This window comes from the organism of the source record quoted next, unplaced genomic scaffold, assembly GCF_019419815.1.
Source record: "Pyrus x bretschneideri cultivar Hongxiangsu unplaced genomic scaffold, Pyrus_bretschneideri_v1 Contig34, whole genome shotgun sequence".
NCBI classification, from domain to species: Eukaryota; Viridiplantae; Streptophyta; class Magnoliopsida; order Rosales; family Rosaceae; genus Pyrus; species Pyrus x bretschneideri.
In genome coordinates this window covers 3,532,504-3,651,228 of record NW_025999657.1, presented here as the reverse complement: position 1 = coordinate 3,651,228, position 118,725 = coordinate 3,532,504, and the positions used below count along the sequence as shown (strand labels likewise).

The 118,725-nt window shown below is 37.8% G+C and overlaps 7 protein-coding genes, 7 non-coding genes and 1 pseudogene across 21 annotated transcripts; 3 read left to right on the top strand and 12 right to left on the bottom strand.

Moving 5' to 3' along the window:
• Positions 1-1,760: 1,760 nt before the first annotated feature.
• LOC125480550 lies at positions 1,761-3,731 on the bottom strand. Of its 4 annotated transcripts, XM_048591505.1 has the most exons (3): positions 2,554-3,731; positions 2,308-2,436; positions 1,761-2,146 (listed from the first exon to the last, which is right to left on the bottom strand). In XM_048591505.1, the coding sequence occupies exons 1-2, from the start codon at positions 3,158-3,160 to the stop codon at positions 2,348-2,350; spliced, it is 696 nt and encodes a 231-aa protein (XP_048447462.1). In that variant the 5' UTR covers positions 3,161-3,731; the 3' UTR covers positions 1,761-2,146; positions 2,308-2,347. The 4 variants fall into 4 exon arrangements, with proteins under 4 accessions (XP_048447462.1, XP_048447460.1, XP_048447461.1 ...); XM_048591503.1 differs by having other exon boundaries at positions 1,761-2,436; positions 2,539-3,731; XM_048591504.1 differs by having other exon boundaries at positions 1,761-2,436.
• A 21,290-nt stretch (positions 3,732-25,021) lies between these two features.
• On the top strand, positions 25,022-33,570 carry LOC103940221 (protein transport protein SEC16B homolog). Of its 4 annotated transcripts, none has more exons than XM_009350304.3 (14): positions 25,022-25,179; positions 25,309-27,265; positions 27,553-27,873; positions 28,507-28,635; positions 28,727-28,849; positions 28,987-29,157; positions 29,536-29,661; positions 29,745-29,879; positions 30,820-30,947; positions 31,023-31,131; positions 31,237-31,551; positions 31,712-31,855; positions 31,985-32,283; positions 32,615-33,570. In XM_009350304.3, the coding sequence occupies exons 2-14, from the start codon at positions 25,544-25,546 to the stop codon at positions 33,144-33,146; spliced, it is 4,254 nt and encodes a 1,417-aa protein (XP_009348579.2). In that variant the 5' UTR covers positions 25,022-25,179; positions 25,309-25,543; the 3' UTR covers positions 33,147-33,570. The 4 variants fall into 4 exon arrangements, with proteins under 4 accessions (XP_009348579.2, XP_009348581.2, XP_009348582.2 ...); XM_009350306.3 differs by having other exon boundaries at positions 25,035-25,179; positions 25,327-27,265; XM_009350307.3 differs by having other exon boundaries at positions 25,038-25,179; positions 25,318-27,265.
• Positions 33,571-33,802: 232 nt separating this feature from the next.
• On the bottom strand, positions 33,803-42,174 carry LOC103940220 (asparagine--tRNA ligase, chloroplastic/mitochondrial). The gene is made up of 15 exons (XM_009350301.3): positions 41,583-42,174; positions 41,336-41,404; positions 40,704-40,814; positions 40,238-40,342; positions 39,388-39,525; positions 38,575-38,655; positions 37,774-37,851; positions 37,602-37,670; positions 37,426-37,500; positions 37,210-37,293; positions 36,890-36,976; positions 35,858-35,953; positions 35,662-35,736; positions 34,794-34,920; positions 33,803-34,119 (listed from the first exon to the last, which is right to left on the bottom strand). The coding sequence occupies exons 1-15, from the start codon at positions 41,994-41,996 to the stop codon at positions 34,004-34,006; spliced, it is 1,725 nt and encodes a 574-aa protein (XP_009348576.2). The 5' UTR covers positions 41,997-42,174; the 3' UTR covers positions 33,803-34,003.
• Positions 42,175-44,342: 2,168 nt separating this feature from the next.
• LOC125480568 lies at positions 44,343-47,426 on the bottom strand (annotated as a pseudogene).
• Positions 47,427-48,545: 1,119 nt separating this feature from the next.
• LOC103940219 (small nuclear ribonucleoprotein Sm D2) lies at positions 48,546-52,072 on the bottom strand. 2 transcript variants are annotated; one of them, XM_009350299.3, is made up of 5 exons: positions 51,936-52,072; positions 49,890-49,925; positions 49,205-49,282; positions 49,000-49,104; positions 48,546-48,858 (listed from the first exon to the last, which is right to left on the bottom strand). In XM_009350299.3, the coding sequence occupies exons 2-5, from the start codon at positions 49,899-49,901 to the stop codon at positions 48,742-48,744; spliced, it is 312 nt and encodes a 103-aa protein (XP_009348574.1). In that variant the 5' UTR covers positions 49,902-49,925; positions 51,936-52,072; the 3' UTR covers positions 48,546-48,741. The 2 variants fall into 2 exon arrangements, with proteins under 2 accessions (XP_009348574.1, XP_009348575.1); XM_009350300.3 differs by having other exon boundaries at positions 51,932-52,051.
• LOC125480638 lies at positions 49,500-49,637 on the bottom strand. Its single transcript, XR_007260975.1, has one exon. It is a non-coding gene; the product is annotated as a small nucleolar RNA snoR137 (small nucleolar RNA).
• LOC125480633 lies at positions 50,180-50,262 on the bottom strand. Its single transcript, XR_007260970.1, has one exon. It is a non-coding gene; the product is annotated as a small nucleolar RNA Z159/U59 (small nucleolar RNA).
• Positions 50,558-50,640, bottom strand: LOC125480632. The gene has a single exon (XR_007260969.1). It is a non-coding gene; the product is annotated as a small nucleolar RNA Z159/U59 (small nucleolar RNA).
• LOC125480634 lies at positions 50,938-51,020 on the bottom strand. Its single transcript, XR_007260971.1, has one exon. It is a non-coding gene; the product is annotated as a small nucleolar RNA Z159/U59 (small nucleolar RNA).
• Positions 51,250-51,331, bottom strand: LOC125480636. The gene has a single exon (XR_007260973.1). It is a non-coding gene; the product is annotated as a small nucleolar RNA Z159/U59 (small nucleolar RNA).
• LOC125480635 lies at positions 51,559-51,640 on the bottom strand. The gene has a single exon (XR_007260972.1). It is a non-coding gene; the product is annotated as a small nucleolar RNA Z159/U59 (small nucleolar RNA).
• An 18,144-nt stretch (positions 52,073-70,216) lies between the features above and the next one.
• On the top strand, positions 70,217-73,659 carry LOC125480595 (probable pectinesterase 68). Its single transcript, XM_048591599.1, has 5 exons — positions 70,217-70,657; positions 70,781-70,970; positions 71,159-71,365; positions 72,170-72,417; positions 73,298-73,659. Exons 1-5 carry the CDS (start codon positions 70,320-70,322, stop codon positions 73,455-73,457), a joined length of 1,143 nt encoding a protein of 380 aa, XP_048447556.1. The 5' UTR covers positions 70,217-70,319; the 3' UTR covers positions 73,458-73,659.
• Positions 73,660-74,434: 775 nt separating this feature from the next.
• On the bottom strand, positions 74,435-78,714 carry LOC125480610 (peroxisome biogenesis protein 19-1-like). The gene is made up of 5 exons (XM_048591613.1): positions 78,539-78,714; positions 78,407-78,458; positions 77,684-77,966; positions 75,322-75,638; positions 74,435-74,700 (listed from the first exon to the last, which is right to left on the bottom strand). The coding sequence occupies exons 1-5, from the start codon at positions 78,576-78,578 to the stop codon at positions 74,655-74,657; spliced, it is 738 nt and encodes a 245-aa protein (XP_048447570.1). The 5' UTR covers positions 78,579-78,714; the 3' UTR covers positions 74,435-74,654.
• A 10,772-nt stretch (positions 78,715-89,486) lies between these two features.
• Positions 89,487-89,592, top strand: LOC125480630. Its single transcript, XR_007260967.1, has one exon. It is a non-coding gene; the product is annotated as a small nucleolar RNA R71 (small nucleolar RNA).
• An 11,048-nt stretch (positions 89,593-100,640) lies between these two features.
• Positions 100,641-106,167, bottom strand: LOC125480603 (putative glucuronosyltransferase PGSIP8). The gene is made up of 5 exons (XM_048591609.1): positions 105,726-106,167; positions 102,317-102,575; positions 101,831-102,032; positions 101,595-101,742; positions 100,641-101,442 (listed from the first exon to the last, which is right to left on the bottom strand). The coding sequence occupies exons 1-5, from the start codon at positions 106,001-106,003 to the stop codon at positions 100,938-100,940; spliced, it is 1,392 nt and encodes a 463-aa protein (XP_048447566.1). The 5' UTR covers positions 106,004-106,167; the 3' UTR covers positions 100,641-100,937.
• Between the last annotated feature and the right edge of the window lie 12,558 nt (positions 106,168-118,725).

Sequence of the window (118,725 nt, the reverse complement as noted above, 5' to 3'; positions counted from 1 at the left end):
TTCGCTTGACTGCAATCCAATGAACTGAGGTGGGCTAGTGTATATGCTGACATACCTGATTCACTGCATACGTGATGTCAGGTCTGGTGATGGTTAAGTACTGTAGAGCCCCGACCACACTTCAGTAGCTGGTAGGATTATGCAAGGGAACACCATCAAAAGAGCGAAGTGGAGAGCTAGATTGAACTGGAGTAGCACAAGGCTTGGCTTCCAACATATCTACATGCTTCAACAAATCAACAATATATTTTGTTTGCTTTAGATGTAACCCATCATCTCCACGAGTTGCTTCAAGACCCAAGAAAAAATGGAGGGGTCCCAAATCTTTCATAGAAAAACTCTAACCAAGTGCATGGATAAGTGAATCAACATAAGAGCATTGATTTCCTATGATAAGGATGTCGTCAACATAGATTAGAAGAATCAAATACACTTCATGGTTATTAAAAATGAAGAGAGAATGATCTGCTTGTGATGCCACAAAGCCTAAATCAATAAGATATTAAGAAAAACGATGAAACCAGGCTCTTGGAGCTTGTTTCAAGCCATATAAGGACTTGCGCAAACGACAAACATGATGAGGATACTCGGATCTTCAAAACCACGTGGTTGTTTCATGAAAACTTCTTCAGAGAGATTCCCGTGCAAAAACGTGTTCTGTACATCAAGTTGGCGTATAGGCCAATTATAAGAAACTGCAAGGGCAAGAACCAGACGAATGGTAACATGCTTAACCACTGGACTAAAAGTCTCGATGTAATCAACACCCATCTTTTGATGAAATCCATTGGCAATAAGACAAGCTTTATATCGCTCCACCGTACCATCAGATTTCCGCTTTATGCGATAGACCCACTTGCAAGGAAGAACATGAGTAGCAAATGAGGAAGGTACCAACTCCCATGTACCAGCATCTTTCAAGGCCTTAAACTCTAATGTCATTGCATCACGCCAATGAGACAATTGATTTGCCTCTCGAAAGGAAGGTTGCAAGGGGGAGAGGTGCTGCACTAGAAGAGGATGTTAGATTATGAGAAATAGAAATATGAGATGATGAAGGTACCTGAGGAAGAAGTGGTAAGGGAGAAGGAGTGATAACCACATGAGAATAAGCTTCTAACGGCAGGACTGAGGACGACTGTGCAGGGTTGTCGAATGGAAAAGTTTCCTCATCAAATACCACATGGCGTGACAAATAAACTCGTCCATTTGACATATCATAACAGCGATAGCCCTGATGATTAAGTGAGTAACCAATGAAAACACATTATTTTGAACGAAATTCCAATTTATTTTTATTATAAGGTCGTAAATAGGGAAAGCAAGCACAACCGAAAACACGAAAACATAAATAAGAAGGCTTGCGACTAAACAATTTTTCATAAGGCGAAACATAATTCAATTGTCGTGCTGGAAAACGGTTAATTAAATAGACTGAGGTGTAGAAAGCATCCACCCAAAAAGAAGAAGGCATTTTAGCGATGGCAAGTAAAGTAAGACCCATGTCAACAATATGTCGTTGTTTCCGTTTAGCAGCATCATTTTGTTCAGGAGTATGAGGGCATGCTAACTAGTGCTTAATGCCATTATCAGTTAAAAATTGTTGAAATTCCTTACTCATAAATTCACCTCCGCCATCAGTTTGTAAAGATTTTATCTTATAGACAGTATGAGTAGATAAAAGATTTTCAACAAGCAATTTAAATTTTTGAAAATAAGAAAAAGCTTCATGTTTAAATCTCATAGGAAATATCCAAGTATAACGAGAATAGTCATCAAGAAATATTATAAAATACTTGGGACCCTTAACAGAGGCAATTGGTGAAGTCCAAACGTCACAATGGATCAATTGAAGAGGACAAACGGAAATAGATGGAGACAAAGCAAAAGGTAATTTAGTGCTTTTGCCCAATGGGCAAGTAGAGCAAAAACTAGGTAACTTAGAATCCTTAATAGGAAAAGAAGACATAATTTTAGTAAAAATTGCATGAGATGGATGGCCGAAACGCTGATGCCACATAAATGAAGAGGTTCGTTGTCCAAAGAATGCCATGTTCTTGAAGGGAAACTTCGACGAACCCACACGAAACAGATACAATCCATTCTCACTCTTGCCGTGGAAAAACGTCTTCCCCGTGGATAGAGCCTTCACAAAAAAATCAGTAGGAGTGAAAATGAAATAACAATGATTATCACAACAAAATCGATGAACGCTCAGTAGATTAGCGGAAGCAGAAGAACAATGCAACACAGAATTTAAAGGAAATTTAGATACGAAACCGGAACCAATATGCTTTATAGACAAACCTGCACCATTACCAACAACGACTTGATCTTGACCAGTGTATTATGTGGAGATGCTCAAATTAGCTAAATCATTGGTGATGTGTGATGATGCGCCACTGTCGGTATACCATGTAGGGGACCATTCATTGCCTACAGGAGATGCAGCCATCATAGCATGAGATTGTGAAAACGGATATCGCCCTTCGAAAAAATGAGACTTGAAGCAGTTTGTAGTAGAATGACGATGATCACCACAATAGTAACAACCATTAGAGGAAGAACCAATGTTACGATATCCAGAAGATGAAGGAGCAACCGCAACATGGTTGGGAAGATAGGAAAAGCGAGGAAAAGCAACAACAGGTGTAGGAAGAATTCCTCGACTCTGAAATAAGCCGCGACTGGATCCACCGTGAAACAAACCACTATTTGAACCACCACGACGGCTAACAAAATGATTACCAGCACCGCGACCATGAAAGGAGCCACGACTTTGAAAACCACCACGACGGAATGAGGATGTACGACCATTACCACGGTGAAGTGTGGTTCTACGACCATGATTTGTAGAGGAGTCATAAGGTGCAAAAAGAGCTGTAGTAGTGTGATCAGGACTGAAAGTAGTGCTGTAGTCTTTCATACGACTATCAGCGCTCAAGAGCAAAGCAACCATATCGTCAAGACTCATAAGTTTTTCTCTTGCTTTAACTGAAGTAACGGTACTTTCGAAAGCAGGACAAACAACATTTAAAATCATCTCCATAAGATCATCATCATCAATAGGCTTTCCCGCAAGAGCCAATTGATCAGCAAAGTTAGTTAATTTATCAACATACTCTGTAATGGACATGTTACCACTTTTAGTGGACTGCATCTAGTACTTAAGTTGAAGAACACAGGTGCAAGATTGAGAAGCAAATCGTGTTTTCAAAGTATCCCAAATAGCTCAGGACGTGTCACAAGTTGAGACGATGGAAAGCACATTTGGTGTCAAAGTTGAGTTAATCCAACTCAACAATTGTTGGTCTTGTCGCTGCCAAGTCACGTACTCGGGATTGAGAGTAGTAGCATCCTCAAGAAACGTGGTTGGACATGTTTTTGTACCATCAACATAGCCAACAAGATCATTACTTTTAAGTAAGGGATTAAATTGGGCAAGCCACAACATGTAATTGGTTCAATCAAGTTTGATGGAAACCAAATAGGAAATATTAGGAAGTGAGCTAGTAAGAAGAGAAGAAGCGGCCATGGAAGCTGAAGAAAAGTCGAGAAGATGGTAAGGCAGAAGAGGAAAAAATAAATAAAACTACAGTCAGAGGTTTATCGTTAGACAAATGGCTCTTGATACCATGAAGAGAATGGTATTTGAAAACTTATAATTAAACTCTGTTTTGGAGAAATAATCTGTTTATCTGTCTCACTTAAGAAATGGTACAAGAAACTCCTTATATAGGAGTGCTGGAGTCTCATGCAATAAAGGCAGCAGCTCCCAACTACATCCAACTACATGTAATAAAAGCTAGGCTATACAACAATGAGTGCCTATACAATAGACCCTTGACTTTGTAATCACAAAGTATGATTTTGCTTGATCTTGTTTGCTTGACTTTGTATCCACAATTGAAACTTTGCTTAATTGTTATCTCCATCATTCTTATCTTCATCAAGCTTCAAGTAACTGATTAAATTAGTCGAAACAAGTTTTGGTTAATTAGTTACATTTGGTTACTTAGTGGTCATTTCTAGCTCACGCACGCTTTTGTTTTCCCATGTACGTATAAATACATGCAAAAAAACACGTAAAGTTGTGCATTAAACAAGACAAAATTAATCAGCTTAATTCAACATAAAATATTTCTCTCAACATTAATTTGAGCCACGCCAATTTTTCTACAGCAGGCAGCGCAAGCTTGGGGCGAACCTTCAAATCATCAGGAAGGAGAGCAATGTTGCAACAACCAAAGGGTTCTTCTTCCAACAATTCCAAGCTGTTCCGATCCGATTCCGGTCGACTATCAGAAATCCAGAATCATTTATGCCAAGTATAAAACTGCAGCTTTGATTTCTAGATGCAGACATAGATTCATGCAGCTCAATAAATTCAAGCCAAAACAAAGTAATTTCATTACGATTGATCCCTTGGCCTCCAAAGCATGAATGTACGAACGTGGCATTGCGCGATTGGATTGGAATTTCAAATACCTAATATTTTGAATCCACATTGTAATTGTAATGGCTTGCAATTCGGCCATGGACATGCATGGCGTGAATATATAGCTAAACTTTCAAAACTGCGAACTTTTTATTTTTGAATTTTTAGCTTCACAAATTGTACACTTTTTTTCTTCAATTTATTTTAGGCAATACAACGACTTTCTCTTCATTACGATATTCATCACAAAATCAATTAGTAGTAATAAAGTACAATTAGTTTTCACTAATAGTCTAATATGCGGCTTATTCTATTTTCTTTGCATATTTTGTGTTGAAGGCTCATACGAGGCTCTAAAACAATTTGAGAAAGAACCATACTTTCTTTAAGGAAAATTTCTTCTATGTAACAGGAGGAATGTTTTTTTTTTCTTTTTCTGTTAAAACTTGGTTTATTGAGTTAAATATTAATTGATCAGTGATTATAAAGTTCATAATCCAACCGTCACTCAGATAAGTATATCAAGGCCAGCAAGTTCTGTAAATTGACCACCTCTCAGGTCTAAAAATTAAGCAAAATTTTTGGAAGAGAGCAATTAACCCCAGCAAAATCTAAAAAATAAAGGAAAAAGTATGGAAGAGAAGAAACTAGGATGAAGACGATTCCATCCGAATTCTTTTTCATCTTCACATCTTATCCGTTCATTGTATATTGTGTGAATAGAAATTATTTTAAATTTTTTTATTTAAAATTAAATACAAATAATATCTACGTAAACTGATCACAAGATGTACAAAAAACGTATGGAATATGAAAATCTCTAAGATCTTCATCTCCGATTCCCGACAAAATGGCAGTTCTTTTGTGGGCCTATTGGTTTGGTTTCTTGGCTTTTGGCAAGCAGCTAGGTTCTCGGGAGCCCCGCACTGCCCAATGCCCGCCAATAAAGTTCAGGCCATGGACTCCAACTGCCTATCACAGCCAAGCTCTCGCTGCTGCACAGGTGTGTTTCTTCCACGTGTGAATGGGGACCGCTGATGAGGACAAAACTTTGAGGTCGACGTAGGAAAGTGATCCACCGGATTTCTTCTATTAAATTCACCTAATTCATCAATCCGAGCTCTTAAAATTTGTAGGATAGAAAAAATTATTATGATGATAATACATATATAAATTCAATTAATTAGACCCAAATGCATTAAACACATATATCAATAAGCATAACAATAAAAAGAAAAAGGTAAAGAATGATATGGCCTATGATATAAAGTGAGACGTGTTGTCACTGTCCTAAAGCCGTAGACGCCTCTCTACGTGCCAGTTATAACGGTTATCTACAACTCCAAAATATAACCCTTGAATCTCACAAAGTGTCTAATCCATAAAGCACGATTACGGTAGACGGGGTGCCAAGTAGTGATTAATTGCCCATTAATGGTCAGGATGAAAAGGAAGATAATAACGATTATATATGAGTACTGTAGTAGGGAGAGAAGGAAAACTTTTTTAATTTTTATTAACGTTTGTGGAGTTCCCAATTTATAAAACTCTATATAACCTTTGGTAAAAGACAAGACTTCTCTAAGTGATACGACTCTTTATATTTATTATTTAAAATAATAATAAATAAAGTTTTGAATCTTTAAGAAAATAAAATAAATAACCAACAATCTCCCACAAGATTCAAAACTCCATAGAAATGTAGAAGACGTAAATATATATATATATATATATATATATATGAATGGAAGAAATTTGGGCAACTTGTATACCATGCAATGGATGTAGGTGTTTTTTGAACTTGAACCTACACTTAGTGTTAACAACTTTCATATGAAGGAATCATAGTGAACTATGTCTTGAACTAGACTCTTTTTGACCAGAATACTAAATGTAACACACATGGTACCGATCGAAAACTTGGTGCGGGTTAGCGCTATTTATGGCCATGAGCTTAATCTTGATTCTCATGAGAGTTATTAGAGGACAGCCCAATCCTCACAGTCGCAGCCTCACAACTACTCTCACTTAGGTGAGTTTTCCAAGAGTACATGTGACCTGTACCCTGCGGGAGATTGCCTGCCTCAAAACTCATTTAGGGTTAATACCCTTCCTAACGCCACATAAAATAGCACTAAAGTCCTAGGGATGAGCGAAAGAATATCTCCTGGATATCTTCATTATAATATGAGTGTGTTTGGGCCCGAAATAATATTGTTGGGCCGAGCAGAGGGTTGTGCTCGGCCCAAAGCTGTGTCAAATGTTGTGGGCTGAGTGATAGATTCCGGGCCAGTTAGCAGGGTCGGTCGAGTCCTATCCTAAGAAGGAATAGTCCAGATAAATAAAAAGGATCGAGGAAGTCCTGGTGCAACCAGGATTCCCGGCCAGCAAGGAATAAAGCCTCGGAAGGGGGGAAAGTTCAAAGTCCTAATGGGAGTAGGTTTGTTCGAAGTAAAGTTGGAACGGGACAAGGACTCCCAATCCAGATAGGGATTCGATTCGGTCTCAAGGATTGGGTGCTATAAATACAAGAAATCATGCAATAGAAAATGACCTTCAATTCAACATACAATTGCCCTACGCAAAACCTCTCAAACATCTTGAGATTTTTTCTTTTCTTTTTCTGCCAACGCACCTTCAGTTTGGATAAACAGCACTGTGAAGGCAACCGGCGAACATCTTCAGTTTGGATAAACAGCACTGTCGCCGTAGAATCAGCCGACCAAGGGGCATCTTTAGTTTGGTTAAACAGCACTGCGTCGAGGTCGACTGGTTACCTATCCAAGTCTTTGCCGAGGAGGGTTTTCGGATCCTTATTGGCAGGGGTCATCTTATTAGCCTTCTCGGCAAAGTAAGGTGTCACGAGTTACGACATTCGACGTATTGGACGCCGAGTGATTTTATGATTGGGTATTCACGGGTGAGTTTTAGAGTTCGGCATTCTGACGGCTGAACCACGTTCACTGTCAAGACATACATTACCTTTGAATATTTGTGTCCGTATAGTCTGGTGTCGATTCGACGTGCTTATACTCTTACGAATATAATCACGGTAACTGAATCAGGCACCGACGATTTGTGAACTTCGCATGACTAGTAGCCTCGTCTTCAGGCTCTAGAACCCAAAGACCGAGAGTGTTCCTTCCTCGATTGCAGTCGCAAGATTAAGAAGTCAGCAACGCGCTCAACGCGAAAACAACGAATTTTACTCCTCGGTTGAGCTCGGTCGACGAGTTGGCATGCCCCGCATTCAACCGAAGGACTTAGTTAGCCGGTTAGTTACTAGGCCTCCGCGCCACGTAGGCATTGTAATTTATAGGGTCAACAGAGTGCTATAATGAGTCACGCAATATGGATTGTTTCTACCACATTGAACTTCCTTCATGGGATCTCCAATCACAAAAGTTGGTTTCTTCCTTAGGTGACTCCCTTACGGGGCTTAAGCACATACCCCTCGACAATTTTGCATTTAGTCTCCGCGAGGCATGCAGATATCTGACTAACAAGTCATTTTATTATGATTGCCTTCACAAGGTATATGTAAGTTTTCTTTCTGGTCATATATTTGCCCGTTGGCACTTTTAAACCTGCACGTTATAACTAACTGCAAGCTAAAAATATTTTCTTTCTGGTCATATATTTGCTCGTCAGCACTTTTAAACCTGCACGTTATAACTAACTGCAAGCTAAAAATATTTTAGTCATAATTTCACATATAAGTTGTTTAAGGTGCATAATCGTTCATAGCTTCACTAGAATAAACATGAGTACAAGCAATGAAACATAACCCCACATTATAGGCGCTTATTGGAAAAATTAATTTCATGAAAATCTCAAATCAATTTCAGTGCATACAAGATATCAAAAGTAGGAGTAAATTACACGCACCTTGAAGAAAAGTTTAATATTATTTGTTTGTTCTCAAGGAGTAACTTACATGTCTTGCAATGAAGACAAAATATTAATCTATTCTTGTGACTTTATTCTCACTGTGATATCAAAGCTCAACAAAGCAAAACTCAAACAACACATAATTCTCAAATATACTTTCCCATGATTTTTTTTTTCTTTTCAAAAGTATAAACCAAGATGATCAACAAATATATTGTTTTGACCGAATCCCACGGCACGGACTTATATATACGCTTTTGATTTTATTTTATCATCAAATGCATTGAAAGAACTAAGGCATACAAAGTCAGCGGTCCATCCTAAATTACACTTCTCTGTAGTCAATATATAATCGTTCATATATATAATAATTGACAATATTAGTAACATAAAAAAAAATTAATAGTGCAAGTAAAACTTATGAAAATACATACTGCAAATCTGTTTGCAGGTTACTATATATATGAGGATGATGATATAATACACAATGAATGAATTTTAATACATAGCAAGGTGTCTAACATTCGAAATCAAGGAACCATGAAAACTCAATAAATTCATATTCTATGATTTAGATTACCTATAGCGTTTAAGTCATACTGTATTTCTTTTATACGATTTTTGACAGATTGTGTCTAAATATTTTTTTTAACCGCAACCATGCAAATTTGCGAAAAACATGATCAGAGGTAAATGTCTAATATCAAAGAGATGCGATATAACTGCATTTCCAAGTTGTGTACCATGTAAAGATGCAATCAAACTATAATACCGGCCCCTTACGGTCAAATTAATTATTACCAAACAGTAATGCAGTTTCAAGAACAAGAAGCATGTAGGAATAATCATATATAAAATTAATTGTTCCAATGACTGGTTCCAGGAAACCAATTACACTTATTTCTTAGTATGATATATATAAAACTACATAGAGCATTACTTTTCCCTTTTGACGACATAGAATCCGAAACCCAATTAACCCAAATTAACATGCTTTCGTCCAGAATTTCCAGATTCTAAGTCATTGTTTAAAATGATCATAACTCAATCAACTCACAAAGAAATTTAGCAAATAATATATGGATTTTATAATACTAGGAAAGATCTGCATGACTACATAATTCTTGTTGGCATTTGATGCCTGTGCGAATATTTACCAGGCAAGAAAAGTGACGAGTTTAGAAGGATTTTTGCATTTTTCAAATAATTCTAGATGCAAACCCCTAATCTCAATCTTTTAAACCACAATGCTAAGTCATCGGAGGTACCAAGAAAACAATTACACAAGCAAGAAAGCGCAAAGAATATTGAACTTATATTAAACCTGTAAGAACCCTAATTTAAAATATTTCTATGTATACTGTATTCCTATAAAACGAATAGAAAATCCGTATGAAAAGACATGGTCTGTAATGTAAAGTTTCTTTCATTTTACCCAAATATTAAACTAACATAAAAAATAAAGCTTGTTCTTCCGAGTAAGAGGAAGGGCTGGTTTGGTATTGCTGTACTTTTGAAAGAAAAAAACTGTTTCTGCTGTGTTGTGAGAATAAACTCATTTTTGTTGCTTCACGTTTTCAGCTTTTTTTACCCAAAAATGTGAAAATGAGCTGTTTTTAAGTGTTTACCAAACACTTTTTTGAGATCAACTTTTTTATACCCACTTTTTATAAAAGCACTTCAGTACCAAACCAATATGAAGGACGGCCTCAGAGGACTCCGATACATTTGAGTTTTATCACTATCTCAATAATATGAGATAATCAAGCAATGTAGGCAAAATATGTTTTAATCATCACCCACCTTACTCAATCACGAAACACCATAGAGATACGTAACATGGATGATCGATGCATATACATGCAAACACCTCTTCGTTAAATTACGAAATTAATAAATTGCGATAATTGATCACACAACCAAAATAACAGTGTATATAATTTCATAGGGTTTTCCATGACAGTAAGGATACAATTTACGGCTTTAGTTGTAAGATAAAATAAATGATTATGATCATAATACACATGTAAATTCAATCAATTAGATAATACTCAGATGCATCAAACATATATATCAATAAGCATAACAATAAAAAGGAAAAGGTAAAGAATGATCTGGCCTGTGATATCAAGAGAGGCGTGTTGTCACTGTCTTAAAGCCGTAGACAGCTCCCTACGTGCCGGTTATAACGGCTACCTACAACTCCAAGATATAACCCTTGAATCTCACAGAGTGTCAAATCCATAAGCATGATTACGGTAGACAGGGTGCCAAGTAGTGATCAATTGCTCATTGATGATCATGATGAGTAGGAAGATAATAAGGATTATATATGAGTACTATAGTAGGGAGAGAAGGAAAACATTTTTAATTTTTATTAATGTTTGTGGAGTTCCCCATTTATAAAACTCTATATAATCTTCGGTAAAATACATGACTTCTCTAAGTGATATGACTCTTCATATTTATTATTTAAAATAATAATAAATAAAGTTTTGATTCTTTAAGAATAAAATAAATAACCAACAAAATTTGATCCAACGGCTACAAATAAGGGACCCCTTTAAATGTTATAATAATTTTAACCGTTTGATCAAGTTTCAAGAGTCCGGATTAGTTGATTAGATGGATTTGATGGAATGGATGAGAACAAGATCCATTTTTGTCAACGTATACGCTTAGTCGTCTATGTGTACATGCACGTGATTGGCGGTCAAAAATCGCATCAGTTCAAGGATTTTGTCGACGGTAACATAACTCGAAAAATATACAATTGCGTGCGTGCGTGCGTGGAAGGAGTATGTTATAAAACGCTCATTTGATATGACTTATTTTTCTGGTATTTTAGGCTGAGCTAGAGGACACCGTAATCACTATGTCTCTTTATCCTTATATTCTACATCATGTAATGATTGGAGACTTGAAAGCATCAATTATTAAACTCTTCACGCCAATCATTTCGAATCATGCTTGCGTGCTTGTGTATCACCACAGTTGTTAGCATATAATATAGTGTTAGCCGATGTTAATTCATAAGTATCGTCATTGCTTCTTCTTCAAAAAAAGAAGTTCACGATCTAGATGCTTTCTATCTCATGCTTTCTTCGTTAGGTTTTTATCCATTTCGAAAGTTCACAGTAGGTGTTTTGGCTACTTTTCAAACTATGTGTAGTTGTTTATCCTCTCGGATCAGTGAATGATCAACATCTTGGTAAGTTATTGCCTCTCCAACTAACTAATCAAACACATTCACTCTTAAGTCGGATACATCTCAGTCTACGAGGAATTAACAGTCGTTTTCAGTTGTTGTTTCCCTTCTAATAGCAGGTTTTTCCACGTTACATACCTGTCAGCGACATCAAGCAAGTTTTTTTCTGCATGCAACTGCCAAAATACCTTGCTACTAACATGGCTTTCTTCCATCCGAAAAAACAAACAAACCCTGTTATTTACACAGGCCACACAGGCAAGAGAATACGGAGTTGAAGGCATAAAAACCAAATATATAGCTGCATCCAACTACATGCGCTCATGACATGTAGCTTGGACCGAACATCCACAACCACAATCATGTAGATACACGTATATATTACATATATGGCAAATCCAACCGACCCGATGAAATGTAGTTTGTCGTTCATCGGGCCAAATATTGTCAGGCAAATAATATTTTATTGTAGTCCGTATTCTTTATATTTCACTTTCACCCATGCCCCCACATAATTATGTTCGAGGCCCCAAGCATATATATATTGTTCTAATCATGCATAGTACCAAATTTGCATACCTAAAACATACGAAAAATCCTTGGTCGTGGACGTAGTGGTGTCATTGTACGACTCCTGTCATTTTCATCTTATTACTGTAAAGCTCCAGACGCCAGCTAGCTTGACCTCGCAGTGACCAGACTCTGCATATATATATATATATATATACACACACACACACACATATATTATTGTTTATGCTAATAAAGTCTATGCTTCTTTGACTTGTTATATACGAATTAATCTGTGTATGAACGACCCTTCTTTCTAAATTAAAAAAAAAATGATTTAAAGCATAAATAATTAGGTGCTATTTGTTAAACTGATCTTCATTCTTCAGTGTCTGCTCAATGAGTGTTAATGATTAGAGTATGTTTAGATATAAGAACGACCATAAACACAATCAATCATTAGATTACGCCCATTGGTTAGAGTGCCATCCGCCTTGACCACCGCGGCCACCACCGCGAAGACCACCACGACCACACACTCAGCCGCCACAGAAGCGCTGGTTGTGGAAGCCCCCACGGCCTGGATTGGGCCTTGGACGATGTAGAGCCTGCTGGAAATCCGGGCCCGGGACATTAAAGGCAGCAGCGGGCTGTTGAGGAAGATGGGCTGCATGCGGCTGCAGCAAGGCATGTGGCTTCATGGGCTGCACAGCTGGGCCCACGGAAGGATTGAGCTGGGCAGGGAGACCAGCTGCAGGTACGGCAGCAAGGAGTGCAAGACTGCCATTGTCAGGTTTGATGTGAGCCTCAAAAGTCACGAGGCGAGAGCGCAAGTCGGGGAAATTCGGGAGGGGACAAACATTGAATAATCAGGACCATAACCTTTAAAGACAGAACTCACCAGATCGTTATTAGAGACAGGTTGATTAATAGCAACAAGATAGTCAGCGATAAACTTAGCTTGTTGAAGGTAGTCCGAGATGGAACGAGAGCCCTTAGTAAGGGCCAAAAGTTGAAAACGGAGATTATTAGCATTGGCTAGGGAGGCCTGAGAGAAGTAAGTATGAAGACGGTGAGTGACCAAATAGGCTCAAAGAGAGTGGAAGTCAAATAGTTGGTGGCCAGTTGATTAGTTTGAAACCACGTAGCGAAGGCTGGATTCGGTTTGGCAGGCTCCTTGTCCACAGCAGGGAAGAGTGGCAACAGGAGCCAAGATAGAGCCATTGATATGAATTTTACCATTTACAAAAGTAGGAATAAAAACACTTAAAAATATTTGTAAGAGTACAAGGTTATCGTTGTATAGCAACTCAAGCAAGATCGTTTTCCACAGGGATTGAGTAAATAATTTGTATTTAAAATTAAATCTTAATTAATTATTTGAAACAAAATTTGAAAAAAGTTTATTTGCATTTTAAAATAATAAAAACGAATTTAGATGAGAATAATAAAGAAATCGGCAAAGTTAAAATAAACTAAAACAAAACGGTTTTGAAAATCAATTTGTAAAAGCACTAGGGTTCCATGATCACCTTAACAATACTACGTAGCTCTCAATGGCATAGCCATGTTAAGAGCTACCCTGGGCTATAGCCTAGGTAGTTTTCCGTAAGAAATTAAAATTTTACATGTAATTTTTATTGATTTTCGAATGTAGCTCATCATATATTTAGTCATTAATCAAAATTCTCTTGGTTTAACCATATAAAATTATATAATAAAATTTACAAACCATCTCTTTTTATACATCATTTTTCTCATCACTTCTTGTACATGTACAAGTTTGAATTTGTTTGAATTTTAACACTATTTGTTTAATAGCTCACCTTGTGAAAATTAAGTTAAGCCAGAGGGTACTGTGAAAACTACAATATCAAGTTTCTTTGTATATAAAGATTTAAATCTTTAAGCTAGCCCACCGGTGAAAATTTCTTAGCTCCACCATTGGTAGTTCTCTCAATTACTTATGAATTACCCATGCATATTTTGAAGGTAAGGTTTTCATAAAGTATGTCTTACTTAGAACCTCCAACATAAAACCTACATCTAACATGCAACCTATCCGGACATTTGGCTTAGATATGAACATGAAAGACTCATTAAGTTTTGTGAAAACCCTTTGAAAAATCATGCAACCCTTGAGACATGGTGTTCATCCCAAGTGAAATTACAATTATTAACCATAAGCCAGCGCTAATTTCAGGGAACCTTCCAACTAAAATTGCATCAAATTACTTTTCTAAATATCTTAATGGTTGTGAATCACTAAGACAATTAGATAGTATGAATACGGTGATTAATAATTCAAAACATGCATGCATAATATTTTAAGTAAATTGAAAGAAACTACATATTCTTACTAATGCTCATGGTCTCACCGTAGTAAAAGAAATTAGTTACGAACAATCATAAGACAAAATATTATTAAGAATATGGATAGAAAACACCTTAAAAATAAACCCAAATTGTCAAAAGCTCTCTAAGCCGGATTCTCCAAAGTACTGTGTCCCCTCTATTAGCTAAATAGCCTTATTTATACTAATAAAAAATAAAATCCTTCCTAGAAAAGGTCATAGAATAAAACTAGGAAACAAATAAATTAAGATAAACTAGGAAACAAAATCCCAAATTAACTAGGAGAATCTGCCCAAGAATGTCACATCCGGCCCGGGCCCCCACCACATCCCAGGCTCGACTCCACCATAACACGATATTGTCCGCTTTGGGCCCCGACCATGCCATCATGGTTTTGTTTCTAGGAACTCACACTAGAACTTCTCAGTGGGTCACCTATCATGGGATTGCTCTCGTGCGAACTCACTTAACTTCGGAGTTCCTACAGAACTCGAAGCTAGTGAGCTCCCAAAATGCATCATGCTAGGTAGAGATGGGAATATACATATAAGACTTACAGGATTCACTCCCCTGGGCAATGAGGGATGTTACAATGAATATGTCTAGCCACGTTTTAGACCTAAATCTCTTCGAAATCTGGCCCATGATAGCTTGTTTTAAAAGATTAGAACAATCTAAACACATCTCCAGAAGGGCCCGAACCTAAAATAGGCTTCAAAATTCACATTAAGCCCCAAATGTTACTTTTTCAACACCACGCACTACTCCTTTATTCTATTGCTAGAAAATAACTGCTTAATGGAAAAATCTGATATTTTGATACGACCAAACTAAGCGACCCTCGAACGTCTTTCAAGTAGAATTACTCCAAAATTCATCCATTTGATCACATTTTCCCCCAAAAGAAGTCGGATTTAAAATACAATTCAAAGTATCAAAATTCTTCCAAAATAAACTAAGATTAAGATAAAATATGTAATATAATATCGACTTATCAACCATCAAGCCAAATAAATTATGTCCACGGAAAAACGACTTGATTTGACTAAGCCAAAAAAGATAGTTGGAGTCGGTGAGTTTGAAAAAGTGGGCAACATTAGGACCAAAGAGAGAGGATGCGTGGGCACCCATTGGAAAGTGGTGAGCACGACAAGAAATTTTTGGGAGAGGTAGACAAGAATCTTGGGTATGAGACATAGGCTGGGGTTTTACCAGGAAAGGAAAATCTAAAGGATTGATACCATTTAGAATAATAGTTGTGTTAATTGTATTGATCTCACAAAGATACAAATATATGCGAGTCAATTGATTTAAAAGTACAAGTAACCCTAAACCCACAGAAATTTACAAAATCTAGCCTATGAAAATCCTAATTAGATTCACATACCACTAAAACAGCATGTGTCCGTGTGGTATGTATGTGTATATACATAGACGTAAAAACATAAAATAAGTATAGTTTGATACCAATAGAACTGGCTTGAACCAGCAGTAGTAGTTGATAAAACAAAATATAAAATGCTCCCATTGTACATACGTTTAAGCTTTAAATATATATAATCACCAACATGGTCCTTTATTTATATTAGTAAAAGCAATACATAAGATGAAGACTAGCTATGTGCTTTTAAAGTAGTTTGGAAAACAACCCGACTGAATTGTATCTTTCAAGGTGTGTTTCTGAACCCGTAATTAGAATGAAAATATAACTTTGTTTGGCAACCCGTATAAGGGATCGGATATAATTAATAGTATGGACCCAGTCGTTTGGTACACTTTCGTATTATTAGTACTCGGACTAATTTGTCCGGCCCCACTTGTTTAGTGCAACTCATACCCGCTTCCTTATTCCATCCAAAACCTTGGGATAATTAGTCGAGTGAAATGCTATCAAAACACGGTCATCGTTGGTTTCATTTGGGTTGCACTTTGACCATTTTCTCTGACCACGCACACCGTCCTTTTTTCCTGGTTTCTTATGGGTTGTTGAAGTCAATTCGAAGAATCAAGTTGGAAAATTTCTCAGAAACTAGTTGACTTCCCTTTTTGCCTAGTTTTCATCTGGGTTGCTGAGCATTAGGGGAACCAGAAATTGCCGTTGCATTTTTGTTAATTAGAACATGTTGAGATGCCATTTGTTTACACAATCCTTGATGCTCGTTAATTTTGGACAAGGATCTTCTCCGGATCCTCTTTGTGGGGGTCCGGAGAATCAATCAATCGTGTTCGTTCATCGTATATCGTGCGGTCAGTTTTTGTTAAGTATTATTTATATTTAATTTAAATTTAAAATAATTTCTAATCGCATGATGTACGATGAACAAAAATGATTAATTGATCCCCTGGATCCCCACAAAGAGGATCCTATTTCGTTAATTTTACCAGATTATGTAGGAAAGTTTCTGCAAAAATCAAATTAAATTAAATTTCTAAATTGTTTGCGGATTTAACAAAAGTTTTTAACTTTAAACCATAAATCCTAAGGTAATCCAATATTTATATAGTTTGAAGTTAATATATATTTTTTTTCATTAATCATTAATTTTCTCTTAAAAAATAATAATAGTTTGAAGTTCTCTTAACCGGTACAGTGCCAAATGCATTATAAACAATACGGTCATTAGTCTGATGTCACGCCAAACGCCTGACTATTTAGCCAGTACTGTCCGACAGTTATTTATCCTATCCGACTGAAATAATCGATATAGTCCGAGCTGCCAAACGAAACCTAAAGTATCCGATTCCGACTACGGATCATTCTTGCGTTTACTAAGATTTGGAAAAATCAGCAGCGTGTAGGACCCCGCATGAAAAATGAAATTCAATTCCTGAAATTGGAGGAATTGGCCTCCCTCCATGAATGATGTATTTGAATTCCGAGAATTTGAGGGAATCAAGAATGCATTTGTTCTTCTTGTTATGCCCTTTTATTAAAATGCCATTCAACCCAATAGATTACTCCCACAAACTCGAGTGTGCCTCGTCTCTAAAATCCGAAAAGTTTAGGAAGCGTGTCACTCTACGAGTCGCGTACAAGATCTCATCCCTGAACATCAATCACCGTCATTTAGGAGGTGGTGAACCATCATCAACGCCTTAAGCGCCACGATCCAGTCGCCCGTCTTTTACAGACGCTTTGAAGTCAAGTGCCAAATTGCTCGCGACTCGTCTTGTTCTCCTTTATTTTCTTATGTGGGTAGGAAGATGAATATGAATATGTCTAGATTATTATGCGGATTGGAAGATAAGTATAGGATGAAATAAAAACCCAAAAAAAAAAAAAAAAAACAAGGGCATTTTAATAATCTTATTTATTTCTATCTTGATTCAGCCTAATTAGTAAACAACTTATATGAACTAAGTTTTATTCCTATTCTGATTTTTGAACATTTAAGTAAACAGCTTTAACAGAAATTCGATTTTGATTCCTCCTCAATCCAATTTCCGCTCTTATTTTGATTACAATTATGTAAACGAGTCATCAAACTATTTTACAAAGGGTATATCAGAAACAGAATCCTTAGAGCAAAACACGAGTTTTATACGATATTAATATATACAAGATAATTTGATACCACATAAAATACAAAAATGCTACTCTTAGCACATATTTATATCGCATGTTGGTTAGCCCTACCTCTATTAGAGATGATACAAATGATGATACAAATGTATGGTATGTGTAGTATTACTCTTTACAATATTTGTTTCAGCTTTTATAAAAAAAAATTAGGGTTTTAAGTATTTGCATAATATAAAAAACTAATTTTGTATCAAATAGGTATCTACATAGAAAAGCTTGGACAAACAACATTTGCATGTAAAACTAGTTTTCTATAACATCGTCCATAGAAATACCATGAATGGAATTAAGAAGATCAAAGAATAATTACCAAAACTTTGTAGGGCATAAGATAACAAAAGACAATGTTTGTTTCATGATTCAAACTCCATGCTTGTTGCTTACTGCCTTCTTTCATTTCTTATCCTACATTCATCTCTCTGTGAATGAAATATCATTTTGCTTTTAGATGTGCTCAACTATTTCATCATCTAAGTTTTGTTCTCATACTACCACAACCCTATAAATTGTTATGCGGAAGCATCAAATATAAAACTAAGAAACTAATACGGCAAAATATGACAAACAATCCAAAATGACACAAGGATTTACACTAATTTGGCGTAAGCCTACGTCCAGTTCAAAGATGATGAGGAAATTCCATTAATAGTCAAAATGGAGATTACAAATAGAGTTCAACTCTCAAACCTGAAATCTCACATACACCCAATAGTCTCACTCAAACAAAAAACAAAGAGAGAATAAGGTACACACCAAATCTCCTTTCCCAAAAGCTACAAAAGTAGCACCAATAATGAGTGATTGCAAAATCCACAAGAGCAAGCAGCTCTCAAATGAAGATGTTGGCTAGCTTTTGTTTTCTCTCTAATTTGCTGCCTTAAAACCTAAACTAACTCATGTGGCATTCAAATGGGAAACAGAAAAGGCCAAACAAATGGGCTGTTGGGCTTTTAATATTGAAAGGCCTAATAGGAATGGGCCACATATTCAACAATCTCCACCTTGGCAAAATTCCCATAGAAACATGAAGAGTCGAATCAACAATCATCATAAGCAACTCCAATACGAATTAGACAACAACTGAATCCAAATCAAATTCCTCAAGCTCGGTGCTCATAAACTCTCCACCTCGACTCAAATATACCAAAGTCAACAAACATAGAACATTTCTTCACCGTCGCCTCCCATTGTGCAAACCATAGATGCCTTGATCAAAACAAGTGATTCAAACAAAGAAACTGAATTTCTTCAATAACACCAACAAAAACCAAGCACACCATAACGTAGTTGAACACCTAACGAACTCCACCTGCTCCCAAACACCATGGTGTGAAACTGCAATAACAAACTCCTTCATATATAATGGCACATTCTTCAAGTTAAAGCTGATTACAAATTTGGTGACATAGTTCCAACATACCGCATACTAAACCTTTTTCACCCCAAATTCAAATCCTAGGAATACTAAATTTTATGTCTTTCACTCAAACTTACCATCCGCACATGAGCACCAACAAAACAACCAAAAATTTCAAATTCAAATAATTAGAAGAGGATCCAAAACCATACCTAAACTGGAGTCTTCAAGAAAGCCAGTTGCATATTATGGAGACCAACAACCAAACAACAGTGGCAAACAAATCCAACCAAACGTCCATAGACCAAACAGAGTTAGAAAGCATATAACTTGCCTTCTACAAGAGGGTTCCACACAAATGTTCCGCATTGCATGTGGTGTATCCAAAATAATGTGGTGTCACACTATCCCAACTTTGTAGAACTCAACAAATTGGCCCTCACTAAATACAACTCTACCAAAAGGCAAAACCATACCAATATTCAAAACAAAAAAAAGATGAAGGGACAACTGACATAACATGAACATACATAGAGTCTACCAAGCAACTTTTGCAAATCATGACAAAAGAATCCTTAAAAGCTCTTAAATCTCCATATGTAGTGAAGAGATTCAAATGTACCCAAAACACCAAATTCCTTTTTCAAATCTGGTGCAGCCTACTATCATCATAGAACATAGTCGAAGTCGTCATCAACGACGGTCGCACTAGCCCCAACATTAGAGGAACCATCAAATTTATCTTTAAGTAATTAACTTTCCAATGCTATTCTTGTGACAATGGTTGCATGTATTTTTGCTGGTTTTAGACTTTGACCTCGAAGTTTCTCTATTACTACCTGAACCATATTCCCTAACTCTGCCTCTTCTACCAAAGCCTCAGAATGAGCATAATTCAAATTGCCAAATACTTTGTTATATAACTCTCTTGAATTCAAAGTGGCTTTTTCATCCTCCATACAAATAGAATCTCTCTCATATAACAAAGTTTTCAACAAAATTCGCATACGAAGTAGGTAAAGAACACAACATAATCAAAGATTAATCCTCATCATCAATTTTATTATTTTTACTTTTCAAATCCATAATAACCGTATTAAACTTAGCTAATCAAGATAGGCGTACCTTTAGTCATATGGAGCATATACAAATGTTGCTTCAAATACAACTGATTAGTGAGGGATTTTATGATATATATACTCTCAAACTTAAGCCGCAAACCAGCTGTAGTAGTCTCATCATCTACCTCATGAAGAACTTCTTCAAATAGTGACAACATAATTGCACTATGTGCTCCATCCAAAGTGTCTTCTTTTCTTTCAGCAGACCAATCTTGTGGCAAGGCTGCCACACCCTTTATTGCCTTAAGTAACCCTTGTTTGAACTAGCACAACTCGCACCTTCACACGCCAAAGGCTAAAATCATTCATCCTGTTGTATTTTTCAATATCATGTTTCATCGACATATTCGAAGGTTTCATAGACATATTGGTACAAAGCCCCAAGTCGAAACCCAGAGCTATGATGCCACTTCTGTAGAAGCGTCAAATATGAAACTAAACTAATATGGCAAAATATGACATGACAAATAATCCAAAATGGCACAAGGATTTATACTGGTTCAGCATAAGCACACATCCAATTCGGAGATGGCGAAAAAATTCCACTAATACTCAAAATGGAGATTACAAATAAAGTTCAACTCTCAAACCCGAAATCCCACATACACCCAATAGCCCTCACTCAAATAGAAAACAAATAGAGAATAAAGTACATACCAAATCTCCTCTCGCAAAAGCTACAAAAGTAGCACCAATAATGAGTGATTGCTCAAAATCCACAAAAGTAGCAGCTCTCAAATGAAGATGTCAAATAGCTTCTGTTTTCTCTCCAACCTGCTAGCTGCCTTAAACCCTAAAGCCACTCACATGGCATTCAAATGGGAAACAGAAAAGGCCAAACAAATAGGTTGTTGGACTTATAATATGGAAATACCCAATAGGAATGAGCCACATATTCAACATAATTCTCTCTCTTCTCGACTGTATAAGAAAGATGGTTGCTTTATCATCTAGCTAGCTATAACCAGTGGCGAAGCCAGAATTCTTTGTGAAAGAGAGCCTTTCATATATGTATTGAGAAAAAATAAAAATTTGAACTCATAATATGAGCAATTGAAGTAATCTTCACAAAACTAAATGACCTGTTAAATTTAATAAAAAGAATCTTAAAAAGTGTATAATACGATTAAGTGGGAGGTAGAGAGGAAGGTAACCACTAAAAGAATTTGAAATTATATAAAGAAAATACAAAGAAATCTGGTTTGAATTGTTTGACAGAAAAAGTAGGGCAAAGATTAGGGCTACAAATAATAGTTGATTAGGTTGCTTTAGAAATAACATTAATCCCATCCCTGAGTTTCACTAAACCACAAAGACAAAACAAACAAAACTGTTAGAAAAATATAAGATACAACGCCGTTCGACTCAACTTCTTTACGAGGACAATTCATCTTCTTCCTCATGTCTTACTGTTCTATAATTGCAAGCTTATGACTGCTGAAAATTTATTACACAATAGTTAGAATGGGCCTAGAACCACTTTGGTCCCTTAATGGCTCCACTTGTGGCTATGACAATCTAGAATGTTATGCATTCTAATCGTAAGTAAACTTACACTAAATGCAAGTGTTAGTAACTATTAATAAAATAATATAAGATATCAAGATGTTTATAAAATATATATACACAAAGAAGGCAGAAGGTAATATTTATAAAAGAAATTCCAACATATGAAAATTATATTAATATGACTAAATAATTAGTAATACAAAGTTTAATAAAACTAATCACCATATTATATAAGTATTTTATTTTTAAAATACACGCCTTCACAATGGTTTTACAGAAGGACACAACATGTGTTTTGTAAGAGAGACAAAAAAAAAAAAAATAGAACATGGGCTTTGTTTGCAATTGGTTTTTAAGTAAGCAATGTAATAAGCACTTATAAAGTGGGAGCAGTTGAAGTTTACCTTTTTAGAATAAGTGGCAGCAAATTGTAAATACCATTTTGACACCAGCAGCTACTTAAGCATATGCTTCTGCCAAAGTGCACGTATATTTATCCTTCTTAAGTGTAGTTTGTATCACTATTCTAAAAATCCCACCTAGTGCCACCAAGGCCCCGCCTAGGTGCTAGGTTGCTGGTCATCGCCGCGATTAATTCCTAGGCAGTTGAAAATTAAGAAAGGGCGTCTAGACCTGCTTAGGGGTTCGCCTAACCCACCTAGGCATCTGCCCAACTCGCCTAGACCAGCCTAGGTATGTCTTAAGTTGCAACCCTCACTTAGACAGAAAAATATAACTTTCATTTTACATTTTATTTTTAAATAAATTTTAAGAGACTTGTTGAATACTTGGATAAACACTCATTATATGAATGTCCCTCGTGTATCCAATATGCTCTAATACTCTATAATCTATATGTCATTCTATTTTTCAATTTATGTATTCCAATACAATCATGTATTTTCTTAGGTATAAGTAGACATTTATTTATATGTTAACTAATAGATCTTTTAAAATTAAAAAAAGAAAAAACCTCTTATGCCCCCACCTAAATGCCTAGACGTTAGGCCCTTGTCTGCCGCCCAACTCCTTAGTTTGTACAATTCATGTTTTTGCTTTTAATTTTTTAATTTGTGTTTTGTTAATGGGCCAGGACACATAATCACATGTGTGTAAATAATATTGCCTATCACATTTATATATTTGGAACTTTTAACATGTATTATATGGTTTTAAAACTTGCAGCATCGCGGACACCATCCATTAACCTCCTAATTGTGGCAATGTGTGCTTATGATCCAACTCAAAATCTAGGCAATGCCATTTAATACTATGGTTTGGTGATATTCCTATTTACTTGTAAATGAGAATTCTTAAGTTTGAATATCAAGGATAGTAAGTTCGTAACCAATTTATTCATCTTAGTGTAAAAAGACACTATTCAATTAAATCATCTCCAATGGGCCTTCTAAATGAGCTCTAGCTAAATTTTAAAGAGGATTTGGAATAATCCATCTCCAATTACACTCCATATCCAGCTTCTAAGATAGGAATTCTCCTAGGAACTCCTACATTTAGAGAGAGCGCCGAAAATTGATTATTAATATTTTAATATTATTTTAAATAAAAACTCTATTGTTTTTGGTCCACTATGATTATGACTTCTTAATCTAGAGAGTTTGGAGCTATTTAGTTTTTAGGGGTAAGATAGACTTGAGCATTTATTATTCATTGAAGGTAGTTACTTTTCACTTGGGGGGATTGAGTTGCCTACAACCCAGGGGGCTTGCTCTTAGCCAAAATATAACTAAAAATAGAGAGCACGATTAGGGATGCTCTTAGTAATTTAATATGGAACTAATTACATTTGGGTCCACTTCATAATAGTTCTCAAACTATTTTAGTTTTAGTTTTTCATTCAATTTTTTTTTTTTTGATTTTTTTTTGTCAAGGGAGACTATTATTAGATATGAACAAAAATGTTTACATCAAAAGCCAGAGTATTAAATAACCACTCCTACTCCAAGCAATCCCACCAATGAGAACCCCCCATATGCGTGACAAAGCCACCAAATGCACAACTTCATTACAGGCCCGATGAGTATAAAGAAATTCCACATAACCTAATTGGTTTTTACTATACTCAATGTTCCATAATATTCCTTCAATGCTAGCCTCTGGTAGTAGAAGGTCATTTAACATCTCCACAAGCATCTTCTTGTCAGTTTCAATCTGAACCCTTCCATAACCTCTCTCCTTACAAGCCAAGAAACCCCACCTCACCGCCTCCGCTTCTGCCATCAAACTAGATCCACACAAGACACGCCCCACACCATCAGCCCCCTGGAAAATCCCTGCAAAGTCTCTAGCCACCCACCCAAATCCATCTATCCCCGTGCGAGAACACCAAGCAGCATCACAGTTAAGCTTAATAGTTTGCAATGGAGGCTTCACCCATCTCGCCTGGACCGTCCCCCTTACCCTGCGCTACTGCCTTGTAGCAAGTCTTTGCTTCCCCCCTTCTCTCTCAAGCTCACACCATTGACGAAACAAAGACTCCAAGGCTGTACGAGGCTCCACTATAGTCTTCTCAAAAACCATGGTATTCCTACATTTCCAAATACGCCACAAACCACATATCATCTAAATTAGAAAACATTTTAATATCTGTGACAAATAAAAACTAAACATACATAATAAATGTTCATAACCATAATCAAACTGCTACATAATTTAGACAAAAATGTATAACAATGATCTGAAATTGAACACTTGAATCATAAGAAAATATTGTAAAGTGAGTTCAAACGCGTTATTGTACGTTGTTTTTAAACAAAAAAAAATATATTAAGCTAATTGATTATTGTAAATAAATAATAATAGAAAAATTATCTAAACTACATATTAATGAATTTTTTTTTGTCAACAAAAAGGGTAAAAAAACATTATTGTCTACTATTAGAATAAGAAAGTTAAAGATAATAACGTAATTTTACAAAATAAAATTTTGGTGTATTTTATTTAAGCAACATTATTAGAAAAAAGAAAGGCGGCAAAAAGGTCATAAACGAAATAAAAATATTAAAAATGCTAAAATTATAAAAACGAACTTCTTGGACTTGGTGGGCGGCAGGAGGTGCGCAATCGGGGGCTTTCCTTACTGTCAGACTCTCTCTCTCTCTTCTCTGTCTCTCTCTCTCTCTAACACAAACATTTATTTCCCTCTTTTCTCTCCGTTGGATTTTCCTTCTGAAATTCCATCGACCTGTAAGTTTTTTTTATTTTTTATTTTTTTTTAAATTTATTTATTTCCATTTATAGTTCTCTTTTGTTCTAACGCAATGCGTAGAATTCAAGCAAAATAAAATTTCTGCGATCTTATTTTTGCTTGATTAGTCACTGTAGAATTTGCAGGGAGCTCAGAAACCCTAGATCTCGTTCATTTCGTTGTTCAATTGTGTGCGTGTTGGGGTTGGATCCTTGGGATTTGTGATTTTTGAGGTTGGTTTTCGCGCGTTTTGGCTGTGGATCTCAGGCTTTTTGTTGATTCGGAGCTCCAATTTCGAGGGTTTTTTTCCTCTTCTGGATTTGGACGGATTTGAGGGGTGAATTTGCGTGTGGGATTTGATCGATGGCTTCAAATCCTCCTCCATTTCAGGTGGAGGATCAGGCGGACGAGGATTTCTTTGATAAATTGGTTGAAGGTGATCTGGGGCCCTCTGAATCAGGCTCCGAATTCGCCCGGGGAAATGATTCCGATGATGGTATGGCGTTCGCCAGTCTGAGTATTGGTGGTTCTGTAGCTGTATCTGAGGATTCGGGCCACGAAACCAAAACTATAGCCAAAAATAAGCCGTTTGCAAATCCGAATGTTGGTGATTCTGCAGCTGTATCTGAGGATTCGGTTGCCAAACCCCAAACGAAAGACGAAAATGGTGCAGACGAGTCGAACAATGTGGTTAATAATGACGCGGTGATTGAGTCCAATAATGCTGGGGAAGGATCCCAATTGAGGCCGGATTCGGCAGTGAGCAAGAGCAACGATTCAGGAGCTTCAGGGATTAAGGAGATAGGGTGGGGTTCGTTTTATGCCGATTCTGCGGAGAATGGGATCCATGGATTTGGATCGTACTCGGATTTTTTCAATGAATTGGGGGATGGTTCTGGGGATTTCCCCACAAAAGTAGACGAAAGTTTGAGTACTGAATCGAAAACTGTACGCAGCAATGAAGTTCAAACAGCCCGTCAAGAGGGTTTGAACCATTTGGTTAATAACGAGCAATATCAAGAGGGTCAAGCTTATGGGGCAGCTGTGGAGGAAAGCAGAAATGAGCAGGATCTAAACGGTACAGAGTATTGGGAAAGTCTCTATCCAGGGTGGAAGTATGATTCCAACACGGGGCAGTGGTATCAAGTGGACAGTTTCAATGTGCCTGGGAATGCTCAAGGGAGTTTGGGCACTGATGATTGGACCACTGCTTCAGATGATAATAAAACTGTGGTTTCTTATTTGCAGCAAACAGCTCAGTCTGTTGCAGGAACTGTGACTGAAACAAGCACAACTGGCAGTTTGCCTAACTGGGATCAGGTCTCACAAGGGACTAATGGGTACCCAGAACATATGGTTTTCAATCCTGAATACCCGGGTTGGTATTATGACACGATTGCCCAAGAATGGCGTTCATTGGAAGCATATAATTCCTCTGTGCAATCAACTGCTCAGTCTCAGAATGGAAATAATATATATAGTCAAGAGTACAGGCAAGATGGCAATTATGGGTCACAAGCGGTCGTCGGGAACCAAGGTCAAGACAGCAGCTGGGCTGGGTCTTACAGTAATTACAATCAGCAGGCTTCAAATATGTGGCAGCCTCAAACTGCATCTAAAAGTGAGGGGTTTTCAGGTTTTAGTGGAAACCAGCAAATGAGTAATTCGTTTGGTTCTACAGTTAACACGGATCAGTACAAGTCTTTAAATTCTTTCGGAGCAGTTCCTTTGTACAACAATGCAAGTCAAGGTCATGGTGAAGCTAATGGGACTGTTGGGTTCCAAGGTTTTGTGCCGGCTGGAAACTTTAGCCAGCAGTTCAATCAAGGAAATGCAAAGATGAGCGAACAAACACAATTCTCAGATGATTACTTTGGCGGTCAGAAACCTGTAAGTTATTCACAACAACCTGTAAATTATTCACAACAACCTTTCCAGAGTGGCAATCAGTTTTCATATGCTCCCAGCGTAGGAAGATCATCTGCTGGCCGTCCTCCACATGCCCTAGTAACTTTTGGATTCGGTGGAAAACTCATTGTAATGAAGGACAATAGTAGCCTCAGGAATCCGTCATATGGAACCCAGGTGAGGCCTTGGAGCTTTCTCTCTTCAAGTTTAATTAAGGCTCCATTTGGTTGACAAAAGGCTGATGGAAGGAAATAAAAAGCCATATCATTTTTAGATAGGTCTTTAATCTATCACTGATTTCCTGAAATAGAAATGCAAACTAGAAATAATTGTACTCGTCATTGATAATCCGTAATAGATACTGACTCTATTATGTTTGGTCCCAAAACCGCTTGCATTTTGTCAGACTTGTTTACATTGTTCAGTGAAAGACCTAATTATACATGTTTTATTGTTATGTGAAGGATCCTGTAGGAGGCTCAGTTTCTGTCCTGAACTTGATTGAAGTTTTTACGGGAAAGACTGATGCTTCGAGTTTTGGAATGAGTACTTGTGATTATTTTCGTGCTTTGTGCCAACAGTCCTTCCCAGGTCCCTTGGTTGGAGGGAGTGTTGGAAGCAAAGAGTTGAACAAATGGATTGATGAGAGGATTGCTAACTGTGAATCACCAGACATGGACTATAGGAAAGGCAAAGTATTGAGGTTGCTTCTTTCTTTGCTTAAGATAGCTTGTCAACATTATGGAAAACTTCGATCTCCTTTTGGTACTGACACTGTATCAAGGGTAAATCACAATCCTGTCTTTTGATTTTGTTTATCATGTGAGCAACTTTAATATTCTGTATAGTTTATTTAGGATTATACTGCAAGTTTCTGCATAAGTGATTTTACTGCTAACTGTATACTTTCCACGTGCGGTGTAGCTAGGGAAGGTTGTCATGTCATGATCCACTGCATTATTGTGATAGTATACTCTTTATAAGCCTAAAGGAAATGTTGTATGTGATAAACTGTCTGCATTACCCTGTTACCATACTGCCTTTCTATGAAAGGTTACATTCTTATCTGTGATGCTTTAAGTTATTAGGAAAGATTTGATGGGAAATAATTTTGTATTTTGTCGGTACTAAAAGCACGAAGAGCACTACTTAAATAAATTGAAAGGCTTTTAAGATTGCATGTTATATACAGGGATGTGTAGATAATGTTCATCTTTTATGTTGTTCTTCTCGAAGTATTGGAGAAATAATGGTTGTCTTTTTTTTTTTTTTTTGGTTACTCATAGCTTTTGAAACTTCTCTTAAGCATTTTTGGTTAGAAATCTTCTGTCAAGTTTAACTCTCATTATTTTCTCTTTTATAAGTGCCACTTAGAGATATAACTAATATGTATACTTTTGGCCTTTTTCTTTCGATAGGAAAATGATACTCCAGAATCAGCCGTTGCTAAACTTTTTGCATCTGCAAAGAGCAATAATGTACAATTTAGTGATTATGGCACTGTTAGCCACTGTGTGCAGAAAATGCCTTCAGAAGGACAAATGCGGGTATGGAATAAGCTAGTCTGATAACTTGCTCTCCCCTTCTCTCTACATGATCAAAGTTTTCAATTTTAATAAGTTTGGTTGTGTTTCCTAGGCAACTGCTTCTGAGGTACAAAATTTTCTGGTTTCTGGTAGAAAGAAAGAGGCTTTACAGTGTGCACAAGGTGGTCAGTTGTGGGGACCTGCACTTGTTATTGCTTCACAGCTTGGAGAACAGGTTTGTAGGCCATTGATGTTATAGTTTTACTCTTTTGAGGTACATTGACGGTTTATACTGAAGGATGCACTCCTCACTTTTTTTTTTATTCTCTCTCTCTATTCCTCTGGTGGGGGGGCGGCTTGGGGCAACTTCAGTTCTATGTGGACACTGTGAAGCAAATGGCACTCCGCCAGCTGGTTGCAGGATCACCTTTGCGGACTTTATGCCTGCTAATTGCAGGGCAACCTGCTGAAGTGTTCTCTGCTGACACTACAGCTGAGATCAATCTTTCAGGCGCTGTTAGTACATCTCAACAGCCTGCACAGGTGAGATATTCATTTTAAAACTACCTTTTGGGATAGGTGTGGTTCCTTTTTGAAAAGGAAATGGAAGAGAAAAAAGTATGTATTTAGTCTCGATAGCAATGAAAAAAAAAAAAAAAAGAGGAAACTTATAAGAGCAAGAGAAGAGGTTCCTATAAAGGACAGAAGCTAGAATATCTGAGAGAATTGTTTCTTGGATCGGTTGGTGTTGCTTCTTATAACTATACATATAGTGAAGTTCATTTAGGGACACTGATAAGTTAATGCCAAAGTTGATGGTACAGTTAAAATAAGATCTTCTCTAATTGTATCTTCTTGTACCCATTTTTTAGCAGTTTCCTGTGCATTAAAATTCCCTTGTTTAATTTTGTACAACTATAGTTTGGTGCAAATAAAATGCTTGATGACTGGGAGGAGAATTTGGCTGTGATAACTGCAAACAGAACAAAAGATGATGAACTGGTAATTATACATCTTGGAGATTGCTTATGGAAGGATAGGAGTGAGGTATGATATTGGTACATTTAACTATTTTCCTTTAAATATGTTAATCTTTTTTCTCCCTCGCTCTGACATCAGTTGTGTTTCAGATTACTGCAGCACACATCTGCTATTTAGTGGCAGAAGCAAATTTTGAGTCATACTCAGATAGTGCAAGGCTATGTCTAATTGGAGCAGATCACTGGAAGTCACCTCGCACTTATGCAAGTCCAGAAGCCATTCAGGTGCTTTCTGAGTGCTGTTATCTTTTATGCGTTGTCTCTCTGATTTTTTTTTTTCAGAAACTTCTAGTGCTAGTTATTATTTGGTGCCTGAGTCGTGTCTTGCAGAATGCATGTTTCTAGAGCAGCAGTGCGAATCTGGAGCCGCGTAACTTTGTATGGTAGCTTTATCATAGGTTGCAGGGTTGAAAGTTGATGCTTTCTGTAACTTCCTAGTATTATGTATAGCAAAAGCCAGGTTGTGGACACTGTAGATCACATAATCTAGTTTCATTTCTCTCTTTTTAAATTTTTAACATCGCCTAATTCCTAATGGAATTTGTTGACTATTGTGTACTGTGAGATGCATTATTAACGTTGCACCATAACCTGTTCCTTTGTCTTCCTTCTCTGTTTATTCATATGGAATGAGGCATAATAGTTGCTTAATTGAGTCTTTTATAAATTATTTTTAAAAGTAATAGAAAATTAGTAAGTCCCTCGCAACCTTTTTTATTTAATTCAAAATCTCGTAGACAATTTTCTTATCATTAAGGTCACCCTTTTTTATGGGTAGTGCTATGCACACACCCATTTTTACTTTTCACACACCCTTGTTAATTTTTGTCCGTTGATATTCTTCAATTCATTTGATCCAACAACGGCCGGAAATTGAGAGGGTTGTGTGAGAGGTAAATATAAGTGTGTGGATAGCATCACCCTTTTTTTATTAAGGACACTTTCTTTATTATTAAGTTTCTTTTTTAATTCAAAACCCTCAAGAAGTGTGACTCCTTTTTTATTTTTTGTCTTTATAATACAAAAATGTCTTTAAAAATAAGAAAAATTGTCCAAGTGTTTTTCGAAAAAAAGTTTTGTGAGGGACTTCTTATGAGTTCTCTGTTTAAGTAATGCTCTCTGGAGCTTATACTCAGTTTTCCTTTTGTTTTTTTTTTTTTGACAGAGAACTGAACTCTATGAATATTCAAGGGTGCTTGGGAACTCTCAGTTCATCCTTCTACCATTTCAGCCATATAAGCTCATATATGCGCACATGCTTGCTGAAGTTGGAAGAGTTTCTGACTCGTTGAAGTAAGCACATGCAATTATCTTCTGTTTGATATTTTACTTAAGACTTGTTTTCTTAACCAAGTTCATTTGATTCAGGTACTGTCAAACAATACTAAAGTCTTTGAAAACCGGTAGAGCACCTGAAGTGGAAACGTGGAAGCAACTAGTATTATCTCTTGAGGAGAGGATTAAAACCCATCAGCAGGTACCTTTTGTCCTGGTGTTTCTATGTTCATTGTCCTATTGTTTGTATATTCATCGTTTTTAAGCTAATATGACTAATCCTTCTGAATGCACATTCCATTTGCAGGGGGGATACTCTGTAAATTTAGTTTCTACAAAGTTTGTTGGTAAATTGCTCAACCTGTTTGATAGTACTGCACATCGTGTTGTTGGCCTACCACCACCTGCACCATCCACATCCCAAGGAAGTGCTCACGGTAATGACCATTATCAACAGCCCACGGGCCCTAGAGTTTCTAGTAGTCAATCAACAATGGCCATGTCGTCGTTAATTCCTTCTGCTTCAATGGAACCCATAAGCGACTGGACATCTGATAGCAATAGAAAGCCAATGCACAATAGAAGTGTTTCAGAGCCAGATTTTGGTAGAACTCCAAGACAGGTGTGTCAAATTTTCCAAACGTGTAAATTTCAAATTCACTCATGTATGCTCTTACTTGGTCAACACATTTCAACACCGTATATGTGCACTTAATCACCTCTTTGATTCTGTGTGCTTGAATATGCAATTTTTGTGGCATCTTAACTCATTATGGGACCAGGTTGATTCATCAAAGCAAACTGCCTCACCTGATGGCCAAGGAAAAGCCTCAGGGGGGACTTCTCGCTTTTCTCGTTTTGGTTTCGGGTCACAGCTGTTGCAAAAGACTGTTGGTTTAGTATTAAGGCCCCGCCCGGGAAAACAGGTAGTTTATGCTTTCATATATATTAGGTTTTCCTTCAACCCCCTCCCCCTTTTTCTTTCTGTGAAATAACTACATCTATTCTTTCCTATGGTAAACCTCCTCTAATGAATTTTCTACTTGCTACTGAAGGCTAAGTTGGGTGAAACAAACAAGTTCTACTACGACGAAAAACTTAAAAGATGGGTTGAGGAAGGTGTTGAACCTCCAGCTGAAGAAGCTGCGTTGCCTCCTCCCCCAACAAGTACACCCTTTCAGAATGGTGTCTCTGATTACAAGTTGGGATCTGTTTTGAAGAAAGAAGGGTCTCCTACTAAGGGCAGCCCAGATTTACAAACTTCAACCCCTCTAGGACCAACTTCAGGGACCCCACCTATTCCACCTAGCTCAAATCAATTTTCATCCCGTGCACGGTTGGGTATTCGATCCAGGTACAATATATTCCCTGTCGCTCTCTCCCTACCCATCCTCTCTTTTCTGTCAATTTTAAATCATTCCATTCAAATAGGTTCGTAATAGTCTTTTTCAGTATTCACAAAACATTACAAAGTCATTGCTTTGTTATAAGCCTTAATTTACATTAATTAATTAGAAATAATATTCCTTGAGAATCATGCCCTTTTACCAAAATTTCCCCTAATCAATGAGGGAATAAATGTGCCGGCTATGGTTTGATATTGAACTCACCATCTGGTGAGTCGAACCCAAGGACAATGAGGGAATGAATTTGACCTGAGTATATTTTTCATGGAATCTTGGCAGATACGTTGACACATTCAACCAAGGTGGTGGAAGCGCAGCAAACTTGTTCCAGTCACCTTCTGTTCCATCCGTTAAGCCTCCCGTTGCTGCCAACGCAAAGTTTTTTATTCCCACCTTAGCATCATCAAATGAACAGGCAATGGAGGCTATTGCTGAAAGTGTACAAGAAGATGGTGCAACTAATGAAAGTCTTTCAACATCTGGTATGAATGATTCATTCCATCCTCCTCTGCCTTCATCGACGTCATCAAATACCATGCAAAGGTTCCCAAGCATGGGTAATATTCAAAGCATGGGAGTTGCCACAAATGCCAATGGCTCCGCTCTACCCCACTCACGAAGGACGGCCTCATGGGGTGGAAGCTCCAATGATGTATTAAGCCCTCATATGAAAACAGGCGAGATAAAACCTCTAGGGGAGGCATTAGGTACGTCCCCGGTGGCTATGTTTAGGCCGAGTGAGCCTTCCCTGACACGTGCGCCAATGCATGGAGGCAGTTCTGGTGACGACCTTCATGAAGTGGAACTTTGAGCCAACGTAAAGATGTAAATATCAAGTTTTGCTCCTAGTGATCAATACAAATACTGGTGAGGTTCCTTCTGATCCTGCATCTCTCAGAAGGTAAAAATGGTGGTAGTGCCGGAAGTAAGTTCATCGAACAGGTTCTTTCTCAAAGTTGTTACTCCCACGCGCGGTTATTACTCTCGAGCCAATGTTGCATTTAAATGCCCGGGGAGTTACCACCGTCTACAGCTTTAGGGGGAGCTGGTCTTGTTTTCATTTTTCCGGTTTCTTTTAAAAAAAGCCTACACGGGCGACATTGTACAGATCATTTGTTCATTTGTTTAAATACAGAAATGGTTCCTTGAAGTAGATAAAAGGGTCTACAGATCTTCTCGAGGGAAAGTGTAGTGCATTGAATTGAGAGAAAATAATTAGTCACTGTTTTGCTCTTTGCATACGGATTTCTGTGTTTATTACTCTTTACCACGTTGAATTCATACCTAAATGCCTAGGCGTATAATCTACGCAAAGGAGGACAGAAGGTTTGCACTCGAGTTGCAGTGGCTTGAAGAGAAAAAAAATATGATTAAATTTTAGTGCAGGGATGGATTCTAAATTTTAAATAAACATCAATGGCGTTTCTAGGGTTTCAGAAAGAAAAAAAATAAAAAAAATAAAAAAACCCAAAGACGGGAGATCCTAGAATGATTTCACTGGGAATGTGCTACCTCCCATAAAATGGGTTGGTCAAGAAAAAAGCCACAAAATGGCGACAAACGTGCAGAAACAAATACGGACTTTTCCTCCAGGTCTATATACACATGAGTTAACAAATTAGCAATACAAATTGAGGGAAATTTATTCCGCAACTGAAAGCAAACGCTTTAGAACTCCGCCGAACCAGGTGCCCGGGGAAACGGAATAGTATCTCGAATGTTGTCTATCCCAGTTGCAAACTGTACAAGCCTTTCAAAACCCAAACCGAAGCCTGCATGAGGAACTGGAGAAACAAGGAAAATGGAGATCAAGTATCAAATCATTTATCTACTCGGAATACAGAAGCTTCAGAAGTATAACTATTATACATTATCCAAGGTTTTATCCTTCTCCTACAACTAGACGAATATGAAAATCTTCACCGAAACTGTTCCAGTACTCTTTATGCAGGAAGTGAACCAAGGACAATTATTTTAGGTATGGAATATTGTTATCGTACGCACAATATTGCAGCACGCGCTCGATGCTTCTATAAGAACAAAAGTGTGGAGGGCTACGAGATAATTCACAACGGCTAGATCTAATAAATTGAGTCCGGAAATAAATGTAATTTAACATATTGGATGGTGCCGGACTCTACATCATAGCAGCCAACAATATTTTATCACTGCAACAGTCATTAAACAGTGCCTACTTTCAAATTTGCCCTCTCCATGTCTAACTGTGACACTTGAGTCAGGTATAAGTTTTGGTGAGAGAACATGAAAAGAAAAGGATTGTAGAAGAACAAGATCGGTGGGTGGGATGTGTATAGTTGGGTGTTCGAGTCAGTATATTTAGGCACATTATGAGGGATAATGAGGGTGGAAGAATGTCTCCGTATGTTTTTTAAATTCAAGCTCAGATTTTCTAATTGAGTAGAAGCACATGATTCTAAACAGTCAGCAAATGGAGTACCTGAACCGTAACGACGCAAATCAAGATACCACCAGTAGCTTTCCTTCTCCAGCTTTAATTCATCCAACCGATCTTCTAAATATTCAAGCCTCTCTTCTCTCTGGCTTCCACCAATAAGCTCGCCAACCTGACAGAAGTACATCAATATACGGGGCAAAACAAAATTAACTATTGCCGTGGACAACACCAGCTAACTAAGGGAAACAATCTAGGAATGACAAGATATGTTACTAATACTGAATGGCATGAAATTAGCCAAATGTTGACGGACGTGTCTGTGAAGACTTTCTTGTCACAATGCTGTGTCAGCACACGAGATATTAAACTAAAGGCTGTTGACAAAATTAATACAAAAATTCACACGAGGACACAGTTTAGCAGTATAAATAAATACATGACAAATGCAACCCTCCCAAAATAAAGTAAGCATCTTACTCTTGTTGCTTCTTGCCACCCATTTAGTAAATAAGACCATGTTTGCCAGGTCTTGTCATGTTTCTGTCTTCGTCTTATCTTACGTTATGTCGTCTTAGTCAACAGCCAACCCAAAAAACATAAGTTGCCACTATAGACCTGACTCTGACTAATTGCCTCAACATGACTGACTGCTGAGCCAAAAACCTTGGGGTTTTACAACATTTTCCTTTTATTATCATTGGTAATTCACTGATCAACTCAAATAATGCATTTTCAGGCTTTTTACAACTAAGAATAACATCATATATATATATATATATTTGTAATGAGGAGTTGAAAAGTACGTATGACATGTCAGCATACCCGCTAAAATAAATTTCAAACCAAATTTTATTAACAGATATTTAGAGGGCAGCTATAATAGAAATGAAATGGTAGACGCTAAGATTACCCGAGGAACCAACATATCCATTGCTGCGACAGTCTTTCCATCATCATTTTGCCGCATGTAAAATGCTTTGATCTCCTGAAATGGTAATGTGTCTTGAATGCTTCAGAACAGTAATTCGATAAATGGAATTAAATGTCATAATTAGTTTTTCCTTTCTACCATAGATGAGAAAAAAGTAGAACAGAGGGGTTCATGCCTTTGGATAATCTCTGACAATTACAGGGCATCCCCTAAATGCCTCTTCAGTTAAATAACGTTCATGCTCACTCTGCAAATCACAACCCCACTTGACCTGATAATAAATGTTGAATAGGAGTTCAGAATATAAGGTCGAAAACATTCTGAAAGTTAAACAGTGATAAAGAATAGTAGTATTGCTACAAATGTACCAGTATACAACGATGGAACTAAACACTATCTTTTGTAACCAGAGAACACTACATGAAAACTGACTCTCAAATGTTTTAAGAACTGGAAATTTCTCAAATAAAAAAATAAAACAAATTATGAGTGTCTTCTGACTCACTGAATTTAATCAACTAAGTTTTTCTTTTTCTAAAGTATTCTTAAAGAGGCATCATCCAATATCATGAAACATTGGCCTAAGTCACCATTCACATGCATAAAGCTGTCTATTATCAAAATGTCAGAAAGTAGCAATCCAGTGGGAGGCTATCCAAACTATACATGTCAATAACATTACTGCCACTGGTACCTGGTCCAGGACTTGTTTGGAAGTGCTTTTAGAATGGCTGAAAGCGCTTTTGGTGGAAGTATTTTTGAGTACCGAAAAAACTTTTAAGTGCTTCCAGCAAGAAGCACCAATTATGTGCTTCTTAGAGAAAGAACTTTTAAGTGCTTTTTCAGGATTCACTTGCATTTTTACTAAGAATTAGTTCCAAAAGCAACCTCATCAAAAGCACTTTAGGTAATTTTAAAAGCACTTCCAAAAGAGCCTCCAAAAAGTAGCAAGCAATTTTATGGTTACTGGAAGATTTAAATATTAACTAAATCTTCTCAAAAAGCTCTGAGGAGAAATGGTTACGATAAAGTCAAATTATAGTGTTGTACACAAATAGGTCCACAGAAGACTATTGAAGGCTATCTGTACAGGTTACACTACATACACACTAAAACATTGTTGACTTAGATAACCATCATAGAGAAATTAGTTCACAACAGAGAGCGGTAACATTATTTGTTAAAAGCTTTAAGTAGTTGGCCATACTGGGAATTCAAATTTCTTATTTGCTTTAAGAAGAAGTTCGACTGCATCAGTATAAGTCAACTGCACGAAGTCCTTCTCAGCCACATCCTGTTGATGGATGCACAAAGAGAGAGAGAGAGAGAGAGAAAGAGAGAGAGAGGAAAGAGAATGAGGGACAATGATTAATGGAACCTTGGAAAACAAGCCATTTAGCTTAGTCATCACATGAATACCCATTTCAGGAAATAAAAAATAAAAAAATAAAAAAACAAAAACAAAATATATGGAGCGAATTTATGTATTAACATAAAATGAGGACAAGTTACAGCAAGAGGTCATACACTCAATCGACCAATGATTCCTTTCTCAATCCAAGTGTTGAAAAATTCCATGTCTTCCTTGCAATTTTCGAGGATGTGTCTCACCTTCAAGCATGGAAGTAGATGTTACTCTAAAATCCAAAATAACAATATCTTGACAACTTTACCACGCTGGTGAGTTTGCAAGAACATGGTCAAACAGTAGTGTTGAGGAAATAGCTTTGAAAGGTAACATACTACATACTGGAGATAGGCACTTGCACAGGCCATGTCATCATTCAGATCAGCAAATGCAAGTTCCGGTTCAATCATCTTAACCAAGGCAGAATAGGGAAAAAATTATCAGAAAAATACAACCAAAACAGCTAAAGTAAAGAAATGGATGTGTATGAAGAAAAGAGAGCTAAATTTACCCAAAATTCAGCCAGGTGCCTAGAAGTGTTGGAATTTTCAGCCCGAAATGTGGGCCCAAATGTATATACCTGGAAAAACGATGCATGGATTTATCTTGGAAAAAATTACACTGATTGTGATTCCGATCGGTAAAGTGAGGATAAGAACCAATGCAGTTAAGATAATACATACATCAGACAGAGCAGTAGCATAGGTTTCAGCATTGAGTTGGCCAGAGACAGTCAAAAATGCTGGCTTCCCAAAAAAATCCTGACATCAAAATAGTGAAATGAAAACTCACAAATGGAAGTCACAACAACGGAAATTAACAAGATGACCCTGTTTCTTTGGTCATTTTCAAAAATTATCAAGCCCAGTCTTACTGGAAGTAACAGATTCAAATGAATTTCGAACACTTCTCCTGTTATTAAACACAGAACAAGAAGGGATGACATAGTATAATTAACAACAATTTCATCATTAATACAAAACTGCACTTTTGAGTTTACAACCTCTTTTGTAGTTGCACAATGTAAAAACCTCCCAACACCAAATAGCAAAATTAAACTGTTATTTACTATGGATAGTTTACCGTTGTCTACAGATTTGAGTCTCAATTTCTCAACAGTCTACATCCTGGATAACATCATTGAGGGTTCCTTGAGATATTAAATTTGTATACTAGGAAATCAATCTTGAAGTTTATCTAACTTACTAGTATAACAGTGCCATTTAATTTGGTAATACCAAATGAAGCCAAATGACCTCATATTAATTCACCATGAATTTAATTTGATAAGATTCAAACATCATATGAAGTCCAAATAAGATATGGGGAAATTCAAAACGCAAAGCACCACGCCATAATTTTTATAAATTAAAGTATTAAATATTTATAAACATCTAAGGTACTTTTCTTGATTCCCTTTACCTATGCATAAGAATATACTTTGCTTAGTTATAACTTAGAATATGGAAATTCATCCAACTCACTTGTGACCAATCAACTAGGCCATCCTTCGATTTTGGAATGCCATCCACAGGAGAATGAGAGGCTTCTCTAGAACTTGGAATCTGTTCATTAAACAAATACAAGAGTTAACAGAAGTATTTAGCAACATACAGCAGATTTAAAATCAATGGCAGTAGAAGAAGACTAAATGCAGTACAAATATTCTAAGTGGTCTCTTAGCTATATATCTCCAAGGAGGCACTAGGATACAAGGAAACAATTAAGGAAACAAATAAATTCAGTTCAAGGTAGAATATTTTCCTTGGAAAAACATACACGTATAACATAGAGGGAAATATTCTCGTGACACACAGTATGGAAAACATAAAATTGTTCATTTCGTTAGACTAAAACTGGACAACACATTCAGGGAAGAACCAACCGAATTAATAATCTAAATTCAGTGTGGCGGCATAATCTTCTTATGTTACCAGACTATCTTTTGAAATTTTAATGTATAAATATTACGTAAGGGTTTGTCTGAATAGCATATAAAACAAGAAAGGAGTGAATAAACATGCTGCATACGGTCGTGTTATTTCAGCACTTCAGAGGAACAGCAATCTTTGAACCAAAACATAATAAATTAACTTTTAATCCACAGCGCTCACCAAAGAGACTACTTTTGAAATTTTAATGTATAAGTATTACGTAAGGGTTTGTCAGAATAGCATATAAAACAAGAAAGGAGTGAATAAACATGCTCCATAGGGTCATGTTATTTCAGCAGTTCAGAGGAACAGCAATCTTTGAACCAAAACATAATAAATTAACTTTTAATCCACAGTGCTCACCAAAGTAGTCACACAAAATTGTTCACCTGCTCCTTCGCAATCTGAAGCAGTAATGATGGGACTGGAAACCCATACAAATCCATTTTCCTGGAAAAACTTGTGAGTAGCATATGCCAAAGCATTTCTCACTCTTGCAACCTAAAATCATCACGAAAAAAAAGTAAAGATAATTGAAGAAGACACCGTAACTCCAAAAGCAAATATTCAAAGACGCACATAAATTGTTTGCCATGCCGGAGTTGTCATTCTCAGTCAATTAAGGATATATCTCAAAGTAATTATTACTGAATTCAAGCCTAAACATACCATTACAGATTGATGCACTAAATACATTGGAGCAGCAATTGAAAATACAAGGTTAAGTAAGTGAGTTACTATTGGAAAAGTAAACATATAAAAAAAATTGGAGATTTGAAAAAAGCATTGCATGATATTACAAAACTGCACGACCTGTCACTTCAGCTTGAGCAAATACATGCTCAAACAAAATTTACTGAGGCAACCATCAAAGGTCAGTTTCACACAGCTCACTTTGAACTGAAAATTAGCAATCACCAATATCCTAATGCATTGTTTAATGTCTCGCCAATACATTTAAAATAAAATTCTAGTTTGATAAGTAACCAAACTGTGAGATGAAACAACCAAAACAATTAAGACATAAATGGAAGGCTGATTTGAACACCAATCAACTACAAAGAGACCTGTCTAAAATGGAGCGATGACAACATATGGCAAGTTAGATAAAATAAAAGAAAATAGAAGCATAAAACCTAAAAAGATTAATGGAACTAATGGCATTTGTAACTGTAGTGAAACAGTAAGAAACAAAGGAAATGACAGCACATACCGCACCAAAAGTATTTGTTCTCGGCCGAAGATGAGCTTTTGTTCTCAAAAATTCTCTACTGACCCTTTTCTTTTGGATGGGATACGAAGGATCACTCTTTCCAACCTACAAGATGGAGAACGTTAACAATTATTCTATTTGTTTTGTTAGCAAAGTAGAAGCTTGTGTGATTTCACATGAAATGCTGATCAGTATTTACATATATAAAGAAGCAATTCTATATTTTCTGTTTCCACTTATCAAGGTCATTTTGTCAGAGAGAGACTCCATTGCAGCTTATAATCATAATTTAAAGTCGATAATTAGAATCTTCTCTCTTTGTTCAGTAAAGATTAACGATCTACATGAATAACATTCGTTATGGTAGTTAGAACTTAGATGCATGGAAGCAACAACACAACTGACTTGGAATCTACCAGAAATAAGAGAGCCATCAAGCAACACATAAATGACAGGAAATACTAACCAGAACAATTTTGTTGACCTTCAATTCCACTTTCTGTTTTGATCCTTGGCTGGCAGATATTATCCCTTGCACCCATATTGATGCACCAGTTGTGATTGAGCCAGATTCTACCTATCAATAAGCTCCACAGCTTGAAGTAAAGACATGATGGTATGCCACATATTCCATTAAATTATCAGGAAATTAATATCCCCATAAAAAATTGCTTACTTCATCGAAAAAGGGTTACAGAACAAACGCACATTCATATAGATAGAACTCTTCTCTTCAGCCAATGAATGCAGATAGAATTCGTTCAACCCAAATAAAGTGATCACAAACATACATAACCAATAGTTATTACACGAAAATCAAGTTGTGGGCTAACCCAAGTGGCTTACAACTCATTGGTGTGAAGTAAAATTACAAGCAAATACAAAAATTATAAGCACATATCTGTTGTACTTTTATGCGCAAGCGGAAGCGAATTCTAACAAAGTACCAAATATCAACGTTGTAGGCGAAAGCTAAAACAAACAATCTCAAAAGAAAACAAGAGATTTACATGATTCAACGCCAAATACAAAAATTATAAGCACATATATACATGGATAGAAACACACATTTTGCTAAACAGTGATTAGTAACAGTACCTGATCATAACCTTCAGCATCTGAGCCCAATACACATTGCATGTTTGAGAGACACGACCCATCATTAACCTAAATGTGCAAAATTTAACACCAAACTCATATTATTAAGCCACAAATAAAACATTTTTTGTTAATTCGATCGATCTTCCAATCTAATCTAAACTACGAGGCGTCAAATTCAGGTGCAAATTGTAACTGAAACATTAGGGGAAAAGAAAGGTTGCATGAATTATGCTGTTGCTATTACCTCAATGAATGTAACGCTGCTTTGAACTCGGAGAGTACGAACCCAACCCATAACCACCAAGCTCTGGCCCAGGCGCTCGAGCCCCTCATCGGACCCTCCCTTGACATCCACAACCTTGAGCTTCTTCCTGAACTCCCCAACTCTGTTGTTGCCGCCTTCGGATCTCCGCTCTTCAGCAATTTCCGGTTTCGTCCTCTCGGCAGCTCCGCCGGCGTAGAGAGCTGCGGAGATGAGGGTACAGAAGGACCTCCGGCGAGGGACGGCGGCGGCGCGGGAGAGGCGGGGAAGAAATGGCGGGAAAATTGGAGTTGGGGTGCGGCAGGGAAGTGGGGTTCTGGGGTAGAAGGAGAGGAGCCGGAGGGTGGAGTAGGGATTGAACCGGAGAGAAGGGGATGGTGCTAAGGCAGCAGCCATTTTTTCTGCTGGAGTGGTGCTTTTGATATCCACTCGCACTTTCGTGTGGTCTCGACAAAATTAGAGGGAGAATCAATCATGTGTTCGCTGCTAAAACGAGTAGGGTGCGGTGTTGATTTGGTTCGATTTGGTTTGGTTCGGTTTAGTTAGGTTTTCTTCGAAGGCGAATGGAGATCATATTCCGTGCACGGATTTGGATAGGGACTGGCTCAGTTATATGAAAAAAATTAATATATTAGGTACATAGTTGCCGCGCTTTACTGTCGAAACAAAAACAATCATGTATATGTACTCTGGTGGGAGTTCGATCTCTCTCTTCTAACTCACTAACGCTAATCAGTGGTGGAGCCAATGTAGGGGCATTGGCTACTGCTTTTCCAATAACATATAAATGCCTATTTTGTTTGACCCTGTACCAGCTAGATAAACGAAATAAGGAGACCTTTAATCAAATATTCTTTAAATTGACACAAACTGAAATTGCATTGGTTGTGTTCTTTTTCACTTAAAAAAAATTTAGCATACTAATTCCAAAACAAGTGAAAGACTTTAATCCACGCAGACTTCATATCTCCTAATTCGAAGCTTCTCTGGTGTTCAAGTTCGGTCAGACACCCTTCATTGCACTTGATTGTATCACGGAATCCCACATGATGTATATTTCTCATCTTGGGCTTGTTGGGACTTTCAGGGTGCGTTTGCTGCACCAGACTGTCTCGGATTGGACTAGCTTCAGGGACTAAGCTGGACTGGCTTAGACTAGACTAAGCTGGACTGATTTAGTGAAGCGTTTGGTGCATCGTCAGACTAAGAAGCAGGACTACAATATTATATTATTTTATATTAATTTAATATATATTAATTAATATTTTATTATTACTTTATCTTTTTCCTTCTTTTTTTTTCTTCTAGAATCATCCTTCTCCAATATCTGTAACCTTCATTTTTCACTCCACCTCTTCATCTCCCTTTCCCTTTTTCCCCATTTTTGTCTCTCTGCCTCTCCCTCCTATTTCCCTTTTCTCCCCATTTTTGCCCCACCTTTTTTTTGGGGTCATGTTTTGCAGAAAGACACAATCTTTGAGAGACCCACAGGAAGGAAAGAGAGAGATATTGAAATCAAGGGTTGCTTTCTTGCATGTTTTGGTTCTTCCAAAAACAAAAAACACAAGAGTACTACGATGTCCTCTGTGAGTCTGTTCTTGCATCTTTGAGAGACCCATAGGCAATGTCTCACTCCCCTCTTCTTTTTTTTCTCTCGCTTCACCTCTGTGCTCTCCCATCGCTCTCTTTGTATTTCTTTTTTCTTTAGATTTGGTACCTGTATTTTCTGGGAAAATCATAGTTTGGTCAAGAAAAATCACTCAAAGTCATTGCACTCATGCTAAAGTTTTCAATCTTGTTGTTGGCGGAAGAATCTGGGTCACCATGAGACCCATTTTTGCCGTCGTTTGGATCAACTCAGATGGCAAAAAGCCCCAAATCACCGACCCAAATGCCAAAAGGGTGCTAGGTTTACCAGACGATGGAGATCAGCAATAGTCGTTTCTAGTTTGGTCAGTGGAGAAGGGAGGGATGATGTTGCTCATGCGGGTTTGAGCAACGCTACTTGCAGAAGAGGGAGACGGGACTAGCAATCCCGTAGTTTTTTGGGGATCCTCGTTAAGAACTAGTAGGGAGGTGAATAATCCAAGTGAGTCTGACCTAAGCTCATTAAATCTAATCCTGTTGCAGATCAAACAAAGGACTACAGTCTAGTCCAATCCAGTCCCCCCCCCAATCCGATCAAATAAACGGGCCCTCAAGGTTTTTGTATTGTTTTGGAATATCTTTTACAGAAAAAATATTATAAATTGGCAACTATAAGTTAATTATGATCAATTTTTGGAAGCTTTAACTAATAAAAAGAGCTTGAAAACTTTGAGTTTTAATGATAAGGAGAATTGACTTTTTAGTGTAAAAATGTGGTTTTTCGTTAAAGTGAACCGTATCGGGAGCTTTTCGTTAAAATTCCCTTTATTTTATGGCTCCGTCATTATAAATTTCTAATTCCGCCACTAGCGCTAATTTTTCTTAATAATCCAAACTACTCAATAGTCAAGAAATGAACAGTCATGGTTGAATTGAGGAAATACTATTTTTACTTCTTAATGTAATGGATATAAAACCAAACTACCGAGTGGCGCGGACTATTGAAGACTTATCCCACAAACGCTATGGCTCTACTAAAGAATAAGGCCCCGTTTGGCACACCGTATAAGACACCGAATAGTACTAATAATACGGAGTACGATGTTTAGTGTCGTTTGTATTAAATATCCACCAGATTAAACAATCCAGTCCCACCTACTTTATACGGTAAACACCCGCTTGTTTATCCTCTCCAAAACCATGGTGCAATTTAGTCGGGTCCTTCCTCTCCAGACGCAGTCGCTGTCTCTGCTCTAGGATAGTCATCCTCAACGGTGATGATGTTGCCTCCCACCCAATCCCAAGCCTCCGTGACTATGACATTCGGGACGGCATCACCATGCTTGGTAGCCAGTACTTGAGCGATGCAGAGCCCACTAATTCCACCGCCCACCACCACGCTATCAACAAAGATGAACATCTTCTTCTTCGTTTCCCCTCCCTCTGTTATTCCCCCTCCTTCCCACAAATTCCAAAACCCAATTCCTCTGCCGGCGAACTTGCAAAGGCAGAAACGTAGTTCCCTTCCATCTTATTCTTCTTCTTCTTCCTCTTCAGTTCTTCCAGCGAACCCAGTCCTCTTACTTCGGTTCTTCTTCTTTCGCAGCCACTGTTTGATGGGTTCGATATCACCATCTGCTCGATTGGAAATTTAGCAATTTTAAACGTGAATTCTTGCAATGATTCAGAAAGTTAGCAATTTGAAAGAGAAAAAAAAAATATTCCTCCACTTGCATCTTCTTCTGGCTACCGGATCTCATTCCTTCTTCTCCACCGCTGCATTTCCGACCTCTACAAACAAACAAAGATTTCTCAATTTTTTTTTCTTTCCTTTTCTTATCTGGTTCAGTACCAAACACAGTATAAATAATATAATCATTAGTCCGATATTGCACCAAACACCCGATTAATTTAGTCAGTTTTATCCGGTGACTATTTATCCTATCAGACAGAAATAGTCAGTACAATTTGAGCTACCAAACGAGGCCTAAAGTTATATTTTCAGTGTATGAAGCACTGCTCGCCAAATATAGCAGCCGCAGAACTCTAGGTCAAGGAACTCTCAATCTTTTGCATCTCCACTTTGATTGTTAACCAACTGAAAGGAGAATATGCCGCCTATAATCTCACTAAGGATAACAATGATTCAGTTTGGGGATGGAAATGTTATATTTATCTCCATAACCACAAAAATTAACCATATTCATAACTGTAAATTAATTATCGGGGGAGTATCCATAACCATACTCACCGGGTAACTAATTCTCTATAGGTTAACAGTTATTTTCATCTTCGTCAATACATATAATATATTCGTTTAGTTAACGCATTATAATTTAGTAAATATTAATTTCGTCATTAAACATTTGATGTATTAAATAATTCAATGTGCGATTAAATTAAAACATCAAATTTAAAACGGAAACTGTTATTGTCACTCCACAGATATTATTTTGCACTCCTCACAATTGTATTTTTCTTTCTAAATATAGAAAGTTTGGAGTACATAATGAGATTTCTAGAGTGCTAATAACAAACGATGTTGGATGATCTTTGATATCTCCCTAGGCACCATTGAATTCTCATTGATTTTGATTCAAAACTTTTGAACTTTCCCATAAAATGCAACTCAAACAACGCAACTTTTGAATTCTTAAGGTAACAAGTTCGATGAATAATGAATATACATATACATATACATACATATATATATAGTACTATTATATTATATATTAAATATTAATTATACTATATATTGCTATCCAGTACTTTGGTCTGGTGGTGTTCATCTTCACTTGGAAGTGAGAGGTCTTAGATTCCAATCTCGTGGATTGTGAATTAGATACCAACTTAGTAGGTTACCCATTATGTGGCTTACCGAACTCCCCTTCCCCTTTGTGTAAAAAATATTGATGTACTGAAAAAAAAACATAGTATATATTATTTGGGTCAGATTCGGGTATGGATACAGATCGGGGACTCTTATAATCATATCCAAAATCATAACCGAATAATATCCACGTTTTTTTTTCCTATATCCAAAATTAGGGGGTGGGGTTTGGTATGGGATCCCGAATCCCAACCGAAAATTTTTCGGGATGGGAATTTGAAGATCAATCCCGAAATTGAAAGTTTGGTATTCCTAATTTTCGAGATTTCTAAAATGTTTTCGGTATTCTAGGATGGGTCGAGATTGGATTTTGGGTTTTTGTGTTGAAATTTGAGATTTTTTGGAAGTGGACTAAAATTTGGGCTTTTCGCCAAAAATGTTATTCTCCAAATTCATATCAATTGAAACGTGGATTTTTTTACCTCATATTAATTTGAAATTTCATACGAATTAAAATACCAGTTCATTCATACCAAGTCAAATTGATGTTCCAAAGTTCCAAACTACTTAATTTCATACTTCTATTTCTAATATAGTCTACTATCAAACTATTTAAATTCAACATTAAACATGTATGCAAACAAAAAAAATATATATATTTTTTCAGTTAGGTTCGGGATTCCTGAACCATTTACATATCTCGAACCATTAAATATGTAATCTTGATTCATACTCCAAAAGGTTCGGAATCGATTTGGTATGGATGTCAAAAGTTTCGGTATTATTTGTTTGGAAATTTTTCGGTATAGGGTTGAGATTTTTTTGGTTTGGTTTGGGATTTTGGGGAAAAATTTCCAGCCTTATCCAAAATATACCCAAAAGTTCATACTGAAATTCATTCCATTTGGATGGTTATCCACGATTATCGAGTTTAACAGTTAGAATTGTCATCTCTAAATCTCAATTATAGGGCTATACTTGGCCAAGATCGAAACACAACCCGAAAAAATTTGAGAAGTACGAGATTCGAGAGTTTCCTCGGAGTGAGAAGAGTCATGTTGACGCACTTGCAAACATGGCATCCACTGTGGACTATCTGTTTTTAATTATATTCTTTTTGCTCCCTGTTGAGCAAATTCTTGTTGCTGAAGAACCAATTAGAGAACTACAACAAAAATAAAATTATCTTACAGAAGCCTTTCAAAGGAGTCTAGCGTATGATCTCCTTCCTTGATTCATTCGCTGCAACTGCTCCAACTATTTTCATCAAATATTTTAGAAGTTTAAAATTTGTTCAGGGCCCCTCTGCCCTCTATTCAATTTGCATACATGATGGGGTCGTAAGGGTTCAATAATCCTTGAGGTTGAACCATATAGACGTCTTCTTTTAAGCGGATGGAAGAATGCATTATTAACATCTAACTTATTAAAAAACTAGTCAAATTTAGTGACGAGCAAAAAGTAACTTGATTGTAACTAGCTTCAACAAGACATTACCGTATAAGAACTTAGGTGAAGTATAGTTTATTTGTTTGGTAACATATCAGAATTTAGGATGCATGCTAAATGTAAACATAACATTATGGACTATTTTAACAACCAAAACTAGATAGAATCAATAATAATACCATTGATTTCACTTTTCAATTTTCCTCTGTGACGATGCATGTAAGAGCTTCATGCTTTCAACATAAATAAACAATAAATAAATGTGGCAAATTCTATGGTGTCATAGTAAACAAATAACACCACAAATTGCTGCATCTTGAAAATGTACATCAACAGGTAGGTTCAAAATTCATTTAGGGGAGGCACGGATTTGAAGGAGTATTCTCATTGGGGAGAAATTTTTCATTGTGACGGGAACACAACAACAAAATATATTCATGTCCTACGAAGAGCAGTATCCAGTCTTAAATTTTTTGGATATATTTTAATGTCATATATATGTTAAACATATTTAGGTATTTATGTATCAGCAAATTCCTTTTTGTATTATAATTTATTATTATTAAGGGGAGGGGGTTGTTTTGAAATATTACAATAATTTAGGACGGGAGGAGTTTTGAACCCGAACCGTATGAGTGAAAACCCAACACCCTATCCATTAGAATGTTTGACTACATGCATGTATGAGCAAATTCCTTCAACTTTGAAAATATCGATCAAATGTGATTAAGAAATGAAGTTCAACTCACCTTACCCCATAATGCATGTCATGGTGGTTACAATGGCCCGAAACTCCCTAGTCATCAAAAGTAATTATCTGATAAAAGTTCATGTGAAATGGACTTTCGTTCATTTGGCTCAAACATTTGAGTGTACCAATGACATTGAACAATTTTTGGGACCCTACATTGTATTTTTGAACCTGGATTAGCTTCTAACGCTCCAAATTGAATAATTAACGCACCCAATTTAGCTTCTCACACTCCAAATCAAGCAATTAACGACCGGTTCAACTGGCCAAGGGAGACGAAAAACTGAGGAAATACAATAATAAAAGAGACATGAATACATGACAACGCCAAAACATTGACATTAATACATTGCAATTCACACTGAATCTTTCAAGAGGGGAATGCTGGATCGAGGTTGATTTACAAGAACACTATACCACAGGAAGTCGGTCTAAAAGGCAGTTAGTTTCCAACCTCGGTACTACAATTTTCGGTACCGAATCTATTTCCACAAAAATCATTAAAAGATCAATTACAATACATGTCATTTTGGATTCCTAAGGACAATAATGACAGAATCCCCGCGGAGGAACATCTTACTGATGAATCTATCTTTGTTGACAGGTTGGGCCTTCTTCTTGCCTTTTCCAGTCTTCGGTACCTGCATAGACAAATAAAAGTTGACAAAAATATCATTGGCGATGATAGGCTATGATAGGCGATGAAATCAAACACCGTAGTTGTTGCCTAATGAGTCACAAGATGCGAAACAAACAAAATAAAGCACCAATGACAAAAGTACCTCGGTCCACATCTCTCTAACGTTTTCAAGCACCATGTTGCAATGTCTATCAAACGCTCTCACACGGCCAAGGAGCTTCCTGTTATTACGACAGTTGATGAGGACCTGCTTGCACAATCAGAACTAATTTGAATTAGAATTTTTTTTTTCTTGAAATGTAAAGCTCTAATGATCACAGAACTGTAAAATTACGCGAAAGGATTACCTGAGTATTATTCTTTACACTCATCAGAAGAACAGAAAGTGGTCCGTTGTTAAATTCCTCTTCCTCATTCTTGATACCCTACATCAGTCAGGTTTGACAAATATCAATTTATGTACTTAGAGTATTGATAAGAGTTTAGGCGGTCTTTTATTTTGCGGAACAGTAAACAGAAAAATTATTTGGTAGTCTACAACATACGTGAGAAAGACAATTGTAAATGATTAGAGATGGCATCTCATTTAAGAATTGCAGGTTTTCTGATATATTAAACAAACAAAAAACATAACTGGAGTAAAAATGTACCAGGAGACAGGTAACACGGTGCAAGCAAAAAGTATGCACGGTGCTGTTTAATACTGGCTATTTTTTCTATGCTTCGGAAACCTGAACATCCCCAACCAAAGTATACAGGGAGTTCACCATAAGAAGCAACCTTCTAAAGAAGTACTATGGGCTACCCTAAATACATAATCATACATAATTTGAGGGCTTCAAATCTTCAAATCACAAATAGAACACACCACTAAGTTTGTTTTTATATCAGACATTGCCAACTGCCACTAGACCGAAGTTAAAGCTTCCACTTTGAAATTCAGTACACAAAATTTTTTTCTTCAAATCTTCAAATCACAAAAAGTGGCATAAGAAACAGGAATTGAATTAGCCGAAGAGTAGAACAACTTACATCTACCTCCATTTGATCGGCTGGAAAGGCGGGGCACTAAACACAAAACAGAAAGAGAAGACCAGTCAGTACTTCAGTGAAAAGAGAAGGATTATAAGCATTCAACATATCAAGCTAATCAACTACTCATAAGGAAGTAAAATAAAAACACATCTTTGTACGAAAGAACATAAAAATAAAATTTTAAAAATAATTTATAGTTTGAAACACAGAACCAGAAATGACATGAAATAGACATATAACTGAATAGGCATAGTTTGAAAACATATAACATAGCCTCATATAAAATAGCCTCTTCAGTTCAGGTCTCCATATTTTTCCGCATGGAATATCTCGGAAGAACGAAAGTTAACTTTGAATCATCATGAGAGACAGCATAACTCCACCAACATATAGAACATACACACACACACACACACACATCTATCCCAAGATATGAAACTAGTTAAAAAGATTCACATCCCATGACCATTAATTCTTCTTTGACAGTGTCAAGTAACAAAAGTAAAAATTTGTTTATGGTGATGCAAGCAAATTATACACAAAATTTTAATTGAAGGGATTGTGTGAAAACACAAAACCTCAGGGCATGTCAGTACTATACTAATAATTAACCCACCAAAAGGAAAATAAAATAAGATACATAAGTGTATTAACACATAAACAAAGCCTCTTCAGTTCAGGTCTCCAAATTTTTCCGCATGGAATATCTCGGAAGAACGAAAGTTAATTTTGAATCATCATGAGAGGCAACATAACTCCATCAACATATAGAACACACACACACACACACTTCTATCCCAATATATGAAACTAGTTAAAAAGATTCACATCCCATGACCATTAATTCTTTTTTGATAGTGTCGAGCAAAAAACAGTAAGAATTTGTTTATGGTGGTGCAAGCAAATTATGGACAAAATTTGAACTCCAAGGGATTGTATGAAAGCACAAAACCTCAGGGCATGTCAGAACTAAACTACTAATTAACCCACCAAAAAGAAAACAAAACATTGTCAAAGATACATAAGTGTAAACACATATAACAAAACCTCTTCAGTTCAGGTCTCCAAAATTTTCCGCATGGAATATCTCGGAAGAACGAAAGTTAATTTTGAATCATCATAAGAGGCAACATAACTCCTACACACAAACTAGTTAGGAACATTCACATCCCCTGACTATTTCTTATTTGACAATGACTAAGCAAAAAAGCCAAAATGTACATAATGCAAGCAATTCACAGAAAGAATTTCAATCGAAAGAGATGTGTGAAAACACAAAATACATCAAGGGATGTCAGTCCTAATTAACCCTCCAAAAAGAACATAAAGAATTGTCAATGTAAACAGACATAAAAATGCCTCTTCAGTTCAGGTCTCCAAATTTTTCCGCATGGAGCATCTCAGAAGTTAAAAGGTCTAGTTTATTCATCATAAGAGGCAACATAACTCCTACACACACAACCTGGTTAGAAACATTCACATCCCCTGACTATTTCTTATTTAACAATGACTAAGCAAAAAAGCCAAAACTTACATGACGCAATTTACGGAAAGAATTGTAATCGAAGGAGACGTGTAAAAACACAAAACACATCCGGGGATGTCAGTCCTAATTAACCAACCAAAAAGAAGATAAAGCATTGTCAATCTAAACATACATAAAAAAGCCTCTTCAGTTCAGGTCTCCAAAATTTTCCGCATAGAGCATCTCGGAAGATAAAAGGTCTAGTTTAATCATCATCAGAGGCAAAATAAATTCACTCAATGCACAACACAGACAGAGAACACCGTATAAAAGCAGATACGAAAAGCACTTTTGCTCAGTCAAACAAAAAACCCCAAAAGGAATTCCTAAAGATATACGCACTTGCATTCAACCAGCACTAATTTCATCAAGAAAACTATAATTACACTAAGATATACATTATTTGGGGCATTAACATACAGCGTAAAACATAAATTGCAGGGATTTGAGGATACAGTAATGGCAATTAGAGCGAAGACGAGTGAAACTTGTAAGGATTTGAGATCCTTAGTACCTACCGAGAGAGGTGAAGAGGTCCAACACTGAGAGTCGTTGGATCAGCGGAGTCTAGGGTTTATAGGAGGGTGGTTGGAGCGGGAGTGAGGGAGAACAGAGAGTCGATATAGGGGTATATATACATGGGCAATCCGGTATTCAACATGGGCCTTGGAGTACAGGAACAGTGTTGGCTCTGTTGTTGTTGGACTAAACCCTGTGTTTGGATGCATAATGGAACTGTTACACTGTGAAAATTTCATTTTGAACCTTTCATAAGTGTATTTTTCTTCATAAATATATTTGAAGTGCATAATGTGCATAATGAGAATTTTAGAATGTTAATAATAATTCCTAAAGAAAAATGATAAACACACATCATTTTTTTTTAGTATATCGATATTTGTACACTAAGGGGAGGGGGAGTTCTGCAAAGCCACACAATGGGCTCTAAAAATTTCATTTTGAACACGTCATAAGTGTATTTTTCTTCCTAAATATATTTGAAGTGCATAATGAGAGTTTTGGACTGCTAATAATAATTCCCAAAGAAAAATGACAAACACGCATCATGTTTTTTTTTAGTACATATAGGAAATTTGGGACTTACCTTTTGAACAAGGATTTGATGAGGAGTGATGAGAGGGATTAGAATAAATTTTGATCACCTTTGAATCTTCCTGGATTGAGCCGTTATTGTCTGTTACATGCGTGTGGGAATCTCGGTGTGTCTTGAGGTTAATTTTGTCATTTTCACTCAAAAGTCCATGTGTCACCTCCATAATTTTCTTGATTATTTTTTGCTCCACAAATGCCCTCACACCTGTTGGGCTGCTCGCAGGAAAGGGCAGCAGGTGTAGCGATCTTCCCTTGCCTTAGGAAACATAAGATTGTTTCCTATTTTGATGTAGATTCCCACTTTAATTGGAAATTAGATCATTTTAGGAAAGGGAAATAAATCATTTTCAGAGTCTATATAAGTCTATCTTAAGTAGATTAAATCAATTTCAGAGAGTAATTTATTCTACCCTACAAGAGAGGAAATCCTAGAGGATATTTGTTACCCCTCCCCTAGCAATCTTCTTCACTTGCCCATGCAAATGACTGTCTTTTGTTGCTTTCTTCGTCTTCACGCCGCACCAAGGTAAGAAGAAAAAAAATTAATTTTCCTTGTCTTTTTAATTTTTTGGGAGCCTCAGGGCTTGAAATTTGGCTTGACAGGGGTCTAGGATGTGTAAAAAAATGGTTGGGGAGCTATGACATAGCTGCTGTTGTGGGGTTGCTTCATCAGCTCAATGCGGCGGCAGCTCGGCTTGGGCCGAGGGCTAGTGGCGCAAGCCTAGGGCTTGGCCCGTGGCTGGCATGGGCCAGGGCGTTGGGGTGCTTGGGTCTGGGCTGTTGTGCTTGGGCCTGTGTTAGAGAGAGGAAGAGAGGCTCAAGCCTCATTCCTTGGCTTAGTTTATGGGCCGCTGGACTTGGCCCGTGTGAGAGATGAGAGAGAAAGGAAGGCTCCAATTGGACTGGGCCGAGAGGCCTATTAGACCAAGAAAAAGATGGGAGCTAGCGCGGGCTGGTCTCCCTTGGCTACTGTCTTTGGCCCATGGGGCCTGATGCATTTTTTTTTTATGCAAATGTCTAACTATTCTTCCTTGCATCTTTGTAGAATTTCTTTTGAGCATGTCTTATTCAAGCCACAAAAGTGATTATGGTGTGCTGCCATTGTATCGTCAAGGCAGGTCTTTAAGTAAAGTGGGCTACTTCAAGGCTGATCACTTCAAAATTAATTTTGATGACTCGTTCAAAGATTTCCTTAAAGCATATAGGCACGCCATTTTGTCTGAGATGCGTGTGAAACGTGTCAATGAGGGTAGCAGCCGTGAGCCATATAGTAGGGCTCGAAGAGCTATCAAGTTTCACCTTTACTACTTCGTGTTAGGATTTACTTTTCCCATGCCGCGTTTCTTCCAAGAAGTGTTTTGCTCCATGAAGTGTGCCCTTGCTCAATATTCTCCAAATGCGGTCCATGTGATGGTGGGATTCCTCAATCTAAGCTAATTCTTGGTTTGGATCTGACCATCAACGAATTCTAGTACTTCTTTAACATAGGTCATATTGATGGTGTTGGACAGCTGCGATTCAGCCATAGGCTCTTTGATCATTTGAGCAAGGGGGATCATGACTGAGCCAAGGAAACTTTGGAGATAAGTGGAAAGTGGGAGTCTGATTCTTCCCCTGAGCTGTGTGTTCTGACGATTTTCATCATCGGTAAGTAGATTGCTTTGTCTCTAGGCTGCTTTGTGCTTTTGCTGAGCTATTTTCTGATTTATTGACTATCATCCTCTGTCTATGTAGATTCGAAATTTGGTTGAACTTCCAAGACTTCTCTAGATATAAAGAAGGTGCACATTGCTTTAGGTATCCCTACTCAGTACCGTGAATGGCGTTGGATGCTTAGTCCTATTCGCTGGGAGAAAGGTAAGTTGCCCCCGAGAGAAGAGATAAAGTAGATCAAGGCGGATGTATTGGTTTGTCCGATCGCTATCATGGAGCCTGTTGTGAATGAAGGTAGAAAGAAGAAATCTTCATCGTCTACTTAAGAGATACCGGTTTAGAAAAAGTTGAAGGCTTTCTCCACTGCTCGTGAGGGTTCTCCTGCTGTTGAGAGGCTTATGATTGACTTGACTTTTTCTAAGGGGAAGAAAGATTAGGCTGCTAAATCTGAGCCTGTGACACCTGCTATGCCGAAGATAGCTAATACGATTATTGATATGATTGCTCAGCGTAGAGGTTCCGTCGTGCCTCAGTGCCGAAGTTTGTACCAAGACATCCATTGGGAACTAAGTCTGGTTTACCTTTGGAGAGGCTTTCTATTATGAATAGCGATAAGGTGGACTATGTTGCTAAAGTAGCGCCAAGGCCTACTCATCTTACTGATGGAACTGATTCGCCTGTTGAGAAAGAAGAGACTGCTTGTATGGGCAGTTGTGAGAAATCCACCAAGCATGTTTCTAGAGAGTCTGATGAGATTTGTGCACTTCTGAAGCCATATTTGCTTGAAGACATGGACGCATGTGCTAAGCTTGTTGATGGCGTTAGAAGGGTTGTTTTCTTAAGTTCATTGAAGCATATGACCCAGTATAGGAGGATTGCTCTGTTTGCCATGATGCAGAAAACGACGATTCTGGCTGCTGAGTCTATGCTCCTTGACCAAGGGGATACCAAGGCTGCCAAGGAGATGGCAACGACTATAACAGCTGAGGCTTATTCTTCTGCCGAGAAGATCAAAAAGTTGGAGTCTGAGCTCGTCGCTTTGAAAGGGTCTAATATCTCTGCCTCCACTTCTTTGCAGCTTGAGACTAATTTCCAGAAGATCATTGACTTGAAGACTAGGCTTAATGCGATCCAAGTTAAGTATGAAAATGTAAAGAATGAGATTGGTTGTTAGATACCTCAAATTCAAGATCTTGAATGTGCCGCTTCTGAGCTTCGTTCTACTGCTTACACAAAGGATGAAGAGTTGATTGCTGCTTATAATCAAGTGATCCACTTCTAGAAAATAATCAATAGGCTTGAACCCTAAGTGTTGGAACTCCAAGGTGTGTTGAAGATCAACGAAAGTCTGAAGAAGGAAATGGATGAGCTGCAGCGCGTTCGTGTTGGCCTGCTCGAGGAGAACGAGCAGCTGAAATGTGAAAATGTTGGACTTGAGGCTTCGCCAGGCCAATTTCTACAAGCTGGGTTATGTAGATCATATTTTTGAGTTTGTTGGGAAAGACTTTGAGACCTTCTCTATTTCTCCAGAAGACTTGTTTGCCTTTACTTTTTAGGCTTCCATTGGTGAAGTAGTCGGAGAAGTTAATGCCTAGGTTGTGGCAACTAGGGGTGAAGCGTTGGATGATATCGCTGTTGAGAGTGTGTAGCTAGTGAAGGTGTAGCGACTGAGTAGTCGTGGGATGTCCAAGCTGTTGAAAAGTAGTCTTCTAGGTAGCTTTTAGGATTTTCTTTATTTTCCTTGTTGCTTTTTGGTTTGCTTGAACTCCATTGGCCTTATTTGTTATTTGTCTATCAATTTTGCTAGAAAATTTAATAAACTTGATTCCTTCGTTTTTCATCATCTTCGTTTCTTTTGTTTACACCCAACCTTTGACCTTTAGACTAGCGGTAGTCATGCTACTTTTCTATAAGCAGACAAGCCCATGTAGCCTATATAGCTGTGGGTTTTGATGTAAAACATTTGCAAAGTTATTAGCCATAGGATCGGCAGCTGAACTCCTTACTTACAGAATTGGAGTAACTGCTTGCCTGTTTTGGCTTTCTTCAATCATTTGAGCTATGTGGCATGCATCACAACATATTAAAGATTTATGGGACATGAAATTCACTAACCTTTCATATCAAAAGTACGCGGTTGTATGGAATTTCGTAGGCAAAGGTTTAAGAGAACTTTTTGCTCTTTATGTAACCAATTTCATGGGTTGCGTAACAAGTATCACAACAATTTAGGAATTAATGTAAATCTGAATGATCATTTCGCGTTTGGCGGAGATGAAGTTTATCAACTGCGTATCATGTCGACAGTGGATAGAGCTTCGTATATGCACGCTAACTATTTAACCTTTCACAAAAATATGTGGTTGTATAAGTTAGCACGATTTACTGCTCGAATGACAAGTCATATGCAGTATTCTAGAAACCATAGGCTACTTTAGTGCACTCAGTAACAGTTTTAAAGTTCCAGAGTAATCGTCCATAGGGCGTATTGTGTAATATGCCACTTCCGTCTCTAAGGCCCAGTTCCCCTTGGATTAGGCTAAAGAAAAAAAATCCTTCAATTAGCTCAGCCTTGAAAAATACCATTGTGGCTACTTTTAGGAATCCCAGTGCAAGCCATCGTGCACCCACATAGGTTTACTTTCATGTCTGGATATTCAAAGTGTATAGTTTATCCTGTCGCATCGAATAGTAGACCCATATAGGTGTCGAGGGATTAGTTTACTTTCTCGTAATGGAGAGCAAGGTTGGTCCCCAAGGGGTGCAATTCCTGCGATAGTTTCCAGAAATGGCGCAATCTTTAATGAGAATCAGGAGTGATCAGTTGTTGTAGGTATATAGTTGAGCCGAGCTTATGAATAACTTCTTCAATCTTCAAAGAAATGTATCAACTTTGCTGGAAGGTAGAAAGTGCATAACAACTGGATAGTCCTTGGCTTGCGAAGTAGTGCCCGTCGAGCTGCTTGAGTCTTCGGGCTTTGATGTAGCGGGAGGTCGCACATGGTACTTCCTCAAATTGTAGGCATTCCATTGCTTTTCAATCTCTTTGTCGTTCATGGTGTTGAGGGTCTAGCTACCTTTGTCGCTTACTCTGTTGATTTTGTACGGACCTTCCCAGATGAGATCCATATTTTTAGAGCCTTATATGCAGGTAGTGATGAAGGATTTTCTTAGGACTAGATCTTTGGGCTGGAACTACCAGATCTTAGCCCAGTTGTTGTAGCTAGAGACGAGCTGTTGCTGGTAGGCTACGATGCGGGTGATGACCTTCTTGCATTCTTCCTCTGCCAGATCTAAGTTTGCGGCTATCTTCTTTCTGTTATGCTCAATGCTTGGCAGTAGAGTGCTGATACTTGGCACAATGACATTGGGAGGAATAATAGCTTCTGAACCAAATGCTAATGAGAAAGAAGTATCACCGATTGCTCGTCGTTTGGTTGTGCAATATGCCCATAGACATCCGGGAAGTTCGTTTGGCCATTTTCCCTTCTTGTTGGAGAGGGATTTCTTGAGGTCGTAGAGAATCATCTTGTTAGATGCTTCAGTCTGCCCATTGCCTTAAGGATACCTCGGCGTGGACATGTGCTGCTTGACACCATATTTTTGGAAGAACATCGCCAAATCTTTGCCTACGAATTACAGGCCGTTGTCTATGACGAAGGATTGATGATGCCAAATTGGTAAATGATGTTCCTCCATATAAAGTGCTATATGTCCGACCGAGTTGTGGTTGTCATAAGTTTTGCTTCCACCCATTTAGTGAAGCAGTCAGTTGCCACGATCATCATGCATCTGTCTCCAGTAGAGGGTGACATTAGCCCTACCAGGTCGATTACCCACTGTATGACTAGCCAATGACTTATCTGCGGGTGTAGTTTACTGGCAAGCAGTGCTGGTACCAGCTTGCAGTGTTGGCAGCGGTCGCACTTTTGTATTAACTTATTAGCGTCTTGATGCATAGTTGGCCAGTAATAGCCTGCGTTAAAAGCTTTTTGTGCTAAGGATCAGCCTCCAGAGTGATTTCCACAAACGTCTTTGTGGAATGAACTTAGAACCTTTATGTTGTCGGAATGTGCTAGGCAGAGGAGATGTGGTATAGTATAGAATCTTCAGACGAGAATGTTGTTCCATATGTAGTAGCGTGCTACTTTGTTTGAAGCTTTATAAACTCCAATCTTTCCATTGGGAATGTGCATTGACCAGGTAGTTTTTAATAGAATCTTGCCAATTTAGAGTTATACTAACCTGTGACACCTTGGCTGCTGGCTTCGTCTCTATGCTTGGCTTGTCCAGATACTCCATCAGAATAGAGCGTTTGAGTTGATGCTTGAGGGCGGAGCCTAGGCTGGCTAACGCGTCCGCGTGAGCGTGTTCTGCATGCGAAACTTGAGTGAGGGTGTAAGTCTAAAACACCTCAAGCTACTTTTATACCTTCTATATGTATTGCGCCATTTTCATATGCTTTGTCGTGTACTCCCCGGTAATTTGGCTAGTGATTAGCTGAGAATCGAAATGAATTGCAAGCTTTTACATCGCCAAGTCTTTTGCCATTTAGAGGCCTACTAGTAGGGTTTCGTACTCTACTTCGTTGTTAGATGCAAGCCTAGAACGATCGCCTATTCGACCATCGAACCTTTTAGGGTGACAAGGACTATGCCTACTCTAAAGCCTTTGTAGTTAGATGCCATGTTGACATGCAAATGCCAGAAGTCTTCATCGGGTGAGGCAAGTGTGGCTTAAGTGTGCTCAGTTGCCTCCGAGGTATTGTTAGGCAACGCTATTTCGTCGTTTAGGGTAGGTGTGAATTTTGATATGAAGTCTGCCAAGGTTTGGGCCTTTATCGCCATGTGGGGTCAGTAAACTAAGCTGTATTAGCTAAGTTCCAATGCCCATTTCATTACTCGTTGAGAAACGTCTGGACAATGTAGGATTGAACGTAAAGGATATTGAATCATGATGATGACTGTATGAGCTTGAAAATACAGTTTAAGCTTCCGAGCCATAACAACTAGCACCAAAATTAATTTCTTGATCTTCGGATATCTGGTTTTTGCATCGAGAAGAGCTTTAGAAGTGTAAAATACTGGCAGTTAGGCCCCCAGCTCTTCTCGTATGAAGGCAGAACTCACTGCTGCTTTTGAAACTGTCAAGTAGATGTATAAGTCCTCCGCTGCTTTTGGCTTGGATAGTAAATGAGGTGATGTGAGATACTTCTTTAGGTCTTGGAAAGCTCATTCGTACTCATCATCTCATTCGTTTGGTTAGACCTTGAATCTTTTTCAGAGTAGTGGGGGACTTCATATTCAAGATCACTCGAATTTACCTTAAATGTACATTTGACGGGGTTAGGCTTCATTGCCTTCACCAAGTTGTTGATGTGGTCTGACCACTGCTTTGGGTCAAGAAATATATGCTCGGCGTCTCTTGAACCGTCTTCAGTTAAGGTTGAGTTGTCTTTTTACACTTCAGTAGCCTCTATAGGGGTAAATGACTTCTTCTTTGACTCATTCAGTACTTGCACAGTGTATCGTTGAGGTGTGGCATAGTTTGACTTGATCATTTCTACTTCTTCTCTTGGGATACGGAATTAGATTTTTTTTTATACTCAATGGAGGTTACCGCACTCAGTTTCATTAGCTAGTGCCAATCTAGAATCTCATCATAGTGTTATTTTGCTAATGGCAGTCGAAGTGTAACCATTGAATCTGGTGCGTACCTCATCTCAGCGCATGATCGTGTTTTCCAGGCCCATTTGTTGAATGATTGAAAGTTGAAGTAGGTTGACTGCGCTGTCATTGTCCACGATCATTCTGTCGACTATGACATAGGCCAGTTGGACAAATATGACCAGTTCATCGTCGTGTGGGAAATCTACACCTTCGGCATCTTACTCGATGAAGCCGATGATAGGTCCAAGATTGATGTCGGTTGCCTAGACCTGTGAAACCAATATAGCATGATGGATGTTCCTCTTCTTGTATTTGTTGGTGACCCCCAAGTGCTCGAATTCTGCGAAGATTCCGCTTATTCGAAAGATGGTTTTTCGTTTACGTTTGCGTTCCCTCTAGGCTGCATAGCTGGTTTGTCTAGATATCTGCCACATTTACCATCCCTTACTTGTTTCTCTAAGTAATCCTTCTAGGTATAGAAGTTGTCGGTCGTGTGACCGGGACCTCGGTAGAACGAGCAGTATTTAGTGTGATCCAACTTGATGGTGTCTCCCTTTAATTGCTTCGGCAGCTTGAACCATGGTTCGCTCTTGGTGTCACGGAGGATTTAGTGGATTAGGATCGAGAACTTAGAATAGTTCTTCGATGTCGGGCCTCTTTTAGTTAGGGATCAGTCCTTGTGCTTGGCCTCCTGCCTGCTTTTGTTGTTGTACTGCATCCCGTCTTCTTTCTTTTAAGCTACTGTCAATTCTTTTTAGGGCTACTGTCTGTTCATCGAGCCTCATCCCAACGTGCATGCTTCTCTGCCAGAGCAATTAAGTCTGCTAAAGTTAAATCTTATTTCATGATCAATTCTCCGAATAGTGGGTTGTCTATTATGAGTCTCTTTTGGAAGACTACACTAGCTATCGAGTCGTTACAATTGACTATCTTTGCCTTCTCTGTTTGAACCTCTTCACATAGTTGTAAAGCGACTCATTTGGGGTCTTATTGATGTTAAATAAGTGGTTGGACTTCTTCTTGATTGGGCGATAGAGTGTAGAATCAATCTTGTGGTTCGCATTGTAGAGTGGTGGCAAATATCTTGTGCATGAGAGTGTCGTTGTTTTGATAGAGGATTCTTGCGCTTTGGTAGTGCTTTAGGTGCCTATCAGGGTCTCCATCTCCTTTGAAAGATGTGAAATATGACATGCTGAACTTGCGTAGAGGCTCTGCTTACTCAATCTCGTTCGTGAAGGGTGACTTGCTAATGTTGGTCATGTCTCGTCGGAGCACATCGTCAGTGACTTCGTTGCGTTGGAAATCACGCAATCGCTCGGTCAGAAACCTTTCTACTTCTTCCTGGATTTACCTTTACAGGGGTAACGGAGCTCTTGGCTGCCCCCAGTCGTGATCTACTGGTCTAGGCTGCTCTTCCACGTGCTCAGCTCATTTATGTCACAGCTGCGGTGCATATGGTACATTTCTAGCAAGCAAGCGAATTACAAGTAGGTTGTTGGTTGAACTTGAGTTGGATTGAAAGACTTTTTCTCTCTATCCGTCGTTCTGCCTACTCCAATATAAGGTGGAAAATGTTCCTTGCAGGCTTAGCCGCAAATCAACACTTCACCTGAAAGGTTGTTCATGTTGATTATCGGAGTGTGGCCCCAACCGTGAATGTATGCTCATCCATTGGCCTAACCAAGAGCGCTAAGAAAAGCGTATATGCTATCTCGAGGGCCTAGTCGGGAGTGTACACTGCCAAAACGCTCGGTTTGTAGTTGGTTAAGTGGTTGCTTACCTAGACGCTGCTGGAGAGGCTCGTCATCTGCCCTTATCCTACATTGGGACACCTCATCTGGGGCACGCTGCATCTCGGTACGCTGCAATAGCTGATTCACCAAAGTCATTTGTTGCGTGATGGCGCTTGTCAACTTTATGACTAGTAGGGACAAGTGTTGTTCACCATTTGGGTTGGAAGTGTAATGGACTCCGGGCATGAGATTTGAGTTGAGATATGTTAAATATGCGGAGAAATGGGGTGAAAATACCCTTGGTTCAATCGCCAGTCCAAAAGTTTGAAGTTGGGACGGTTGAACCAATCTTGGACCGGTCGGGATCACCAAATGGGCCATGGAAATAAGTTGGACTGTGGGTTGGACTGTAAAAGCGGGTCAGATTGTCTGCATAGGTCGGACTGTAGGTGCGGGTTGGGCCTCTAGAGTGGGTAGGCATTCGGCTCCCCTTAGTGTGCCTTGGGGCTGCAGGTCTTTGGCTCGGCTTTGGAACGCCCTGGGCTTGCACTGGCCTTAGGCTCGTGAGTGCTGGGCTGATCCACTTGTTGCAACTGCTTGGGCTTCAGTTGTCATTGCAGCGTCGTGGACCTGTTAGGTGTGGCCTGCTTCGCGCTGGGCTAGCTACCTTATGGCACAAGCCTAAGTTTACTGCTGCAAGATGGCCTGCTCACTGTGGGTGGTGGGCTCGCTATGGGCTGCTATGGTGGTGCCCCGTGGGGGTAGTGCTGGTCCTCTTACGTTAAGCATCGTGGATCGTCGTGGTGGGGCTACGCCTTAATCTCCATCACTTGGTCCAAATCCTTGAATGTAGGAAGTTTTATTCGTTATGGTTTCCGAATTCCTAGTCATTGTATTTTTCTTTTAGGTTTTCAAAGAAGTTTATAAAAAGTTCTAGGAATAAGAATGTACGAAAAATCCACGAATAAACGAGAAATGAGAAACTTTGAATGCGAGAGTCTTCTTCGAGCGTATAAATCCAACTCTCAATGAAAGCACCAATTTGTGAATGCAAATTTTTGTCGTCTTCTCCTTTGACGAAAATGCACCTGCAAAATAATAACACCTAAGATTAAGGCCAAAAGCCTCACACATCCATGATGAATGGGGGAAGGGGGCTTTGGCCTAATAATCTCCGATGTCAAAGTTAGAATACTGACAAGAATGTGTTTAGGAGTTTGCAAGTAGCAAATGGCTTAGCTTTTTAAAGGGATAATAAGGCTATTTATAGGGGAGTGGCCGACCCTATTTGGAGAATAGTGGCCAACCATATATGGTGTAATTGGGTGAATAATTGCAAGATATTATGTGAAATAATATCTTGCAATTAACATGGCAATAAATCCTAAATTAAATAGGAAATTTGGGAGTTACCTTTTGGATAAGGATTTGATAAGGAGTGATGAGAGAGATTTGAATAAATACCATTTTGATCACCTTTGACTCTTCCTTGATTGAGCCGTTATTGTCTTTTGCATATGCGTGGGAATCCCGGTGTGCCTCGAGGGTAATTTTGTCATTTTCACCCAAAAATCCACGTGTCACCTTCATAATTTTCTTGATTATTTTTGGCTCCACAATAGGTCTATCTAAACATCAAATCCATGCCACGCGTTAGCCAACAACAAAGAAGAAAGTGTATGAAAGGATATGAATGCTATCAAATTAAGCACTCATCGTAAGCTGTTTTCTAACCACCTTCGCATGACTCAGCGCTTGTTGGGTGTCGACCGAAGAAACCAAGCAAGTAGCCCTACGTAGATTTCACTTCTTTTCCACTTGTTAGTCGGACAGTGGAGAAGTAGCCTATAAACCACACCTAGGAGTACAACCTATTTACTAGTAAGTAGTGAGAAACTTAAAGGCCCAAAAATTTTAGAGCTCATTTGGGGCCTATAAAAAGGAGGCAAATACAACTTACAAACGGTCGGATCCTAGGGGAAATGATTAGATTACCTTTGCCAAGAGCTATTGTAATCCACAACTCATATATATATACACACACACACACAAAACTACTTTAGTAGACGTAGCCCATCTTTTACAGAAGAACCACCTAAATATCTTTGTCTCCAAGTCTCTAAGTCGCTCATCGAGCAACTATTGTATGTCTTCAAACTGGATGAGATGTCATATTACCTGTGGCACCGCGATTATGCGATGGTCTGCTATCAGTTTACTAGAACTGCTAGATTGGAGCATCGGTAGAGCCTGCTTCTAACGAACCGTTGTGCTACTCTTCTTTCTAGATGGTGTGCTAACCTGATTCCTAGGGCACCCTCATGAAATCTAGGCAAGAATGAACGCTTATGCATGGGCTTTGTCCATTACAAACACTTCCATGATGACCCGAGGTGAGTGTAAACTTTGCCTCAGACCTAAGGCGATAAGGCATGTCAGAGTGAGAACCTAGCTCGGAATGAACACTCATAGATGCTTTATTCCTTGACATATGATCTTCTTCCTTGTATGATAGATGATCTCCAAGCTCCTGCCTTTGATGTTGACGGATGAGAATTACGTTGTTTATGACTTCTTTTCTTGGTCTTTTGCGGAATGGTGATTCTTGCTCAAACTCCATATTTGGCAAGACAAGATTAAGATCTCTAACAAGATTAGGATGAGTAAGGAATTAAATGAACATCCTCGTTTGTTAACTAAACACCATGATAAGGTCTGCAACCTGCAAGGAAAGAGTTTATGGATGGTATATCCCAAAATGGTTTGCTTTAGCGCGGGTTTGCTAGAAGACATGTGTCGCACTATGGGCATAGTCGTTAAAGGCTGCACTGATGGGCCGAAGCCTATGGGAGCTAGGGCTACCACATAATTGATTTAATTAGGACCGTTATGAAAGGTAACACCGCACCGCTCAGTAAAAGTCAGCCAAAACAGTGGTAGAACATCAGTAGGTAGCTTTTGAACTGGTTGCGGTTGTTCGGCAGGAGCAGACCAAACCAGTTGTTGTCGTTGATTTTGTTGATGTTATTGTACCACCATAACCGTAATGGAAGTGCATGATGGTGGTATAATGGTGGTTGTTGTAGTAACCGTGGCAACAATTTAGGGCATCGATGAAGTAACGACTATCCCTTCTAATGGTGAAAGTGAATCCAATCTTTGAATAAAAGGTGCAGCGGAGGCCGTGATCGACGAAAACTCCAAATTCACATTTTGGGGCCTTAGATACTCCATGAAAATCCCAGATTGCAAGGATTGTCCGTTATTCTTGCTCGCAGTTCTTTGCATATCCGACATGGTTCTTCGATGTGAACAAGAATGAATGAAGAACACCGAGAAAAGATTTTAGAATTTACTTTTGTAATACCCCGTATTTAAAAAAAAAAAAAAAAAAGGTGTATGTATGCGTATTATTTCTATATTACAAAAGTTTTGTATCCCTCTATAATTGTATTTTCTTTATTTTGGTTTATTGGACAAATATACCTAATAACTAATAGAATGAGAGGTGGGAATTTTGTTAGTAGAGTTAGTTTGATATTTTCTCACAATGGGCCGAGAGTTTGAGGTGGGACTAATTGAGTAGTTTTGTCTTGTTATTTTATCCAAAGGATGAGGTGGAAGTTGGTAATTAATAGAAGCTAATAATTAGGATGAAGAGGTGGAGTCTATAGCATGTGTTGTTAATCTATTAGCATGCATGAGGGCAATGTTTGTGGTATTTAGAAGTGCTTACTCATCAATCTAAAGGAATCTTAATCATTCGGGCAATATTCTCACTCCAATGCAACTCTATCAAGCTTACCTCGAGATAAACCTTTACGTGGGCTTTGATGCTTGCATCCATCTTGCATGATATTCATTTATTCATAATTAACTTGACACTTGTTGCTTTGCCACTTGAACATGATAACTCATATATTTCATGCATTTATACCATCCATTTCTAGTCTCTTTGTGATGTTTTTGAGTTAAACTGGTTGCATTTTACCTTATTTTGTGTACTTTAGGATCAATTTGAAGGCAAAAGAAGTGAAAACATGCCATTTTTGGAGCTGACCCTTATTCAAATGTGGAAAGAAGTTTAGTGGCCTGTTTTGAAGCCCAAATAAAGAATCCAAGACGAATCTGGCTTGTTAGAATAGAATAAGAAAAGAATTGGGATATCTAGCTTGATTTGGAGGTGCCAAATAAGGCAAAAACATGTAAAATAAAGGCTAAGTTGTTGGGATCACTTTGGAATATCTTGCAGCCCCATTTAGCATATAAATACTAGGGTTTCAGATCACTTTTACATAAGCCCCCCTTGGGGTCGCCTAGAGCTCTCTCTCTCCTCTCTTTCTTTAGCCTTTCTTCCAGAAACAAAACCCTATTTCCCTTCACCATCTGCTGCCACCGAAGAAACCACGCTATTCTTAGAGAAGTTCAACATCAGAATTGCATCAAAGGGTTTCTTCTATGAACTTAAATTTCACTTATGTTTTTCTTGATATTTATATATTTTGTAATCATGTTGTGTAATTAAGTTCTTAGCTGGGGAATTCGATGTAGCCTTGCAAACCTTCTCTATGTTATTAAGTTAAATTATTCAAATTACCAATTTGTATTCTTGTTTCATTCATTGATTTTATAGTATAATTTGTTTGTTAATCTTAATGTTTGATCACCATTAGGACTGCTTATGAATTATTTGATCAAGGTTATAGTACACATCATGCTTAATCTTGGTGGACATGTGAATGAATGAAGAAACTACTATGCATACATCCTGCCATGTGATTTCTTTGGTTCTTTGAAGTTTTCTTGTTCTTAACGGATTCTTACTTGCTAATCTAAGTTGAACATCACAACTAGGTTGCAGATTAGAAGTACTTGATCACAACCACACATCAAATGGATGATCATAAATAAGTAAAACGAACCCTAGTTGCAAATTGGAGAGTTGAATGTGTTTTGACTTAATTTTCATGGAATTAACTTGTAACGGTGAAATCAGTATCCCTAGTTCCGTTCCCATTGTTTCTGAATTAATCTATCGTTCATCTATATCTTGTCTTGCATTTTAAGTTACTTTAGCTTTCAAAACAAAAATCTAAATTCAGTTTTCATTTTCATTGCTTAGTTAGAGTTCACATAAAGCTAGTAATTTGTAGAGGTCTAATCAATTCCTGTGGTTCGACACCCGTACTTGTGCCACTATACTATCCTTATATTTGCACTTGAAAGGAACATAACAGAACATTTATCATTCTTAATGATTAGGACAACACTTGTTGCCTTATTATTGGAACACATTTTATGGTGATAATTAGCACAATACTTGGTTTCTTTCTATTGGCACACTTGGGAGATTTTTTTGGAGATGAAGATGTCATGCAATCTCTATAAAGGAATGAGCAAGAACCAACGGAAGGGACATGGAGAGAAGAGAGAGGAAGAAGGAAAAAAGAAAAGAAAAAGAACAGCTCCAACAAAAAGTCATTCTCCCTTTCATCTTACCTCTTACCTTTCTTTTACATATTGTTAAGGCTTTAAGCCATCTTTCATTGTATTTGTAAGTCTCTTATATAGTGAAATACAATGAAAGCAAACCCCAGTGGATGTAGTCAATCTGGCGAACCACTTAAATCTTGTGTTGTTCATGCATTTACATTTTGAGATCATTGCCATGAGAAGCACTCCCACTAAACCATCAAAATCTCCATTTTCTTCCCCTGAGAAGTAAAATAAGAGAGATAGATCCCAAAAAATGCATGAAAGCTTACCCAACAAAATTGCTCTATGGAACTCAAATGGGTTTATGCATCAATATCACCTAGAGAGAGATGGAGTAAAATGGTAAAGTAATATTTCTCAATTAGATTGTTGTGTGTTATCCATACTATATATTATTGATAATATAATACAATTTTGGCTACTAACAATTTGATTAGTGTTGCACATTTAATACAATTTTGGCTACTTACAGTTTAATTGGTGTTGCGGATGTTATAGAGCATGTGATTATTGATATCCTTGTTACTTGGCATATATAAGCATTCTTGCAAAGCAAGAAAAAGAGTTATGTTGTGTTCAGTGCTCACTTTTGTAAAGTGTTTAAGTTGGGAGGATATTCAAGGGCTGAAGTTTGCCTTGAAGTTTGCCTTGAACTACAAGTCTATAAGCCTATACCTATAAGCGAGTTGAATGGATACCTTTATAAGCTCTACAAGTTGGTCTCTCTTCATTCATTTGATAGCCACTTTTGAAAGGAAAGTTCTATTCACACACACTTATTTTTACTTTTTATACATCTTGTTAATTTTTTATCATTTATCTTCTTCAATTCATTCAATCTGATGATTAAAAATTGAAAAGGGGGATGTGATAAGTAAAAATTTGTGTGTGGATAACACTACTCCTTTTGAAATTGCTAAAAGCTAATTCTACCAAGTGACTCAAGACACTTTAACGATACAATCAAACATGTTGTTTTACAAGTCAAGTAAGCTAATGTACACAATTGATAAACTAAGAGGTGTATTCAGTGGGTATTTTGAGGGATTTTGATGAAGTTTAATTAATTTGTAGAGATTTCAAGTAAAATTTTGATTTAGTTCTCTCGAAATCTTAGGAGGAGATGTGAGATTTGTGAATGCTTAAAATACATTATGATTCTCTTTAATTCTCTTGAATTCCTTAACTTTTTAAAATTCTTTAAAATCAAATTCCTAATTGAATACATCTAGAATGTTAAAAACTTTTTAAAATCCTAATTCAATACACTCGGATTTCTAAGAATTATAATAAACTATTTTAAAATTCTTATTGATACACTTTGAATTAAGAGAATCACTTAAATTTCTAATTGAATATCCCATTAAAATTCTTTAAACTCTCAAATGATTGCACCCTCTAAAACTCATCATTTTTTTTGTCTAATAAATTTCATCATTTTAAAGTTCATCGTTTTAAAAGTTCATACTACTACTAAATCCAACTCTTATGGCTATTTCGTCAGAAGAAGGAAAAGGCAATCTGTGTATATGTGTGGTTATGGTTTGGCTCTATGTTAAAACTGAGGAACTGGGTTGGATCCATGTCCCAACGTTCAAAAAAGTTTTGAAAAAAATTAAGGTGGGGACCAACCTTGTCCAGAAATATGCATGGATCGATGGATGTGCTCTTACAAATACAATACAATACAATACAATATGGTATTTAACCATGCCTGGACCATCAATATTTGTCACGGCTTACGCACCCCACCACCACCACCACCACCACAGGATATATATCTTGAGAACAAATGACCGTTTGAAGGAAGCAGCAGAAGAAACTCGAAAGAATGGTATACAGTAAGGAATAAAACAAGAAGTATTAAGTCAACAAGTTGTTTCTTTTTTGTCTCAACATTATTAAGTTAATAATTCGCACGCTTTTGATCTGCAAATGCAGCAACAGTTTAAAGTTGTTATTTAAAGGGAGTTAATGTCGGGACAGAATAATAATCATTCTATCATCACTAAAAGTTAGATCATGATCAGGATCAGTGAACTATTAGTCTACAAATGATAAATAAAAAATGTCCGTAACAGAAGTCTCAGAAGAACCAATGAAGGAAACAATTTAATAAAGAAGAAGATAATATACATGGAATTGAAAACAATTGCAACCCATGTCACTGAGTTAAATCAGCTTCAGGTTAACTAATTGTAAGTTGATTATCCTCAACTCCCCACTCCCCACCCACATTGAAAACAAATAATATGTTGTCTTGTCAAAGCTTTTGTTTGAGGCATCAAAATTTGAACCATACTTAAATTTAAAAGTTTTTAACTGAATACCGACGAAATGGCGATCAAGATTTTACTGGTAACATTAGCATTAGTGCCAAACAATGTGGCAAGAAAATATTCTTAAGATAAGATAACATTCATCTTGATCGGCATTACCGTATTTCTTTTTCCCAAGTTAGGGTCTACACTAGAAACATTCTTACGCTAAATCAATCCTTTTCTTACGTTAAGGTCGTCTTTCACCTAAATTATAAGGAAGTTTTAACGAAAAGTCCGCAGTACTATTTACTTTAACGAAAAATAATATTTTTACACTAAAAAGTCAAACCTGGTACTATTCACTTTACCATTTATTTTGTCCTTATCGTTAAAATTCAAAGTTTTCAAGTCTTTTTCATTAATTTTCCTAAATTATAAACTATAAATTAGTACATTACGTAAAGAAATGGCGATAACACTCGAGCCAAGTGCAATATACTAATATTCACTTCATAAAATAAAATCACATAGTTCATGAATTACAGACATAGGGTATAGCTTTTGACAACAACAAAAATAGACAGTGAGTTAGCTAGATTCCTCAAGCTGGATGGAGACTTTAGACACATCGTAGCCACTATTGATTAGGAGGTATCTTTCTCACCGCTGGGTTTGTCCATGAAAATTAAGCCAAAAATATGTTGACCCACGTACCTATCCATTCCAAAGGATTTTTTTTTTAGCATAAGCAACCGATCGAAGCAACTCTAAAATTATGACCGTTGGAAAAAGTGCTAAAATTGTATGTTTGGCATTCTGCATAGATATATGGATATACATATATATATATAGCAGTTTCATTTCTTCCATACCTCCTAGCTCTCTTGCAGTCGCATGATCTAATAACTCAGAGAGCAATCTTCCACCACATTCTCTCTCTCAATATTTTTTACTACAATAATTTTGGATTCAATTCAATGGCTTCGCATTCTCTTGTGTTATCATTCATTTGTTTCTACTTGGTGTGCAACATACTTACTTTGTTAATGTTGTTTCATGCAGTGCCAGTTGTGACGGCAGCGAGAAGCTCTCACGTACTAGTCCGCAGCAGTCTCATGACCTCGTCACCAACCCCTGCCACCGATAGCAGCAGTTCCAAGCACCACCACAAGTGGGCTGGACCCAGCGGCCACCGCCTGATCACAGTCGACGTGAACGGCTCCGGGGACTTCCAGTCTGTCCAGTCCGCCGTCAATGCGGTCCCGGTGAACAACACGGTCAATGTTGTCATCCTAATCAAGCCCGGATGTTACATGTAATTATAATTGTTAATAACATTGATATTAAAATTCTTCTTAAACTTAGTAAGTTAATTACATATAGAATTAAGCACGCAGACTATCATAAGAATTAAGAATAACAATATTAATTAATGCAGAGAGAAAGTGGTAGTGCCGGCGACGAAGCCTTACATCACGTTTCAAGGAGCCGGGAAAGATGCGACGGTGATCGAATGGCATGACCGTGCCAGTGACCCTGGACCCAACGGCCAGCAGCTCAGAACTTACCGAACGGCTTCTGTTACTGTCTTTGCTAACTATTTCTCTGCCAGAAATATTAGCTTCAAGGTTCGTAACAACAAAGGTGTATACGTAGCTAGCTACTTCATAGCACAAAACACGCCCATATATAATAATATATGACCTCAGATTTTACGGTGCAACAATAGAGAGGCCACATTTTAAAAACCAGATACATTTTAAGTGATTGCATGCATGCATCATTAGTAATATTGATCTTGGTTTATTGGTTGCAGAATACTGCACCAGCACCGATGCCGGGGATGCAAGGATGGCAAGCGGTGGCATTTCGGATATCCGGCGACAAGGCGTACTTCTCAGGCTGTGGCTTCTATGGCGCCCAAGACACACTCTGTGACGACGTAGGACGCCATTACTTCAAGGAGTGTTACATTGAGGGTTCCATAGACTTCATTTTTGGGAATGGTCGGTCCATGTACAAGGTAAGAAGTTATACATATATACCTAGCTAATTAATCCAGTTATTCAATTAGCGTAAATTAATTAGTGTTTTGAATCATGCATGCCACTTTGTCTAATTGTGCTCCGGCCAATAATTTAGATCAATACGATATACGAAAACCCGTGACTTTTTCCTTTTGGGACGCAGATGCACCTTGGTATTGTCACTCTGTCAAAAGAAAAAGATGTTTGCGTGTCTACTGCAGCATCTTTTGTGACAGTGATGTCAATGGGTGCACATAAATCCATGAAAAGTGAGCTTGCTTTTTCTTCAGCATTTTTATCTTATCTTTTACTGGCAACAGTTTCATCATTTACCATGCATGTAAAGCCAGGGATTAAGGTATCGAATACTTACAATGTAAGCTTTACACCAATCAACAATTATTAATCACTCAATGACGAATCAACGTTTGATAGTCATACACGTAGATGCATGTAACTACTAACTAGATGTTCAAGAGTAACTATTGCCATTAGTCACTTAGCGTTGGTGTGAATAATTAACATTAAAATGTGTCTGTATTTTACTGCTCAAAGAAATTTGAATAAAATTATAAAAGTGATGTGATGCCGAGAGCCTAAATTATTCTTGAGTTATAACATGTATAACCACGCTTCAAGTTGAATATTACACCATACTAAAAGGTATTGAACAAAATGATTAATCTCAAGAACAAATCCAAGTGAATATATATATGCAGTGAATCCCAAATTACCCCTGTTTTTTTTTCAACATATACTATCATTGTTTTGACTTATACAGCTTTACTGTTGGCACACAGGACTGTGAGCTGCACTCGATAGCAACCAAGTTCGGGTCCCTTGCAGCCCACTACAGGAACTCGCCGGATGATAAGTCAGGGTTCGCTTTCCTGAACTGCCGGGTTACCGGTACGGGTCCATTGTACGTGGGTCGGGCCATGGGGAAGTACTCCCGGATCGTATATTCATACACCTACTTTGATGACGTGGTTGCACACGGTGCCTGGGATGACTGGAACAACACAATCACAAGAAGTACTGCTACAAAGTAATTAACTATATATTCCCCTTTATTTTCTGTTTAACTGCCATAATTTCTTACAGGTTTGATTAGTTGATTAGTTGGTGCATATATAAGTTAGATTAGTTGATTAGGTCGATATACTCGTCTCATTATATTGGGATGAGATTGTGAGAATCCTCGTCATATCCGTTCAGTATACATCGTGCGATCAGTTTTTATTAGGTAATATTTGTGTTTAATTTTAAATAAAAAAATTAAAAATAATTTTTGATTGCACGATGTACGATAAACGGATAAGAGATGATGATCTCTAAAATCCTCATCCGGATGAGATCAAAATCCATTATATTGGAGTTTCGATCTCTCATTCTAGATCAGAATAATTTAAAATATTGATTAAGAAAACAATATTTTTATTTGTCTTTTTGAAAATAAGAATGTCTGTATGGCCCATTATATTTTGGTTATGTGCTCAATTATGAGTGTTTGGGCTCCTGATCATTGTTGGCATCAAATTTAGTCAACAAGACAAGGCCGTAGAAAGCTCAAAAAAAGTTGAGGTGAAACCATGACTTGGCTACACCCAATGCCAGCTATTCAAAAAGATTGTCGGGTGATACTGAAAAAATAAAAAATAAAAAAATGTAGGGAATATTACCCGCGAGCATAATTGCGTGAGTGACTAACAACTGTCATGAAACATGCAATAACAGTAGGAATCACTTATGTAAATGTGAGCGCATCCGTGATTGTCTCAGATAATGCTCACAAAATACCCAAACTATTTTCTTCTTTAACAAGCAAGATAATCATATGTCATACCATTCGTAACTATTACATTGTGTTTGAGTTTCCGAGTTTGAATTTCCCGCCCAACTGACCTAAAGTAATTGTTGGAATGCAGTGGGAGTGTGTATCTGGGAGTGTACAAGTGCTGGGGGCCAGGAGCAGAAGCCCTGCGAGGGGTGCCATGTGCCCCGGAGCTTGAGTACGACTTGGCTCATCCGTTCCTCGCCAAGAGCTTCGTCAATGGCAGGCACTGGATCGCACCCGGTGATGCCTAAGCTTTTACTTTTGCTTTCTATATCTTCTGCTATTCCTTAATTTATTCATTCATTCATTCAATTCTTGTAATATTGTTTGCACTCCAAGTCTCCAAGGCTTTTGTATTAAGATTTCTTTGATGTATTCGATTCAATTGTATTTATTCATTTCATGTATCTAACCTCAGCCCTTTCTCATTTGGAAAATATAATGTTTAATTTATGTACTTGTATTTTTTCTCTATTAGTTTCCAAACAAACTATATCGACGCGAATAAAATGCTACTTTACTATCTAGTTAAAATAAGTTGCGCCACGTACACTTTGTTTTGATAAAAGAGTGGAACACGAAACAAGTTTTAACTGAATAGTGTTTGCCACTCAACCTCTCATGGCGGAATGTAGTGACATTAAATGTGTATAAGTAAATAAGTTACTACACAGGTTACACGAGTATCATGGAGCAAAAGTGGACACTATAGTTCAACAGATTGCGACATCTATGGGTGGTATAAGGCCATCTCCATCCGAATGAACTAAATAGAACCCCGTCCAGAATTATAGCCTTACAAAAAATTCTCTTTAAGAGAAGGATTACATTTGGCTAACTTGATGCCTATTTGGCAAAATAAGCGCCTGATGGATTTCATAGAATTATAGCCTAACCATTGGTTGGAGATGAATTTTTTGACAAATCAGATCATTTTTTTACTTTTAGACTTACAGCCCTCTCCGTTGGAGATGGCCTAAAGGAGGTGATTTTTGCACCCCCCAACCCCACCCCACCCCCCCCCCCCCCCCCCCCCCCCCCCCCCATTTTTCACGTTTTGCACACCCCTCGGCAACTCGAGTCCATGATTTTCCTTATATTTTATTAATTAAATGGGTCGAGAAAAGAAAAAGGTGTGCAAGATATGAAAAATGGTGGGCAAAAATCATTTCCCTTATCAACCATCATATACAACATGGGAAAAGCTACATCCAAAGACCAACAAACAAATAGAAAAGTTTCCCTCCCATATCAGCCCCAGATTTTATACAAGCTTTTATGTCCCAACACAGCCTGAAATTGGGCAGCTCAAAAAATTCATAGATTTTGACATAATTCAACTGTAATAGGCAATAACCAATTGCACAAATTCTGAAAACCAAATAACTGTGCGCCCTCAGGGATAACTGCTATGGGTATATGAAAGGTAGTCGGGGAAAGACATTTGCTCACATTATACAACAATTTTTCTGAGACTCCAGCATCTCTGGAGACCTGCAAAGGAAAGCAATGTTCATCAATCGATATAACTGCACCATATTTCGAAACAAATTGTGCAAATTGATGGTAAAAGCATGCTAACTGAGTTAATTTTCCGGACATGCAATTCTAGTAGAATGGTAGCCAAGAAGAAAGCTATCTGATTGTCCTTCGTAACATAACAGTGCATATTAAGTTTTGATATGACAAATAAACGTGCAGAACATCAATTTGCTCCAAACAGAATCTTCTATTCAAAATTTCAATCTCGGTGTCTTCTCCTGCAGAACAGATTCAAGGTCTCACAGCTTTACAGAAGAGGCAATCTTCTCCTATTGATTTAGCAGTGCATAAATATCCGATAATTGGTCTAGAATTCCGAATCTGAATAACTCTGAAAACCGAGTGGTTCGCTAATTCCAATACTTAACACTAAATGTAATCAGACCATTTTCCTGATAAGATTGCACCAACAGTTGTTCTTCCAAATAAATAAAATCTAACAACAGTATTCCATACGAAATACAAAAAATGAAAATGTGGTAATCAGATAATTTAAGATGTACGAGCAATTTAAAATTTGCATAAGAACTGATGATTCAGATCTTCATGATTAACACAGTAGAGAAGACTTACAGTTGTCCAAGGCTAGCTAGATCAAAATCAGGAGCTAGCTCTTGCACAATATCATTAGGTGGTTGGCCACATTCTTGCATTTTCTGCATGAGCTCAAAAATCTTGTTGAAGTTTCCAGAATCTTTTTCGTAGACTTCGTTAAGTTCTTTTATGAGTCCGTACTGGTGAGTATAACGTTCATAATCCTCTTTACTCAAACTTGCTTCATGCTCTTTCAACCACTTTGGATATCTTTCTCCAATTTCCTTCATCGGTTCATGAAGAATATCCTTAGACAAAAGCTGCTGCATCATGGTCTCAACAATAGATTCCATGTCCTACACAAATAATAGGGGTTTATTCAACATGTTGGACATATAGATGTTTGGCCAATTCGACAAAGCATCGAGGAGGAAGGTAAAAGGTAAAACATATTTATCAAGTATGAACAACATTTAGTAAAGCATTTCTTTATAAACCAGATCCTAACACTTAAAAGGAGATATACAGAGATATAGGAGATTATTATGCTGATAAATATGACACCTTTAGAACCCAGGTTAGCTCAAATTTTGCAAAACTCAAAAGCCCAACATTGCATATGTAAGTAAAATAGTCTCAAATACATGGAAAGTACAAAGATAAAATTGGAGGATCATTGAATCTAGGTCTACTATAGTTTGACTACTTCCAGGGCTATTAAAACAAATAAAATGACTTTTTATAGACAGTTTCAAAAGCACAAGGCATATGCGCTTGAGAAATATACTCGTCGGTCGGGTATGGTTTAGATTGTCTTTCGGGAGATAATGAAAACAATACTTGTTTTCACCCAAAAGCTTTAAAGTTAGATAATGGTCGTTGAAACCATAACCAAAACTTCTAATTTCTAAAAATACTTCTTTCAAGCAATGCATGAGCCACTAACTGAGTGATGGACTAATACGAAGATTACCAAAAAACATATTAAATGAAACACTGAATTGAAAGAATTTGTTTATGCAGAATATAATACACAAGAAAACAATATACATAAACTACCAGATATCAGTAGTGGATTTTGAGATTTTTGTTATTTTGTCCACAGAATTGGATGGGGCTTAGTAGGCACCCAATGTTGGTCACAATATCTTCAACAATTATATTGGCACGACTACCGTTGTCTATAACCAGAATGTGAAATGGACCATCACATCGAAACAATGCTTGAAAAGTGCTCTCCTTCATCAATTCCTCTTCATTTTCTCCTACTTAGTGATTTGATGATGTTGATGAAAAACCAAATAAGAACAGTGTCTATTTTAGTTCTTGGGTGGTAAAGGCAGTAGGAGTGTCTTTATAATCGAAGATCACCAATGTATCCAGACATTGTTCTCAAACAATGTCAGACGCCATTACATGTTCAACAATTCACCTCATATTTAGATTTCAAAGTTCGAACTAGAGCTTACACTACTTACTGCGTTTTAGTTATAGACGTTAGAAGAAGTAAGCAAATGAGTCATAGAAGAAAAACAACCACCAAAGTTTTTCACAAGTATCAAGTCGATAACATGTGGTTGGGTCCACGTAACAATCCAATTCTAGTACCAACTGATAATCTCGGTAAAATGGTGGAAGCTCATCCTGATACAATAGAGGGTTATCAGTCTGTCCTTAGTTAACTTGCATCTGAACATAAATTCCTCAAACCTTTCGGCATAATCGATGACAGACATATTCCCTTCACGTAGAGAGAATCACTAGTCCAAGAAACGTAAAAAGAAGGACAAGGGTCAAAATTTATCTTTCAATATTCTCTCTCCCCGACTCCAATGTACAACTGGTCCTTCATATGATATTTAATTGGCATTTTAAGGCCAGTTCCAAAGACTTTGGCACCAATTTCACTTTTGGAAAATCTGGCTTCGTGAGCCATAGACAATTGCCAATCCAAGTATCAGTCCAGGTCAGATGGCCAAAACTTAGGGCAAGAACCATAAAAATTCAGAAAACAGACTCTATATTCTTTACTGATAGCCTATCATAACCTGAAATCCTACAACTACCAAACCAGAAATTGATCAATATTATCCGTAGAAACATAATTAAAATCAGACATGGATCATAATCACACACAACCATCTGCAAACAAAATTTTGTTAGACCGTACATTACAAAAATTTAAAACAAACAATTTTCCAAGGAAAAGGAGGTTAACAGATCAAACTGCAGGTATTCACAAAAATCATGCATAACTGTGTCGGAAATACAATTTGCAAACCAATAACAGCTCAAACTGCATTTAAACCTAACCAAACAATAAGCAGAAAACCTTGAGAAAAAACCCAAACAAGAAAGAAAAAAAAACAAATGTAATTCATACAAGCACAAAGCACATTACCTGAGACCCAGCAAGACTCTCGAACTGCTTGACCCAATCCTCCACCATTGCATCGTCCACAATATCATCTCCACCAGGTTTTGCACTTGTCACGGATTCAAGTCCCTTAACAGCTTCTCTTGTCTGCTCTCTGAGCTTATCAAGTGCCTCAGAAACATGCGATTCTCCTGAAACCTTTTGCTTCCCCTTTTTCTTTGCCCTTATTTCAGGTAATCCCATGCCAAGTCCTTGAACCCCAGCAGGCAAGGAAGGTTCTTTCTTGTCCTCTGTAGATTCTTTACTTCTATGACAAGTAAAAGAAAGCTAAATACTCAGTTTGTGGCATAAGTTCACACATTTCCAGTACTACAAGTATCTAATCCATTATGCCCAACTTATTTTACGATTTTCTTCACGGGTTTTGCTTATATCCGTAACTACATAAGTTGAAAATGCTGCTGCACAATTTGGGCAAAGGGAAATTACAAACACCCATCATTTGATTGCTTTCTAGGATCGAAAACTAAATGTTGAATGAGATAACAATTCTAGACAACATTTATGAAGAGTTATAAACTGCTTCGGAACCAAGAAATCAGAATTTCGATTCGCGATGTTCGTAATTACCACACAGTACCAACTGATAATTCTGGAGAAACACAAGCACGGAAATTGTAATATTATAGCATAGTAATTAGTAAAGATTGAAGCTTAGGAGATAGAGAGGAGGAGGGAAAGAGAGACCTTTGAAGGGAGGGTTTCTGGAGGTTGAGATTCTGGAAGTCATCCAAAGCACCTGAAAGAGCAATTGAAGGTGAAATCAAAACATGATGAGAGAGATAGAGAGAGAGCAAAAGCAAAAGCTTCTTGTATTACTATCGAGGAGTTCGTCTAAGTCATCGGAGTGGTCAGCCATGGATGAAGCTTCAACTGCTCCCTGTTTGAGGGTTTGGGTGTGGATTGGAATGGGGTTTTATGGAAGCGTAGAATTCGAAGGGATTGATAGAAAAGCAAAGCACCAGAAATGAAGTGGAGAGGCGGTCAAATCTATATGGACTTTTGATAATTTCAGCCTTCAACTCTTTTTGTAAAGATATTTTCTCTCTCTTTTGTGACCAACAATTTTACTAGCTACATGTGAGAGAAGTCGCACACAAAATACAAAGGTATGTACAGTTCATCGATACGGGTTTTATACAAGATTTAATTGATAATATTTTAAACTGCTAAGTGGTACGTACTATGAAAAAAAAAATTGCAAATTGAAATTTTCGTTTGAAGGAAGTTTTGAGGTCGAATATCAAGTCTATAGTTACAGCTTACAATTTATAGATGAAGATAACTTTAATTAAGTGAAATTAATATAATTTTCTTAATTTGAAGTGAATTACTAAAAGTGTGGTTAATTACAACGTGATTCTTGGATTATACCTCAATTTGCATTTTGGTGTGCGACTTCAATTAGTAAATTGTGTAGTTCATCAGACTGTGTCATGTGTGACATTTTAATTATTTTATGTCGCTTCTGTCAATTTCATTGTTTTTATGTATTTAGGATTGCTCAATTGCTAACTAATTAATAACTTAATATGATGTTAATCATACAAAATCATAAACGAGCATTAACCAAATCACATACACATCAAATGGAACAACAATTTCTACACTTCATCAAAACAATCTGAATTGGCCGTTTGTAGACCAGAAAATTCTTTCAAAAAGGGTTGAATTTACAAAAAGGGTTGTTAGATCCAATGGAAGTGTTAACACCCCTACTAGCCCTAATGGCTCACATGCCACGTCTTTTCCGGATTGTTGGGAGCATGTTAAAAGTCCTGTTATCAACTTAGCGAAGGATTTCTTTGCTAATGGCTAAACTCTTGCTTTGATAAATCATACTAACATTGCTTTGATCTCTAAAGTGGATAATTCTAAAACTGTGGATCATTTTAGACCTATTAGTTTGCGTAACGTCGGTTATAAGATAATTACTAAAATAATTAAGAAAAGACCGAAACCTCTATTAAAAAATCGTTCGTTAGATAATCAAGGAGCCTTTGCACTAGGTAAATCAATTTATGATAATATCCTCATTGCACATGAGTTCTTCACTAGCCTCAATACAAAAAACAGGGAAAGTGGGACAGATGGCAGTTAAACTTGATCTAGAAAAAGCTTGTGATATCTTAGATTGACAATTTATTAGAAGTAGTTTAAAACAATTTGGGTTTCATGATGGTTGGATCTATAGAGTTATAAAATGTATTTCTTCTATCTCCTTCTCCTTACTAATCAAGGGTGTTGTAAGAGGTTATTTTTACCCTTCCAGGGGTATTAGGCAGGTGACCGTTATCTCCTCACATTTTATTCTATGTATAGAACCTTTGATTAGGCATTTTAATCTGCTTGCCTCAAGGACTAGAAACCACATTGGTGTGTTATCTTCTCCTTTTGGGTTCAGGGTGCCTAATTTGGTTTTTGCTGATGACTATTTAGTTTTTGGTAAAGCTACTTCTAAAGCTGCTCGTAGCATCCTTAGGCCTTAGGGTCCTTAATATTTTTTCTGGAGCTTCTGGATAAATGATTAATTTTCAAAAGTCTTCTTTGTATTTTTTGGAGCCCAAGATGATTTAAGATATCAAATGGTTGGCTACTTCGTTTGATTATGTTGTTTGGATCCAAGTTCTTCAAGAAGCAAACTTCATTGCAAATGTTATCATTTCTTTAGGTCACAATGCTAGAGGTATGTGCATTGGGATAGGGTTCTGACTAGCGAAACAAGACATGATTTGATGTTTGGCTGTATGGATCTTGGGTGTCACCACGGCTCTTCTATGAATTATTGTCTTTATTTAAAAAAAAAAAAAAAAAATATATATATATATATATATATATATATATATATATATATCAAATCAAATTAAAAATAAAAATCAATGGGGTGAACTTGAAAGAAAATTCCCATGTACATGAATAAATGAATCCAAGAGTAGAATATGAAAATACATGGGCTATATGACTCGTTGTTTACATGTCTCGTGCCGAACAACTCCATGATTTAGGCACAGTGCGACCTAGGAGGGCATTGCAACTGCAATCACCTGGTGTCAGTTTCTATATTTTTGTCATGTGATTGAGGATCTTCTCACCCCTGATAGTCTCCTCAAACAATTAGCTTCGATACTAGCTGCTTGCTTGATTTCTGGTTCTGATGCGACCGACTTCTCTGTGGTTTCGATAGCCAATGTGTCAGTGTTATGGCTTTCACATCCAGGCAAGGCTTCAGACCCTTGGATTGTAGGATTTTCTTGAATTTGAGTATGGGAACTTGTTTCCACAGGTATGTCTTGGTACACATGGGGAGGCATATATTTCCCTTCTTGGGGACGAAAGAGAGTTTATGCGTCTGTTGTTGATAATTGCAAGTGTACAATATCATCCAAGTAATATAGTAATAAGTAGAATGTCGTTCAAACAAGGATAGGATTATCCTAAATTTACTATTGAGATTGACTTCAAGCTAAACTTAAATAAAAGAAGGATTACGTTGACAACTTCAAATATGCAAAGAAACAAAACAAAAGTAAAAATAACAATTGATCGAACATGAAGCAAAAGTGAATGAATTATAAAAGATTAATGTATGGAAGCACTAGGACATCAGGTTCCTCATTCTCAATCCCATCTAATCCCGTTATTCATATTAACATCAAATTATTCCCATGTTGCTAGCAATTATCCCTTGATTCGTCAATATTTCCTATCAGAATATACTAACTATGTTTCTAACTATCTACCAATGCTATGTCTAGCCACAAATATAGATAATCAAAACCCTTTATGCTAAATGGATAATTACATGATACTACACAAATCATAACCAGTAGGTCTACTCAATTATGTAATTCACGGTAATTGTTATGAGAAGCAATCTACTAAACTCAACATGTTAGTCACAATTTAGTTCTTCACACAAATAATGGCCAGTTATTTGATAACGACAAAGCACAATAACAATTATTCAACATGGAAAATAACTGAGATTAATATAAAATAACGAGAATTATATGTTCATGATAAGAGTACACCCTAATCCTAGCAAAAAGACTTAGTTCGTGAGTAAACTAATGACAAACATGGATGAATTCGATGACATGGAATAAATCTTGAACTCCAACTTTGTATTTGAGTGTGGATGCGTTGGGAAATCTTGGAGCCTCTGTGGAGTTGTAAAACGCCTCTGTGGAGTTGTAAAACTGGTAGTCTGTAAGTGTGCGTGATATGATTCTCGCCAAATTCCTTGTGGCGCTGGGTTCTTTTCCTTTATATGTGCCCTTTCTTTGTTTTCTTTAAAATCCCCCTCCTCTTCTTAACTAATCCACGTGCCTTTTGGAATCTTTAAAACCCAATTCCTTTTGAGAAAAACATCACCGCATGCTTTGCACCGCCTAATTATATTGGGCTTCCTTTAATGATCCAATTTTCTATATGTTCCATTCTTTGTTCCAGCCCATCAGTTCACATCCCATGCGGTAATTCTTTGTGTTTCTCTAATTTAAGCGTTCAATTCCCTGCTTTATTCATAAATCATCTTTTCTACAAAAACTCACACAAGACACATTAAACTCATAAATTTAATATAAAATCATGACTAAATAATAAGTGTAAGAGGTATAAAACCTGCATATAAAATCAACCTAACAAATACCCCCAAACCTGTATTTTGCTAGTCCTCAAGCAAAACATAAAATGAAAACAAATAAAATTAACTAAAACTAAAACTTAACTAAGCCCACTTTCGCTGGTGAAACGATTGCACTGAGCATGTGCAACAAGCCTTTAAACCCTTATGTGTCCCTAGTCGGAGGAGTTGTGTCTCTTGAGGGTTTACAATTTACGCTACCCATAAACGCTTTACTGAAAAGCAAAGGTGTTACAGTTATCACTTCCATCAATTAATGAAAACCAATGCATGCCAATCACACTTCCAAAACTAAAGTTATGCCCTTATAAGTCAATGCATCACAATGGAAAGTGTGTAGCCAACATCCTAAGCACTCAGGCTTAAAAACCTCCACACTTGGTGTGTGTACAAATTCGCCTCGACTCTAAGCCTCACTAGATGTCACTCAAATTTCTCACAGAACCTAGGCTTTCTCTCTTAACAAGCATATGTGATGATTTTATGCAAAAGGAATCAATATATAATCGCATATGATCAACATTGAAAAACAGCAATTTCTGAAAACATATCTCATGAAAGGAATTGAATACTAAGAACATAGGTATCAACCTTCTCCAAATAAGCTAGACTTCCCTATAAATTGTGGCCTCTAGGACTCATGGTATATATTCAGTACAATTTCTCTTCTTTTTCTTTTTCTTGACACTTTTTTTTTTTTCCTTTTTTTTTTTTTTTTTTTTTCTACTCTTGAAATAACTACAAGAAATAATAATAAGACACATGGAACCTCGGTACACGCCACTACTTTGATGTAGAACTCAACCTTGATTTCTTATGGTATCACCTTGGTATCTCTCAAGCTATATGGTATGGCTAATATAGGGTAGAGTGGATAAGAATTTATGTGGGTGATGAAAGAAAAGGCTAAATGTTTGGCTTCAATGGGATTAATGGAGCACACAAAAGGGTAGGAAATAGGCCTTTTAGTAGTGGAAAACATGCATAGCCTAACATCGTTTCTATAGTTCCGTCTAACCCAATGAAAAAAAATACCCAACATATATTAAAGTTCTTTAGTACCCAATGCAAACTAATGTTAAAGAGATCATAAAAATTAAAGAAAGAAATTGAAAAGTGTTTAAGAGTAGAAACAAATAAACCCTCTCAAAAAAAGCATAGGCTCAACAACTCACATGGGTAGTATCCACTATTTCTCCACATCATCTAAACATGGACAGTTTGTCCACCGAAGTACTTGAGACATGGCAAAATGAATGGTAAAAAGAATGTGATGAACAAACCTTCTAGGCAACCCTTTAGCAAAGGAAGCAAAATTTAGCAAGACATATACATCGCCATTAATATTAAAGTGATAACCTTAACAACTTATGTTTCCAAACTCTTATTGTTTCCAACAAATTCTAACACCCAATCCCAAAATTTTAATTCCTACTCATCCTTTAAATTTTGAAACACAATTCATCACATAAAGATGTATAAATAAAAGCATGGAAGAAAATGAGATAAAGAAAGAGAATACACCTATTTTTGGGCATCATGGAAGAAGGAATGGCTTTAAAAATAATGAATTATGAACCAAAATTGTTGTCTTCATCATAGGATAAAAATCTACAAAATAAGCAAAACTGGCTTTTAGTGACAAAAAATTTCCCAAAAACCATCGCTAAAAGTATAAACAATCCCTTTTCTAATGGAGCATATCTTTGAAGATCATCACTAAAGCTTTTTTATGACAAAAAATCTGCAGAAATTATGCAGCAAATTTACATGTTTATTTTCACTTTTTGAGCTTCTAAACCTCCAAATTCACAATGTAGGTTGAATTTCTGTCCCAAACCTATTCCAAAACATCATATTAAACATTCTAAACATGATGGCATCATCAAATTAATTTGAAAAACATCCAAAATTAATCTAGGCAGCTAAGTTGATTATGACCAAAATATTAACTCAAAGTGCAATTTTGCAATTTCTTTGGCATATAACAACAAAACCACTCCAAACACATTTGAAATGACAAACTAAACATGTTCAAATCATCACGTGGATGAAGAAATAAATATTATTAAAATTGGAACATAAAAACCTTAACTGTTGACCTTAAAAACGAAAATTCAAATGAATCAACCAAACTAACAAAAAAAAAAAAAAATCTATTCTCTCCCCCCAAACCTAAACTAAACATTGTCCTCAATGTAATATCACAACATAAAGATGCAATGAGTAGCATGGGCAAGAAAGGAAGAAAATGCAAAACTAATAAACAAGGAAATGAAACGACTAAACCTAGTTGGGTTGCCTCCCAACAAGCGCTTAGTTTAAAGTCCTCGGCCCGACTTGGCTTTGCAATCACTCGAGAGAAGCAACGGTCACAATATTCGTGTTTCGCTCAAAATTGGCAAAAAGATACTGCTTCAACCGCTGTCCATTAACTTTGAATGTAGTATCAGTTCTATGATCACGAATTTCAATTGTTCCATACGAAAAAAACTTGAACAACTGTAAGAAGACCAAACCATCGTGTTTGCAACTTCCCAGGGAAGAGTTTCAACTGAGAATTAAACAAAAGAACTTGCTGGCCAATATAGAACTCACAATGAAGAATGTGTTGATCATGCCACTTTTTGGTACATTCCTTGTAGATTTTAGCATTTTCATCATCATTTCGAAATTCTTCCATCTCGTTCAATTGAAGAGCTCTCTTTTCTCCCGTTGCATCCATCTCAAAATTAAGCTTCTTCACTACCCAAAAAGCTTTATGCTCCAATTCCACAGGTAGATAACATGATTTTCCAAACACCAATCAATACAGAGACATGCCAATTGGAGTCTTGAATGCAGTCCGATATGCCCACAACGCATCATCCAACTTTGCAGCCCAATCTTTGTGTGAAAATCCCACAGTCTTCTCTAAAATCTACTTGATCTCTTGACTAGAAATCTCAACCTGCCCACTAGTTTGTGGATGATAAGGTGTAGCAACCTTATGCGTGATTCCACATTTTTCCAAGAGAGCATTAAAGTGACGATTACAAAAGTGCTTGCCTCCATCACTAATAATGGCACGCAGGGTGCAAAAGCGAGTGAAAATGTGCTTCTGGAGAAAATGAACAACAACCTTAGCATCATTAGTGGGTAAAGCAATTGCTTCAACCCATTTTGAAACATAATCCATAGCTACCAAGATGTATTGATTGCCATAAGATGATGGAAATGGTCCCATGAAGTCAATACCCCATACATCAAGAAGGTTGACTTCTAGAATATTATTCAATAGTATTTGATGTCTGCTTGAGATATTTCCAACACGTTGGCAGCGATCACATGTAGAAACAAAAGTATAGGCATCCTTAAACATTGTAGGCCACCAAAAACCAGATTGTAGTACCTTGGCAACGGTCTTTGTAGCACCAAAATGACCACCACATACTAAAGCATGGCAATGTTGCAAGATTTCCTCCATCTCGTCATTAGGAACACACCGTCTTATACATTGGTCTGGACAATGCTTCCACAAATACGGCTCATCCCAATAGTAATGTCTGACTAAAGAAATGAATATTTTCTTCTGTTGCCAAGTCAAATAAGGAGGCATGATATCACTAACTAAATAATTGACATAATCTGCATACCAAGGAGTGACTGAAGATTTAACGGTAAAGAGTTGCTCATCAAGGAATGTTTCAGAAATAGGAACTAAGTCATTGTCACCTTCATGATGCATAATTCGAGAAAGAGGATCTACCACCACATTTTTAGACCCCTTTTTATCTCATATCTCTAAATCAAACTCTTGTAATAACAACACCCATCAAATCAACCGAGGCTTTGCATCTTTCGTGGATAATAAATACTTCAAAGCTAAATGATCGGTGTAGACAATTACCTTTGAACCAATGAGATAAGAATGGAATTTGTCTAAAGCAAAGATAACGGCTAGAAGCTCTTTCTCAGTAGTGGCATAATTCAGTTGTACGTCATTGAGAGTTTGATTACCATAATAAATCAGATGCATAAGCTTGTCTCTCCGCTGACCCAAAACTACACCAATAGCAGTCACTTACATCACACATAATCTCAAAAGGTAATTCCCAATCTAGTTCAACTATCACAGGGGCTATCATGAGCTTCATTTTTGACACATTGAACGCCTCAACACATGATGAATTGAATACAAACTCCGCGTCTTTAAGAAGCAAGTTACACAACGATTTTGTAATTTTTAAGAAATTCTTAATAAAACGACAATAAAAACCAGCATGACTAAGGAAACTTCGAACTTCTTTGATGGAAGTGGGTGGCGGTAACTTCGAAATTGTCTCAATTTTCACCTTGTCTACCCCGATGCCTTTGACTGAAACTTTATGACCCAAAACAATCCCTTCTTGCACCATAAAGTGACATTTTTCCCAATTTAAAACTAAATTGGTTTCTTCACATCTTTGCAAAACCAAGGACAAATTATCCAGACAAGAATCAACGATGAGCCAAAAATTGAGAAGTCATCCATGAATACCTTAATACAATGCTCCACCATATCAGAAAAAAATACTCATCATGCACCTTTGAAAAGTAGCAGGTGCGTTACACAACCCAAAAGGCATACGCCTATATGCAAAGTACCGAAAGGGCATGTGCATCTCCTTTTTTCTTGGTCTTCTAGTGTAATTGGAATCTGATTATAACCAGAATACCCATCTAAAAAACAATAGTACGTATATCCTGCAAGTTTATCCAACATCAAATCAATGAGCAGAAAAGGGAAATGATCTTTTCGAGTCTCATTGTTCAATTTCCTATAATCAATGCATACTCTCCATCCTGTTGTAGTCCTTGTCGAAATTAACTCATTCTTGTCATTCTTCACCATTGTAACTCCACCCCTTTTCGGTACCAAATGCAAAGCACTTGCCCATTTACTGTCTGAAATTGGATATATTATTCGAGCGTCTAATAACTTTAAAATCTCAGCTCAAACCACCTCCTTCATATTTGGATTTAATCTGCATTGATGCTCAACTAAAGGCTTGTAATTGTCTTCCAACAAGATATGATGCATACAAATGGACGAACTAATTCCTTTGATGTCAGCAATACTCTACCCAATTGCCATTCTATGCCTTCTTGACACTCTGAATAGTTTTTCTTCTTCAACTTCACTCAAATTTGTAGAAATTATAATAGGTAAAGTCTCAAAAGCTCCCAAGAAAGCATACTTTAAATGTGATGACAATGATTTCAAATTAAATGTAGGTGCGGCTATGACACTTGGCTGCGATTTTGAAGGTTCATGTCCAAGGTCTCTCAACTCCAACTATCCACTCTTTGTAACCGATTTAAAAGCATCCAAGTAAAGAGCACATTCCGCTAAAAGTTGATTTTCATCCTTTGCAGTAGCAGCATGAACTAGTGCAGCTTCCATAGGATCATTAGGCTTCTTAACTCTGAATTTTTCTGAAATCGTGGTATCAACTAGATTGACATGAAAATAATCTTCCGCTTCTCTTGGAAAAATTTCAGCCTCGAACACTGTGAATGTTGCTTTCTCTTCCCTAATTCTCCATAGGAAAACCCCTTGTTCCACATCAATTAAAGTCCTTGTTGTGATAAGAAAGGGCCAACCCAAAATCAACTGAGTCTCATAATCTTCTTCCATATCCAACACCAAGAAATATGCTGGAAAAATCAGCTTGTCAACCTTCACTAACACGTCTTCGATAATTCCCTCTGGATATGCAATTGATCTATCCGCCATCTGCAAAGAAATAGTAGTAGGTTTAATTTCACCTATTCCAATGTTCTTAGCAACAGATAAAGGTAAAAAATTAGTACTAGAACCCAAATCACACAACTCATTTTCAAATAAATTAGTGCCAATAATGCATGGAATTTTGAAACTCCCTCTATCTTTTTGCTTGAGTGGAAGCTTTCTTTGAAGGATTGAACTACATTCTTTTGTCAATCTTCTCATGATCACCAAATTTTCTATTCTTTGAGATGATATCCTTCATGAATTTGGCATAGTTCGGCATCTGCTCCAAAGCATCGGCAAATGGAATATTAATCTGCAATTTCTTAAACATCTATAAGAATTTGAAATACTTCTCAACTAACTTATTCTTCTTGAGCCACTGAGGAAAAGGAATAGGGGCACATATGGCTTCACGGGGTGGACAACATGCTTAGTTAGCAGCATAACGGCAATGGAAGATTCCTGAGAAGTGTTGGTGGTGGTTCCCATGGTGGCTGATGGTTGTAGGACAATTGACAATGGTTGCTACTCTTGTGTAGTTTCTTCAAGCTCTACCTCCTCAATATTTGGTCCCAAATCTACTATAGTCTTCACTTGTTTTCCATTATGAAGAATTATTGCTTTAGCTTGCTCATGGTTTCTCGGATTAACTTCAGTTTGGCTTGGAAAAAACCTTTTTCTCTAACTGCCAATGAATGAGCTAACTGCCCTATTTGAACCTCCAAAATTTTTATCGAAGCAACCTAGTTTTAAAGAGTTCTCTCAATTTTGCTCATAAATTGATTTGTATTGACAGAAAGAGTATTCACGTTACCGGCAAGCTAAGCAATGACATCTTCCAAATTATTCTTCTTCTCTTGAGGTTGAAAACCTAATGGTGGCTTTTGCACATTTTGTTGACCCATGAGAGATTTGGATGGTTTCTCTATCCTTGATTGTAAGTGTTGGAGTACGGATCATTATCAGGACGACTGTAAGCATTTACCATGTTCGCTTGCTCATGGACAAACTTTGGAAAATCAACTCCATATGGACAACCAACTGTGGCATGACCAGGAATTGCATATATGGAACAAACCTCTTGAACTGGTGCTCTCCCATTCATAGAAAGCAAAGTGTCCAATTTACTAGCAATCGCATCCACTTGTGCCTTTGAAGCAAAATCAGTAGAATTATTAATCTAAAAAACTCTTGCACATCTTCTTCTTGCTTTAGAATGTTGTGTTTTGAGAGCTAGAGTATCAAAAAGTGCTTGACATTCGGCTAGCATCTTGTTCTTAATTGATCCCTCTGCATAGTTGTTCACTGTAGCTTTGCTTGAAACTGTTAATCCTTTATAAAATATCCGCTTGAGAACTAGAGTAGGCAAACCATGGTGTTGACACTGAATCAACAAATTATTGAATCTCTCCCATGCCTCAGAAAAAGTTTCATCTATTATTGAGTGAAATGCATGATATAATCTCTAAGGGTATCGGTCTTTTGAGTCGAAAAAAATTTTGCCAAAAATTTATTTTGAATATCGTTCCAACTTGTCAAGGTTCTAGGCCTCAAAGAATTCAACCAAGTCTTCACTTTGTCTTGTATAGTGTACGGAAAGACCTTCATCCTAAGATGTTCCTCGGTGACTCCTACCAATGCCATGTTTGACACCATAGTGAAGATATCTCTAATATGTGCCAATGGATCTTCAGTTCTCATGCCATGAAAAAAAGGCATCATATTAAAGTGGATATTCTTCAATTCATAATTCCTTGCAGCTGCAGGAAGAGCTATGCTTGATGGTGATTCCGGAATGGTTGGAATACCAAGATCTCCCATCGTCTCATTCTAAACTAGCCATCGTGCTCTCTTGCTGCTTTTCTTTTCACTGACTTCTCTTTGTTATCTTCGGATTTCACGGAGTCTTTTCGCAATTTCTGGTTCAAACTCAAGTAGTACACAATCTGACAAACGGGTACCAAGCATTCACCTTCAAGAAACAATGAAAAAAAAAGTGAGAATGCACCAAGAAAATTAATCAAAAAAAACGAAAATAAAAATAAAATAAACTGAAAATTCACAAAAGTAAAATTAAACTAAATTCGATCTGAGGCAGCGACGCCAAAAACTTCTTATTGATAATTGCAAGTGTACAATATCATCCAAGTAATATAGTGATAAGTAGAGTGTCGTTCAAACAAGGATCGAATTAACCTAAATTTACTATTGAGATTGACTTCATATTAAACTTAAATAAAGGAAGGATTACGTTGACAACTTCAAATATGAAACAAAACAAAACGAAAGTAAAAATAACAATTGATCGAACACGAAGTAAAAGTGAATGAATTATAAAAGATTAATATATGGAATGACACATCCCGACCCGGATTGTCTGCTAGGACTCCGAATCGAGTTGTGCTAGCCGACACCTGGAAGGTGACGAAGCCATAAAGTGTGGTGATGTGGAATATGTGAATAAATTTAAACCTAAAAGTGCCTAAACACGAGAGTGCGCTGTGAGCGGGAATAAACTCATTTCACACATGACGTCAGTGCATAAATAAAGTACAGTAGCGTGGATTGAAAAATCATACCGTCGAAGGAAATCTCCAATACCAAGACTTGCCATGAATCCTTGTCGATACGAAAACTCTGCTACTAAAACCTGGAGGGATAAAAGAAAAACAAGAGTGAGTGGGCCTAAGTATAAAGCTTCAATAAAGACCTTCTAAACAATATAACCCCTTGCTGTGCTACCTGTATACTTTCCAGGAAATCATACTACATATAAGTATGAAGTCAAGTGTAAATCAACATTAAATCCAAGAATAATCCAAAATCACTACAAATCGGCAACAACATAATAAAATCAGGCGCTCATTAATCTATGATGACCCACGAGTCGGAGATGCCTAACGCAACCTGTACGACTCATAAATCAATCTATGATAACACATGAGTCGGAGTTGCCTAATGCAACTTATACGACAGTGTAGGAGTTGCCTATCATTGCAACCTGTACGACAATGTTGGAGTTGCATAAAATATAAATATAGTCATGTCATCAATCAATCATTTCGAATAACAGCATAAACTCACCTGAACTTACCTACGCGTCCCGCGTTCACCTTAGCACTTCAAAGCATTCCCAACAATTATATGTAGGTAATATGCATATGGATATGCCATAATGCAATCTAAAACTCAACCATATCATAGCATTTTAGATTATATAAATATAAATATATATATATATATATATATATGACAAGGCATAAAATGCATAAATCAATTTAAAAGCATTTGTGGAATTATCAATTATATATATATACACACACACACACACACACACACACGCGATAAAAAGGGAAAGACCCACTCACTTGAGGTCTGCGCTACGATTCCCTAGCACGAATATCGAGATATCACGAACAATCTTCACCTAGAACAATTATTTAGTCACGTCTCAGAACTCTTATCAATAGAACACGTAACTTACATAAAACACATCCCAATGACGTTCTAGAATGATTTGAGACCCATTGACCAAAAGTCAACCATCGGTTAAATATCAACGATAGGGTCCACAACCTTATGTAGCTAAATCCAGAAGATTTGCATCTCGGATTTCCGTTCTTTAACTTCCAAAAATCGACATTGTGCTTCTAAAACATCATGCTAAAGTTACGATCCAACGGTTGGATCTCCACCAATTGCTAATTCAAGTGGCGGTCAACATTTTATTTTACAAACTTACAAATCTAATTCGGGAAGATCCGTACGTCAGATTTCCAATCCTTAAGTTTCTAATATCCTCAAATATTACGTACTATATTGTATTAAAGTTTGGTGATGACTCAACGGTCGGATCGTCAATTCACATAACGCTCAAGTAGCGATCTTTATCAAAACTATGTTCAAGCGATGAGATTTCTTCAATCGAACTTCACCTATGGAGTTGAGGTGTCAAACTTAACTTCGAAAGGTCAGGGGATGACTCGGCTTACGGCCGCCGCACACGGCGGTCGGCCGCCCTGATTTGCCGGAAAATTCAAGTATCTCCAAAAATTCTCAAATTTTGTAGACATGAAGATCTCAAATAGTAGAGCAAGTTTTATACCTGTGGCCAAGTTCAATTTAGTCGGGAAAGGCTCCAATTTCACTCAAACCCGCCGGAACCCTAAAATGGGTGAGCTTCGATTCTCCTTCCTCGGTGTTCCAACGCCTCAACAACTGGTTGGGACTTGTTCCTGAGTCCAATGGGAGTTGATTAAGGGTGGTGGTGGGTGGTGAAACTCGCTGGAACGGCGGAATCGCCGTCAAGCACCTTTGATGCTCCGATGGAGTTCCTCACGGTTTTGGACATAAAAACCCTCAAATATGGGTGGAGATGGTAGATGGGAGGTTGTGGAAGGGGTTGCAGGTGATGGATGGGTCAGAATTGCCTGAAAAATGGTGGAGGATCGCCAAAATCAAATCGGGTCATCGTCGGGTTTGTGGTTTGACGGGAAGGGAGATGAAGTTCCTCTCTCATTTCTAATTGGTTCTTACCCTTTAATCTGATTGGTCAGTCTTCCCGCAAGGTGGGAGTTTAACACTTTATAAACTAAAATATAAATAACCACTTTCAAACGTTCGTAACTATACCGTTGTAATCCGGACTCGCAAACGACTTTTGCCTAAGTGTTCATACCAACGAGTACTACACAAATGCGCTAAAAGAATAAGTCATACATTTCTCTAGACGATGCTCCACGGAAGTCAAAGTCTGTACTTCTAAGGGAATTTTCGTCAATTCCCTCGATTAAAATAAATAAAAACGTAAATTTAGGGACGGGTTGTCACATGGAAGCACTAAGACATCAGGTTCCTCATTCTTAATCTCATCTAATCCTGTTATTCATATTACCATCAAATTATTCCCATGTTGTTAGCAATTATCCCTTGATTTGTCAAAATATACTAACCGTGTTTCTAACTATCTACACACTACACATGCTATGTTTAGCCACAAATATAGATAATCGAAACCCCTTATGCTAAATGGATAATTACACGATACTACACAAATCACAACCAGTATGTCTACTTAATTATATAATTCATGGTAGTTGTTATGAGAAGCAATCTACTAAACTCAACCCTCAGTCATAATTTTGTTCTTCACACAAATAATGGCCAGTTATTTGATAACGACAAAGCACAATAACAATTACTCAACATGGAAAATAACTGAGATTAATATAAAATAATGAGAATTATATGTTCATAACAAGAGTACACCCTAGTCCTAGCAAAAAGACTTAGTTCATGATTAAACTAATGGCAAACATGGATGAATTCGATAACATGGAATAAATCTTGAACTCCAACTTTGTAGTTGAGTGTGTATGCGTTGGGAAATCTTGGAGCCTTTGTGAAGTTGTAAAACTGGTAGTCTATTAGTGTGCGTGATATGATCCTCCCCAAGTTCATTGCGGCGCTGGGTTCTTTTCCTTTATATGTGCCCTTTCTTTTTTTCTTTAAAATCCCCCTTATCTTCTTAACTAATCCACGTGCCTTTTGGAATCTCAAAAACCCAATTCCTTTCGGGAAAAACATCGCCTCATGCTTTGCACTGCCTAATTATATTGGGCTTCCTTTAATGATCCAATTTTCTATATGATGTACTATTCCATTCTTTGCTTCAGCCCATATGTTCATATCCCACTAGGTAATTCTTTGTGTTTCTCTAATTTAAGCTTCCAATTCCTTGCTTTATTCACAAATCATCTTTTCTACAAAAACTCACACAAGACACATTAAACTCACAAATTTAATATAAAATCATGACTAAATAACAAGAGTAAAAGGTATAAATCCTACATATAAAATCAACCTAACAGCGTCGGGGTCAGGCGGGTAAAGAGTTTGAAGCCCGACTGGCCGATTTGTAACTTGGTGACCTTTTAATCGTTTAAAGTTGGCAAGATGCTTCTTTCCAGAGAGATGGCGGTCCAAAAAGGCTGGCTTACCACATTTGATATTGCACAAATCACATGTTATTGGAATGTTGCAATTTCAGAAGTTTTCTTATGCTTCTTCTTGCTCTTTGAACCAACTTGTTGTCCCTGGATCTTATTTTTGTGTTCACTTTCCACTGATTTTTCATGGCTAACAGCTTCCGTGGGTAAATTAGACGCGCAATTTTGTTGGACCTCCCTAGTTCAATCTATGATTTGATGGCATTTTTCATCTTTTTAATTTTCTTCATGTTCTTCTTATCTCACTTTCCATTCTTGTGCTTCTCAAGAACTTCTAAACTAGTGCATGTAGCCTCACAAACTTCACACCAAGCAACCTGGGGGTTTTGGTCCATCTTAGATCTCGAATTCTTAAAACTGGAGGATTCGGATGAGAAGATGTTGAAGCACCACCATGTTGGGGGAAATTCATAGGACCACTTGTAGCCTGACCATGTGCTCTCCCACTGAAAGATGGCCCAACACCACCATATCTCATGTGGCTATAGCCAAAATTTCCGCAGTTTCTTCTGAAAGGCTCGTCGACCCTTTCACCACTACTTGTGTACGAAGGTTGACCAACCTAGAAAAAATAAATCTTCAAAGGTTTTCAAGAATGCAGAAAGTTGGATACATACATGGTGAAAAAGAACAACAAGGTTTGCAATCATAAAGATATTAAAAACCTCCACAACAACTTATGCTCAAACTATGTATACCGAAAACCAACATAAGGGATGTCAGCCAAAAAATACGGTGAGACAAAAATGATAATTGGTAACATAGAGGAGCAAATACTAGGCAAAGAGATGTACAAAACCTCTGGTTAAACATAATATTTACAAGAACCAGAGAGACAAAATTCATCAAGCTAACCCAACATATAGTCCATACCAAACTAATAACTCTGATCATTCTTTTTTGCACATAAGCTTCCTAATCATTATCTGGATCGAGTGAAGATAATTGTAGGTGATTTAGACTAATAGAGCTAATACCTGCAGCAACGCTGGTGGCTTACTTTCAACATATTACAATAATAAAAGGGTTTTGATTGAAATACAGTACAAATTTTGACGTGGAATAACTATGTTACGTTACATTAATCAAATAGTTAAGATCTTTCTAAATGCATGCAAATGCACCAATACTAAATGTAGAGACTCCGGATCCATCTGTACAATCAGGTTGTACATCACATCACATCAAATTAAAGCAACTGAAAATTCGAGAGTAGTTGGGATTATGCTATAAACATTCACAAGAATCACAACTAAGAAGCTATAAGTAACTAACCAATCTGGTAATTATGAAAAAGAATGCACATCAGTTGCAACAACAACAAAACATTATCCCACTAAGTGGGGTCGACTATATGAATCCTAGAATGTTATTTTGCTTGGTTTTGTGGAACGTCATTGCACCATTGCACAGCAGTTACAACTAACATATTATCCCAAAGCAAAGAACGCAATTTACATTGAAGAACATAATTACCAAAGATAAAAAAAACCAGATTAGTTCCACTTAATTGCACATTTGTATGTAATTCTGCGAACAAAAGGTGACCAAATAAGCTCTAAACGAATCTGAATTCAACAAAAACCATTCATACTCATAATTAACTTAATAATGGGATTCCAACTTCAATGCACTAAACAATGACACAGAATAAACAAGCATTAACTCGAGTATGGTTTTAATGCCGAGTGTTTTAACCGTTAGATTCGATTTATAGAACTATTAGATTTTATAATTTCAATCTTAGCCATTTATTTTCTGTATCATTAAACAATTTTTCCACTAAAATTCAATAACACATCAATTTTTCCCAATTAAATCACAATGCCACTACTCCAATCAATAAAAAATAGAACACCATACCGGTTAATGCACATGCCTCTTCGCCACACCCACCTTGGACCCCACAAACTGCGACAATAGTCACTCCCACTTGGGGTCCACCCACTCAGGAATGACAGGATGAATCCCACATGATGGGACTGCCTCCGTTTGAGGAAGTTGAACAAGTGGCGGATAAAGTCGTTGATGTTGTTGATAGACATTGGCATGGTTGGATTGATAGTAACTAGGTTGCTAGTGGTGGTGGTATTGAGGTTATTGTGGGTGCTCATAACGAAAGCAGTAAGCTTGGTTCACTTGAAATATGTTGGTGTGACCTTGTTGCTACTGTTGTTGTTGTTGGAATTTGTTAGAATTCCTCTATCCAACATAGGCCAAAAGGCTTGAGAATAAGCCTTCTAAATAGAATTATCCCACTCTAACTAACACCAAGGCCTTTTGTATTAAAACCCCACACCTGACGAATTGAGTAGGTAGCCAAGTGAGGACAGTATCGGTGTTGTTGGAGTGGGCCTATGGCCTGTCTACTTAAAAATTTAAGATGGTATCAGAGCTAGAGGATGGGCCTGTACTGCCACGTGAATGGGTGAGTCCCCTTTGACCCCGCGCAAATAGGGACCCACCTATTCTCTTGGTCTACGTAGAGCTCTTCGTTTTCAAGCTAACCTACCATTAGAATTTTGGGGAGAAATCATACAAACTGCTTGCTATTTAATTAATCGATTACTAACACCTTTACTTTCCCATCAAACACCATATGAACTCCCTTATAAAATGGCACCCACATACACACACACCTACGTTGCTTTGGGTGCCTATGTCATGCTACCAACCTTTTGCCCATGCATAAATTTGACCAACGAGCACGTCTTTGCATTTTTGTAGGATACCTTCTAGGTTAAAAGGGATATAGGGTTTATGACCTTACTACATGCAAATTCTTCTCATCAAGGGATGTTGTTTTCTACAAACATATATTCCCTTTTCAAACTTTACCACCTCAATCGTCCCAACCTGATGCCACAGTCTTTCCCACACCACAACTCCTACACTTTGATAACAACCATACACACTCCCCCACGCCAAGCCCTAATGAGCCTGCAACTACATCCCCAACCATCCACACCCTTGATACATCTCCCTCTCTGGCGCCATCTACATCAGCGCCACCTACTCCACCGCCACCCACTTCAACGCCTACCTTAGACACCCCATTGCCATCCTCTTCACCACTTGGCTTGCTGCCTACACCACCACCAAACCCCCCACTTCGACATTCTTCACGTGTACCAAAACCCAATGTTTGACTTCACAATTTCCACTTATACCATGCATCCACCGTTACCCCTATTTCTTCATCCTTTTCCACAGGTACGCGGTTTCCTTTATCTACATGCCTTTCTTATGAACAACTTTCGACTCCTTACAGGAGTTTCATTTGTAATGTCACAACACATATAAAACCTATGACCTTTGACCAGGCAAACAATGATCCCAAATGGAGAGAGGCCATGGTTGCTGAGCTATTAGCACTCGAACAAAAAAATATATAGACCATCACATCCTTGCCTCTTAGACATCGTGCCATCGGTTGCAAATGGGTTTATAAAATCAAATACCACTCGGATGAGACCGTTGAAAGATATAAAGCTTGCTTGGTTGCCAATGGATTTACCCAACATGAGGGAATTGATTACAGAAAGACTTTTGCTCCCGTAGCCAAACTCACAACCGTGTGATGCTTGCTTATCATTGCCGTTATTCACAATTGGTCCCTCCACCAAATGGACGTTCAAAATGCCTTCCTTCATGACGACTAACTGAGGAAGTTTACATGCACTTACCTCCTAGGCTCCATCAGCAGAGGGAGACTCGAATGGTTTGCCGACTCAACAAATCTCTCTATGGCTTTAAGTAGGCATCCCAGAGTTGGTTCCAGAAGTTCTCCAGTGCAATTCGCCAAGGTAGCTTCCAACAATCCATGGTTGACTACTCATTATTCACAAAGGTATCAGGTGATTCCTGTACAGTGGTACTCATATACGTAGATGACATGATTATCACAGGCAACGACGATTCAACCATAGCCAGTCTTAAAGCTTTCCTCACACCCAATTTCGTACAAATGATCTTGGCCATTTACGATATTTCCTTGGTGTTAAGGTTGCTTGTTCAGCCACTAGGATCTCAATATCACAACGAAAGTACACATTAGATTTATTGGACGAAGCAAGCCTACTTAGGGAAAAGCCGATACAAACTCCCATGGAAGAAAATGTCAAGCTCTCACCCATGGATGGTGAACTGCTCAAGAATGCCTCTTACTATCGGGCGCTAGCTGGGAGGCTCATAAACCTCACCATTACAAGGCCGGAAATCACTTACTCAGTACACATTTTGAGTCAGTTCATGCAACATCCAAAAAAACCACATCTTGACGCAATCCATCGTCTCTTACGGTATTTGAAAGGGGCACTTGGGGAAGGTTTGTTCTTTCCATCCAAAGTTAACTTCTTGTTAACCAGTTTCTGTGATGTGGATTAGGCTCATTGTTCCATAACGAGATGATCAGTGACAGGCTATTGCATATTCCTTGGAGGAGCACTTGTATCGTTGAGAACTAAGAAATAAGGTACCGTTTCACGTTCCTCGACCAAATCAGAGTATCGGGCCACGGCTTCCATAACATATGAGCTCACATGGATGCGATATTTACTAAGAGACTTGCAGGTTACACACCACAAGCCAGCTCGACTTTATTGTGATAATCAAGAGGCAGTTCACATAGCTGCAAATCCAGTGTTTCATGAACACACCAAATACATTGAGATAGACTGCCATATTGTTTGCGAACAAATCCTGTCTAGCGCCATTACAATAGCACATGTGTCCTCTGCCAATCAACTTGCTGACATATTTACTAAGCCACTTGGACAAGGAATGTTTCACCCTATACTTGGCAAGTTGGGTGTTCATGACATTCACTCTCAAACTTGAGGGGGAGTATTAACGGAAAGATTGGTTCCTTGATTGTAGGAATATGTGCTGCTTTATATTAGGATCATATCATTTAGATTATGTAGATTGATTTCATGTATAAATTACCTAGTCTAGATAGAAGGTCAACTGTTGTAATCCTATATATTAGGCACCTTCTTGTATACTGATTATTATGAATGAATAACCAAATTCACAGAATGCTCAATTTTAAGTTGGTATCAAAACCAGGGGACAAATCCGTACTGCTACGTGAACGGGTGGGTCCCCTTTGACCCCGCACGAATGGGTGAGCCCCGACTTGGCTCCACGTAGGCCAAGAGATACCACGTGAATGGGTGGGTCCCTATTGGCCTCGCGCGAATGGGTGAACCCCAACTTGACTCCACGTGGTTACCGATATGTGGAACTCCACATGTGACCCATAAAATGGGGTCTCACATGCAGGGGAGTGTTAGAATTATTCTATCCCACATTGGCCAGAAGGCTTGAGAACAAGCCCTTTAAATAAATTAGGAAAGATTGGTTCCTTGATTGTAGGAATATGTTCTGCTTTAGATTAGGATCATATCATGGAGATTATGTAGATTGATTTCATGTATATATTACTTGGCTCCACGCAGGCCAAGAGATGCCACGTGAATGGGTGGGTCTCTATTGGCCCCGCACGAACGAGTGAGAGTAGAGAGCACATGCTGCAGGGCAAAACAATGACTTAATAATATTCATATCCAAGCTGGTTGTTTTTGGTTTTGTTTTTATTTTCTGGGTTACTGGATTTTTTCCATTCTCGAGTTATGAGGTGGTATGATTTGATGAATTGCTGATCGTTGTGTGCAGGCGCATGCTAGAATGGCATGGTCCTTGATTGTGTCTTTCGTGCTTGTAGTACGGGTAGCTTCTTTATTCAAAATTATTCACGGCTCATATTCGCGTCTAAATGACACTTTTTTGAATAATTTGAAAAATGGTGGGTGGTGTGTGTGAGCTTCTTTTTTATATGTGTTTTGTTTCGTTGTTGCAAGTGGCAGTGTCAAACGTTTCAGTTGTAGCTACGTTCAATTGAGTTTTTAAGTTCTTAGTTTGTGTTGGTGAACTTGAATGTTTGATGGGTTTACGTAGAATCTCTCTCAATAACATAAATGTCAGCTTGCCTCTGGGCCCTTGTGTGTTCATTTTTAAATATTGCTTTCAGAAATTTCAAAATATTTTTTTTACCATGATGATAGACTCTACTCGGTGACCAAAAGGAAAAAGTAGGTGTAAGAACCTAGCACTTCTTCCGGTTGCCTTTGCCCTAATTTCATTTGTTTCCATATTGTATAATGTGATGCATTGAGGTTCTGAATTTATGTTGTGTTAGAATTTGCAGTCCCAGGACCCTCAAAAGTTGTTCTTTTGTCTTAACAGTAGACAAAGAATCAGCCTTAAAGCATAGCAAATTATGTCCAGCAACTCACAGAAAGTGACTGATGATTGGAGGTCTAGCGCACTCTGCTACGCAAGCATAAGAACCATCGGCTTGTTTTAGCATTACCTGCCAAGGCCCTGCACAAAATGAAGAGAATACCCATTGAGAGGATTTTACAATGCACGATCAAATGACATATAAACATTCAAACTAGCAACAATCAATTGAATTGAAAGAACATCAACAATAACGAGAAATCGAAATTCAAAATTTAATCAAGCGATCATATATGATTACAGAGATTTTTCCATGTGAACTGGCCTCGAGTTTAATTCAAGCTACTATAAAGCAAGGTTTATAGTACAAAATCAATGGAAGCTCGTGTAAATCAGAGCTTCCATCCGGCCCTTTTCCCATTTTTCCCCAAAATAAAAAGGAAAAAGAATAGCTTCTTCTCTGCTGCAATTTTGTCCAAGTACATCGCCTCTCTGTGCCGTCATTTTCATCCGGGGGAGCTTCTGCGTCTTTTCAAAGTTCAGGGCTCGACGGTGGAGGGCGACTCACCCAATTTTCGGAAAATAAGCTTCCCTTTCAACTGCGGCTTGAATGGATGCCATGACCTTAACCAGCGAAACCCATGCGAATGGCGCCGCACAAAATGCGTACGCAAATACAGAGAGAGCTCGTACAACACCATCTGGGTACCAAGGAAATGCCATGACAAAGAGGACACCGAAAAACCCAAGCCACGGAGCTAGAACAGGTACCATTGGCAGGAACAGAGCGGTGATTGCTACGAAGCAAAGTGCAAAAGAGCCAAGCAAATACAAACTCCAGCCTAATATCGGGTGGACTGTGTGAGGAATGAGTACGAATGGTACCACGTATGCAGCTACAATCGACCACGCAGCTATCATTTTGAGGATGGTGTGTATCAAGTTAATGCTCTTGTCCGAGCGCCTATAGCACAGCTTCGATATATTTGGTCGTGTTAGGCGCGTCATTGCTATTATTCCGATGTAAATTAGCGCCTGGATTAGGATCACTGGCATCTCAGCACCGTACCTGTATAATAGAGGAAATCAGTGACAATTAGAAGCCAACGATTAGTTATTATGGCTGCATTTTAGTTAACACATCGACTGCCAGATGATGTTGATCAGTAAATGCAATGACAAATGTAGTTGCTCTATCATTACTTTGTTGAATGGTCTTACCCGAGAGTTTGATGACGTCGTGCATGCCATGAAATGCCCAACGGGAGAACAGGCCATGACCACCAATACCATGGCTTCAACCATGCAGCACCGGGGAAGGTAATCACGCTGTTGGGGCCGCAGGGTACGCTCCAATGCAATTTAAGATCTGAGCAACCAAAAGTAGAGCATGGCTAAGACAATAGTCATTGTTTTCCTGATGACTTCAACTTAAAAATGTTAAATGCTTTGCTTACAATAATAAGAAGCATCCATTTGGTAGCCCAAAGGCAGTCTGTAGTGTCCGTTAAGCTTGGAGCCGTTAGAAGGTGGATGGAACAAGGGCTGATCAAGTAAGTCGGAAAAGTAACCACCTATAAAACCCTGGTCAGCACCGTCTGGATTGTCTCTTCCAATTTCAACCTCATGAAGCAGGTCCTTGAATACTTTCATTGATGGCTGCAATATCATAACCAAACGAAGCCCGGAATGGTTTTTGTCAGTTAACTACAACAGCAATTCAACTAAAGTGCTTGATTCTGATGGTTGATGCAACCGAAATGCTAAGGAGCTAAAGCAGTACTCTAACTTGACAGTATAACATATCCTAAAACCTTGAGGTTAGAGTCAATGCAAAACTTTATAAAATACAATTCATTACTGGGAAATGTCATTGGCGCTTCAAAAAGATCATAACGCACTCATCTTTTATAAAAGTACAAATGCTTGAAGGAAAGATTTACCTGCAACACAAAGAGGCCTGTATGGAAGATGCAAGGGTTAATGAAAGCTGCACAGAATTGTCCACACTGGAAAAGCTCATCGGTTTTTTGGAGAAAGAGGTTGTCAGCATCAAGCATGACCACTCTGTCATAGTCCACTAAGCTCCATGCATACAGTTTGTTGAGTGTTAACTTGAATCTTTTGTCAAAATTGGCCTGATTTCTGTATGGATTGTTCACATTTTCCACTCTCACCACTTTGGCCCCATCTTCTTGTTCTCTGAGTCAAAAAAATACCAAAAACTTGTCTCAGTTTATGAATGTGGCAATCATGGTACATGCTATCGAATTCTTCATTACAAGTTAAACAGAGCCCGTCCTTCTGGTCACTTGGTGACCAAGAATTTATGGTCACCGACCTTTAGATTTGATATCAAGGGTTGAGATTTAAACAACGGAAGTATATCAATTTATTCTCCACTCTTGATTCAAATGCAAGGGTGAGTGATCATCTATTGTTTGGTCACCAAGTGACAAGGAAAACATTCCCGTAAATAAATATAAACAGTACAATACTAATGGGTGAATATAGCTTTTTTTGGGCTAAGCCTTATAACGGACTAGCAATAATGTAGTTAAAATTTGTCTTTGGCGAGAATTGAATCTAAAACCTCTCACTTATCAGTAAAGAGGAATACCACTAGACAGTAATACTAAGTGGCTAGTTAACATAGCTTTTAAGTCCCATTTCATCCTTATCTTTCTACTTTTTTGCTAGGCAAGTGGTAGTGCTGCCACCCTTCATATTATCTTATCAAACCAAGGGAGTAGATTTTCTTGGAAATGAGAAAATTTGGTACAACTTCCCCGTCACGTGGTAGGTAAGACACAATGTGCTACAAAATCTTAATTATGACTGAAAACTTCCTACATGTAAACAATACATGTAACATGTCACTCAACTTGCCACGTGAGAGAAATGCTCGACCTAAGTTTTTCTCACAATTTCTAGGGTTTCATCATTTCGATGAAGCAATCCTCCACCCATTACTATTCTATTCCACTCGTAAAACCGAAGGCTTTCGGTTAATGCGAGGAGAGGAACTTCCAGAACATGGAACGTCACTACGATTATGTGACAAATTAATTCATTGGATTATTAATGCGTACCTGTTAAGTCTTAATTGGTACGATTAACAACTCAATAAGTTGATTTCCTGCTACAGTGGGAGAAAAGAGTTGAGTCTTTGCATAATTATGTGGATTCGAATTCCATTAATAACTAAGGGGGTGTAGTCAATTTGGATTTTAGAGGATTTTAATGAATTTTTTTAAGTAACAAATTCTAAAGGATTTTAATAGACTCTACAAATTTATATGGATTTTGGTAGATTTATATGGATTTTTATTATAGATTTCTATGGATTTGTATGGACTTGTTTCATGGATTTCTATGGATTTATAGTTGATTCCTACAACATAAATGATATAGAAATCGGACACACAAAGTAAAAATTCAGATAAAGCAACCACAACAAAAACACATTGTAAAAGCTCAAGGTCATGTACTAGTTTACTATACTATAGTACTACGCATCAATATCCTCATCACCCAATATTTGTTAATGAAAATGCTAAATAGATAAATACATGATCAACGATTAAATGTGAAAGATGTTGAGTTAATTGCTGGTCAATGTGAAAAATCTCTCTCCACCATTAGAATCTCTCTCTCTCTCTCTCTCAATCTGAGAAAATACAAGAAAAGGAAAGATAAAAAAGCAAAAGCAGCTGTTGACGGTTTCAAAATTTCAACAAAGCAAGCAATCAGAAGCTAACAACTTTGTGCCGAAAATTTAAATGGGTTTAGACAGCACAAAATAGCAGCTCAAAGTGCGATTAAATACGAAAACGATGAGGGTTTAAAACCAGCATCGTGGTGCGGACATTGCCAGGCCTTGAAACCCCGTGACGGGCAGCTACCAAGCTCAAGCGCTAAGATGTACTTTTGCCAAGGTGGACGCCAAGGAGAAGAACAAGTTGTCGCAGGAGTACAACATCGAGAGCATGATAAGAAAGAAGTCAGTTTGAAGAAAGAAATCCTAGGGGTGTGAATCGGATTCTTCACAGCCCTTTTCATTCATAAATGGGCTCTCAAATCCTCCAAAATCCATTACTTAATGAAATCCATTAAAATCCATAACATTTTGAATACCTACAGATTTGTACCAAGAAATTTAAATCATTTGGATGTGGATGTATTCTTTCATATCCTGTTAAATCTTACTTTGACTACACCTTGATTTTAAAGTCCTTTAAAATTCTCTTTAAAATCCTAATTGACTTCTAAAGTCTTTTAAAATCCTTTCAAATCTTAATTTGACTACACCTCCTAATATAACATTTAATTCAACAAAATTTATTATTTGACAAAAATATCAAAATAACAAATAATCAGTTATATATTCCGTACTTACTGCTAGAATTAGTGACATTTGATTCAAACAATGGGTGTTGAATGCTTCAGAATATTAGATACTCTGGACGATTTAACAGTGGAGATATTTTCAAAAAGTCGAACGATGAAAATATCCCAAGTACTCAAAAAGTCCCTTCAACCGAGTCCAGACCATTTTTGCGTTGAAAACATAACCACCCAAAACAACGGACTAGGTTCATCAAGAACAAAACAACGTTTTTCCATGTCCCGTTCGACCGACTTTACACTAACCCAATCGAAACACGCCACGTTACACTAGTGGGACAGCCCATCCCCATAAATATCGCCACCAATCCGCCCTGACCATTTGGTAAGCATTTCCACTTGTGCGCTGTGACTTATAAGGCATCAATTTGGCAGATACCACCCACATTCTTATCCAAAAATGGAGAGATTCAAGATGGGATTTATTATTATAAGAATAATACGACAGAGATTAAAGTTTTAAATTAATTTTATAAATCAAATAATGTGTTCAATAAATACGTTAATCAACCGTTAAAGAACCCTAGCTCGGAGGTCAGGATGATATTTTGTAATTAAATTGACTCAGCTAAGATCATAAAAAAAAAAAAAAAAAAACTACTTAATTTTCAATTCAGTGATATTTATCTTCGAGATATTATATTGGACTCACATGGAAAAAAAGGAAAAATTGGACGGGACCCATCCAGAAATCGTTGACCATTTTCAGTTGGAACTACCCAAATTAATCACCACCAACGACGCATCAAACCTAAACCTACATTGGTTCAACTCCCATTTGACTAACCCTTCAAACACCAAAAGAACTTAACGTGCGCCGAAACGGCTACCTTTATTCTAACGTACGCTAGAGCTCCCGTGCGCGCACGTTACGAAGCAAAAAGCAAAAAAAGAGAAGAAAAGGACAAAAAACGAAAGCTGAGAGTGTGAGGGTGGGAGACTTACAGAGTTTGGACCCAGCGGAGAGGCACGTCCGGCGAAGCAATGACGACCAGATCGGCCTCCACGTGGAGCTTGGAGAGCGATCTGAGCATGACACGTATCGCCACGTAGAACTCGTAGTCCCTCGGCGTCCCCATGTACATCATCGTCGCGTAAGCATTCCGGTAGCGCTGCTCCTTCTTCAGCTCGTAATTCTTCTCAACCGCCGCGGTTTCGAGAACAAGAAGCGGCAGCAGCAGCAGCGAGAGGGTTACGGAAATTCCAATGCTGCCCTTGGCCATTGAGCTCTCTCTGACTCTCTCTCTCTCTCTCTCTCTCTCGCTTCCTCTCTCTAGGCCTCGATCGCCACTGGAAGCGGAAGGAGTTTATTTAATGGGGGAGAAGTCGCAGAGAACGAAGAGAGAGAGACAAAGAAAGAGAAAGTGAGTTTTGAATTTTATCTGAATTGGAAACAACGAGGGAAGGTGTTTTTCTTATGGCGAAGATCTTTGTGATATCCGGACCGTTCATTTAACTATGTGAGATCTGAACCGTTCATCTCATCGTCGTATTGTAATAATAAGTGTGACGCCTTATCGTCTTGGCGTGTTTGGGGGCATTTTTGAGGTCGGTCCAGTACGGCCCCGTTTACGTCCTTTTCTGGTAATTTCATTTCTCTTTTTATATTTTAACCGTGGGGCCCACTTTTGGTTTGCGTTGTTGTGAAATTCAAAGTAGCGAAAAGTTTCCACGTGGCCGTGAGTCTTGAATCTGAGAGACCGCGTTTTTCGAATTCGGCCTGCGAAGATAAAAATACTTCTGCTCAACACCTTAATGGTCACCGTCCATTGATTGCGGTTGATGAGTTTGATTTAATATATCTATCACAAAAGTTTTGAAACTAAAATTAATTTAACGATAATTAAGAAAATGATCAGCATTATCATCACTTTATGATAAGCAAAATGCACTTTGTGAAAATCGAATTTAAGTAAAGTAGTCTCGTGTACGATGTCTCATCCTACCCATGTTTGAAAACCAGATGTTATCAGATGACAGCACAAATGTTGTGTACTTGCTAGATTCATTGGGTCAAATAATTAGTACATTAATTAGAAAACTTAATGAAATAATGTAAGCTTAGAATTGATATTGTTTTTTCCGTACAATAAATTATGGTTGTATAAAAAAAAATTCTCAAATGATGTATGTTTCATTTGTACAATATTTAGGTGTATGCTCGATTTTATTCTTATAACTAAACGTAAAACATTAGTGTTTTTACAAATTTATGACAAAATTGAGACCTAATTGTTGATAGCCAATAATAATGTCATATATTTATTACGTATGTATTCACATGTTATAACTTGTAATATATCGTTGGTCAAACCAAACAGGTTGTTCCTTTACCATTTTTGCTCCAACAATGCGGTCTTTCTACCAGACGGGACTCGTACATTTATTCTCGCATTGTGTGATTGTCACCGGTTGCGTGCTCCATAATTCTTTAAAAATCTGGCCTTGTTAACTAGCATGCCAAATCTTTGACAAGTGCAGGAACCCTACCTGGCGATATATCCTATATTCTTTTTTTTAATTTAGGGCATCCATCGACTTGATGAAAGTCAAATATTAGTACCATGTTAGGACAATCTTTGAAAAACAGATTAAGTATGGCTGGATCACTTTACTTACATCCACAATCCAACTAAACAATGCTTACCTTTTGTCACCACTTTACGTGTCTATATATGTAGCGCAGGGCATTGAAGAAATTGTCTGTGTCAAAACTCCTACTCACTAACCATGACAAGTGATTCAGTAAAAAAAAATATGATCATCAGCTCCCTAAAAGAAAGAAAAAAAAAAAAGAAGAAGAAGAAGAAGGTTCTGGGCTACATAGGGCATTGAAAAAATTGTCTGTGTCAAAACTCCTCCTCACTAACCACGACAAGTGTTTCAATGGAAAAGTACGACCATCAGCTCCCTAAAAGAAAAAGAAGAAGGTTATGGGTTCGACATTTTGTAAGGTGTGAATCTACATGATCGTGGTCACTGGTGGGGTGTAATTTCTAACTAGCCTCATCCAAGCCCAAAAGGGATAGATAACCGTGGTTCGTTACCAGTTATCCATTTTTTAATTAAAAAAAAAGAAAAAAAAAACTCCACCTCACTAACTTGATCAATTTTTTTAGAACTCGCTGGTTGACATATTACGTAATTTTTGTTTGATCTGTACAAAGCGAATATCCGTAGAGATTATAGCTTGCATATCATCATTCATCACGAACTTTGTAATCAAATAGATAAATTCGATGCTACAAATTAAAGCGACACCTTGCTCTATGTTTATGTCACCAACTTTGTAATTAGCCAGGGAGATTAAGGATTATAATTCTTTTTCAATGCAGCTTAGGCCAACTTTCATCTGATCAAAAACAAGGATAGAGACAGAGAGACGGAAAGATGAAAGATCTGTTCACTTTATTTATCAATATTATCGGATTAATATATAATTATTATGATAATAACCGCCCCAAACAAGAGAAATTTTTAGTTGTAATGGAAACACGAATGGTATATCACGTGTTTTTATGTAAGTGATGGAAAATTTTAATTTTTAAGTTATTAACATTTTAACACACATAACCCACCATTTATATAAGGACACGTAATGTACTACCTCGTGTGAATGTCACATTGAAAATCTCTCCCCAAACATGCATCTATATTTGGTAACTGGATTAGTATATGAATATTGTAGTTTTAGGGTTGACACTGAACCGTGATACTCGGAAATGGTGGTGGGATGGCGTGCTCTACGCTTTAATATATATATATAATGAACGTAAGATGAAATTGTTGAAATTGCAGTAAACCCGGTGCAGGTATATGCAGGCATGGATCAACTGGGCGAAACACATATGTCCCAGAGTAATCCTGCTGCTGTTTTGATTAAACTTAATTAAGCTTTTAATTAACGTGGGGTTTGGGATGATGATACATGCTGTCCGTGGTCTAGTACCGATTGATTAGGACTTCTGTGGTGTCACTTATTATATATTAGTTGACAGACGTACTTTGAGTAAATGTTCAGAGGAAGACCATTTCCTTTTCATCGTGTTACTTTTTGCAATTTAGTTTACAGCTTTAGCTATATAATGGTTGGTAAATGGGAACAGACGTTTTTGTTGGTACATATTTGGTGGTATTGGTAGTTTAACATGGTTAAAGCATTGGAGTGGTGGACTGTTTTTGTGTTTAGGTCTTTTCTCTTCAATCCATTATCTCTTCGAATCAAACATTTCTCTATTTCTCTCGTAAAAATTAAAGTAGTAATGTTGTTTGTATTTAAAAAAAATAATGATGAAAGCATTTGCTAACATCACATCACATCACATATAATTTGGGAGTCTCATGTGTAAAGCTCATTTAGGTTGCTTTATACTCAAGCCCAACATCATATGTATCTTTTTGGGCTTGATTGAAAATAATTGTTTTCTTTTTGCCTTTTCTTTGGGTTTGTTCTCACTTTTCATACCCAAGCCCACTGATACCACTGCACAAGATGCCAGCACTGTAGAATCAAGTCAAAAGAAAAGGAAATTAGCATTTATGCTGAAAGGAGAACATTGTCATGCACATATTTAGTTGACCAAGTAGATACAATATATGTTGGAAGTATGTACAATTAGGCACTCATTCGATTTAATAGCTTTTGGAATACTTATTATGTTATACTCTTATTTGTTTAATGGAAGGGCAAAACTTATTGTTAATTACTATTTATTGTTTCATGTGTTTAATTCAATAACAGAATCCAAGGAATATATTCATCCTAATAGAGAAGTGATATGAGCAAGTTAGATCAACAAGACTTTTCTCTTATGTTCATTCCTAACGTTCTTAGTCACATGATTGTCAATTCGGCGTTGACAATATGCTAAGGTTTGTATGTGTTTTGTTGACTCAATTGGGAGTATGACTAGTCTCAAGTTATTTAGTGTTGGGCACTAAAACATGCACATATGTTCTTAGAGGGTTCTTGAGTCCACTGAATAACGATCAAAAGAGAGTTCTAACATACATGTCATTTGACCTAAGGCATCATAGTTGTCTAGTGGTTAGGTCATTGATCTTTGATAATGTCAAAGAGATTCCATTGAAAGTGCCAACAACATTGTTGGGGTTAAGCTATCTAATCATGTAGGCATATGAATGCACAACAAGGGATCTCTAACCTTCCATGGTGGAAGGAGAATACTCTGAGATATGATTTGAGAGTATTTGGCCAAAGTAAATGAATATGACTTAGGAAGAATATATCATATTCAATAGAATTATACAAAGAAGTATCACATTGAGTAGTAGACATAAAACAAACTATCAGTTAAACAATGTGATCAAGAGTATTGAATTAGAGATGGACCATATTGCATTGTAGTTGCAACTGGATAGGTTCCCCAACCACTTCTACATAGCTTAGGTAACCAGTGATATGATTTTTACCACATGCAAAAGTATGGATAAAAACACTTAAAAATACTTGCAAAAGTACAAGTTAGTTGTAGTAAAAATGCTCATACAAGGTCGTTCTCCATAGGGATTATTGAAAACAATTTAGGTAAAAACCAAATCTTAACTAACTATTCAAAACAAAGTTTCGAAAAGATTGATTTTATGACTTAAAATAATAAAAACAATTTAAAAGATTCGGCAGAAGGAAAATAACAGAAAGTAAATGGCTTTGAAAACCAACTTAAAAAGACACTAGGATTCCGTCATTACCTTAACAATCTTACGTAGTTCTCCAAATTACATATGAATTGCCCATGCATATTTTGAAGGTTAGGTTTTCCTAAAGTATTTTCTACTTGGACCTCCAATCAGAACGTACCAAGGATGCAATCCGTCTAGATGTTCGGATCCAATGTGAACATGAAAGACTCATTAAGCTTTATGAAAATCATGCAACCCTTAAGACTTGGTGTTGGCTGTCACATCCCAGCCCGGGGCGGATCACTTCCCAGGCCTGACTCCATCACCGTAGCACGATATTGTCCGCTTTGGGCTTACCATTCCCTCACGGTTTTTGTTTTTGGGAACTCACGAGCAACTTCCCAGTGGGTCACCCATCATGGGATTGCTCTAGCCCCCTTCTCGCTTAACTTCGGAGTTCCTACGGAACCCGAAGCCAGTGAGCTCCCAAAAGGCCTCGCGCTAAGTAGGGATGGGATATACATTTAAGGATCACTCCCCTGGGCGATGTGGGATGTCACAATCCACCCCCCTTAGGGGCCCGACGTCCTCGTCGGCACACCACGACCAGGGTTAGGCTCTGATACCAAATTGTCACATCCCGGCCCGGGGCTGATCACTTCCCGGGCCCGCTCCGCCACCGTAGCACGATATTGTCCGCTTTGGGCTTACCATTCCCTCACGGTTTTATTTTTGGGAACTCACGAGCAACTTCCCAGTGGGTCACCCATCATGGGATTGCTCTAGCCCCCTTCTCGCTTAACTTCGGAGTTCCTACGGAACCCGAAGCCAGTGAGCTCCCAAAAGGCCTCGCGCTAGGTAGGGGTGGGAATATACATTTAAGGATCACTCCCCTGGGCGATGTGGGATGTTGTCACATCCCGGCCCGGGGCTGATCACTTCCCGGGCCCGCTCCGCCACCGTAGCACGATATTGTCCGCTTTGGGCTTACCATTCCCTCACGGTTTTATTTTTGGGAACTCACGAGCAACTTCCCAGTGGGTCACCCATCATGGGATTGCTCTAGCCCCCTTATCGCTTAACTTCGGAGTTCCTACGGAACCCGAAGCCAGTGAGCTCCCAAAAGGCCTCGCGCTAGGTAGGGATGGGAATATACATTTAAGGATCACTCCCCTGGGCGATGTGGGATGTCACAATCCACCCCCCTTAGGGGCCCGACGTCCTCGTCGGCACACACGCGACCAGGGTTAGGCTATGATACCAAATTGTCACATCCCGGCCCGGGGCGGATCATTTCCCGGGCCTGCTCCACCACCGTAGCACGATATTGTCCGCTTTGGGCTTACCATTCCCTCACGGTTTTGTTTTTGGGAACTCATGAGCAACTTCCCAGTGGGTCACCCATCATGGGATTGCTCTAGCCCCCTTCTTGCTTAACTTCGGAGTTCCTACGGAACCCGAAGCCAGTGAGCTCCCAAAAGGCCTCACGCTAAGTAGGGATGGGATATACATTTAAGGATCACTCCCCTGGGCGATGTGGGATGTCACAATCCACCCCCCTTAGGGGCCCGACGTCCTCGTCGGCACACCACGACCAGGGTTAGGCTCTGATACCAAATTGTCACATCCCAGCCCGGGGCGGATCACTTCCCGGGCCCGCTCCGCCACCGTAGCACGATATTGTCCGCTTTGGGCTTACCATTCCCTCACGGTTTTGTTTTTGGGAACTCACGAGCAACTTCCCAGTGGGTCACCCATCATGGGATTGCTCTAGCCCCCTTCTCGCTTAACTTCGGAGTTCTTACGGAACCCGAAGCCAGTGAGCTCCCAAAAGGCCTCGTGCTAGGTAGGGATGGGAATATACATATAAGTCCCCTGGGCGATGTGGGATGTCACAATCCACCCCCCTTAGGGGCCCGACGTCCTCGTCGGCACACACGTGACCAGGGTTAGGCTCTGATACCAAATTGTCACATCCCGGCCCAGGACGGATCACTTCCTGGGCCCGCTCTACCACCGTAGCACGATATTGTCCGCTTTAGGCTTACCATTCCCTCACGGTTTTGTTTTTGGGAACTCACGAGCAACTTCCCAGTGGGTCACCCATCATGAGATTGCTCAAGCCTCCTTCTCGCTTAACTTCGGAGTTCCTACGAAACCCGAAGCCAGTGAGCTCCCAAAAGGCCTCGTGCTAGGTAGGGATGGGAATATACATATAAGGATCACTCCCCTAGGCGATGTGGGATGTCACAATCCACTCCCCTTAGGGGCCCGACGTCCTCGTCGGCACACTCGCGGCCAGGGTTAGGCTCTGATACCAAATTGTCACATCCCAGCCCGGGGCGGATCACTTCCCAGGCCTGACTCCATCACCGTAGCACGATATTGTCCGCTTTGGGCTTACCATTCCCTCACGGTTTTTGTTTTTGGGAACTCACGAGCAACTTCCCAGTGGGTCACCCATCATGGGATTGCTTTAGCTCCCTTCTCGCTTAACTTCGGAGTTCCTAAGGAACCCGAAGCCAGTGAGCTCCCAAAAGGCCTCGTGCTAAGTAGGGATGGGAATATACATTTAAGGATCACACCCCTGGGTGATGTGGGATGTCACATTGGCCCTAAGTGAACTTACAATCATTAACCACAAGAAGTTATAGCCAATTTCAGAGAACCTTCTGACCTTGCATCAAATTACTTTTCTAAATATCCTAATGGTGACCAATCATCAAGACAATTAGATAGTTTCAAACATGGTGATTAATAATTCAAAATTCATAATATCATAAGTAAATTGAAAAGAAACTACGTATTCTTGTTAAGACTAGTGGCCTTGCCCTAGCAAAAGAAAGTTAGTTACACATAATCATAATTAAAAACAAAGAAAATATTATTAAGAAGAAAATGATTGAAAACACCTTATATGAAAAGTCTGAAATCTACTAGAGCCTTCGGCAATCCTCTAAATGTGGTGTAGAGAATTCCCTAGGGACGGCTCCTTTATTTATACTAACACAATTGAAATCATTTCTATAAAAAGGTCTTCTAAAAACTAAGAAAAAAAAAACAATATATATATATATATATAAACTAGGTAACAAAATAAATTAAGAGAAACTAGGTAACAATATCCTAGACAATAAGGAAGAACTTGCCCAGTTGACTGATTTGCCACGTTCAGGGCCTAAAACACCACAAAATTGAGCCCAAGACATCTTGTTTAAACTTGAGATGTCCTCAACATAATTTCAGAAGGGCCTATTTCCATAAACAACATCTTGGACGCCGCAAAGCCGAAATACGCCCAAAACGTCACTTTGACAGTTTCTTGCGCTAGTCTTTTGTTTCTTTGTCATAAATTAACCGTTTGGTAGAAAATTCTGAAATTTTGATGCAAACAAGTTGAAAGACTCACAAAAACAATCCAACTAAAATTACTCCAAAATTCATTCGTTTGGTCACTTTTTGCTCAAGAGGAAGTCACATGTCCTACACTAAGAAATATAAACCAAAGTATCAAAATATCACCAAAATAATTACCAAAACATACTAAGAATACGGAAAATATATTACATGAAATTGACTCATTAGCCATGACATACTGCTAGGTGTCACTCATGGTTTATGAAAGCCCTGAAGTTAGCAATCACTAATCGTCATCCAAGGGAGAATTGAAACATGGTTTCAATTCAGAATCGATCGTTAAGAGTAACAATTGTACACTGCCTCACTAATTGGAACTTAATGGATTGTACACCGATTAAGGATGAATGTGAAGAAATATCAATGAGATGGATAAGCAATTAAATGGTTTATTTGAGCATGGTCAAGATTAATTAATTAGTTAATTAATCATACGAACAATTTTGTATTAGGGCTTTATGTTATTTCGGGTTTTGTGGTCCAAACGTGTTTGGTCCATAAAGAACTATTAAGTTTAACTTGTATTGACAATTAAAACCAAATAGGGATTTAGTCCAAAACTAAAGAGGGAGGCCGGCCACAATGCAAGGGAATTGGTGATGAACTTATTACAAGTTTGCCACACAATTGTGAGGAGATATAAGGGCAATTTTATAGCCTTTTCCTCTTTAGAGTTTTCTTTGAGACAAATCAACAAAGAGCCAAGGAGAAAGGAAGATCTAAGGAGTAAGGATGTGACTTAAAGACCCTCCATTTGGGGGAATCCCTTGTGTAAACAAGGATGAGCTTCAAGGGTGAGAAAAACTCAAATTTTCCTCTTTGATTTGCAAAGAGTCTTGGTTCACCTTATACTAGATGTGAATGCAAATTTCTTCCATCTTGTTCTTGGACGAAAATGCACCTGCAAAAATAATTAACACCTTAGGTCAAGGCTAAGAGCCTCACGTGCCCATGATGAATGGGGAGAGGCTTTGGCTGAAGAACCTCTGATGCCAAAGTTAGAATTTTGAGGGAAAAGTGTTTGGAGAATTTAGAGAATTTTGTAACAGGATTAAACTTAGGTTTTTGGAGAAATGAAGTGGTATTTATAGGGGTGTGGCCAGCCCCTTTTGGAGAGGTGGGAACTAGGCACATTTGGTGATTTTTGGGTGTAATTGCAAGATATTATGTATCTATAATATCTTGCAATCAATTTGGAAATTAATTAGAAATTAATTAATTAATTACAAAATCAATTAATTAATTTAGGTAATTAATCCTATTTTGAATGAATATTAAAAGGTTACCTTGTGGGGAGGATTTGATGAGAATGGATGAAATAGGTTTTGAATAAATACCTATCTTGATCACTTTTGACCTTGATTGAGTCGTGATTGTCCGCTGCTCGCGCATAGGAGTTCCGATGTACCTCTAGGGTAATCTTGTCTTTTTCACACAAAAATCCACGTGTCACCTCCATATTTTTCTTGATTATTTTTTGTTCCACACTAGGCTTTGAATTTTTTTGGGTCAAAAAGTTGTTATTTGAATGCATGCCTACTTTAAGAGTTATTTGTATGCTTGTATGTTCAAATATTCTCACAAGTTTTTAGTTAGGACAAAAACTTTACTTCAATATAAAACTAGAATATGAAATTTGTTCAACCACAAATTTGCATCGCACCAAGGTGTGGCTAAGCTGGTTGAGGAAAAAGGGGCACAAGGTGGAGAAATATTCAACAAAGCAAATTTTTGGTACAAGGGTAGTTGTTTGAACATAAAATAGGGCCAAGGCATCCGTACGATCCGCCATCCACAATATATTGAATGTATACACCATTTTTAATTGTGTGATCACAATGTTATCTCTTCTTAATACGGTACACTTGTACAAAATATAGTTATGTTGTCTATACAACAATATTTGCCCACACCACCATATATTACATGTATGGCAATTTAAAGTGGGAATCATACAACTTCCCCAGTTGCATCCCCTCTCTTTTAGCTTCCCTCTCCTAAGCTAGTCTCAGTAGTTTTTCACTTAGTAAGAGCCATAACCTTAACCCTATTTCGTTCTTTCTGTCCCCCCATTCCATAAACGCTTCCCAACACCTAGTCTTCTCAAATTCAAAATCGTGCCTAGGTCTATTTTAACCGGCGATTTTCATTCACCAACCGCTCTAAACCCTAAACCATCAAGTCACCCTTTTCAAGTCCATCTACAGTGTCCAGTACATAGCACTACCACCCACAATCTATTTCACTAGAACTCAAAATACTACTCACCAAAATCTCTATTTAATCCATCTGGTGCCCTTCATTTTATCATCATATACAATCAAAGTTTTCCCCTAATTTTTGCTCTTAAGATATTTCTCTCCCTTATTTGCTCTACTTGCCCTCTTGCCATGAATGAGATCATGAAAGATCCAAATAACTTAGTTCTCCAACTGGAAAAGAAGCTGGACATCTTCATCATCAATGGTAACATCTATTTTGTCGGTTTTCTCATTGTTGATCGTTTCTTTTCTCGTGGGGCCATATTGGTATGATCAAACACATCTGGCTCATATTGGTGATTTTCGAGTGTCGGCTCGGTCTAAAACCGCATTTGTAGTCACTGCTTAGCCTGATGTGGCAGTAAGAATAATGATATAAGATGACCCTTGGAACATTGAAGGTAACTGTCTTGCAATTCAGATTTGGCCATTGAAGATTTTACTCTTTACTGGATCAGTTTCTAGGTTTAATTCCATAGGTCCCTCTGGAAAATTACAATGCGGAGAACGTGCGCAAGATTGGCAAGACCTTCCAGGAAGTCATGCAGGTGGAAAATCCTTTTTCTTTCTTAGATGGTATTTGTGGTTTTTTTTCATACTAGCTTACAGCTTGATGCTTTCAACCCATTCTTAATGGGTCTTGGCTAGCAAAAGCAGAGGGCGAACCATCACGGGTGGAATTTTACTATGAACGCTTGGTGAAATTTTGCTTCACCTGCGGTTGCCTATTGCACATTGACAACCATTGTTCCTTTGAGGTTAATCCCCAACCATCTGTTACTTTGAGCTTACAACTCTAAAATGGTAATGGACCATGTTCGTACTGCTCGACCTCTTCAACCAACCCCTGAAAAGGGCTAGACCGGAAGTACCCCCAGCAACAAATCTTAGATTGCTGGGGCAATACGTGAACCACGACGTCTTGGTTGGATTGATGGACAATGAGACCAGCTCCTTACAACCTCGAAAACTCATCCCAGGTTTTCTCATTCCATTGAAAGTCGGAATAAAAGTACTCCACATTACCATCCTCCTTCAAACAGAATACTACAGTGAACAATGTTTCTTCTGCTATCAATGACGTAGCCATGTTAAGGGCTACCCTGGGCTATAATCCAAGTAGCTTTTCGTAAAAAAATAAAATTTTACATATAATTTTTTATTGATTTTCAAAAATAGCCCATCATATATTTAGTCACTAATCCTAATTTTCTTGGTTTAACCATATAAAATTATATTATACAGTTTACAAACCATCTCTTTTTGTTTCGTCATTTTTCTCATCGCTTCTTGTACATTTACAAGTTTAGGTTTGTTTGAATTTTAACACGTATTTGTTTAATAACGAAAATTCTTAGCTCACTTTGTGAAAATTTTCTTAAGCTAGAAGATACTGTGAAAAATACAGTATCAAATTTCTTTGTTTATAAAGATTTAAATCTTCAAGTTAGTCGACCCAATGAAAATTTCCTAGCACCACCATTGTTTGCTATGTTGGTGGCTGTGATCCACCATCCCAGCATTGACCTTACCTTAAACCTATCACCTTTCAGCTTTCTATAAGAGAAATTTCTCAACATCATCCCTATTGCCAACTCAGTTCTCACATCAAACCCTTCCCCCCAGTGGGGAAGCCAGGATTTACTAAAGGGAGGGGCAAAATTCAAAAGAGTGCAAGGTTCAATCGAACCGGTTGCGTTTATATTGGAGAGTGAAAAGTCTGAATCCATATTCATAGCAGTAAATAGTCTCTCCACCAAAACACTTGTAAGCGGTAATATCAAAGCCAATATAAGAAGTTTAAATTGACTATGATTAGATTATTACAAATGTTAGGCGTTAGTCAGGCAGCGAACTGGGGTCTAGTAGCTAGGCGCCTAGACAAGATCTAGGCAAGAGCCTAGATAAGATCTAAGCAAGAGCCTAGATGGATTTAAATGAATTTCTTTTATCGTAAAATAAGTATTAAACAATATTTAATTTATTTTTAAAAAGTAATACAATATTTTAGATAATGTGAGGGTTTAAGCTAAAGGATAATACTTGGGACAATACTTACTCACCATTAAATACCAATTTTACTCACTAGACTTTGTGGCCCAATAAAATTACGACAATTATCATTCTTAACTTTCTAACTAAACAAAAACAGATCTACTATTCTAGCAACCAAACACTTTAGATATCACCCTCAATACCTCTTCTTTGTCGACCCTTACCACACTCCGCCTAATCGCTTCCTTCTCCGGCGACCCCAACACCAATAACCTCTACCATCTCCATTAGAATCAAAATCATGAGACCGAGAACGTCATCGCTGGAAGCAAAGGCATCCAACTCTCGTCATTGAAGCAAGTCACCATCGACGACCTCTTTATTCCGCTGCTCAACTTGTCCATGGCCAATAATTTGGGATTTTATTTTTTATTTTATAGTTTTAATCATTCTTATCCTATGTTAATTGATATTATTGCCTATCATGTTTTGCACATGAATTAAACTATGTGTTTGTATAAGATATGAACTATGATGAGCATCAAATTTATGGCAGAGATGAATCGGTGCAGGAGTTTTCTGTTGGCTTTAATTTTTCTTCAATTGTCGCCGCGTAGTATAGGGAATAT

What these genes read in the sequence shown, in the direction of transcription:
- LOC125480550 (XM_048591502.1), bottom strand. Translation starts at nt 3,160, where the DNA reads ATGCAGTCCACTAAAAGTGGTAACATGTCCATTACAGAGTATGTTGAT.
- LOC103940221 (XM_009350304.3), top strand. Translation starts at nt 25,544, where the DNA reads ATGGCTTCAAATCCTCCTCCATTTCAGGTGGAGGATCAGGCGGACGAG. An exon ending in GTACTGACACTGTATCAAGG is followed by an intron (nt 27,874 to 28,506) that starts GTAAATCACAAT and finishes TTCTTTCGATAG; the next exon opens with GAAAATGATACTCCAGAATC. An exon ending in CTTCACAGCTTGGAGAACAG is followed by an intron (nt 28,850 to 28,986) that starts GTTTGTAGGCCA and finishes GGGCAACTTCAG; the next exon opens with TTCTATGTGGACACTGTGAA.
- LOC103940220 (XM_009350301.3), bottom strand. Translation starts at nt 41,996, where the DNA reads ATGGCTGCTGCCTTAGCACCATCCCCTTCTCTCCGGTTCAATCCCTAC. An exon ending in GCAGCGTTACATTCATTGAG is followed by an intron (nt 41,405 to 41,582) that starts GTAATAGCAACA and finishes TTGCACATTTAG; the next exon opens with GTTAATGATGGGTCGTGTCT. An exon ending in ATAAGAAATTTGAATTCCCA is followed by an intron (nt 35,954 to 36,889) that starts GTATGGCCAACT and finishes ATTTATTATCAG; the next exon opens with GTCAAGTGGGGTTGTGATTT.
- LOC103940219 (XM_009350299.3), bottom strand. An exon ending in GTGTAAAGAATAATACTCAG is followed by an intron (nt 49,105 to 49,204) that starts GTAATCCTTTCG and finishes TTGTGCAAGCAG; the next exon opens with GTCCTCATCAACTGTCGTAA. An exon ending in TTAGAGAGATGTGGACCGAG is followed by an intron (nt 48,859 to 48,999) that starts GTACTTTTGTCA and finishes TTGTCTATGCAG; the next exon opens with GTACCGAAGACTGGAAAAGG.
- LOC125480595 (XM_048591599.1), top strand. Translation starts at nt 70,320, where the DNA reads ATGGCTTCGCATTCTCTTGTGTTATCATTCATTTGTTTCTACTTGGTG. An exon ending in ATCAAGCCCGGATGTTACAT is followed by an intron (nt 70,658 to 70,780) that starts GTAATTATAATT and finishes TAATTAATGCAG; the next exon opens with AGAGAAAGTGGTAGTGCCGG. An exon ending in ATGGTCGGTCCATGTACAAG is followed by an intron (nt 71,366 to 72,169) that starts GTAAGAAGTTAT and finishes GTTGGCACACAG; the next exon opens with GACTGTGAGCTGCACTCGAT.
- LOC125480610 (XM_048591613.1), bottom strand. Translation starts at nt 78,578, where the DNA reads ATGGCTGACCACTCCGATGACTTAGACGAACTCCTCGATA. An exon ending in CTTAGACGAACTCCTCGATA is followed by an intron (nt 78,459 to 78,538) that starts GTAATACAAGAA and finishes TTGCTCTTTCAG; the next exon opens with GTGCTTTGGATGACTTCCAG. An exon ending in CTAGCTAGCCTTGGACAACT is followed by an intron (nt 74,701 to 75,321) that starts GTAAGTCTTCTC and finishes TTTCCTTTGCAG; the next exon opens with GTCTCCAGAGATGCTGGAGT.
- LOC125480603 (XM_048591609.1), bottom strand. Translation starts at nt 106,003, where the DNA reads ATGGCCAAGGGCAGCATTGGAATTTCCGTAACCCTCTCGCTGCTGCTG. An exon ending in AATGGATGCTTCTTATTATT is followed by an intron (nt 101,743 to 101,830) that starts GTAAGCAAAGCA and finishes TTGGTTGCTCAG; the next exon opens with ATCTTAAATTGCATTGGAGC. An exon ending in CGACGTCATCAAACTCTCGG is followed by an intron (nt 101,443 to 101,594) that starts GTAAGACCATTC and finishes TCTATTATACAG; the next exon opens with GTACGGTGCTGAGATGCCAG.